Raw genomic sequence first — 123,897 nt, forward strand, 5'->3', positions numbered from 1 at the left:
AAAATGTCAAATTTGTTGAATAGGAAAATACACCTGCAATGTTGCCGGGACTTTTACAATGCCATCCTAATCCATCCACCTCTTATAACGTAACACCCTTTTAAAATGCTCTCTGAATTACATTTTGTCAGTTAAAATATATATAATAAATAAATGAAATCAATTTAATTATTTTTTTTTTTAGATTTAGAAATTTCAATAAATAATATTTATAAGAAGGAACATCGTTTCTTTTTTGTGTCCAGTAAACATAGTAATTTAAATCTACTGGAGTGGTTTATAAAATAATATTAAAAAAAAGTAATAATTCACAAAAAAAAGTTATTTTTAGTATTTTAAACAATTTTCCCGATTTTTTCTCATTTCTTTTTGTCTTCTTGAATAATTTGACAAAAACAAATTTTAAAATTGTAGAGATAGAGATTTTCACTAGCTCGGTCATTGAAATAAATGTTTGTTAATTCATTTTTATTTCAATGACATCGTAATTCACAACATCTATCTATAATAATTAAAACTTTTAATTATGTTTTAATTATTTTATTCTAGTAAGAAAAAATGTTCAAGTGCAGAGATCTTTATGAAAGTGCTTAATGAAGAAACAAGAAGGAAAAATAGTAAGAAAAATACTTAATTAATTTCATTATTTGTAAAAGACAGAATGCATTTTAAGGAAGTTAGTCGGTATTAGACAGTTTTTTATACGGTAACTATAATTTTTAGAAGAGACTGTACTTCGGTAGCAGACCGAACATCTTTTTAATGTACTTTTCATATCCTTTACAACTCCATCACAAGCTTCCAGAATTTTAATTTATTTTTAAAATACCATAATAAAATTCATGTCGTTCCACCGATTCGAACGATACCACTCTATCAATGTTATATTCATTACTACTTGACTGCCACTTACATGGATCGGAAAATTAAAAAAATAATTCAATAGAGTTTGAAAATTCATTATTAGTCGAGTTATAAGTTTACCCCGATAAAGTTTTAAGTTTAATAACTTACTTTACAATAACAATAATAAGTCAAGTATGTTATTATTTAATTCAATGAAGTTTCTGTTAAGTTAATTACGTAATTTCATTTAATTAAGTAAACTTTTCTTCAAAAACTCGAAGGAAAACTAAAAAAAAAGTAGGTTCCCAATTTTAACTACTTTTTAGTCTTATTTACGTTCTCGTGAGACTAAAGCAAAAGTTTTAGATTATGCCCCAAACTATTGCCAGTAATTAGTAACGATAACCAGTCATCTCTACCGTTGTTCTCTTTATACGTTTCAGTTTTTTACCAACGATTTTTCAGTTACCATCGCAATTTCTTCGTAACAGTTACTTCAATGAGAAATTGTAAAATAATTCAATCAGGAATACAAAATGAATTATAGAATGAAAAATAGTCGTTATGTAATCCATATTAATAATTTAAAATATAAATATATGAAGATACTAAAATAAAAATAACTAAAAAATAAATCACAATTCACGACGCGTTGGTTAAAAAAACTTGGGCAAATATTTACGAATTTGTTAAACCGCGATGCAGAAAATTGACGTATTTTAATTTTTTTATTATTATTGATTAGTAGACACTATTATTTCAAAAATCATAGCAGAATAATGTTATTTACGAAACAAATAATCTTTTATTAAAAACAAAAGAAGTATTGTATTTCATAAGCGGAAAAGAAAGTGGATTAATACAGTTCTTAGTGCAATAAGAAAGTGCATTACTTGTACCATTTTTACTGTGCTAATGAATTGTTAATTGTTTCACAGTTTGTAACTCAAATGAAAATCATTAAATGAAGCTTGTCTTAGGGCAGTGGTTCTCTGTGCAGTTACATGATTGTTAAATATATTTTTTCTTTTCATGAAACAACTTTTAAAATAACTCTTACTTTAAAATGTTATTTTAAACATTTCGTTTTTTAAGCTAAAATAGTTATAACTTGAAAAATAATTGATAACTGGAAAACCGTCCAAATAACCTCAAAATTGGTAAAGATAGCGAGAAAATATTAATCACTATAAAACGTATTTTTTAAAATATTTTTTCGTTCAATATACTCAAACGTAAAATACAATTAATTTAAAAAAACTAGTAATAAAAAATACTTTTGTTACTTAGTTTTTTGTTTTTTTTTTTAATATAGCAATGAAATGAGCTGGAATTCATATGTTAATGGAAAGTAATCTGGAATGAAATTGACCAGCGTTAATTTTTTATCGTTGTTATAAAGCTAGTTTATCAAACTCATCGGAAAAGTGATTTTGTAGGTCATAAATGTTTTTTTGGTAAAGAAGTACATAAATTACGATTATTATTTTTTTATCTGTACCGTTTCAGTTTTGTAGGTGTTTATTCTACTTTAATAGGGTTTTCTGTACGATTTCTATGTTTTGAATAAAAGAAGTTTGTTTTTTGTATTTATTAAGATTAAAGAATACGTTTTTTTACGTAGATTTAGGCTGGGACTATTTAAAAAACCTCTTAATCTATTTTGAACTTTCTTTATCAGGTTCATTTAAATGAAATACTATAACATTAGCCGTATTAAGGATGCATCCATCCATTCATATATATACATTTACAGATAATCCACAGGAAGAGGTTCAAAATTACCTGAAATTTTTTTTCTTTCTTTTTACTTCTTTGTACGAAGAAAGGGAAGTATTGTGATCGCAAAAAATTTCGGTTTTCAGATTTCAACTGAAATATCCATTTTGACCATCCCTGAATCCATTTTGACTAGTTTCGGCGTGACGTCCGTACGTACGTATGTATCTCGCGTAACTCAAAAACGATTAGCCGTAGGATGTTGAAATTTTGGATTTAGGACTGTTATAACATCTAGTTGTGCCCCTCCCCTTTTGATTGCAATCGACTGAATCAAAAGTGTCCTAAAAATCTTAAAATAAAAAAAATTGGATTTTTTACTTTTTCTTAAATGCAGTAATAAGCCCTCATTGAGAGTTTTGCAACGATTATCATAAGTGGTACTTAAGTTCACTGGCTCCGGAGTTATAGCCAAATGAAATTTTAATTAATGAATATTTTGATGTTAGGGAAAGACACATCGGTTTGAATAAGAATTCATCTCCTTTTTTTAACTTTTTTTTTTTTAATTTAAATATACTGATTTATTAATAATTATTAACCTTCCATTGTAAATACATTTTACGATAAATAATAATTCAATAATAAAAAAAAAAAAATATGTGAAAAAATATCAGAAGTTTTTAATGAAATAAAATTTTATGTATTTTTCATTTTGAAAAAAAAACATGTACAAACAGGTGTACAAGGAAGTCATGTGTTGTCCATATCAGATTTTTTTTTTAAATTATAATAAAAATGCTAAATTTTAATTTGGGAAATCCGTTTTATACCAAAATTATAACAGTATAATTGGATAATATTCTTGTTAACGAATTGTTTATTTAAAAAAAAATTGCAAAATTTCAAAGCAAAATTAAATAAAAAGCTCATTCAAGCAATTTAACAATATTAAAATCAATAAATGATATTTTGTATATAATATAATTTTCATCCGCTTTAAAAATGATCGATCGAGAAACTTTATATTGACGTAGTCAAGTTTTAATTACAGTAGAAAATAAATAGATTTACATACTCCAAACTGATAAACAGAATTTCCTTTGAGGATTCAAAAGAGATTCTTGATCACATGAAATTGGACTTCTTTTGTATTTTCTTTCCAAAATTAGCAGTTTCGAATATTGTTTCATTTGGCGATCCGAAACTTTTCCTTCATCGTTTTCTTTTAAACAGCTAATAAAATCCGTTAATCTTCTATACCAAAAATAATTAATAAATTATGATAAATAACCGTTAACTTTTGTATTTTATTTAAAATTAATACACAAAAATACAACTTTTAGAATCCAAGTATTATATATTTTTTTTAATTTTTACGCAGAAATTTTTTCTGAACACTGTTACAATAAACATTAAAGTTGTATATACACCAGTTGGGGACTGAGCCCATAAAACCAAAAGTATTGTGGCGGAAGTGCTTCCCTGCGTTAGTTGTGTTCACCCTCTGATGATTTTGGTTGTACAGTTGACTCAGTAGCTTAACACAAATGGAAGCAACTTCTTAAAAATATTTAATATATATTTAAATAAAACTTTTATAATATTATTAACAAGATTTTTATTTACTTGTGTAATCTACTTAAAATTAATTTTACTTAAACATAATTTAAATGTCAGTTATTAAATACATATCTCTGGTATTTACATAAAATATTGTATGGACTTTGTGTTTAATTTATTACTTTATATTTTTGGTTTATATAATCTTCTTATTTATTTGTTTATTATTTTTATTATCACCAGTTATTAGATAAAAATAATAATGATATAGTAATTATAGCAGCAGTACGAGTACTATTATAATAAAAAGCCGAAAGTTTGTCTGGCTGTATATCTGTATGTTCCCGCATCACGCGAGAACCAACTGACCCATTGCTTTCAAATTTGCTGTATATATTCGTGTTATCACAGGGAAGGTTTTAAACTGTAGACCGAGGCCCTAGTATCCCCCTTGGGTTGAAGTTTTCCATTAAAGATATTCATTAATGAAGAAAAAAATTAATAATTAATTTCTGTCACCACGGCAACGAAATAAGTTGTGAATTTCTCCTCGTCAAAGGTCTCTCTGTACTTTAGTTATCACAGATACTACTATTCTGTATTTTGTAATTTAGTTTATTTTTCAGGTTACTACGAAGTCTGAATACTTTAATTGTTATTTATCAGTACATAATAATAGCCGACCGGCTAGTATCATAATAATAATAATGATATAGTAAAATATGAGTATATAAGTTATTATTTTTTTAAGATAAAATGATTTTTTTAAAAGGATCGTTTATATCGTATCTCACAAGAACTTGTAATTTCTAACACGTCAACGTTTTTTTAATTTTATATAACCTCCGGATACACCGTTAGGCGTAAATGAATGATTTGTAGCGTGTGTGAAAATGCCATGCCTGACCGGTATTCGAACCCGGGACCGCCGGTTGAAAGGCCGATACGCTACCACTCGCGCCACGGAGGCCGGCCAACACGTCCACTTACAAAATTGCTACGTTTCGAACCTCGTTTATAAAATATTAAGCGTTTAACGTTTCATTTCATTTTTATTTCGTGAATATAATATCCTCAAATCATTAAAAAGTGTTGCACGTTTAAAAAAAAATGTAGAAAAATTATTTAGAATTTTTTCCTGGAAATTAATTCACGATTTAACGCTCCGAAATTTGTATTACTGTTAATGTATTCTAAAGATTAGTTGAGTGAGACGCTTCAACGTATAGTTACCGGCACGAGAGTAGACGTTAACAACGAGGAGTTTAAATATTAGCCTTCTGCATACATCATCTACAATAGTGGGGGAAAGAAAACATTGACATAAAATTGTACTACCAGTTATAATGAAACAGTAACTGTGTTTCTATAACGTAACACTTTTTCGCATTTAATAACAAAAACGTTTATTAGTATACTGCCTTAAATACTTTTAATAAGCAAATTTGAGCGGATGTACGCATACCTTTCATTACAATTTGTGATGGTGAGAGAATTTTCCCCACACATCAACTGCCCAAGGCTTCCAACATTGGCTTTATACTTTACAGCTTTTTGCTTTCAAACTCGTACGAAAAATTTCATCTTCATCTTAATTAAGAGATAATCTTTAGTATCATTAGATTCTGTCAGAACGATCGAAAATAGAAATATAAATTTTAAAAATAACTTTTTTTTCAGATACATTCAATCATTCTAAAATTTTATAAAAAAGAAATAGACACACTTTTCCATAAAAATAGTCATTTTTAATAACTGACAACTACTTACCTATTATTAACCAAAATTAATATTATTTTCCATTATGTTTGTAATATGCTACAAATCTTGCGTGTATTATTATTATGTTTTCTTTAATGAGATTTGCTCGGCTAATTCTGTTAATTTTATTACTAGTAATTAAGGTGTATGATCTTATATTGTTTTCTGTTTTATAATTAATACTAGGTAATTTACTTTAGTGTGTGTGTGTGTGTGTGTGTGTGTGTGTGTGTATATATATATATATATATATATATATATATATATGTGTGTGTGTGTGTGTGTGTGTGTGTGTGTGTGTGTGTGTGTGTGTGTGTGTGAGAGAGAGAGAGAGAGAGAGATGCGCTTGCAAAGTACGTGTATATGAAATAGTAATACCGTAATCCATCAGGTCTGCTGGAAATATATTTAGATTATATTACAGTTAAAAGTGTCCGTTTCTAACAGGGATTCTTTGAAAAGGAGGTAATCCTTTGCAAATTTTTGCCTACTACGTTTCCACTCTTTCATACTCACACACAGACACACTCGCCGGCGCGCAATCTGTTGCTCTGCATGATAGAGTTGTTCTCCGTATTTCTTTAGTCAAAAAGAATTTTCTTTGGATTTATATTTTATACTTGTTCAGTTTAAAAAAAGTACTAAAATATTTCCGAACAATGATATGTTGTTCGTTATTTTAGCGTTATTATTCTATTTTTTAACATTGTTGTTATAGCTTTACATGTGCTTGTAAGTATTTTATTCGGAATTAGTTGGAACTGTTATCTTTATTCGGCTATAAATCTATTTAAATATATTAGCGTTAATGTGAATTATGTGTCGCAGTTTTTCTTTGATGGTTTTACCTACCGTTAACAACTGTTTTCACATCGATATAAAACAGAATTATAAATATTTACGCAAATAAAGTGTAATTTCGTAAGTTATAAATTAATATTGTAAAACTTTTAACAGTGCGGAAGTTTGTGTAAAATTATTTTCAATTCTACGTAAACATTATGCAATTATGAGTTGTGTAAATAGAAATCTTGTAATTAATAATCCAGTTCGGATCGCTATAAAATGTAAATTCAAAGAGAAATCGACTATAACTTTGTATAGTATTATAGTCTCGTTATATTTTTGTCAATGATTTTTAAGCTTAATTCGCTCGGTGATAATAAACGAATTAAAATCGCGAATAGACTTATTTAAATTTTTTCATTTTTTTTATCCATTAAAAAAATGTTATTTTATTCCTGAAATCAGTCTTCAAAAAAACCGAAGAAAATACTCTTTCTTATTCTTTTTTTAACTAAATACAAATTACATCCGTTTGAAGTTTGTAAAAATAATCGAAAAATACTTCCTTGTAACAGTCAAATAGATAAAATTTCTTCATCATTCTTCCCTCAATTTGGTCGGTTTTGGGACAAAATTTTCCGGTTACCAGCCACTTTTTTCCAAATAGTTGTTTTTTAAACTAATAATTTATTATTATCTTTTCTTTTAATTTTAGAAATCTTTTTAGTTATTTTGATAAGCTGACCAAGATAAATTGTATAATAATAATAATAAAATTATTAGGTCATGGATAATATCGTATTTATAAATAAAAATTATTAAATAGTTTTTACTAGTTATCGATGAAAGAAAATTTTAGTCTTTCCTTATGATTAGCAGTTCACAATAGAAGCTATATAGTCAAATTGTTACGTGTTATTCTCTCCACAATGTTTTTTAAAAAATTTTTCCAAATATTACCTCATTAATAATGGTTATATGTGTAGTATTTCTTGATCATTTCATATGAACATACCGGTTTTTAAAATTACCTTTCCTGAATTAATGATTTTTGAGTTGAGAAGTGACTGGTAATCAGAAACATTTATTCCAAATATTGGGGAAGACAATGAGAAAAGTTTTTAATTATTTGTCAATTAATAGGAAATATCTTTTGTAGTTACGCGATTTTAAATTTGAATTAGGTTAAAAAACAAAGATAGAATTTTGTTTTAGTTTTATTCAGTTTTTTAAAGTAGATTTATTAATATGATGAAAGTTCAAAGGTTACTGGAAAAAAGAATTGGGTTTATAAAAAGATTATTTCTACTTTTACCACCGTTGTTATGAATATAAGTTAAAAGTCATAGGCAGAGATGCAATCCAAGGCGTACAATAGAAATTAAACTTTAAATAGTTTATTTGAAATTTTTATTCTATTTAATAACATACCAATAAATGCCGTGGTTTAAATATCTGTACCAATAATAAAATTAACAAAATTGATAGTTGAATAATTTTTACGAAAGGCTTTATCTATCTTTTTTCTCAATTAAAAAAAAAAATGTATTTATAACTGAACGCAGAAATAATCTTTTTCCTCTGAAAATATCCTTGCAAATATTTCTGATTTTTTTTTTTGATTTGTAAGTGTATCGGCATGAGTTTCTTCCTAATACATATAACGGTCTCTCAGGTAAAATTTTTTTTTCACATTACCAAATAACAAATATTAAATCCGACACCACCTTTTAAAAATATATTTAGGAAGTTCAAAATTTCTTTTGTAAAATATTTTAGAATTGAAGATCCTTTTTAAAATATCCAGGTAATTTTATTTTACTACCTGCATTTCGTATTTTTATACCTGGATTTTCCTTCTCTTATTTTTCTTTTTTAAAACTTGTTTGATACCTAAACTAAAATATAACCTGTTTTACTGTTAAAATAACCTACAATAACCATTTGATTTGCTAATATTTGTATTGGAAAGAGAAATAAGTAGTTTATGTTAGATAGTGTTGTAACATTAACGTTTTGTAAGATATTTTTAATTTGGCTACTAAAATCTCAAGGTGAGTTTTCATTTTAATTGTACGTGTGTTTTAATGAATTAAATTTTTTAGTTATAGATGCCTGAAAATACAGTTTTAATGTTATCTTCGCGTTTCATACAATACGAAATGCATTAACTCGATTTGTGCACACATTTATATACTTATTTAGACTCTAGGAGTGGTCTGACTGATTTTAATTAAACTTTCAAAACAAACTTACTTTAATCGCATTTGATATCTTAACTAATATCTTAAAATATTTATAAACGTCTAATTTTTACTTGAAACTGTATGCTTGGTTCCGCCATTAATTTACGATAAAAGGTTAGGTTGTAAAATTAAGTAAATGTTAACATAAGTTAATGTTAATTAACTATATATATATATATAAATTGAAATAAATAAAATTTCAATTTATAAAGTAGCAGTGTACAGTATTTACTATGCTGTAATTTTATAATTATATTAATACAGGAACTATTATGGTAAATTAATTTCAAAATAATGTTATTTAATGTCAGTATAATAAACATTATTTACTTTTAAATACATACCTTTTTATAATATTTAAAATCTTATCATTTTCTATATAGTTACAAATATTTAAATATAATATTATTTTTATTTATGTTAAATTGTTATTTAATATGTATTTAACCTAAAATTAGACTTGTTACTCCCAGAAATGACACAGCCGTTATCAATAGAACGAAAGAAAATTGAGTTTTGGAACAACTTACTTTACAACATTTGGATCATTTTACTTTACCGTTCACAGTTCATATTGGTCGTTTACTTATGTATTGTACAAATAAATAAATTTTAGTGTCATTTTCTACCTTCCTAGCATTTTCACACTAACATTCGTAGTTACGCGTTTCGGAGTACCTTCAAAATAGTAACGTATTTCCGATTATAATTTAATAAAATCGATTTTTTATATCGACATTAGTTAATAATATGAAATGTAGGATTGATTAAAAAAACCGACGTTAAAAAACGGATATTAATACCCTGTTAACTTTGGTCTTCATTTGCGTTGTAGTTATCATCAAAAGAAAAGGATTTACTAAAAAAAAGAATGGCGACCCATCAAAAAAATAAAAATAAATGTTTTTATTTTAATTCTTTTAATGTTTTCTTTTAAAATATATAGCAGTGCAAAAAAAAGCAATTTTTTTTACAATTTTTTTAATTATAATTCAATGTATAATTTATGTTAAAATAAAGGTGTCCTGCATATTTTTTAAATTTATTTAGAAAAATTAACTTGTTTTTTGAACATAGCTTGATAAAAAAAACAGAGAATCAGCGAATGAACAAACATCCTGATTTCCTAGAAAGAAAACAAAAAATTTAACTCTGTATTATGACAAAATAATGCAAGTATTTTAAATGTAATATTAAATATTAAATCGTAATTAAATTTGAAAAAACGAAGACCTAGTGTCTTGTTTTACAAAAAAAATTTGAAAACCTCACCTTCATAATTTCAAAATAGCGTCCATCTTAATTTTTTAATCTTCAATATCTTTGTAATTATTTGTTTGATCAAATTTACTTTTACAAAATTTATTAAGAGTTCTATTTTGAACAAAATGACACCTCATTTGCAAACCTCCGTTGACAAATAGTCCAGTTATTGCAGACAATTAACCCGGCAGTACTCTTGCCTTGTATAATGCAAGATGATGATTTTTATTAATTTACTATTATTATTTATTATTAATAATTTTTATTACACTTAGTGGAGGAAATAAAAATAGGCAAAAAATTTTCAGCTTGCATTACGGTTGCCGGGTTAATTGTCTGCAAGAACTCGGTTGATTGTCTACGGGTTTTTACAAATGAAGTGTCATTTTGTTCAAAATAAAACGCTTAAAAAGTTTTGTTACAAGTAAAAATTTGATGAAACAAATAATTACAAAGGTATTAAAGATTAAAAAATTAAGATGGCCGCCGTTTTGAAATTTTTTAAGGTGACGTTTTCAAATTTTTTTATTTTGTACAAGACGCTAGTCTTAGATTTGCCAAATTTAGTTAAAATAGGTTCACCCGTTCCTGAGAAATAATTTTTTGTTGAAAATTATAAAATGGCGTACATAAGGAAAACAAAGCAAGATAGAACTTATTTCGATATGAACTTTTTTTCTCATTTTGGTGTCCTGAATCAGTTCCTGAAGTTTGGCTAATACGTCCCGGAACACTATATATATATATATATATATATATATATATATATATATATATATTCTTATGTACTTATGTACTGGTATATATATATATATATATATAAAGATTATTTTATAAGGCAGTTGATTTATTATTAAATAAATTTATTTATTTTACATTTTTGATTAATTTCAGCAGTTACAAGCTTAATCAATTAATTTATTGTAATAGATAATTAAGGAAGTTTATCTATTAGTTGCTTTACACTGTCCGCACTTTTCTTACACATGTAACATCTGACGACACTAATTCGAATTACTTTTTTTTAGAGTAATGGTATATATTATAAAGCCGATCGATGCGGTAAATAGTGAAAATTATGTCACTCGTAAAGCCAAATATCAGTTTTATTATTAAGAGTTTGCCCAATAATATATCCGGCTAACGAGGCCGGATATATTTTTTTCGCATACCTTATTGAATCTAGTGATCGGATATTTTTATTCTACTTTCAGGAGTGATATTTTCACTTATATCAGTTCTACAACTATTAACCGTATGGAACCTATCATACATACAAACATTTTTTAAAAATTTAAGTCGATGAAAGTTATACTTCACATCACATTAAGTGATTGCAGGTTTTTAAAACTTTTAGTTGTTTTGATGTGTCGTTAGTGAAAAAAAATAAATAAATTTTATAAAAGAATAGTTTGTGATGGAGCTAAGTAAAAAATAAAAAAATATTGGCGGGCCAGTTCTCCCTTATACAATCAGATTTATTTAACGGTATTAAAAGTAAGTAATCTCCTAAAAAAATTGTAAGGAAATGAAAATATTAGAATAATGCACGATTTAATTTTAAGAATTAATTAAATCGAAGCGGTCAAATTGCTCGTTTCTTAAGAAATAAATTACGCAAAGGTTTTGCCGCCTTGGAAGAAAAAATGTTACAGAATTTCGGTCGAACTTATTTTAGTATATTTAAATAATTAACGAATAATCTTACAAATATGGTAGAAATACTGGTCACTTGATTAGAATTGTATGCGCTCACTCACGTCTGTCAATATATTTTGTTGTTTATATATTTTTTAAACAAAATTATCTTGTTATACACCGTTTTACGGTAATATCTTACGTAAATATATTATAAAATTTATGAAAAAATTACAATTTTACACGAATATGAAAAAAATAATCTATTCTGATGGCTTATATGAGCAAATATTAATATTATTAATGTTTTAATATTTACTATTGAAAAATATTGTTGAATTTTCATTAGACGGTACCAGGTAGAACCAACCCTCTATAAGTTTCTTACCTTGGTTTTCCCTCCATTTCATTTTTTTTTACGATAATTTCCCTTCGCTTAGTGCACACCTGTTTCCTCCCCCGAAACACCTGCCCGCTGATAGCTCAATGCAGGTGAATACGTAGGACCATTGTTCTAGCAGATGTTGAGCTCTTACCTTCGTAAAAACACCGACAAAAAAACCTTGCATATCATATCTGTTATCTTTTTATATTATGCCCTTGATAAAAATAAGGAACTTGCATAAACAAAATTTATATTTGAAATTGTTGAGTTTTATTTTTATCGTTTCGGTTTTTATTTGTTGATATCAATAATTAGTTCAATTTTAATCTTAGAAAATAATTTTTTGTTTGCATTATATTTTAAATGTTTTATTTCATATCCTGTTAATATAACAAAAGATAACAAAAAATTATCTCGTAATTTAAAAACGATTGAACTTTAGGAAATATATGATGCATATAATGTAATATTAGAATTAAAAATTAAAATTAGTAACTTAAAAAAAATAGTTTCATCAGAAAATTAAATTTATTTTTATAAAAACATTATTGTAATAATTAAACTTTCTGAGTTAATAGTTCTATGACAAAATTGTATCCTACAGGATGGTCTGTTTCTGTAAAAACTTCTATTAGCGTCGTCGATGAGTTTGGAACTTAAAAAAACTAGCTTCGTATAATAACGGTTAGAAACTCGGAGCGATCCTTTTTTTATTTCAATAATAATGTTTTTCTTAGAAAAATTGAGGAAAAACTAAAAAAAGTACCTCGATTGAGTAATTTTTAACCTTACGCCCGTGTAAAAGACACACAATTTTAAAAATATAACTTATTAACGATATAATAACCGATCTTTTCTCTTCTATTTTCCAATTTGACGGTTTTTGAGCAACGATTTTCCAATTTTCGGGTCATTAACCGGTTAATAAATGTTTGTTTCAGTCAAGAATGGTTATTTATAAAAATTAAAATACTTGTATGTTCAATTTTATAAGCTATGCGAGAAAATGTTTGTAATAAATGAGCGTTGATAGTTGAATTGTTAATTGTAAATAAAACACCTGATTTTAAAAATTCCCCCAGTGCGTATAATGTTTGGTAGTAATTCTCATAAGGCGTTCAAGTCCTAATAATGTCAGCTATTTTTACACGGATTTGAATACTAGATCGTGGATACCGGTGTTCTTTGGCGGTCGGGTTTCAATTAACCACACATCTCAGGAACGGTCGAACTGAGACTATACAAGACTACACTTCATTTACACTCATACATGTCATCTTTATTCATCTTCTGAAGTATTATCTGAAAGATAATTACCGGAGGCTAAACAGGAAAAAGAAAGGAAGTAATTCTCATAAGAAAATTATTAGCCAGGTTATCAGTGGTCCTCAACAGCAGGTGTGTAGTAGATGATATTACGTGATTGTTAGAATAATGTAGCTTTTACGCAGCAGTTAATATTATAGTTCTTGACCGAAATAAATATTAGTTAAAAATTATCGTTAATCAAGAAACGACCACGTCAGCGACTACAATCAGAAAAGATTAGAAGTTAATAAGACATTTAAAAAACGATATCGAGTTTTGTCCGTAGATGTAAATACGTTTTGGTATAAGTAGCCAAGAAAGTAGTTTTTGATTTTATTCAAATTTTTGATCACGAATAAAATTAAATAGCATAGATAAATAGATAAGTTTAAAGCTTAAATTATTATTAAACTTGTTCGATGATTCTTTATTAATAATACTACTAGTAGCTGTACAAAGCTGTACCATAGATGCACGAAATGAGGTTTTTTGCAATATAAGGAAGGGGTAATTCCTTCTCCCTCAAACTATACATACGTACCCGTACTTCGCCGATCACGGATTTAATTTACGAGATGTTCATAACCTCAGATTTATAGTTACAAAAAGATACTTTTTATCCAAGATATTTAAGAAAATGTCAGACAAAACTCATACAGTTTTAAAATGTAGATAATATACATTAATTTGTGTTGAAATTAGATCATTTTTAAGTGTTATGTATTAAATTTGTTGTTGACGTTGAAATTTATTAATCTTTAATAGAACAAATAAATAATAAATTGGTATGTAAACTTTCAAATATCAACCGAACCAAATTGTGTAATGTACAGTTTAAAAAAAATAACTTCAAAATGTTTTCATTCATCTTCGCGACCGTTCCTAGTAACTGGTGCAGTGCTTTTTTTACGCGGGTATCAGCTAGTGTTACTACTGGAGGTATTTTGTTTTTTTTTTTTTTACTTTGACAAGTATTAAGAATGTGGTCGAAAATGTGTGCGGTTTGAATCGTGTTTTGATTTAGTACATCGTTATCGAGTGTTGTATTTTTAATGTTTATTTATCTCATTATTTCAAATTAAGAGTATTATAACATACCGTACTTACTGATAGTACAATAGCTGAAATTTAATGTGTTTATATTAAAAGTGATATTTTAATACCGTATTTAAACATCGCCCGAATTTAAAAGGGTGAAATGAAAAAAAAAATAACTTCCTTCTTTTATCTACAACATTTTTTTAACCGTGATCGTTTTGGTGTATGTTTTAATTAAACATTGTTTTATATGTAGATCACTAGGTCGAAATAATTATCGACGAAGAAAAATTTTTTCTTGTTTATAACTGATGATGGATTTATCGCTGTATAAAAACAAGAATGCGGTTATTATTTCTAATCGATTTATTTCAGAGTAGATTCAGAGATTTATTAAAAAAACATAGAAAAATGAAAACGCTTATAAATATACATTTTTATTAGAAATATTTTAATCTAGAAGTAATATTTTAATGAAAGGGAAAGTTATTTTTTATAATTCGATGTCATTTTCAAAAGTGACTTGTGTTACAGGTCATATAAATCTTTGTGGTTGTGGTAGAAGATACAATTAATTTTTTTTTCTCAAGTTGGCTTCATAATATGCGATCAAATAAATTTTAGCAACAAAGGAGAGACTCCTTTGTTGCTAAAATTTAGATATGTAACTAGAAGTGAGAAATAGTGAAGGGGGTTTTAAAATTTTACGAACGTCTTTGTTGGATAGTTTCACGGTGGATTAGGAAAAATAAAAGGATTAAGTATTATAATTTTATTAAATGCCTTCATTAATTTCTGATTAATAGATCGGTAAATATTCCAAATAAAAGGAATCCATGAAAAATTTCTTACAGTCACTTCTTTTGAGAATTAAGTTTATTTTCTATGAACCGGTTCAATTGGAATACAAATAAGAATGAAGCTGTCGATAGAAGATTGAAATCTGTTAAAAGAGTTAAAATGTTGTTCCTTCAGTACGGTGATGGCTAATCCTGTCGGCAATTTTTTCCCTAATGAAATAACTTCGTTCCTTATTTAAAATAACAATTCTGTAAATTGTTTTTTAATTTATTCTACATTTCGAAAGATATCTTTTGACACTCGCAAACTAAAATCCGCAGCAGGTTACGTTGTAAAATAAAACGAATTTTCTCCCTTTAGTTAGGAGAAACTACGGAATTTTAATGTATAATTACGCACGTTGTATCGTTACCGATGAGTGTGTATATATATTACTCGGGTCATAATAAAAGTAAAAAATCGTGAGCGATGTTACTTTATTTCTCAAATACAAAAAAATTACCCTCAAAAAATATTACCCTCCCAAAACACTTTTTAAAAATATATAATTTTCAGTATTCTTCTACATAGAGTGGGATTTTTCTTTTTAGACCAACGGTGTCTTAGATATCGACCGTTATCCGAGCAATAGCTGTCGTTAGGAATGATTATTTAAAAAAATTAAAACTGGTATATTCGTTTTATTATGAGGTAAAATTTGTACGGTAACTAAAATTAATCATTTTATTACGACAGGGATGTATTTTTGATTGAAACAAATTAAAATAATTCCTACGAAAAGGGAAAACTTTGTAACAATTCTATTCTACATTGTGGTCCGTTGGTCAAAAAAAAAAAATTGCTCCCGCTAATAATTTTCTTGGAACATTTATTGAATATCGTCCATACTGGCTAAAAATATTTAATTCAATTTTTATTTATCATAAGTTCATCCTTGGAAATAAATAATGGTTGTTTTATATTATATATACTCTCTTATTCAGTTTATCAAAACGTGCTGAAATAGATATAGATATTTTATTTTAAAAAAATAACATTTCGTTGCGAAAGCGCTATTAGATAATGCTTCGTAACTCGAAAATTTGGTTCGCATACATCCTCAAGTATTTGATAAAAACCGGCAAATGAAATACAGCCGGTCAAGAACCACCCGAATTAATCTTGGGTAATGAGAAATGATTGGTAATGAAAAATATTGCATGTTTTTAGGAATTTTTGCACGTTTCGCGCGGGCATAAAATCAAATAAGATTAAAAATTTGAAATAAAAGGTATTATTTTGTTTTTACCTTTTTTGAACATACACTTTAATAATCAAATTGGATAAATTAATTGAAAAGTGACTAGCGAATGTATAAATATATATACATACATATATTATTTATTTATTAAAAGGATTAATTTTTCAGATATTTTAGTTATTAAAAAAAAATTATACAATTTATTTTGTTTTCTTATTTTTGATTGCGTTGTTTTAACAAATATTTTAAAAATTAACTGATAAATAGATCGAGTTAAATTTTTATTTTGTAACTAAAAACAATATCTCGTAGCCTTATATTTATTTTAGTGAATATTGAATAATGTTCCGAAATGTTGTTTTCACTGAAAATAATGAATTGTTTTTGTTGAAAATTTGCAGGGCTCACTAATTAACAGCTTACAGATTTTAAGTTGTTATTCAGTAATTGTATTACCTCTCACCATAATGTACACACAGAAGAAATTGTGTATAGAATAATATTAATTTTGAAAGTCTACGTGCAATTGTGAGTGATGTGTTTTCAGAAATCATAACCGGTTTTCGTTCCAAGCTGTTTTTCTAATTTGGTTATCATTTTTAAACATCAGTTGTTATTCTTATTTAATGCTTTGAAGGTAAAATACTGATAAACTAATTAATTGTAATTTTGGCGTTCCTAACATGCAAGAGAATTTTCTTATAAATTAACAGCATTTACTTATCAAGTATTTGGAACTATTGTTTGTAAATAACTAAATTGCATACATTTTCTACCGATAAAGATTAAGTATATTTATTTTATGATTAAGGTAAATAGTAAAGTTTGCGAATTTTCAGAGGATTAGAGTAATTCTAACATTTATTTCAAAATTTGGTCGGAGTTAAATACAGTATTCAAATTAAAAGAGGCCCCATCACTTAGTTTAGTCTATAAAGAATAGTTTATTGGCAAACATTGCATAATAATTTACAGAAGGTGTTGAAAATGATGTCCATCCACTTCTATGCACTTAGCATGTTTGACCATGTTTAACAATAACTCCCTTGTTAGCTGTACTCTGTCTATTTCCTGGATGACATTGGTAATGTTTGTATTCAATTCCTTCCGGATATGTGGATCGTTCCTATAAACGATTTCTTTTAAGTAGCTCTACAGAAAGAAGTCTGGATTAGACACATCAGGGGATCTTGGTGGCCACAATATATTAGAAAATACAGGTAGCCATAGTATTATTTAGAAATGATTCTTCCCCGAAAAAATCCTGTAGCATTTCCATAGTAGAGTGAGCTGTATGGAAAGTGGCGCTATCCTGTTCAACCGGCAGTCACGCTCATCCTCTTGCAGTAAGGCTATGAAATGTTGGATAATTTCTCGGTAGAGGCATCATTCACATTTTTTCGAAAAACAAGGGTCCTACTATTTCTCGCCTTGAACACATCATACGCCTTTTTTTCTGGATTAGGGGAGATTCAAAGAAAATATGCCGGTTTTTAGTACCCCAAGATCCCATAGTTCTGACTAATAACATACCCACCGAGGTGAAACCACGCTTCAACTGTGAAAAACACTCGATCTAAAATGCTAATGTTTCCTCTAATGATGTTCTTCAACAGTTTACAGTAATGAACTCTTTTAGCGTAATCGGCATTAGTTTGCTCGTGGAAAACCTGCATTCGATACGAATAATATTTCATCATTCTCCTCGCTGTAATGCGAGATGAACCTAGTCAAATGTTCTTTTCCCGGTTTATTCTTCGCAAACATTTATGAGGAGATCTTGTAATTGTCGGTTTAATGTCCTGCGTCGTTAAAAATTGACCTGTATCGGGCACGTTTATGGTTTTAACACCGAATCTGTTTCACAAATTTTTTAACTAACTTCTGAATAACACCTTTCATTGGTGCTTCCTTTTCAAATTTCTCCCTGAACTTTCGCCGACACTCAAAATGAGGTTTCGTCTCTAATAAGTTTTCATTACGAATTCACGTTCTTCAACAATTAACCGCATTTTAAACAAACGACACACGATTACGCAGCCTTGTTCAAAAACCATTGCTCGACGCAGACTGGCAATACTCAAATGTGCAGACATAAACAGTCCTTCCTACCCCAGCTCCAGTCGTACCAACATCTTCCACATTATTTTACTCATCTCACACCAATATATGCATTTTAACAAAAATATGCAATTAGTATAAACTACTGAGTAATGGGGCCTATTTTAAGTTGAACATTCTGTATGTCAACAATTTTTTTTTATTACGTGTTTCTTAAAAATCGTTAGAGGAATGTTTGGATTTTTTTTTTCATTTCGATTATATTTATTTTTTTGAAACATTTCTGAGTTTTTAATTTTATTTGAGCGTAAAGATCCTTATTCTGAAAAATAATTGGAATGTTTTCAGAATGTATTTACAAATTTGTGTCAGATGTTAACTAGTAGAGCCTTTATTTATAAAAAAAAGGTAAAACTACTTTTGAATTAAAAGATAGAATATATAAATGGAGTTTATTGTAACACGTAAACTTATTATGACCTCATTAGGATTCCTGTAGAACTGTTTATTAGAACTAAACTACGGCGGTTTGTATGTAAATATACTTTTTTTATGAGATCTCGCACGCTATCTAAATAAACATATATAACCCATTTGTTTACGTTACAAAATTCATATAAATGTTACAAACGCCGTAGTAATCATGTCGTTACGTAACTTTTATGTTGGTAAATTAAATTTTAGTTAAAAATTACAATTAAAGATTGAATTAGTTTTTACTCTATCAGATTTGTACGGTTTTCTTAATGTGATGGTTTCATGGAACTTTTTTTTGCATAAATAGGTATTAATGTAGGAGAAAATTTAACAGAATATTAATTGTCATCAATCAAGAAAGATTTGTAGTTAGTGTTTTAACGATTAGTTATTTTTTTATATAATTAAATGTATTTTAAATTCAGTAGTATATCGTTTATTTTTAAATAATACAATAAATATACATTAATAAAAAGTTATGAAGTTCACTTCCTAAAAAAAAAAATCACGAAATAACCCTGCGAATATTTTGTGATATTAATTTTTAGTAGGTTCATATTAACGTTTTTTATTAATCATTTTTTTTTGGGGGGGGGGATAATTGGTTATTCCTCTAGTATGATATTATTTTTCATTCCGTAATGTTTTAGCCTCGATAAAATAACTAGATCCTATTTTCTTAGTTAGCTGTTTTGTATTTTCGTTTTATTAAACGGTCTTTACTGTATACATATACTTCTATTTTAGAATTAATTAAATATGGATGTCTTAATATGTATATTTGACTAACCAATCTAACATCTCTACTTAGAAGTTTGATCGTAAATTTATTTTTCATATTCGTACTAAAACTTCATTTCGTATGTTATAAACGCACATAATTTTTAGTAGCTTCCTGTAACACTACATTTCAAAAGCTTCTGTTTTTTGTTGTAATTTTTCTACGCACACGTTTATGCAACTAAAATGCTAGAATCCAAATAAGTATATTTTTGAGAATCTTTTTTCTAATTCTTAAAGCTATCTTTATTTGATATCCTTTCCTGCATGAAATCTTTCCTTGATTGTATCACTCCGCTTTTGATTTCTACGTTACTTCGTTTATCCTTCGTATTTTTACCCGAATAACAAAATTCTGTAAGTTATGGTGTATTAAATTTCCGAAAAAACTTAATATTTAATTTCTAATTATCATCTTTTCTCTTATTGTAATTTTGTTTAAATCTTTTTTATTTTCAAAGTGAATTCTTCTTCCGTCAATAAATAAAAGTCGTTCAGAGTTTTTAAATGATTTTTAACATTGTTATTTTTTCACTTACTACAGTGTCTATCTCTCTGTTCTTTTACATACAATTTAAGCAAATAACTGGGACAGACTGCCTTGTCTCAATTCTTCACGTGTCAGATTCTCTCTTTCTTAATTTTTTTGCTTATCGCTTATTCTTATAATGATCGTACGTAAGTTTTATTTCCCTATATTTAAGTCTAACTTTCCTTAAAATTTTAAATATTACATGTATCTGACTGGAGATTTATTCAAATATATATTATTCATTACACATTACAATCTCTAATACTTGATTATTAAGGTATTCCTTGATAAAATTTAAATTTCTTTCGACCTGATGCGACTACGAAACTCTTGGAAAGGTTTTAGGGATAGTAGCTTCGATACTAAATTGTATAAAGTAAGTATTAAATGTGAACAATGGAAACTATGTTTAAAAAACCGGTAAATCAGTGAAAAAATAAAAATAGTTTTATGTTATTTTACTGTATGATGTTAACATTTATTAGTGGAAGATTTTAAATTGTATAAATAAATGTGTTTATTAACGAATGAAGATTATTTTCTAAAAAGAAAGGAAAATTTTTATCAGTTTATGAGTATGTGTTATAATAATTTTCCGTTTCTGTATAAAGAATGCAGTTTTTAAAATTATCTATTTTAAGTTATTATATTTTGTAAAAATACTATTAATAATATTTTACTCCATAGTTAATAAACGTTCTATAGCTGGGCGACCGTTTTATGTTGATGTTAATATATTCTATCACTAAGATGGAATTTTCTTTGTGCTAAATTTTTATCATATTGGAAGGGAGATTTAAACTACAATAAAGGGGGCGGTTATTTAATTGCAGGATAGAAGATCGTGCTGCAATTAAATTTTTTTTAAATAATTTTAAATATTTCCTTTCTTATTAATTATATATTTTAATATATTTGTTTATTTATTTTTATCGCCATTATATATTAATTATATTTAAAAATGTTAATAATAATAACCATAATACTATAAACTAGTGAAATGTCAAACTGCTTTTTATAGCCGGTTACTCATTTGTTTTACATTCTTCTATTTCCACCTGCTGTGAGTGCGGTTTTATAATTTTCATTCTGTTAAAATAAATAATGTTATCTTGTTTTTTGATCTAAAATTAACTTCATATTCTTCAGTTTGAGTTAATTCTATTACAAGAAATTTAATTGTGTAATAAAAATCGCATAATTTCATCGTACATTATGAGAATTATTCTGATATAATATTCATTTATTTCTTCTTTTTTTGTATTTAAATAATTTAGATATAATTCGATTTTACGGTAATAAGTTTGTAATTTTCATTTTAGTTGTGTTTTGTTAAAATAATTTAGCGAAGGTGAAAATTTTTTAATATTTGCTTGTTATTTAGTAGAATTTTTTGAAGTTTATTGAGGAAAATATTACGTACGTATGTGTTTCATTAGAAAAATTTCTTAAATTATTTTTATTTAACTCCTGTTTTTATGTTACATTACTACAATTATAAATAAAATTATACATTACATCATTCATATACTAATTATATAAAGTTTTTTTTTCAATTAATTAAACTTAACTTTCTAAATATAAACGAAAAAAGTAAATTATTATTTATTTTACTTTTTACTTCCACTGTTCTATTTTTGCTTCAGTATTTTTTTTTTAATAATCGTCTAGGAAATATACTAAAGAGTTAAGCTATTAACGAAGTTTTACTATAAGTAAAACTGCGTTAAGTGTTAATTTCTCGACGGTATGTGCGTAAATGTGTGCGGTTCGTCGTTTATTGTAAACGATTTCTTGGAAACAAATTTATAAATTTGTATTATTTTTTTTTTTATTGTCAGTTAATAATTGACGGCAGACAATGACGATAACATAAACTTATATACATATTGTAAGAAAGGGAGATAGGCTACCGATTTCTTTGTCTACCGCGCGTGGGATAGCCTTCAGGAACTATAGTGCCTTCTCTCGCGACCGTCACTACTAATGTTTTCCGTCAGGAGCGTAGATAATCCCTCTAAATTCTTGAATATTTGCCTCGGTTCCCCTTCCCTACGGTCGGACAAAAAATCAACACGGCCGCTAAGGCAGTCTCTTTGTTCGATAATTTCAAATAGGAGAGGCCCGCAATATAGTGGCGCCCTGTCCGAGGCTAGCTTATAAAATAATTTTTGAGTTCTTTTTAATGGATCAATCCGGGCCCGTTCTTGGTTGGTGGATTACTCATATAATTCTGGCCCGGCGTTGCCAGATTTACAATAGCCTGTACTGACAATTTGAATGAAGGGGAGTTGACCCTTGCTTGTTCGAAGGCAAGGATGAAAGAAGAACCCCCTCGTATATGCGTACAGTATACATTGTGCATACGTACAACGTACGGTTATGTTCTATCGATACCATAACCTAACCTACTCTAAATAAAATTCAGCGTTCTCGTTCCATCTCACCTTATATTCGAAACATAATTAATTAATTAGTTATCCTTCCTAAAATGTAATATCGCATATAATATTTAAACGTCTACAAATGTTAATTAAAGGAATAAATTAATCAAATCGCCAATTAACTGTTTAACGATTTAATTGGCGATTAATAATAATACCACCGATGCTAACCGAATAAATAACAATTAGAAAATAATACAACTCGTTCTAATTATTCGCTTTGTTCTGTATAATGTTTAATATTATTCGATGATCAATTAATTAACTGATAAATAAAAGTCCGTGTTCTTATTTATTTAAATTCTTTATGCATTTTAAATATTTTTTTAAAGTAACAGCAAAGGATCGAGCATCAGAATTAATTGGTATCGTGAAAATTTCAGTTAGCCGTTACAATTTTTAATGAAAATACTTTAATTCTGTTTCAACCTTAAAATATTAATTTTATTTTAACAAATTAACAAAGTTTTGTTGTACGTAATTATCTGGGTTAATGGTAATAATAATACCGTGACTTCTAAAATATTAGATTTATATACGCGGCAGAATATTACCGCGTCTAAAAACATTATATATGTTCATTAAAAAGTTATCGACGTTATTCGTAGGTTTTCGTTAAAATGTTATTTATATATTTTCAATAAATAATCTTACTTTATTTAGACGGGAAAAATACGACATAATAATGTGTTTTCAGATAAAAAAATAACGACTGATCTGTAATATTTATATTAATGAAATTATTAGGTTAATTTATGCCCAATATAATTATAATATTATTGTAGCCTGTTATAAGAAACATATTTTCCATAATTCTTCTTTTTTTTTTAAATCAACGTACAATTCTTCAATTACATGTTACATGTGTACATTTATTCCTTTTGTTGTATAATTATCCGGAGTTGTTTTTAATTATGCTTACTGTGACAGAATAAATAAACATTTGTATTTTAAACGTTTAATTAAACTTTTTGTCACTTCTTTGGTGTTATTACATTTATCTTTATTGTTTTTACCTTTTGTGTACCCCTATCACTAAATTAACTGGATGTCTTAATAAGTAAATAACCGACCAATCTACTTCGTATTTATAAAAGAATTTCTATAAATTTATCTCCTCTCTTATTAATATTAACATCTTTTCATTTCGAGCTTTACGACCCGACTAATGTCCAAAATATTCTGTAATACCACGTTTCAAAGGCCTCTATTTTTCTTCGTTCTGATTTTCCTGTTATCCACGAATATGTTCGCTGATATAAGGCGCTATACTCGACAAGAGTATTTTTAATTTCCATTTCTAATTCTTATACTTATTTTCTATGCTAGCAGATCTCATTTTTTTATAAAAGTTCTTTTTGATTTTAGTAGTCTGTATTTTGTCATTCTAATTTTTTCCATCCGTTCTAATTTTATTAACTAAATAATAAAATTCTGTAATTTTTGGTACATCATATTTCTCTATTTTAATATTTAATTCCTCATTAAAATGCAATAATTATAATAGTAATAATGATAATACATTATGTGATAATATAATTATGGTACAAAGTAATATCTGGGTTGCAGCTGTAGGAACCACGTTAAAAAATTTAACTGTAGTCTTCTGCATGCATAGGACACAATAATGTAATCTTCGTTAGGTTACTCGTATGTTTCCCATGGTCATTTTCAGCTGATCAGATACCGTATACTGATTTGTAGAACGCTAATAATTACTTGACTCGTGTCGAAAACGGCACTGCCATCTTTAACAACAAGGAACCCGTGCCAGTCTTACTAGGAAAAGTGAGAAGTGAAGCGATATCATTCTTCAGTAAGCTAAATATACGTTTGTATATCAGAATGCCAAATGATGTTCAACCCTACAAATAACATCTTTATTTTATTCAACACAGAACGTGGTTGTGTAGTGAAATATTGTTCTTTGAGGAAGGAAACGGTGACCGGTAACGCATGTATCTCAAACGCTTTACATGATTCACAGAGATATGAAAGGCTGGGACACATAGTGTTAATGAAAAATTGATATACTCCTGTAGTGAAGTGATCCAGTATATACAGCGTTTCAGATCAGCATAGGAAGCGTATTATTATACCGATTAAATATCGTTATTAAGAATGAAGCATAATCCAAGGAAATGTATTAATCTATTTAAAAAGATAGGCTTTATTTATATATTTTATAATGATAAAATATATTTGACCGTTTTAAAAAATCAAATCTTACTTAAAAGTTAAATTTAATAATTATCAATTCAAATCACCTTTTAAAGAATTCTTTATGAAAAATTTCACGCACATAAAATATTACTTTTTTAATATCGCAAAAAAGCATCACCACGAATTTTGATGGGAAAAAATTAATAGGATAGAATGCTGAATGGATGGTGTTATGTGAAGAGCATGGGTTTGTTTTAAAGGATGAGTGAATGAGACGAGTCTGTGCGTAGATGGAATGTTGGTTTTTTCTATTAAAACTAGACACACACACACACACACACAGAGAGAGAGAGACAGAGAGAGAGAGAGAAAATTGAGTTTGTGCGATTTAATAGTATTTATAAGTGGGTGAGTAGAAATTTTAGAGAAGACAATTATTTAAACTAAAGTATGGATAGTAACAAAATGGGTTTGATTTTTCGGGTGCGAAGCGAATTATTAAATATAAATTGTAAGCCGAGGATGATAGATAATGAATGGTATTGTTAATTACGTAATTTACAAATTAACGAAGATAGTTCTAGTAAGGATTCCTACTAGAGAATAGTATCAGGCTGTTGAAGTAAGAAATAATAGATTTATTAAACAAGAAAAACTGGGAAAATTAGTGGGATTCTTAAAATTGCGTTTTAAATTACGGAAACGAATTAGTTGCTGAATTCAATTATTAAGGGAATTATGTAGCTCAATAAATGCGATTTGTGTGTGACATTTACACGCGAGTTTGTACGGAGTATCCGGGAGGGGGGTCTTATATGATTGATGATTGTTTTCTTTAATTTACCATACCTTTTATTGAATTCTGTTTGATTTTTGTTTGTCTTCAATCACTTGACTGGTTTGATGCAGCTCTCCAAGATTCCCTATCTAGTACCAGTCGTTTCATTTCGGTATACCCTCTACATCCTACATCCCTAACAATTTGTTTTACATATTCCAAACATTGCTTGCCTGCACAATTTTTCCCATCACCTGTCCCTCCAGTATCAAATCGACTATTCCAGGATGCCTTAATATGTGGCCTATAAGTCTGTCTCTTCTTTTAAATATATTTTTCCAAATGTTTCTTTCTCCATCAATTTGCCGCAACACCTCTTCATTTGTCGCTATCCACCCATCTGCTTTTAAACATTTTCCTATAGTACCACCACATTTTCAAAGCTAATCTTTTCTTCTCAAGTACTCCGACCGTCCAAGTTTCACTTCCATATAAAGCTACGCTCCAAACATATACTTTCAGAAATGTTTTCCTGACGTATAAATTAATTTTTGACGTAAGAAAATTATATTTCTGACTGAAATCTCGTTTTGCCTGTGGTATTCGGCATTTTATATCGCTCCTGCTTCGTCCATCTTTAGTAATTCTATTTCCCAAATAACAAAATTCTTCTACCTCCGAAATCATTTCTCTTTCTGTTTTTATATTCAGTGGTCCATCTACTTTGTTTCTGCTACATTTCATTACTTTTGTTTTATTCTTGTTTATTTTCATGCGGTAGTTCTTGCATAGGACTTCATCCATGGCATTCATTGTTTCTTCTAAATATTTTTTATTCTCAGCTAGAATTACTATATCATCAGCAAATCGTAGCATCTTTATCTTTTCACCTTGCACTGTTACTCCGGATCTAAATTGCTCTTTAACATCGTTAACTGCTAGTTCTATGTAAAGATTAAAAAGTAACGGGGTAGGGAACATCCTTGTCGGACTCACTTTTTTATTACGGCTTCTTTCTTATGTTCTTCGATTATTACTGTTGCAGTTTGGTTCCTGTAAATGTTATCAATTGTTCTTCTATCACTATACTTGAACCCTAAATTGTTTTAAAATGCTGAACATTTTTTTCCAGTCTAAGTTACAAATGCCTTTTCTAGGTCTATAAATGCCGTGAATATTGGTTTGTTTTTCTTTAATCTTCTTGCTACTATTAATCTGAGCGCTGTTTGATAACATAATGAAAATAAGACTGAATAAATTAAGCTTTTATTTATTGTATAACCAAGAATATTTTCTTGAGACGTGCTACACAATAACTCGTAGATTGGAATTTTTATTTTGCGGTTAGCAAAAGTTTATTTTCTTGTGATAATTATTGTAGTTTATCTGTTTGCATAATTTTTTTTTGTTTGTTTGTAAATCAGTATACTGACCCTGGCAGACGACCTTTTGATCATTGTCGATAGGATGCTGATAAATTTAGATGTTTGTAGTGGTATATTTGTTTCATTAAAGGCATTTGTTGTTGTTATTATTATTATTATTAGCTTTTTTTAAAATACAAATGTATATTTTACATTTGAACAGTAAAAATATTTAAATTAAAATAAACCCAATCATGTAATAAAACACTTATACCTTTTTTTTTATTAAGAATTAAAAAATTTAACCCTCTTAACTTTTAGATAATATTACCTTATATTTATGTAATTTTTTTTATTTATTATATCAAGTGTTCTTTAAATAAATAAATAAATCGTTTTATTTATACAATTCTTTTTGACTTAGAATAATTATGCAATGTGTCGACGGTTTATAAAATAAGTTATTATCAAGTTATCAGTGGGATTTAAAGAAGATTTCAGATTGTTAAGTTCATCAGTGAATAGATAATATCTCATTTATTATGTCTGGATATGAAAAAAAGACTTCCTTCCTTTTTCCTGTTTAGCCTCCGGGAATTACCGTCAGGTATTACTTCAGAGGATGAATGAGGATGAAGTGTATGAGTGTAAGTGAAGTGTAATCTTGCACAGTCTCAGGTCAATCATTTCTGAGATGTATGGTTAATTGAAACCCAACCGCCAAAGAACACCGGTATCCACGTTCTAGTATTCAAATCCGTGTAAAAGTAACTGGCTTTACTTGGAATTGAACGCTGGAACACTACTTCTAAATCGCTGATTTGCGAAGACGCGTTCACCACTAGACCAACTCGGTGGGTGGATATGAAAAAAAAGCCTGGAAGTTGTTGCCGGTTCATAAAAAAAAATCCTGAAAAAGAATCTTGTCCATAAAATATATTTACGTATTTACTAATACGACTAAAAGTTTTTTTTCTTAAATATATAATTATCATTTCTCTTAATAAATATTGGTTTCTTATCTTAATTTTAACATATTTATTTATGTTTTATATTATTGATAGTATAAGTTTGTTTTATCACCGTAATTTTAATAAATTATGAACACATTTTATTCAAAGTAAAACTATGCAGCATACTTTACACAATTTGTTATAAAAATTAATTACCTTATTTAATTTTTTTTTTTAAATACTTCCCTACAATAAAATTGTATATAATTTTATAAAATTTTACAATATAAATTATTAATAGACTCGATTAAATGTATTGATTTAAGAGTACATATAAAATTTAATTTTAATTAACAAATGCTTTCAATATTACATCATATAGAAACAACTTATGAAGTAATACGGGGTTTTTAATTATGTTAATTCTGATCTTTTACAATTAAAATACGTCCGTTTGTACATAAGCATGCATTTTAATATAAAATTGAATTTTGTTCTTATTTTTCTCAATGAAACTATAATGTGAATTCGTTAATTTGTAAATTTAATCTGTCTATCCATAATTTACACCATCGCGTGAATATTTAGGCTTGTTTCACTCATGCACGATGGCTGTGAGCGCGACGCCGTTTACACGATATGCTGTGTAAACGCGCTCCTCTACACAGGGACAGTTGGTACTCGGGTTAATCGCATTTATTATGTTCATGGAGTGCGAAGGCATTATATCGATGATTAAAAAAACGAAGGAGGAATAGACTTCAACGGTTTGGCCCAATAAATATGATGATATTTTTGAGAACTGTGGAAGTCAATAAAAAATAAACATACAATTTCCTGAAGAAAGGTGTCTTTCAGGGATGTTAAGTCTTAAAATACCTTATTTTTTGATTGGAAATGGAGCATTTGGTCTTCATTAACACTCAATTCGATCGTATGGAGGCCATAGCTTAACAATAAAACAAAGAATTTTCATTTACAGCCCGTAGGTATATCGAATGCAAGTTCGGTATACTCAGCATTAAATGGAGAATTTTTCATCAGTTTATAAATTTGGAAGCCAATTTTGCTGTAGAAATTTTCAGTTCTTGTGTGGTTTTGTGTAATTTTGTCCGGGAAAGAGATGGTTACGAGATGGGGGATTCGCTTACTATAACTGGATTTAAAGATAATAAAAAACAAAATGCACCGTGCGAGGGAACTGAAACTAATTTGAGAAACATCTTATGTGATTATTTCGAAATATTGGGCCTGCAAAATGGCAATTTTTGAACATATAATTTTTTTTACAGTAACTGAACATTTATTACTGTCTCTATATCAATTCCTCTGTAAAAAGAATATTATTCATAGTATATCATTCATTTCTATACATTTTTAAAAATAAGAAGAAGATAACTTACCGAATTGTTCTTTTCATCATTTTCAAGTTTCTCAAATTCACTGCGAACCAGTAAAAAGACTTCTTTCCAAGCTTTCTTGGTTTCAATCCTTCCTTTATATAATGGTAGTGTCTTCTCCCACATAAATGGCCTTTCTTGAACCAGTATTATAAAATAATCTATGTATAGATCATATTTTCTTTTTACACCAGACATTATTTTATGATAATTTAGTTACTAAAACACTTTTAATAAACTTTATAAAGTGTAGACTAATTCAATACTTTAGAAAAAAAGACAATATTTTACAACGCACTTGGAGTAAATATACATTACACATGCAAAAGCACTACGGCGAATATCATCCTTGGCACCGTTTAGACGGTCATGGTGCCGTGTACGGTCGACATGGTGGGACGGTGGCAATACCACTGCCGTCTCCCGTCTAAATGATGCCGTGAGTGTGTGAAAAGCTCAGTCTGTTCTTATATTATTTTACTGTGAAAACGGCCCTGTGTTCTCGGTTGCTGTGAGTGTGTGAAACAAGCCTTAGAAGTAGTTTCTTGGGATTTAAATGATTAACCGTGTAATGTAAATAATATACATCTAGATCAGTGATTCTCAATCTTTTTAACTCCACGGCCTCCAAAAAGCAAAAAATATATATAATGAATATTTCGCGACCTCCCAAGCCCAACCCTGTGAAACCAAGTTAAACTATTGATAGCGACGCTATCACCTTGTTATTATCATTCAGATCTGAAGTGTACAAACATGAGTGACTTACAGGTTCCAACTTGATGTGTACGTACTTCTTGTAATTTGGTCTGCTGAATAATATTCGCTGTTGAGAGCGTCATGTTCGACTTTGCATATGATAGGTTTAAACACGCCAATCTCTCAGCAGTATAAAAGAGGCGTAGGGGATTGCAGAACGTCAGTATAGTTTCGATTGCGAAGCGTGCGTCTGGTACCTTTATTTAAGTTTTTAAAAGCGTAGTTTCATTGAAAATAATAATTATTGAGTTTTCGGTTTTTAGTGTGCGGAAGAACGTTGTACCGGTTTCTTTTTCAATTAAATTTTTATGCAAAATGTATAAATTTGTGAAAAAAACGAAGTGAGCCATCTACATCCAGTGAATCGATTGGTAAAAAGACAAGATTGTACAATGACAGTTATTTAAATTACGGTTTTACCTCGTTGGTTGGAAAGCCATAGTGCGTTGTTTGCTTTCAAGTCCTCTCCGATGAAAGCATGAAGCCACTTCCGATTACATTGAGAAATATTTGGATGAAGAAATTATTTTTCACCATAGTTTAGATAGCATGAAAATGCATTTACGTCAGTTAAAAATTTAGTTGGCAAAGTATTTCTCGGAAGATAAAAATGATTTCTTGAAGAGGTAGGTACTGAATCCATTTAGTGAAAACGTTGTTGCAGCTGCTAAGTTACCGGCTGAGATTCTCGACCAGCTCATCGAAATGTCTGCTGATAAAATCGTTTCAACTACAATTCACATATGAAGATTTAGGTACGTTTTGGCTTGCTCGTCGAAGTGAATATGGGAATTTAATCACAGAAGCATTGAAAATATTAATCTCTTTCTCCCCGTCTTACCTCTGTGAAAAGGGTTTTTCGTCTATGATTTCATTATTGTTTACGTGTAAAGCTGTAGGCTAATTTCGCGACCCCCCTTTTATATCACCGCGACCCCTGTGGAGGTCGCGATCCCCAGGTTGAGAAACACTGATCTAGATTAAAGTATGATTCTAATTACTGAACGTCTAAATTATTTAGAATTCTGTAAATAATGAACTGCGATGAACCGATCGGTCACCTCCGATCAGTTTAGTATGTACTATGTAGTAAAATGAGTTCTTCATCAATAACGGCTGGTAATTTTACCAGTTAAAATATAATTAAAGAATTCATCAGAGTTGTTAAAAAACACACTATATTATAACTAGAAAAGATTCGTGCTATGAAGTATATATTTATATGTATGTATCTATCAATTTATTTATGCAGGAAATTAGGCTTTATAAACACGGTGTATTTTGTACGAAGTAAACCGAGTTCTAGGACATGTCCAACGACAGACCCCACTCTTTATTAAATCATACAAGTTTCGATAATACAGTTAATTTTGTAGAACTTAGTATCCTTTACTTAGATCCAGTTGGCGTCTTAGACCAAAGTCCACGGAAGAAACTTTTGAAAGAAGGTACCAGTAGTAATGAAAGAGGATCCGCAGTGGGACTGCAAAACGAGACAAACCTACCTAAAGGAATACTTCAAGGTTCATCAGTTAATCCGTAATTCGTCGGTGGATCTTTACTGAAGTTGATCTTAATAACCGGATATTTATTAAGGAACTGAGAACTAGCTCAGACTTCTTTAAGGAAAACTTTCTTTATTCATTTCCATAGTCGTATGGTTTGCGCAAGTATTCAAATTAACGATAAACCGTTCCTTATTTAAATCTATGTAATACAGTTATAAAATTACGTTCCAGAAATGTAATTTATTTTTCATGTTTATCATTTTTTAATTATAAAATAAAAAATTAAATAATAGTTGTACGAATTCATCACAGTATAGTTATCTGTATATAAGAGAAACCAATTTTCAATTTTCGTTTATTAATAACTTTATTCTAAAATACATTCGTTTAAGTAAAGATGAACACTAGATTGAAGGCTTTGTGAAAATATTGCCGACTCCATTGTTATCGTACGGGCAGTAATTTTTCTTACATTGGAACTGCTAATATTTAACTAAAAGCACGATAAATTAAACAAAAACATTTTTACAAATAAAAACGTTCTAAAGAAATTTTTAAAAATTACTTTTCGCTTTCAGATTTCATTAGTAACTAATATATTCGTAACAGTTACCGTTGTAAAACGACGAAGTCTAGTACTCGAAAAAACCAATCTGCATTTTATTCTGCAAAGTTAGCCAATATTTTATCACGATTGCAAATGCGATACCATTATTAAATTAAATTACATACTCTTGTAAATCATCTTGTATTACTTATCTAAATCGATGCAAGAAAATAATCATTTCAAAATTTGAAAGATTTATGTTAAGTGCTTCTTAACTACAGTGTACACAGATCTCATGTGATATTCCGTTTAGAACTTTATCATGGCGGGTGATAAACGAGCTGCTTTATTTTTTTAACGGTCAAATGTTTTTCCATCTCCTTCGATCATTAATCATTTAGAGATCCATTTTCTCAGGTCATTAATGATTTCGGGTTTGTATTTATAAACATTATTTTTCAGGTACCTCCGAAATAAATAATCCTATGGAGTCATGGAAGGAGGCTATTTTATTGCTTCTTTACGACCGTCTAATGATGAAAGAAATATAAAAAAATTTTTGTACCTGTAAAGCGCAGCGAGATGGCGCACCATCTTATAAAAACGATACGGTTTTTAAATTGTTATCGGATATTTTCCTGGATAGTCTGTAGAATTCTTTTGATTATTACGATACTATTTCACTTCAAATGAAATATACGTTTGGAAATTCATTTCTTTACGTTAAATTTTTAAACGGGTTAAGAATTAGCTTCTGTGAACCGTTGCATTTATTATTCCGGTACCGATAGATATGTTTATTAACGTGAAATTTCACATACAAGTTGTTTCATCTGAAAGTATGATTGAACTAGCCCGTCTAGCCAGAACCTGGACCCTCAAGGCTCAACCCCTGAATTGGACACTCGGTGCCAATTCAGGGGCTCCTCGGGGCTACGGGGCCTACACTAGGGCTGCAAAAGTCGCTTCGCTTGCCATTCCCTTGCTGCAGGGTGCGGCACCTTGAATACCCGCAGAGATCGCTTCGGTCGCCATTCTCGTCTACCCAAAGGGCTCCACTCCCTGGACCCTCGCACTGTTCGTTATCCTCATAATTGTGAAAATAATACTGATAAATAACAATTAAAGTATTCAGGTTTTATAGAAATCTGAAAAAGAAATTAAATTACAAAAGACAGATTAATAGTAGCTACGGTGACAAGTACACAGACCTTTGACGACAAAAAATTCATTAGTTATTTCTTTGCCTTGGAAGCAGAAATATAATAATGAAGTAAAAGGATTATTTTTTTTTTCTTAATGAATATTTTTAATTTACAACTTCACCCTCCTTAGGGGTGAAGAAATAATGAATTTTTTAAATATTTTAACCTTCAAGGGAGCTAAGGTCTCAGTTTGTGGTTTAAAGCCTTCCGTGGTATAATACAAATGTATCCTGAAAATTTGAAAGCAGTCGATCTGTTGAATCTTCGAGATTTTTTGAGATGAAATATATCTAAAAATCTTCTGTTATGCCAAGAAACACGAGTAAAAATTTAATTTCGATCGATCGAGTAGTTATTTTGTTTATTCCGAACAAATAAAACCCCTTTTCCTGTTTATAATAGTATTGATAAACAAATTTTTGGTTGAATCAAACTTTTATATCATAATATTACAATGCTCGACCGTATGATAAAAATTATCCCCTGAAAGTTCTTGCATAATTTCCAGCTTAAAAGAGTGTAATTTATTATTACTTTTTTAAACGTATGTTTTGAATTGAATAACGGATAATATGATGCATTCAAAAACAACTTTCCGAACCGTTCAATGTTATCTTCAACAAGTATCTGCAATATACGTAATTATTTTTCCTTATTGATAACTAATCTTATTCTCCCCAAGCACTTTACATTACCAGTATATTTTGATACCGATTTACTGTCCTGTTCTATCATATACCGGTATATTATTAACAGGTTATTGTTTCAGTTTTATTCAAAGAAAACACGATAATAATTTACTATTCACTATAGTAAATTATTATTACTAGCGGTATTGATATTTAACAGCCGATTTACTATAAAAAATGTTATTCTTACTTCAAGTAAACAGCCGATTTAAACTAACATTTCCTTTAATTTTAAAACAATATTATCTTACCTATTGAAATTGTATATCATTACGCTAAGTCTTTCAGTAATGACAAATTTAAAAATATTTTATGTATTAATATAAAAGTAATATAAAAATATTATTAGTAATTTTATATTAAGTAGCATTAATAGTAACGGATTAATTAACCTGTCATATCATATTAATATTTTGAACCTGTTCTGTAAAAAAAGAACCTGATAAGTTGTGTAATTCTTATCATGAGTTGCGATAAGGTATTCTTTATTGAGTAATATTTAGATAATTCTATCTAGAAATATTAACATTATAATTTTATCTATTCTGAACAATTTTGTATATATGACGTCAAATGTTTATTCCTCTTAATAAGAAAAGCAATAATGTTACGGATAAGATTTATCTTTCAAAATAGTTGCATTTATGTTGCATTCTTCTTCAGTTCTTTTTTTGGAGCTAATGTAGTGATTCGATTCGATTACATATAAAAAAATTAGTTGTGTGTGTGTGTGTCTCTCTCTCTGTGTGTGTGTGTGTGTGTGTGTGCGCGCGCGTGTTTGTCCTCGCTCATTTACACTGTAGTGTATAGCGAGTACAATATACGCAAATATGCTAATACAGAGCAGCTGGCAATTATAAACGACAACCGAGTTTTGTTCATGCTTGAATAATAAGTATAGGTACAAAAATACTTAACTATTTTGGGCGGTTCTAAATTATATAAGCATAAAATACGTTTTGTTTTTTTAACCGCCTTTCCTTAGTTCTTAGTAATACTTATTTCAAAAATAAAATTAAAAAATCAAGAGCAAAGAAACATCTTTGTTTATTTATTGCAAAAAAATTATTTTTAGATTTTTAACTCGTATTATTATTTTTTTTTTTTTGTTACCTTTTTTTAATAAAAGAATTCTATTTTTCAACCATCAATAACCCTACCGATCCGTATTATTTGTGTGTTATTTATTTTAAAATCGTTAAAATATATGCAGCAAAATTAAACAATTTCATTGTGGTTTTTTTTTTAGTAAAAATTAAGGCAGTTCTATATTCTTTTTTTATTTTTTTAAATTTTTGCATTGTAAAAGTTATATATCTCTGGTAAAAAGTAAATTCGTTTTTCACTTCTTATTAAATTAAAATCTAATCAAAGGAAACGGTTTTTAAACGAATTTGTAACCTTTTTAGGAACTTTTTTTTCAACGAATTTAATTATTACATTTTTATCTCCATTTTAACTTTTTTTAAACTAGTAATTTGATGTAAAAGTCTTTAAAAATCGTTTTATTTTGATTCGATTTTTACCTTTAAAAAGTATATAATCATATAAGTTAAAGTTAAATTTCATATAAGTTAAAGTTAAATTTTGTTAAAACTCCCATCTCCCTCATCACTCCCCGATTCATCACCATTATTATGTAATTGATGGACACCTGATACGCTAAATGGAATGAGCAATTTGAAAATTAATGTACGTTTTGTTCTCATCTTTCTAAAATGTGTATCATTCTGATTCGAAATAAAATCAACATAACTTCAGTCGGGGTTATATTGCAATAACCTGTTGAAGTAATTGCACAGTATGTTGTAAAATGTTTTACGCAATTTATGTTTAATTTAAAGTATTTTTGTTTAACATTTAAAAAAAATAATAATTATATTAGTAAATACGTTTTACAACAGCAATTATTTATTCATATAATGTAGAGTAACACAATCTAAGCATACTTTTAAAGAAAACAGGAAAATATCTGTAAAAAAAGTCTATTAATTATGTTACATTGTACTTTTAAATTTGTTTCATATTACGCGAACACGAATATTCTACTTTAAAAAACAATAATAATAATCGAACTTGCAAGTAAAAAATAAATTGAGAAAGTATTATATTATGTATATTAACGATTATAATAGTAGTTTAATAATTAAATTTAAATTAATTTCGTGCACATGAAACAATGTATGTTATGATTTATTTCAAAATATATTTATATAATGGAACTTAAAATTTTATAACCGGGAAATATTAAATAAAAATGTGATTTCTATTGTATATTAAAACCGAAAATACAATACCGCGAACGGATTACGGAACTAGTTATAAACTAATAGTTTCTTTTCTCATATGAACATTGAATAGTGCACGCTCTGAAAAACAGTCCGCATTATGCATAACAAATTAATGATGGAATACAACTTAAATTTAGCGTACGTATTGTAATACGTGAGACGCTTGAGAAAGCCCGTTACAACATTATTATAAACATGTTATTATTAATTATTTTTATTCGAGTTAATTAAATAATAAAAAATGTTTAAGTTATTATGATAAAAATCATTCGATATGTAAACGGTATACTTCAGTAAATTTTTATTTTTTTCTTTTCCTTTTTTTAAAATTAAAATACTCGAACAAACTTTCTCGTGAGGAAATAAATCACGAAAGTTACATAAAAACAGTAGACAAAAATCAGATAAAAAAAAAGGCTAATTAAATGTTCTGTGACTAAAAGTGATTTTATATACATAGAACTTCTGAAAACACCAAGTTATTCTTATGAGTTTCAAAGTAAAGATATTACAATCTTTTTGAATTGTTTATTATCTGCTAATTGATCAGATAATTATGGGTGACAGTTGAAGACTTGCGGCACTCCAATATGGTAAACTATAATACGAAAAAAGAAAGTTTTTAAAGTTATATTTAAAATAAATGATAAAGGAATTGATGAAAAAAACAGTTAACGTTCCGAGAAGAAAAATAAACATTTAAGGTTTGCAGATGTTAGTAATATTTTAACTGGAACAAAGAATAAGTTTGAATTAATGTTAGGAGATTAATCGTGACAGAAAGGAAGGTGGTGAAGAAATGAATATATTTATGTAAAAATATAATCAAAAAAATCGAGGGATTGTGGAATTTAGTTTGTAAATACGAATATATAAGTCAAACAATAGAAGAGACCGACACCATATGAGCACCTTCTAGGAGGTAGGAATAAATACCAAGGAAGGTAGAATGCTTATTGATGGGAGAATCTTATGAATTTAGTGTTGATCATCAGATGAAGAGGTTTTTTGATGAATTTGAGAAAACTTGACAAATTCTCACTAAACGAATAACCAAGTGATTTATTAAAGAATAAATAAAGTAAATGATTTACGATAAAGAATGTTGCAAATATATTAAATGATACAATTAACACCGAATAGAAAGAAATGTTAAAAGTGCTGAATCGTCTAATTTGGTGACTAGTGTCTAAATATTTGTGTATATTATAGAATTTAAGAATATATTTTAGTTTTTAAATAAATTAACTACGTTTAATATAGAGAAGACACACACCCACACACACACACACACACACACACACACACACACACACACACACACACACACACACACACACACACACACACAGAGAGAGAGAGAGAGAGAGAGAGAGAGAGAGAGAGAGAGAGAGAGAGAGAGAGAGAGAGAGAGAGAGAGAGAGAGAGAGTGAGAGAGAGTGAGTGAGTGAGAGAGAGAGAGAGGGGGGAGACCGCGCGCGCGAACATACAAACAAAATGAGTTAAAGAACTCTTATAATTTTTTACCGTCCTGAACAATCAACATTTTTGATAAACCATTTTTTCCAAGAAAAACTTTTAATTAAAAAAATTTTGCACTAAATTACGACAAATCATATTCATACATACAACAGGGTTTGTAAATTAATTATTCAAAATTTGAACAATTGATTACTTATCTCTTAATATACGGTTTTCATTGTTACGGGAATCTTGAAGGGTAGTACCTTACTAAGAAAATCTAAATTCTGCGCTTGGAGTCTAATCCCGGACCTTCAGTTTAGGTGACCCATGCTTGTGACTGAGCTCCGAGGTATTCATACAGTGGTTTAACCTCCAAGGACAGTGAATCAAATTGTTTTGAGTACATTGTGCTACGAAGATGTGCTATATATATATATATATATATATATATATATATATAAAGGTATCTTTCAATGTCTTTCTGAACGCTCACAAAACAGAGAAATGCTGCTAAAAATTTAGTTTTTGCCAATTTACTTTCAATTTTATACACTAGTAAAGGCCGTGTATTTTCCGATATAATCACAGTCGATATAGGCAAATCTAATAGATTTACTGCCGTGACTTATTTCCAGCTACTCCTATTTTCCTGCAGTTCGCTTAATCTTTTTTTTTATAGCTATCTCTCAACCTAGTCTGTCAATTTCTTTAATGCTATGAAGATGTAAGACGGAGAGGAAAAAATAAAAATATAGCCCAAACGCTTACCTATATCTCGTTGTAGGTTTATGTTCTTTAACTGCGTAGAAGGTGCACGGCAATTTTCAATATAATAGGTTATATGTTTTCTAGGTGTGTAACATCAACGGACGGTGAGAAAATCTTATACTGTACAACAGAGTATCAATTGTTTCTATAATATAAACCTGCGCGTGCATGTACATACAATATTCTGAAATATTCCACAAGCTGGGCTTAGTAACTAAAAATATTTCTTAAAAAAATTAAAAAAGTAACATGAAGCAGTTACAATTTTTAATGAAACTAGTACTGTTAAATTGACTTTGTTAACTAAATAAGTTGTTTACGTAAAAAAAAAAATATTCAGATCGTTGTATCACACGTGTTGAACCCTAAAATCCATAATATAAATAAGCTCATCCGGGAAAATCTTCAGGAATGGCAAAAAAAAAATTCGTAGCCTTTTAGTCGCAATTTATAATGTATTTTTAAGACATATTTTAGATAAGTTTATGCAGAAATGTATCGAAAATAATTCCTGAAATATTTGTAATTTTCTATCAATTTCGGTTTAAATTACGGAGAGAGATTTCTTACTTTCTTCTGAAATCGGTTTCCCGAAAACTTGAACACTAATTTTAAATTTGTATTATACATAAAATTAAACACCTTAAATAACAAATGTGAGCTTGCATGTAGAAAGAAAACTATAATTATAGAAATAAGTTAAAATTTACTTGTATTTATATTGAAATTACTAATAACGATTTTATAAAATAATCAGTAATTGCGATCCATTATATATGTTCCTGGAATTATTTTTTTTAAACTATGAGGCAGTTCTTTCCTCATTTATTTTCATACGGCGATGTTTCAATGGGCTTGTCTGAATATGGTTAGAGAACCAGTTTAGTATGTGATAGAATAATGTAATTGATCTGTTTTTTTTATTCGTTTAATTTTACAAAGAGTTACGATAAAATCGTTGATTTTGGGAAAATTTAATGTTTATATAAATGTTAGTTTGTTCAAGGTGATAATTTCGTATCCTTTAAGTAATATTCGAAATATTTTCATGTTTTGTGGTTGCTGTCTTTGCATATGTATCGGGTTTTATGAGATGATTTGGAAAGATTGATTATGTAATTACATGTAATGCTTTGAACCTACGTCTAATTTACCTAATGTTGTGTATAATAAATAAAGCCTTTTAATTTTTTTATTGTCCTGATGTTTTAAGCTTTTCGGCTGTGTTTTGTTAGTTTCTTTTTATAATCTTGTGTAACTTTTTTCGTTGCCTTGAAAGATGTATAACAGAATGATTTCTTTACTTTGACAATTTTGTATGAATCTTTGTAGGCGTTACATATCTTCTTTGCATCTTTGTTAAGCGTTACATGTTACTATTAATATATTTTTTTGCGGTAATAACATTCATAAAAACTGCAAACATTTTCTAAAAATAAGTTTTTTATGTGATTTTTAAAACCGCAAACAAAGTACCGAGATCACGCAGTACAGTAATAATATTACCCGGAGATCTCACCGGTAAATACAAAAATGTAGGAGTGCACAAATTGAATTTCAGTGAGAACAATAAATACTATTGCATATTGGGCAAATCGGTATGTATTTCACCACTATATACAAATATATGTACAATCACTATACAGAAAATCAGAATCGACTATTGTCAATTACTTAATATAACCTGGATACGCATAGATAGCTAACTAAAAAAAAGTAATTTCATACATATACGTAGCGCACGAATTAAAGACACTTGAAAAATATATGATCTACAAACACTCAATTTGACGGATGTTAAACGAACAAACAGAACAAAAATTAAATTGCTGTAAACACACTCAAACTGATCTACTAATCGCTCCACAAAATTATTTTTCTATACTAATAAGTAAGAAACTGCAATAAAGAAATCACCTTTAAGCATGTTTTTAGATAATACATTTTTTACTTCCTGGTACAAAGTAAATGAAGTACTGTGATCGCGAAAAATTTCGGTTTCCAGATTTCAACGGAAATATCCATTTTTGCCATCACTGAATCCAATTTGACTAGTTTTGGCGGATGTACTTACGTATATATCTCGCATAACTCAAAAACGATTAGCCGTAGGATGATGAAATTTTGGATTTAGGACTGTTGTAACAACTAGTTATGCACCTCCCCTTTTGATTGCAACGACTGGACCAAAAGTGTCCAAAAATTGCCAAAATAAAAAAAATTGGATTTTGAACTTTTTCTTAACTGCAGTAATAAGCCCTCATTGAGAGCTATTCAACAATGTAAGTGGTATTTATTTTCATTGGCTCCAGAGTTATAGCCAAATAAAATTTTAATTAATGATATATTTTGATCTTAGTGGAAGGTACATAAGTTCGAATCAGATTTCATCTTTTATTTTGCCTTTTTTTAAATTTAAATATATTGATTTATTAATAATTATTAATCTCTCATTGGAAAAAATTTTACGATGAATAATTCAATAATAAAAAAAAAATAAATGAAAAAATATCAGAAGTTATTAATGAAATAAAATTTTAGGTACTTTTCATTAAAAAAAAAAGTGTATTTGTAATTTAATAGGCGTACAAGGAAGTCATGTAGTGTCCACATCAGATTTTTAAAATATTCTTTTCTTCATACTTATCGGTTAAGTGAAATAAAGTTTATTTCTGTCGCGTTCACACAACTTAATTTAAAATATTTATATTTGTATTAAATATAATAATAATATTAAATTATTATAATATAATATTTTTTTGTTTATTTAATTCAATGATTTTAACTAAAGCGCGTGCATACTGTATTTAAATCGCGCGGGTATGGGGTACTTGGTGACGGTCGGCACTAATGTAATTTTAGAAATTGCATAGAACAAATTTCGCTTGTACGGTTGGCAGGCTGGTGTACCGCAAGGCTTATCGCACCAGATATAGAGTCAACCGGGCGATCGTATTCGGGACCCAGCCAGACCGAGTTACTTTCTTACATTTAAAAAAAAAAATATTTTTTTTTTTACTTTTTAAAAATATTATTCATTTAATTCTACCGCTCACCTGTGACGTCACAACATAGCAGGCTACTACTAACAGCACTTTTTGGGGTGGGGATGCGATTTTGCAAATGTTGTTATTTTTTAATCGTTAACAAATGCGCCTAAGAAAATTATGACCTTAATTAGATGAAATCTCGAGATGCCGAGGGTGACCATGCTCTACAGCCTCTTCTCCTCGACCTTTTAAGTTGAAAATTTAATGGCATAAATGGCCCATATATAGAAGTAATCTGAACGAGTTTGGCAAATAAGTTCAGTAGTTTCGGGGATATAAGGGAATTTAGAGGCCAACACCGAAAACATACACGTACATACGTAAACTAACATCTGGAAAATTTCCATCCGGTGTTTTGGGTTTTGTAGTCGTCAAAAAGCCAAGATCCAGTGAAAACCGTATCTGCCCGTATTGGATTGATTGCAATACTTTCCCTTCTAGAGCTATAGCTCTGCTATAGCGCTGTCTTGACGACAAACTAAAAATATTTAATAATGAGTGCATAATTAAATAATTTTTCTTTTAGAAAAACTTATCACCGACTTTTAAAAAAAAATTTAATTCTTAAATATCAAACAATCTGTTTGCTTTTATTATGTAAGCGTGTTTTTTTATTTATTTAGTAATTCTCAAAAAATACAACTTGCCACATTTTATTCAATTTAACTTTTTTATCGCTTATATAAATGTAAAAAATAAATCGATTTATTCCATTATAATAGGGTTCTCTACCAAATATGATAGTTTTTTCTCGTGGATAAAAGTCAGTAGTGAAAAGTGTTATTTTTTCTCGTATATCGGAACCTGGTTATATCGAAATTCGTAAAAAGTAACTGATTCAGAGTATATCGTACCGTTCAACTCCTATGATCACTATATTTTTTGTTCACATATTAGAACAAAATGGTTTCTAGGTTGGGACTATAAACTTCTACGGTTTGGATGAAGATTCCACAACACTTGGAAAGCCTAGGAGAGTAACATATTGCGAGTAAAAGAATGTGAAGTAAGGATGTAGTGCCGACAATTAAAACAATTTGTTTGTCGTCGATCACGAAAATTAACAGTTAATGTAATTTCTGTTAAATTTGGCTAGCTCATAATGTTTACATTTATAAATTAATAATATTTGCAGTCAATATCTTATGAAGAAAAAATTTTCTACCGTCAAGATCGTTTTATGTTTGATACTCTTGGGATATAATATAGGTCATCATCGTCTTAGAAACAAACTTATCACATATATAATGTACTACAATGCGATATACTTTATAATTTATCCTTATTATGAGAATCCAGTCTTCCTGAAAAATATTTATCTATTATAAAGTTCATAATTATTATAATTTTAAAAGGACAAAAATTAAAAAAATAAACATTTCTGATTTAGTGTAGTTAAAAATAATTTCTGAGAAAATATCTTTTCATTCAAATAACATAAATTGTTACGCGATTAAATTAAAGACTGCTGATTGGATTTATTAGATATTGATAAATTTGTTGTTAAACATAAAATTGACACTGTCAGATTAAAAATAACTAATTTCTCCTTAAAGAGAAAAAAGATTTCGTAAATCTGTCTTTTACAGTTCTCTAATGTAACTGCAAATCTACTTGTTGAATAAAATATAATAAACCCTCAATTTAATAAAAAAGAGTTACGATTGCTAATTTTTATGTATGGAAATTATAATTATATTTCTCTCAGTTATATATTTTATTTTTTTTATAGAGTAACATAACGATTGAAGGTTCCGTGGTGGGGGGCACGTATGTATGAGGTGTTTATTTGTCCGTTGACTCTTACAATCTACTAAGTTCACATTATGTCTTTACATGTTAATAATTAACTTGCTTCCGAATAGTCTTATTTTATTTTACAATCTTTTTTCTGTGAAACTTCATACCCCTACTGAAATTGTTTTTTGTAATCTACTTATTTTAAAGCTAATCCCATTTTATTTTACCCTCACTCTTGTGAAACATGCAAAAGTATATTATACTAGTTCATTCATATTCACTTCCACCAGTTTGGCTTTAAACGGGTTTTTTGCCACCGACTATGTTTCAAGAGGTAGGTGAGTAAGTCAGGAATTGTTAAAAAAACAAATAAGTAAATAAAGTAAGTTTGTTTAAATAATAAGTTGAACACGGTAAATTATATAACAATTAAAATTAAATAGTTTTTACGATGAAAGAGGTTGAAAAAATAAGTTCAGCATTAAGTGCTGTTAGAAAAAAATCTTGTAAGATCACTTAACATAGATTGTATAGCATCTATTGTAGACTACTAGTCATGACGATGTACCCAGCTAACCTTAACGACATTTAGAACGTTTTTTTTTTTGTTTTCACATTACAAATACCAAATCATCAGTAATATAACAACTTTCATTTTTCTTTATTATACAAGTCTTCTCATTCGGCTTATCGAAACAAACATTCACTTTTCTTTCGGTTGTAAAAATGATCACTCATGACTGAATTAATTATTACTTGATAACCGGAAAACTATCGGTTGAAAATTTCCCACATTGATAATTTTTATCAATTTTTTTCGCGTTTAATACAGGCGTAAATTCGTACAGTTGAATAGTATTCAATAAAGGAAACTTTTCTTTATAATAATAAGTAACAATTTCAGTAATGGATTGGAATTAAACATTTTAACAGACAAAGTAATTTTTTATAATTTATATTAAACGATTATTTAGTTTAAAACTCATAGGAAAAAACATAAAAAAGTTAGTGTAGAAATCAAAATTTTTCTTTTTAAATTTGTTAACATACATTTATTTATATTACCGATGACTTATTATGCGAATCGTAGTTTAAAAGAGAAAATACCGCAATATCACTGCTGAAGATTTTGGTTTTGCTATCAAAAAATTAGGTTTATATATTTCACTTAAAATCTTTTGTCATAAACATTATTTTTAAATCATGAGCATGTTAAAACTCAACGGCATAGCGTTTAATCAATTATCATAAAAATATTTAATTAAAGTTATATGAACTTCCCGTTTACAAACAAGAATTTCCGATACGACTCATTTATATTTAAAACTTTTTTTTTGTAAAGAAGAATGTTGTATTTACTGTTAAACGAGAAATTTTCTTTTAAAATTAATAAAAATTAAACGGATATAATGAAATGTTAAAAAAAGTTATGTGTACCAAAAACTAAATATAACCCAAATCAAAGAATTTTGTAATTTAGCAAGTAAAATTGTGAAGTAAGTCGACGTAAGAAAGTTATTAAAAACAGGCTAATATAGACAAGCAGACTTGACGAATAAAAGAAAATTTACCGATATTAAACATAGTTAAGAAAATTAAAAACAATTTTTTTTTGATGTAGTGATTTATTTCAGCAAGTTATTTGATAATAGGAAAGAAATAAAATATAATAAAATTCTAGAAAGATTTTTCAAAATGTTAAGTTACAATAGATTTGAATAGATTTTCAAAATAAAAAAAACTGTATGATGAATTGTTGAAAAATAAAATAAGCCCGTATTAAATTTTTATAAGGAAAAAAATACGTCTGTAGATCATACGTTAAGGTATCTTAGTTAATTATTGTATTGCTGGATAAAAATATGATTTGTAAAATCAGTCGGTGGAAACAGATAATATTAAAATACAAAAAAAAAATATAAAAAAAAATAGTAGGATGTAGGAAAAGCGTAGAGATAAAAACGCAGCGTGAGTAGAAAGGAATGGAGAGTCATTCATCAAACCGGATAGGTAGTATCTGGATGTTTAACCCGGAAGGTACTGGCCTCAAATCCCGTCCGGATTTGAAAAGTTTGATATGCTCCATACCGTATTCTCAGACACTAGTTATGAAATTATGTAGTGACTTTAACATTATTAATAAAACCGGTCAAGTAATGTGTAAAAAAAAAAATAAAAAATATGTGAGTGGAATTTCTCGATTTAAATGAACGGGCAAGATTAAAAAAGAAAATCTTAATAATAAAATTTAAAAAAAAATTTATTTTATTTTAAATGTTAATATTTTATTCGTTTATTTTTTAAATTTAACATATTATTCTTTTTTTAATGTATATAATAATTTTCAGGTACGATTACTCCTGCTTTTAATAAAATATGCAATAAGCTTCACTTGTATTGTAACAAGTGTCTGATAACATGTCTTAGTAATTAATAATAATTATTTTTATATTTACCATAAATTGTACGCATACGATAGGTAAATAAGAAATGCCGTTTATCGTTACGTGGAGAAAACAAAGTTGTGTGATGTTTATTACAAAATTAAATAATACTTACGAAATTTTAATATTTAGGCCGCAATCACTTTCTATTTATTAAAGGAGGACGTTATAATTTTATCACTGAAATAGATTTTTGGTTGAAAATTGACCATTTAAAAAGTAATTTTAAAGAAATCTAGGAACTTCCTTTCGGTATTCGATATACGAGTATAATCCGTATTGTCGATTTAGAAATATCTGATCGATATTTCTTAAGTAATAGTAATCCATGAATCGCTAAAAAAAACCGTTAACGAGATAGAAACTTAATCAGAAACAATTAAGAATAAGAAAGCTCATTCATTAGCTGGGACATATCACGAAAGGAGAAATATTAATTAAAACAGCGCTTGAAGGATCAGTAAAAGGTGAAGAAAAGAGAGGCCGAACATGTATAAAAATTATAAATGATGATAAAAAAACCAGGATCTTAAAAGTTTAGCTGAAGAATGGAGATGGACGTGGTACAAGAGACCTCCATAAGGGTTGCAATCTTATTATGATGCTAAAAATACAAGAAAAAATGTATTATTCCATACAAGACTGACCGAAATATAATTTTATAAAAATTGTACGAACAATTTTTGAGAAATAAAGTTTGGAATTTCGCGAAAGTAATAGCTTTTTTAATCGAGTTAAGCAGGTTCTTTTTTATACACGGCTTAAGTCATGAAAAATAAAATTGTTTTTAAGATATGATTCGGGAATGTTAATTGAATTTTACTGGACAATGCATTACATTCGATAATCGCTAATATTTTTATGTCTTTGACATTTTAAAAGAACAAAATATATATTCCTCTCTTTTTAGCGGTTATGTAGAGGATAGGACCGGTTACTTTTTTCTTAGTGTTATTTTAAATTAATACGATTGATGAATCGAGCGGTCTTTATATAATATTAATCTCGGTATCATTTGAAATCGTTTCGTTTAACGAATAAATAAAGTTCTTAGTGCATTTGCATAACTTTATCGATGACAAAAGATAAATAAATAAAAACTTTAGTGTGTGCAAAAGAAACAAATAATGATAATTTACTGAAGGAACAACAGGTGCGTTGAGTTGTTCGTTTTCAGTGGAATAAATGAAGTTATATTGGAAACATGAATGTGTCACGATAACTAAATGACATGCAACTTCTGTATATTATTTACATACTCTTGCTCATTTTTTTTATTTTTTTTTTATTAAAAATAGAGAATCGGATGTTTGTTCATTAATTATATATACAGTGACCGGTTGAGAAAAATAAATATTTATAAATAATAAAAAATTGTACAGTACTTCGCATGTACGACTAACATGAATTTATATTAATGAATATGCATATGCTGATAACGTTCAGTGTCTGTCATTATATGATCTGCTTTTTCGCCTCGCCTTTTATTTAAAATGTTTTACTTCTGTTATTCTAAATTGTACATATATATATATAATACATATTACACACGTAACTCACACGCATCCATTTCTGTACTTTTACTATGTGTATGAGTGTACTTTTTCGTGGTATGGTATTTTACGGACTGTTGATCTTCGTACAGAAAATGTTTACATTAATTTTGATATTATTCATCTGTTAATTTATTTATTTCTATTTAAAAATATATATATATATATGTACATATATTTAATATAAAACCGTGTGACTTTTACATTAGCAAATTCTTTTTTTGTACTTATGGAATGTGTGAAGTGTATTTGTAAGAGAAATTATTGAAACATTTTCAGTTCCAGTTACCTACTATACATCTTGAAGATTTGGAGATCTCGTTTTAATAATATTTTAAAGGTGACAAGAATTTTGAATTCCGTGCGCGCTATATCTTGTCAATCGAGTTGATTTTTTCGGTATATTAGTAGTATTGTTAGTGACGTACGTGTTAATTTTCAGCCGGTTGCAAAGCTTAGTTTGTGTTTGGTGAGCAAAAAAAAGAGACGTACTTTACTGAGTTCGGTTATTTTTTATGAGGCGAAATATCAGATCAGAAAATTCATCGCTAAACAAATACTTACTGACGTCGCTGAAGACCCAGACATGCTCAAATACGTTATAACTGGTAACTGAACGAAATATGGCTACGACGTCAAGACGAAGGCTCGGTCGTCCCAGTGAAAGTTTTCTGAGGATCCAAGTTCAAAAGCACGTCACGTCCGGTCAAGTGCAAAACTTACTTTGACTACAAGGGAATTGTTCATCAGGAATTCCTACCGCAAGGTAGAACAGTCAACAAGGACTACTGCCTAGAAGTTTTACGCAATTTTCGTGAGGCAATCCGGAGAAAACCACCGGAACTTTGGAGAGACAGCTCGTGGCTAATGCACTACGACAACGCACCGGCGCATACCACCTTACTTATACAACAGTTCTTGACGAAACATAACATCGTTATGATGCCGCAACCACCCTATTCTCCAGACATGGCTGCCTGGGACTTTTCCCAAACTTAAAAGGACATTCAAGAGCAAACGTTTTTTAACATTAGATGAGATAAAGGCGAAATAGCAAACCAATCTCTAGGCGATGACCAAAGTGGCGTTTCACCAGTGTTTGGTAACTGGAAGCTACTTTGGTATAAGTGTATAATATCACAGAGGAACTACTTTGAAGGGGACGGGATAAACATTGAAGTGTGGATAAATACTCTCGTTAATTTCTGATCAAACCTCATAATTTTTTTTTTCTAACTTCAGTCAGTGCATGTTTTCCTTCTTAGATTTTCGTTGTTTCTAGACGTTAAATTATGAATCAAGTTAATTCTAACAATATATCTCTCATTTTAACAACATACATTATTAATGTACTTGCGGTTACAGCCTAAAATTGGTAGTTTTTCACAAAGAGTAAACATACCCTCCAGGGAACCGGTTTACATACAGCTTGTGGATACTTCTAAATTGCTTACACATCTGTCGATTTACGAAGGTTTTCCTTAAGGAAGCATGGTCCTTACTTCTGGTGTTTTTTTCGAAGGAAATACAGTTTGTTACAGCATGAATTTAGTCTGCTGTAAACAAAATCGTTGGTTTTTAATGTGTTGTTTCCATTGTAGAAAACGATATCCTTTCCTAAGGGTTCTCGGTGGCATGGACGACCACTGCCTAAAGGAAGCTTAGGGTACTCAATCGGATAGTGCTTTTTTTGCCTTGTTTCATCTTTGGATAGCTCGTTCCTTCATTATTATCCACCCTTTTCTTATACCTATAATTCTTTCTTCAACAATTATTTATAGGATTTGGCATAATTGCATAATAAATTCATGTTAAAGATATTTCTTTCAATTTACTATATGCGTGGTATTCGGTTTATGGGCTCACACAAATTTTGTGGCTATGAACAGTTCTGTACTCATACGAGGATTTTATTTCGTATATCGTGGATACAAAGCGCAATCTAGGGCTGAGGTACTTATCGAATATAGCCGGGTTCTCTAATCTTTCCTTAGATAATACGTTACAAATGAGTAAATATTTTTCAAAAAAATAACCAGTATTTTTCAAAAGTATGTATTTTTTTTTGAAAGTATGTATGTATTTTTCTAGTGATGGATTGTGATTGTGAGTTTTGTTTAACACATCAATAAATAGACAAAATGAAGAAAGAAAATTTAAATAGTGGTAAATGAAATTAACTTCTTTCCTGAAGTAAACTTATTAAAAGGTTTTAATAATTTTTAACAAGCTAATTTATCCCTTGTTACCTTGGGTAATAAATATCTATTACCCAAGATCATTTATTACCACTCGGAAATGAACTCTTGTCAGATTTACAAAAAAAAAGTCATACCAAAATTAATTTCAATTCTTCTACCCTGAAATTTTTTACTAAAATTCTTCCACACTGTGTAAATCGTAAGTTATTCCCCGAAAATTAAATAAGGAGACCCCCGTTTGAAAACTTTTGCTGAATTTTATCTAAAGCTTGTAAATTAAAAAAAAATTTATTACAAGGGATATGGTTTTAATTTTGCTGTACTATAACTACTACTTTTTACATTGATAAATTTATTCTTAAAGTTCCGCTAAAGCAGGTCATTCATCCGTAATCCCTTACAAACAGTAGAACAGGGCACAAATCGAATTAAAAGGCTGAAATTGAAATAAACAAAGCCTTTACATATATAGCCCTTTTATTTTAGTTTTGGATGGGATAAAGATAACATGAAAATACAGAACAACTAATCATCATTTACAGTCGTATCTTTATTTATATATATATATATATATATATATATAAAATTACATTTATTGTATTTTTACCTATTAAAAGTTGGTAAAATAAAAGTTTTTTTTATAAAATATAAGCTTTTCAACATATGGTACCTCTAGAATAGTTTATCTCATTTTGCTAAATGAAATAAAATATAATTTCCCCTTTTTTAACTCGTAGGAACCATTTCTCACAGAACCATCTCCTACAGAACGTAATTTAGTTAGAGGCTCAGAATATTACTGCATGAAAAATGACGATAACTTTATCGTAAAATACGAGTAATATACATTTTCAGATCAAGCTTTAGTATCTGATCTAATAATGAAGTAATATTCATAAATCTACGTGTAAAATCATCTTGCAATTACGAAAAATAATTGTTAATAGAATCATTGAATAGTCATCTTTATTCTGAATTTATATTTGAAAACAAAATTTCAGATTTTTAATAACTATTAATAATTTTAGCTTTTATTTTTTCGTAATTGCAGTTATTTCGCTGAAAATTAATTTGATTTTGATTTGAAACGTCACCCACCATTTTTATTTTATGAAAAAAGTTCATTATTTGTAGGTATTTTTATGTTTTACATGAGAATTTAGGCAAATAAGTCGGTAAATAAAATACATAAAACTGTCTCGCAAACGTAAACCTCTTTGCGAGACACAATCTATAAGAGCCATTAGGAAAACCAAGGCAAATGTTAGAAGCTTTTTAAAATGTTGACAATTAAATGAGCTGATAACGAGTCTGAAAAAAAGACCTAAGTTTGTAAGTCACATGTTAAGGAACCCAGAAACAATTTTTTTAGATTGGTTTCAACCTTTTTTTTCATGTTATGGAATTTAGACGACTTTTTTTTACTTTACTTAGTTTTTTATTCATGTTTACAAAAAGGTTGTCGGATATTATTGGAATATTTACTGTTATTATAATTTTATTTTATTTATTTATTTTATTAGATCTGAAGAAAAGAAAAATGTGATTTAAAAAAAATGTATTTAGTGTATTTAAATTGTACAATATAATATAAATTCAGTAAATCACCTTTATTATCATCATTATTATTTTTTAACAAATTACGATGATAACCTTATTGTCCACTCAATTAAATGACATTTGTATTAGGTTAATATAAGCAGATCTATGTAATAATTTTAGTTAATTTTATGTTAATCATAGGTAAAAATATTACGTAATATTAGACTTAGCTTAACAATAATAAGTGTAAAATATCTTTTCTATGAACGTATTAATTAATTAACAATATAGACCTTTACAAAAGTTTTTGTAAAATGATTTTATTTATTCTCAAAAACGTTTTTAAACGTTTAATTTTACATTTAATATTTTAAGATAAATGCATGTTTATAATTAAACAAAAAAAAAGTCAATGTGTAAGATGAAGAAAAATAATTTAAAAATATCTTTTGTGCAATTTCAACGATATAGGAGAAAAATTAAGGAGTAAAAAACCACCCCGTTTACTGGTTTTATTGTTATATTCCCTTCTGAATTCGTTTCGGAGAAAACACCCTAAAATTAACATGTAATTACACTCAAAAATATAGTTATTTCAAATTTTTTTGTTGTTTTTAGTCAGTTTTTCTTTCTGTTTACTAGCCTAATGTAACAGAAATAATAAGGATACGCATTAGAAAGAGAGATGTAGATGTTTAGCACTACGGTATCATTACAATATACCGTGATACAAATCGGGACCCGGCTTATTTTACAATATAGCACCGCCTGCACTAATTTACAGGATGCACTGAAATGTGCAGTCTACAACAAGATAAACAAAGACAATGCGTAAATTTTACATCCACTATTGCTGGTTTTCTGTGAATGCTGTAAGGAGTGAGGAAACAGTCACACTGTTTGCATAATCAGTAACGAATATTTTTTATAATTTTTCAATTTATCAAAATAAAATAAACATTGTTATATACAATTCTAATTATACAAATGCAAGTAATAATTTTATCGTAAGTAAATAAAATTATTTACTACTTTACCTATGAATCACGGTTCATATATTTTCATAACTCTGTTGATAGCACATATTTATAGTTTTAGGTATAGTCTCAAAATTTTGACGAGTAATTTCTTTATACCCTTCAAAAATTATTTTGCCGTTTCATTGTATTAAGATATATAAATTGTTCTTATTTCGCTTATAAAATATTAGTTTTTATCGTTTTTAAGAATAAATATTTCTGACTGAAATTATTATCCCCTGATAAATGGTAAACCGTAAATCTAGAATCGAAAGAATTAAGCGAAGAAATTTAGATTTTCTGGAAATTAATAAAATATATCTTAAAGCCTTTTTGCACATTTCACAAGAAAGTGATAATAAAAGGGTACATAATTTTAGTTTTCTTCTGTTGTTTTGAACAAAAGTTTCAGTAATCTTATGAAATTACATAAGTCAAACGAAAAGCAATTTTGAGTAATAATAAAAGACTAAATGTTTTTGCCGCTCCATAATGAATCGAATTATTCAATTTTAAAATACTCAGTAATGATATAACTCAACTGTCATAAGTTATTTCTGATAAAATGGTATTTTAAATCACTAAAAAAAAAAATCTAATTATACGGTTTTTCCCCAAGAAAAACAAAATCAATTAATACACAACATATATATACTGTTTATTATAATATGTCCAGCAATAATTGACAGAATACCCAAATTCGTTACTAATTTAATAATTCTTAGGATTTCGATTTTGACTTTTAGATGTTCATATATTTCCACATTCTTTCCCCATTTTTTGCGCACTAAAATAACTAAAAAAATAGTGAGACAATATTTCTCCTTCTTTCTCCAGATTCACAAAAAACCGGCTAGACTAGAGACCTAAAATTATTCCTGCCGATTTGTTTTTGAACTATCTTTAATAATGTTATATAATTAGTAATATTAAACATTAACCTTTTACTGTAGGATAGTTTATTCCCGTACATTATATTAAGCTGGAAAAGTTTTACAGTGTCTGTAGTTTAATACGTATTTCATAATATTGTAAATTTATTACTGTAATTTTCAGATTAGAATGTTTTTCTTTAAATATTATTAATTTAAATTAATAACTTTACATAAAAATTATAACTTAGATGCTGCATTTCTCTTAATGAAAGCCAAAATTTACACTTTGAGATACCGTGTGTGGATAGGGTATGTAATCTCATCAACTGACAAGTAAATAAAATTTTTACTAAAAAATGGTTAATTTATCATACAGCTTAGATTACATCGTTTGTTTTTTTTTTTTTTATAATTATGCATTTTAAAATTTGTGTAAATGTTACTTATGTATTAAGTTTTATAACAACAGTGATTGTAGGCAACTTGACGTAAGTCAGAAATTATTCCAGAAAACGATAGTACAATTATCCAAGAAAATAGTAGTCTGCCATACCAGACTTACTGTTAAACGTAAGGTATGAAGTACTTTCTTCACTGAGCCGAATGTACTATTCCTTATCAACACGAAACGACGGTACCTTCATTCTGTTTACCACAGGGTTAACAGAATTAGTATATCAAACAACATTTCTGTATGAGAAAGTAACTCTGACTGGTGCTTTCTGTATCTCAATTGCTTTAAATTTGTTACAGCTATAAAAAAAATTAGGACAGATAGTGTAAAGTAACTAATCAATATTCCTTTTTGTGTAGTAAAACAATTTCTTAAGTATATATATTGCTTCTTCTCAAGGGAAATTATTTACTTATTATTAAAAAAAATGTTACAAACAGTATTGCTGAAATTTTCCGGAATTTGCGTAGAACTTCAAAAACCTCTGCTGCTAATAATATTGAAATTTAGTTTTATTTTTAGATTTAAAGAACAATTAAAAACGATTAAGATTGATTTTATATTTATAAAATTTGAATAAATTCAAAATTGTTCTAAGTTAATCTTAAATGTGGTTAAAAAACTCTTCAGATGAAATATTTTATCTAATTTTACAAATTTTTAGTACTTTCAGGCCTATAGCTTTTATAGTTTTTGGTAAAATTTTAAAAGTTAATTATTTGAAAACGATGTAATCTTTAGTTGGTCAATAGTCTAAGGCTGTTAGTAGTCGTACTACTATCGGCTTGTAGTACTACAAAAAAGGCGTATTTGGCTAAGAATTATTTGATAAATTAACCAATTCTATCCGTTCAGAAGTATACTTTATAACTGATAATCGATACATTACTCAGGTAAGACTCTATAGTACAAAATCATTAAATATGTATTATAATAATGCGTCATCAACTTCCATTAGCCTTCTTGTATCACGGGTGATACTGAAAATTGAATAAGTTTGAATCAATAAAACAGTAACTGTCTTAAAACGAATTGATTAATGCTTTCAGTTGAGGAATAAATGTCTAAATGGTAATTTGCTTTAGATCATGTTGGATAAAACTGTGACGAGTTGTTCGCTTCAAAAAATGTGGTAGATAAGGGAGTAGCGCTTATTGTGCCGGTACTCTTATTTATTCCTCGTTTAACATTATTCACTCATTTGTTATATTGCTGTTTTATTGAGAGTAATTCGAATTGAATCCTATGTTTTCAGTAGGGCTCGTAGTGCGCTGCTGCTACTGTTGCTGGGTGTACCGCCCCTTTCATCTATGAAGTAGATGAGGTCTTACAAGTGCACTCGTCAATTAATGATGAGACATATTGCTTATATAAGTTAAATTAACGCAATATATGCAGGAATTAATTTGTAAATAAAACTATTAATTTATAAAACTGTAATTAAACTTTGTTAGTGTAATTTGAGGTGATTGGATACAAAATCTTATTTTTTTCTTATTTTGTTACTATTTAAAAAAAATTATTTAAAAGCATTGTAATAGAATAATTTGGCTAACGTAGCGTTTCAATTTCCATCATAGGTTTCCAAATATGGAGTGTGCGCCTGATCTCAATTTCCTGACAATGGCTGCCAGTAATGAGTTATACAAGGTAAACGCTAACAGCGGTGAAGTCTACCAAATCTCAGGCAGTGGTGGTGGAGGTAATAATGATATGTATGCGAAAATGATGAGACCTGGAGTAATGATTAAACAGAGAAAAACGAATTTCACCCCGAGAGAAGTCGAAGTGCTTTTATCCGCCGTGGAAAAACGTAGAGAGGTTGTTTTATTCGGCACAGCCGGTGGTCAGATATGGGCCAGAGCGTGGCAAGAAGTGGCTCAAGAGGTTACCGCCGTTGAAGGTATTCAGCGTACTGAGGGCGATGTTAGAAAGAAATGGACTTATCTTAAATGGGAAGCTAAGAATACGAGTAAACCAGGACGGGATCCTACGAGTCGTGCTGTTTTGGAAATATTAACTGGAGGAGATCCCGAAGCAGCAGCCACGCTTGGTGCTAGATCGCTTCTTGAAGAGCTTCTTGGTCAGTTTTATTATTAATTTTTTAAACAAAAATATATAATATGTAGTGATAGCTCTTAAATTAATTATATTTTTTAGTTATTGCATTGATAATAATAAAGGGACATTTAGGTAAAAGAATGTACGCCGATTTGAGTTGTAGAATTGATTATAAAACGATAATAAAAACACATTAATTATGTAGTATTTACTTAAAAATATTCATTTATTTTCACAGAAGAAAAAGCTAACTCATTTTAAAAATGCATGTCAGAGTCCTGATATTTTTTTTGTACATACTGTTTTTCTTTCTAGGCAATTTAAAATACCGATTAGTTGGTAGTTTTGAGATTCAGATGATAAAAGATTAGAGATAAAAGAAACCTAGCCGGCCATCAAAATTCTGTTACCCCTTTTGTGATATTTAAGAAAATTGTAATAAAGGTATAATATTTATACTTGTTAAAAAGGGGGCATGAATGAACTCCCCACTCGCTTAATCCCTTTTTACGTCCTGCGTATGCACTAGTGGAAATCAACACGAGTTGCGCATTAAAACAAGCCCACCCTGCCTCAGGTCATTGATGTAAATATGGAAATCTCACGATTTCCTTGTTTATCGGTATTTAAGGGCCACGTATTTAATTTCATTCAGTATGTTGTAATCAACTGAATTAGGGCCGTGGAGCCAGTTTTTGAACTAACAGAACAAGGTGACGAAGTATTGATTTTTGACGGTGGAAAACTTATTTTTACGAAAGTATTAAAAATTAATGAATCGTTTTGGCGTTTCAATATTAAAACATGAGCTAAACTGTGAACAGTGGAGCAGGAAATTATTGCGTCAAGGAATGAATTACAACAATCATTAAAAGATATCCAAATCATTAAACAGATAGATAAGATAAAGTAGGTTTTTAATTTAAAATTTGTACAAATTCAATTTATTTAATGATCATAAATTACAATAATTATTTATAAAAATTTATTTTATACAATAGAACAGCAAAGCCTTTGTATATCACACAATTAAAACAACTGATACAAATTATATTAATTAATTTAATATTAATTTTAATTATAATATTAATCGCTTTTAAACAAATTTTATTACATATAGCTGATCTTTGATCTTCTTAACAAATATCACATCAAAAATTTCAGTGTCCCTGCTTAATCGATGATTAAATATCAATACCTCTAACCGACGGCGAAAGACGCGTTCTCTGATTCAGGCATAGGAGACGATTATTCCTTAATCTCGGCATTCTAAGCTTAAAAATTCGAAATATCAACGTCTAATAATAAATAAAATTAAAAAAAAAAATAATAATGGTAATAATAAAAATAAAAATGTGGGTTATGCTAAGCTTTAAAATCGATCTAACTGCTTTGGAAAATACAGTCGACATCCAATAATTTTTCTGAATCTGTTCTAATTAGACGCTTCATTTTTATTTTGTTGTTGCCATCGACATATTAGTATGTTTTCTTGATTCATGCTCTCTGCAGTCCGGTAAGATGTTCTTCATATTTAGTACGTTCTCTATGTAGGACAAGGCAACGCTTGGTATTCGCTAACGTCGTCGTTTTCGGGTCACTTTTCAATAAATTGAAAGCGTCTTTGATCGCGTTAAACACGCTTTTTGTAAATACGTAATACGATATCACAGTATTACTTGTTACGCAAGGCATGTAACAGTTCTGGTGATTGAATAACTGTTGTAAACAGTGCGGAGTTTGTGCGCTATAAAACGTCCTAAGCTGAGGTATAGTGAAAAGATCGTGTGTTATGACCTTCATAGACAGATAGTTGGTACGGAATACGGGTCCCTCCGTAAAAAGGTCGCATGTTGTTATACGTGGTAACTAACCAGCATCATTATAAATAGCCCGATATATTTTCTAAAGTCGCTTTTAATGGCAGTCGTGCAGTAATTACATTTTTTCATATTGAATATGTGTCATCTCTAGTTGTGATCTGTTGAGTGTTTGATTTCAGCAGCGTTAATATTAAAAATGTTACAGTACAATATGATTCAAATTTAAATCAGAAAAAAAGATTACACTCGAAAACTATTTATAAAAATTTTACTTAAAAATCTAAAAATATTTGGCTATTTAGATTGTTAAACAGTCAGTAAACACTGCGGAAAAAGTGAATATAATTACAATAAATATTATAAATGGGAAACATTATTAAAAATATATATTTTTTTTTACCGGTTTTTTAGAATAAAAGTAAAGATGTAGATGACTTTTGTTGTATTACTTTTGTTCTGTTTGTATTTTCGTTTGTTGTACTGTACGTTTGTTTGTAACAAATTTCAATTTTATTTAAAAAAAGAAGCTGGATGATGCAATTTGTAGTGGTTGCTAGTTTTTACCTATTGTGTAATCGATTACTTTTAAAAGCCATAATCATATATTTCTTTCGTTTTTTCGTAAAATTCTTGAAAGAGGTAGCCGAACTGAGTTTTTTCTAGGTTTTTATGTAACCAGAAAAATGTACTACTTGGAATAAGAAAAAAGGATATTATAGAGGAATATTACTAAAGCACTATAATAAAAAGTTTTATATTTCCAATATAGTGGTATAATAAGTACCTGTAAATAAAAATTTAATAATCTTCTGTTTTATTTGATGAAAACGTTTTATTAAAGAAACTTTTTTTGTCAACATAAAGCTAGAATAATGTTCACTAATGGATAAACAGTAAGAAAAATAACTTACGAGATTAATCTATCTCTGATTTTCGATTATTTTTTACCTCATTCTTTGTTTGAAAAGTAGAAATATTTCTGTAAAATTATTTATTTCCCTCCATTTTATCAACTTCTGACGACTACTCGTAAACGTTTGTTATTCCCAAATAAATTAAGAAACAAAGGTTTTCTTTTGGGTTATCGGTCGTCTCATGTTCATAACTATATCGTAGATTGTTAAATCAAAACTGAATTACGGGTTAAAAAATTTGTTAAAATCGATATTATTTTATATAATTCAATCATTTTCCGTTTAAATATTATGATTTAATTTTATTTTCTTGGGGTAAAATATATTGCTTCACTATTAGACTCATCACAGCCTACAATATTGTCATTCTTTTACTCAATGGAATTTCTTCAACCTCTGTTTTTTTTGTGGTTATCATACAGTTTACATTATTATAAAAAAATACCGACGTATGAAGTCGAATCATCTTTATTAATTCCGCTGAGTTAATCGATTTCGTCTTTATGTTATGGATCTATTATCTCTAATTACACTTAAATGACAGAAAAAATATATATTGAAATCGTTAATAGTATGTTGTATTATGTGTGTTTTTAAATTAAAAATTATGAATGAATACCATCTTAATATTGCATTAAAAATAACGGAGAGAAACGTAAAAACAAATACTTTTCCGCTGCGAGCATCGATTTTCTTATTGAATTCTATAAAATAATCTTCGATAATCTTCATTAAAATCTTACAGATTGTTTGTACTTATAAGCCTCTATCTTCCTTTTCTTATAGTTTATTACTTACTTTATAAACGTATTGTAGTACACAGAGTTATCTATTTACGTAGTCGATTAGTTGTATCGTACTACATCGTAAATTCATTAATTTAAAAATTTGAACGTACTTTATTGTAAATTCTTCATTGCATTTTATCAGTTAACCATAAAATTATAAAAAACTATTTATTATTTTAAAATCTTTAATGTAAAAAAAAAATCGAAGTAACGAAATTATAAGTATCTATCATTTTAATTTAATACGACAAATTTTTCTTGAAAAGTGGTGAAAAATAACATATCGTTTAAAGTATAACGTCATTCAGGTACGCTAATCAGAAACGGCATATACTGAATTAAACTAAATACTGAATTGATGAAAAAATGGTGACTTGTGACAACCTCACATAATCGCATTCTACAGTTAAGAAAAAATATTTCCCTGCTATCTTCATGTAAGCGACTGTATGGTAGATGATAACAATAGGCTGGAAAATAAACGGGAATATGTGTTAATATCAATGCTTATATATTTAAACCAATCGAATTATTCTTTCTTTGTTTATAAAAATTTTTAAATTATACAATCTTGCTACCAGATTGCATAAAAAACTGAATTTAAAAAAAATTGTTTTTCCTGATGTGCGGTAAATTGATACTGTAACACAAAAAAGCAGAAATGTATGGATAATACACAACTTCATGTTAGTATTGTAGTGCTGACGAAGGCGATGTCCTGTTCTTAATACCTAAAGGCCATACATGAGCGGTAATATCACATTTATAATATGTTATGTAAATATCCGTTAAGATGAATCTATCGTATAGCTTAGCTCTAAGGTACTACTAAAATCGGCACGAAAGATGAAGTCCTTAAAAAAATTAGATCTAATTATATACGTACGGTTTTGCAAATCACGTGCCTATATTAGAGTGTTAAAAACTTGATTTCATTTTTATTTTATTTAGTTTTACTCGGTAAATGACATATCCGTAACCTTTATTGTACAGTTGTCTTTTTTTTTTTTAATTTATTCAAATATACATAAATTATACATAACGTTTTATATGATAAAATATCACTTTTAATACACGTGTGCAGGAAATAAAATCGAATTAAAAAATGTGCCGGGTAATGTGTAATTTTTAAAACTTTTTATACTAAAATAATTTTTTATCAATTCAAATAGTAATTAAAATCGTTGAACACATAAGAATTAAAATGAAAAATTCCTTTCCTAACAGATAGTTTAAAAGTATGTATAAAAAAGTTCTTTATGTTAAAAACAATTTATGGAATACAGTTTAAAAGATATTACGTATAATACTTTTAATTCATATAATTTAAAATTTTCTGTTTTACTTTTTCGATTGCGGGGTTAGTTTACTTCTTGCTACCTCAAAAAAAAATAAAGCAAGTGTTGGTTAAATGCTATATAATTCATGTCCATTGCGTTTCGCTAATATATTCACTAACTTTAAAAAAAGTACACGGAATAGAATATTACTACTTAGAAATACAATTAACAGTTTATTTTACAACAATAATTGAAATGTTATTAATTATTAACTTTATATGCTTCATAAGCACATGGCTTACAAATATAATGTTTTTATGCTGTTTACTACACCACTCACTATCTGCTATTTTAAAATTATTACAGCTTCAATTGCCTGACCCTTTTTTTAAATGTAGAATACAATTCAACCAACATAGATTACTGCTGAAAATTATTAAGTAATCAGATATTTTCAATCTATAATTATTTAGTTTTCATTATTGATCTACAAGATTTAAGCTAAAAAGTAATGAAACTAATAGAAATAAATTATTACATACTGTACAAATATTCAGTCTGCTATTTTTATAATTTTGAACTTTTTATTTCTCAGATGTGTTAATAAGTTCCAAAAGAGGGTTTAATTAAGTTTAAAAATTGGAAAATAGTACGTAGAGATGGAAGATTATAGAGTGTTTACAACTTACTGTATTAAAAGAAAATTGCAGGATCTTTTTATTGTTATAAAGATTTCCTAAATTTCAGCCATTAAAAATGAGAGAAAACCCTTTAACAAAAAATAAACAAGTTGAACCGGATAAAGTGAAAAAAAGATTTTAAGCACTTCATAGGATATATTTTTAGAATTCTTTTTTTGCGAATTTCCCACAGCATTAATTAGATGAAAAAAAGTAGTAAAAATGGGTACTTTTCTATAATTTGTTTACATATATTATAGTGATGAATTGAAACTGGAAATATTACTAGAAGAATAAGTAAAAAATAAAATATATATTTTTCCTTCTATTTTTAATATTATTCTGAAGCGAATTGTTATATAACGCTAATATTCTACAGGAGTACCCTATGTTGTTATGACGCAGTTGGCGATTGATTGAACGTTTTATAAGAATTTATATTTTCATTAATGTATTTATTTCTTTCAAATACTTATCCAATTGCATAAATATCTACAATTTAACTTCTCCGGGGAATGTAGTCGGAAACGCTCTATTAAAGAGTTATTATGTTCAAAACTGGGTATCGGGTTTTTTGCAAATATTTACGTTTTATTGCCCAACTAGTTCATATGGATAAACACACACATACATTTATATATATATATATATATATATATATATATATATATATCTTATATATATAGGTATATCTGTTTCTTATTTTAACCGTTATTGAAGGTATTTAACCGTTGTTAAATTTAGAGAATACTTTACTTTATTTAACAAATTATTTAAGCTTAACCTAAATATAAATATTTTTAGGTAAATGTTTCTTAAAATTCTGTTTTTTTTTTGCTCTAATTGTTTGAATTTTTATTATTAATAGCAAGGAAATTCGAATAATACTTTTCTATATTTTTAATTACCGCGGAAAATGTATTTATTATTTTGAAAATAAAATCTTTTTTATTCGAAACCTGAGATGGATATCGTTAATAAAATAAAATAAAAACAAGTAAAATTCCTGAATTGTTAACGAAAAATCATGAAATTTTATTAGTTAAAGGATTAATTATATATTTTAATGTAACCATTACTTTATACTTTTCCACTTTATAACTATTACTGCTGTGCAGCAGCTATTTAATGTGTTATCGAATATAAAGGGAAAGTATATCGTTTGTTCAAAACTTTAAGTATCGGGGTTTCTGCAAATGTCGGTATTTTAAAACCCACTAAGTCCAAAAACACAGAAGTTATAAAAATTTCCGGAAGATGTATTTAAGTACGTACTTAGGTAAATGGGCTGACCTATATTTTGATTATTATCTCCGGACTGGCCAAATATAAATTCTTTGAAAATTGCTCAAAAAATGTCTATATATATGGGATATTGATGGTATTAATTTTTGAGCAACATGAAGCAAAAGGGAAAACGGGTAGTTTTCACCATTTTGCATTTTTGACTTTTTGTATAGTGTTAGTATAAAATTGAGCTTTAGGGCAATAAAAGTACTTATTAAGTTATTTAAAATCGATTTTAGGAGTGGGTGATATTTAAAATGATTTCTCAATCTTTTTTCCCCGTTTCTCGAAAACCCGTTGACCAAAAATGCTGAAATTTGGCTATACCAATATCTGGTATAGCCAAACCAGGTTTGGTATCAGGCTATATCGGCTGCTTTCTATCCCATCGGATGTACAGAGTGTTCCATGAAGAAAGGGAGAAACTTTCAGGACCTGTTCTCGTGAAAATAATGAAAAAAATATATATAAACATAAATCTGAAAACGCTTTGTTTTCGAGTTAGGGCTAGCGAAAGGTTTCGTCCAGCTTTAAACTCTTCTAATAAAAAGAAGCCCTACTGTAATTTTTGGGACTCAAATTACGGAGTAAAATTAAAGGTTTTTTAATGTAATTTGGGCTGGGAAATAGGATAAAACAGGTCTTACAAATTTAAATCCAGTAGTTTTTAAGATATCAGACGTAAAACACAAAATTCGGTGTCAAAAAACAAGTTTTTTTTAGATTTTTAGTACAATAGCTTTGTTAAATGACTAATAAATGTGGAAGATTTAGTAATAAAACTTGTAGAGAATTTAATTCTGAGAAAATTAATGTAAGTACAGCCAATAAAAAGTAAATAAATATTTTAAAAATAAGTTTTTATTGAAGATAAACAGAATAAAAATAGACAGAAAATCGTATTATTTTTTTGTACCTAATAAAAATTGTTTTTAAAGCAAACTTTTTAAAAATTCTTTTGACCAACAGATTACTCCAGCGGTTGAACTTATGTCATTGGCTTCTAGACAATGCTGATAAGGTAAATTCAATTTTAAGCCACTTTTACGAGAAACGAGACTTCAATTCTAAAAATAGTCATCTATGGAGCGAAGACAATCCACGTGATACTGTGGAAACTAGTTTCCAACATAAATTTCACATTAATGTTTGGTGTAGCATTATTTATGACAAAATTCTGGGACCGTTTGTTTTCAATGAAAACCTTATGGGAGATGCATGCATTCATTTCTTGAAAAATAATTTGCCGGTTTTTTTTTTGAGAATGTACCTTTATAAACCAGATTGCAAATGATTTTTCAGTACAGTGGTGGAACGCCACATTTTTTCTATTAGTTAGGGATCACTTGAATGCTAATTTCTTAATTTGGATTGGACTTGGGGACCAATCGATTGACCACCACGATCACCTGACTAAACGCCATTAGATTACTTCATTTGAAACCATATGAAAACGATAGTATACAGACTACTTAATACTAAAGAAGAGTTACTCATTAAAATACGAAATGGTATTGAATGTATACGAAACGTTCCTGAGATGAACATAAAACCACTGAAAATATTTTACGTCGGGCAGGATGAATTATATACGTTGTGAAGGAGAGAATTTCGAACAAAACCTCAGTTACAGTATAACAGGTTTGTTATTCTGTACCATTTGTCATTTCATGAATTTTTTTTTTCTTTGTTATATTAAGAATAATGTTTACACCTAATAAATTTATTACAGAATAATACTGTTTTCTGTCTATTTTTCCGTCTGTTTTGCTTCAATAAAAAACCGATTATTAAAAGTTTTATTTATTTTTTATCGGCTATATTTACATCAATTTTCTCACAATTAAATTCTCAACAAGTTTTTTTTTTTTAGTAAATTTTCTGCATTTATTAGTCATTTAACAAAACTATTGTACTACAAATCTAAAAAAACTCGATTTTCAACACTGAATTTTGTGTTTTATGTCGGATGTCTTAAAAACTATTAGAGTTACCGTTCTGGGATCTGTTTTATCCTTTTTTCCAGCTCAAATTACATAAGAAACCACCAACTTTACTGCTTAATTTGGGCCCCAAAAATTACAGTAGGGCTTCTTTTTTTTAGAAGAGCTTAAAGCTGGACGAAATCTTTCGCTAGCCGTAACTCGAAAACAAAGCGTTTTCAGACCTATGTTTATATAAACCTTTCTCATTATTTTCACCAGTAGAACATGTCCTGAAAGTTTATTTGTTTCTTCGTGAGACACTCTGTATATATTTTTCCCTTTCCCGGCTACAGCTATGTAGGTTGGCCTGGAAGGTGTTGACTAAGGGAATGATTCAGGACGTCAAGATAAACTAAAAGTTTATGTGAACAAATACCCTGTCTCGCTTTATTTTCGGTCTGTCCGCCATTTTATGTGATCTTTTTTATAAAAATTTGTATCTTAAGAACGAATTAAGATATTTTAATGAAATTTGGTGTACATGTACCCAACACCTTCTACCAAATAAATAATTTTTAAAATTTTATCTCTGAAAATTCCAAAATCGTACACATTAAAATCTTGTAATCGTTAGTAGATCCGTAAATATAAGTTTTACCAAATTTGTTTTATTTGATTAAATTTCAAGCATTTTATTGTGAACAAAATGACATCTCATTTGTTCAAATCGGTTGATAAACCGTTGAGATATAGCTAAATCTGACTGGGTAGATCGCAAAAATTATGCGTGAAAATAAGCACAAAATTCTCAGACTGCATAATTTCTAGTTTGTACCCCTACAGCCAAGCGGGTAAGGCGGTACCCGAGTTCACATTTTATTAGTTTTCTTTTAATATCATTAAAAAAATGTTATATTTAAGCGCGAAATTTAATTTAAATGTTTCCTTATAAGGAAATTCATAAAACGGGTTATTATTTTTTACAGGAGGTAAACATTGTTACATTCAATGCCTTCTACCACCTTGTAAAATATCTCTAACATCGCATGGAACACTCTATAAAAACCGATTTCTAAAATCATTTACTAAATCTGTTATCTAAAATAGATTTCCAGTATATTTTCTATTTGTATTTAATAATTGACTTGATCGATTTTAAGTAAAAATAATAATCATTAATATTTAAATACCCATTGGTATATTTTAAATAAAAATCTGTCAGGTAAAGTTGGGAAATTTATGCAACGTTTTCCGGCTATTTTTTGAATTGTTTTCTCAAAGTTGTAGAGCTTGAATATTTTATCGAATATACAAAAAAAGATGTACACACACATACATTATTTAAATGAGTTGTTAATAAAATAATGGCCGCGATAAAGAATTTAATGTGTAAAATATATTTTTTTTCTATGGATTGTTTTTACAAAATTACAATAGTTCAAAACTAGATGTACATATTTCGTGAGCGAAATTTTAGGTTTTCTCTTTTTTTTGTGAAATGCCTGCTGCGTAATATATAGTTTGGAAAGTATTCAGTAAACTAAATCCGTATATTACAGTAGCATATTATGCTTTGAAATACTTACGAAAAATCTCTTTAAGTTTTTCTTACAGTTATTAAATTTAATAAAAGCGATTCATATTTCAAGAATTTACGAGTAATGTTAATCATGAGTTTTTTTATTAATATTTTATTATTTTTTCTATCACGGAGTAAAGTATGTATTAAATTAAAAGATTTATTTTGCAGCTATATATTTTTAAATAAATTTCAATTCTTAAAAAAAAAAATTATTTGTATAATTATGTATTATTACAATTTTATCGGTAATTAATTCTATTTTAAATATTTTATTTATGGATAAAAAGTTTAAAAAAGAATTGTAAGAATTTAAGGAATGTAAATAAAATCAAGAAACCTGTTTTTTAAATCTTAATCAGTCGTTTAGTGAAGTGTTTGTTTTCTGGTTCCAATTAATTAGATGTTTAACAGACGACAAACTGATTTTGTTGGTGATAAAATATAATAATATATATATCGTTCAAGCATCGAAAAATGATTCTTTTATGACGTTAAATGTTAATAAAAATTGTTTTAAATTATTTTATTACCTTTTATTAATATAAAATTTCCTGTTTATCTACCTATCTATATATATATTTATTTATACATGAATTTAGTTTGAAAGGAGCAATATTAAAATTCCTCTTTTGATGCTTACGAGTATGTTTACTAATTGAGAAATAACTGGTGACATAAAATATCTTTGTAAGAAATTTACTACTTCTATTAATAAAATAAATCAGGAAATTGTTTACCTCTGAAAGTATTTGATCCTGGTTTTTATTTGTAATTTTTTTTCTTTTGAGGCCACATTGGACTACTTAGTCAATTAATTTCGTGTTTTTCGAAAAGTTAACTGCCTTAACCTTCAGGTTCTGCCAGTACTTTTTAAGTCTGTTTGATCTTTGTTCCCGCATTTCGTCTGTAACCTCCGCTTTGGGTCTTTTCTGTAGAGAATTTATGTGCTTTGAGAGTGTTGTTCATTTTTGTCTTGTCGAAAGCGTCCTCGATCTTCAGTCCAATTTCTTTGAGATCCTCATTTCAAAAAAAAAAATGATTGTTTCTGTAAGTTACCTGAAAATACTATTCAATGAAAGTATATCGTCGTTTTATCTTATTAGAAAGTAAATGTATTTTGGGGATTTTTGTCTGGTCATTATCATTTCATCACTATAAATATATATATATATATATTTTAATTCATAACAGTTGTCTTATCAATTTTAATAAAACTTTAATTGAACTCCGACTGAATTTTAGAATAAATGTTAACCTGAAAAACAATATTAGAAGGACTGAAAATAAGTTTATATAATTTAGAAACAATTAGAAATTTACTAATGATCATCTCCCACATTCTACGAAAAGTACGGTGTAGGTATAGGGACGAGAGTTTGCACAACGGTGAGGTGTCTTAACTACTTACTCTTCTTCGGCATACACTGGGCCTGGTAGTCAGCGGATTGGAAACATTAACATTTCCAATAAATTACTATTGACAGACATTATTTTCCGTCCTCTATTACAGTGAGCGGTATCCACAGAATGCTAGTAATTTCTGCCGGTGTAATCGCCTCTTTTAATATTATCTCCGTTATCGAGGTTATTCTTTTTTTTTTTTTAGCATAATTGGCTTCAATTAGTATAACTGGCTTTTTGTTACTGCGAATTTATTTTAACAAATAATTGCGATACAAAAAAGGTATAATTATTTAAAAGTTTAAACTTTCGCTTGGTTTATTTTGATAACAGTTTTTGAAAATTTCAAGGGATGCTCGGCCCTTTTCTTAAGGAATAATTTTTTTTTCGCGGAGTGACTGTAAGATGGCGTACCAAAGGATATCTTCGTGAAAATATTTTTTTTACACTTATCTTACAACACATAGAAATCTATGAAGTTTTCTTAGGGTTACCACATTAAGGCATTTATTTTTTTTATACTCCGTAATATTACGGTTAGCTATTTTTTAATCAATCTGTAAAAAAAGAGAATTCTACCTGAACAATTGTTTGAAATTATTAAGATTATTCTAAATTTAGAAATGAAAAACATATTTCAAAGGATATTATGTGGCTGTAGCAACCGTCTTAACTTTGCCTCTGGTCGGTAGGCAAGTATTACCAACTATTTTTGGATCTTGGAATTGGTGTAAACTTTTCCCCTTTATTATACCGGGAATTTGTCTCGATCTTGGAAATCATAACTTTGTCTCCATTCTAGAAACTAAATGATGTAAAGTAAAGGTAGATTCTAGTAGCCCTGACAATATTTAATTAACAGATTTTCATAGATCAAGAAAATTAAATGAATTTTGATTTCCCTGCATAATGTTGACATTTATTTGTGGCTTACGGCCATTGCAGCAGACGCAACGAAGAATATGTACAGTATTATACATTTAATAAACGTCTTTTAAATTAAAAAAAAAAATATTTTTCCTTTTAAAAGATTTTATAAATTATTATAAAAATTATTTTGCTCTCCAAGATAGGATTTGATTTTATATTAAAATATAGTATCACTGCATATAATAATGAGATTTTTAAACTATTGTTGAATTTCCTTCCATCAACAAAGAGAAATATTTTTTGACATTCTGTTTAAATATCTCATTTTAGAAAGTTGGTGGTATATTTATTCTTGCTGTTCTGCATAAATTTTACTTAATATCGAAACCAGAATGGCGGGATCACGGTATTTTATAACGAATAAAATCTTCTGTAATTATTCAGCTCGTAATAAACGAGTTTTTCAAGCGTTTATTGCCTGCATTATTATTTGTTTAATAAGTGAACTAATAAAACTATGAATTAAAATTAGAATGTGTAATTTATTACAGAAAAAAAATTACAGATCTCTTCGACTGCTGGAGTCGCATTAATATCTATTCCCGTCGTGTTAAATCACGTTCAGTTTATTGTCTACCGCCTCTCCTACCACTAGGTTATATCTACTTACGTCAAACTTGAATGGCTCCGTTGGCCTAGTAGGTATGTGCTTATAGCGGATATATAATTTGAAGGGGTGCGTTAGTGAACGGTCGTCATATTGAACTTAAAAATGTTTTTTTATCTTAAGTGACCTGCGGCATGGCGGCACTTCCGTCGAGACCTGCAGACTCAATAAATACGAGTTGTAGCCTGTCGACTTCTGTTGCCGCTTCTTCTTGTTCTTTTGTCCTTGGTTTTCTGGTCGACTAGACCGGTCTGCCGCTACTTATATGACTCACTTGTCAGCGGTCTAGTCATGTCTCTCGTCCTGCTGGGAAAAGTGTGGCATTATTAGTTGTGATATTGAATGTAATTATTATCTCGATAAAGCAGCTATAAAAATAAAATTTCTTTTAACACCTTTTAAAAATAGCTTAATTAATTAATTATTTCTTTACGTAAAAATGTTCCAGAAGCTAAAAACATGTAAGACATCACAGTGTAAAAAAAAGATTCTTATTAAGGAAGAGATATTTTCTAATAAAACACCTAATTTAACCGATATTTTGGCTCGTTTGTTTATGATTTCAGTAAATAATTAATATGAAAATCAATGTTATTACGGCACAAATTTAAAGTAAATCGGTGAAAGTTCCTTAAAACAAAATTGGTAGAGTAATAAAAACAAAAACAAAAACGTAGACTTATGTTATAAACTAAAAAATGTAAATACTTAAAAAAAATAATAAATTTTGCTTTTAAAATATTTAAAAGGATTCGATTTTCTTGCATAATGTATCAACCGTTTTTTGACACAGTATTTCTGAATTTGTGGAAAAATTGAAGTAATTACTTCAAAATTGAAGTAATTACATTAGTAATCCTGAAGTTCCCATAATCATTTTCAGTCTAGGAAATCCCGCACTCATTAATTATAGAGCATTCTTTTACATTTTTGTTTGTACAAAAATGTAAAATTATTATCTTTATTTATTATCTTTCTACAAATGTGTTGAGATAATTTTTGTAAATGATAGCAGTTTGTCTAAGCCTATGCCCGTTCTCTGCCGTTAACAAAATCCAACAATTCTTCAAATATAGTACATCGAAATATATTTTAGACGAGAATTATTATAATAATAATTAGTACCTTATTTTATGAATATTAAAATTAAGTTCTCATTAATACAAAAAAATAGATGAATAGCTTCAAATTATGAACTAGCTGGTAGCCTCTTGCTGCACCGCAACGTTATTATTGCAAAGTAATGTTATATATTTTCAAAAATCGGCTAAAAACCTATTCCGGCTAAAGACCTAGTGAACCCGTGCTGCTCCACAGCGTTATTATAACAAAGTAATGTTATATATTAAAAATAAAAGCCTTCTAAAATCTATTCAATTTACAACACGTCTCACCTCCAACCTCCTTGTTTTTTTCCTTTCCTACCGTACGTAAAATGCGTGCTCAAAACCTATTTCCAGTTCGTCCAGACGTTCTAGTGAACAGATCGGGCTGATTTTTTTTATTTTGCTCGGGTCGGCCTGAGATGTCACCAAGCATTGACAGACCTTCAAAGTGATTTTCCTGTAAGTAACAACCTCGGAAAGTTCAGCAGTTTTGTAGTAAATGAGGAATTCTCTGGGGAAACTCAAGTTTGGGGTCCGATGACGCTTGTTGACATATCTGCGGGTCATTCCGAGCAGAATAAAAAGAAAAATCGGCCCAAACCGTCCAGTAAAACGCCCACTCGTACTGGAAATAGGTTTTCAGCCCAATTTTTTTTTAATATACAAGGTGGAAATATATCAATAAAATTAATATAAATTAAAGAATTTGTACAAATTTTCGTTTGCACGCACGCAAGTATTCTGTAATTAGACTTTAGGCTGGAGATTGATTACTGCGTCACAATTTAATCTTGCGGTGTATTACATTTTATAAAAACATGTTCTAATAGGTAAAAAGGAAACATTAAATAAAAGATGTTCTCTGTTCGTTTGCTCGTGTGCTCTCCTCCCACCCACCCACTCAACCAACTACTCTGATCTTGATCCTTTTTATTCTCTTTTCTACGCATTCGATCTTCGTCATTTAAGTTTATCCCCCCACAAACACGCGCGCGCGCACAACATATTAACAACAAACATAAACGCAACAGGGTAAACATGAAACATGAATCCTAAAAACATGTATCCGAAACCTCTTCTTCAAGTAAGGGGAACGTTTCCAGTTCGACCAGTATGAACATATATATATTTTTTTTAATGTGTTTTCAAGGTTTACTACTACCAAATGGGTCGATTTCGACAGTTTTTTATTTTTATTTTTAGAATAAATTCTTGTGGTTGTCCTGTAGTCAGTTTTGCCGCGAAACTTGTGGGAAGTTTTTTAAAAGGAAAATTATATTGTCTGTAGAGATGATTTGGAAATATCATTGTTTTTAAATCATTATCATTGGTTTGTTTTATCTTTCATTTAACGTAGTGGTATGTAGTATTATGTCACTAGGAGATTAACTTTTATTTTGCCAAGAAATTCGAGATTTTAATTTTAAATTTGAAAAGTATTATGAAAAATGTAATACCGATTCAGGAATCCAGAGAGGGGGGTATTATTATTATTATTATTATGCAGATTTTTCGCCTTTACATTTCGTAGATCGGCTTGTTTTCTTACATTCAGCGGACTTGTTTTCTTACTAGCGACTCTTGACTGCAAATTTATCCCTCCTTTTTGATAATGAAAAAGATAATATCACATCACAGGTAGTCTAATCCACAGTATTATTTAAAGATACTATGTTATAACGCGGTTTTCAGAGTACTTTCTCCTCTGCAAAAGCGATTTCTTTTAAAGATTTTTTTTTTTTTTTAATTCCCGAGAGGATAATTCTGTACTTTTCGTTACTCTAAATGAAATTTCGTTTTTGATTCAACATATTAAAACAAAAATCACAATTATTTTTTTATTAAAAAACACCAATAACCAGGCTTGACCGAAATAGTTATTATTTTAAAAAAACGTTTTGATAACTAAAATTCATTGTTACAAAAAAGAGGCAAATTGGGTGAAGAAAATTTAAAAAATGGTTATTAGGCAAATTTTTTTTACTTATTTCTCGCAGGTATAAAGTAGTGTAAAGTTGAAAGTCAAAAAATGATGTTTTTCTTCATTTTTCTTAGGTGTTTTGAAAAGAAAAGAGTATTGAAACTGAATTGTATACATTAACAGAGAAATGAATGTGGAACCACCATTGAGTTTTTGTCTTTATTTTGAAGCAAGTTATTAACCTCCAAAAACACATGGGTCAAGATGTAACGTTACGTGTTTAATTATAGTTTAGATTGAAAAGTTTAGGTGCTAAAATAATTTATTAAAATCATAATCGGTACATAATTTTTTTCCTTTATTTTACTCTTATTGCGAACTATAGAAACGCTAAGTGTGGGAATTTCAGAATTTTTCCCCGTTACTCACCTTTTCATTCCTTGCTGATTATTATCAATTAATTGTTGTTACTATGTTAATCTCTCCAATTCGATCGAAATTTAATTTTTTAAATGATTAATTCATTAATATTAATTATTTAGTTTAACATTTATTTAAATTAATATTTTTTTCACAGATTCACTGATCTTTCATAAGATTAATTAATTTTTAAGCAATATTTCATTTAAATTATTTTGTAATTTATCTAAAAGAAAATTTGTGACATTTTTGAAAATAAATATTGAATGTTTCACTTAGTTTGATTAAAATGAAATTGATGTTAGGTGTAATATACCAGTCGTTTTTCCATGTTTGGCTGGATGAAAATGAGATCAGTTCACATTACGTAAGCTTACATAACTTATAAAATATTTAAAAAAGTTTATACCTTAGCATAAATTTAAGAGATTACGGTTTTTTTAATAATAAGATATTTAATAGTTCGGAAAATTTGTAGCGTATTTCCGTTTGACTTTTATGATAGTTTAAAAATCTTAATTTTTTTCAATTATTACGGATTTTATATATATATATATATATATATATATATGTCGAATTTTCAAGGTAAAGATCTTAACCTTATTTAACATTTTAACTTCTACAATCTAGTTTTAAATACTGTAAAAAAAGTCCAAGTAAGTAAAACTTTTTATCATGAAAGCAATTTATGTACGTATTTTATTGATAAGAATTGGTATATATAGCAATTCGTACTTCTATTCGTGCGTAACAGGGCACCTAGAAACTTTTATTTTATTTGATGAAATAATTGTTCGTCCTAACATATATATAAATATATATATATGAAACAGCAAAGAAAATTTTCAGGTTTTATAATCAATGGGACTTTAAAATATACTTGATTTTATATTTATTCTCCATAATAAAATGATTAAATCGAAAAATTGTACTCCTGCATGTTTATTGAGATGATATGAAACAATAATTAAGTTTACTTAACAATTACGTCTTCTTTAGAAACAATGTAATTTTTTATATTTTATATCCTTTAAAAAAATAAATCATAAATATCCATAAAAACCTAAATAATTTGGAGCTTGATTTGTTCAAAAGTGCGATATCTTCTTTCAGTTTGAATGACTAGAATTAGAATCACCTTTCTTTGTATTCACTATTTCGCATTAAAAATTAAGTAAATATTACGACTACATTACCACCCAAAACAACGGGAGGTAAGGAACGTGATCCGATCTTAAATTTCATCGCTTTTTCATCCACTTGGAACTGATAAGAACTTAAAATAAAGAAGAAAACAAGGTATGGAAATAAAGGACTAAACATCGTTATGCAGTATTTAATTAAATAAAATAATGGGTCCCCGATAAACTTTCAGACAATTTTCATTTGGTTAAATATACTTTTTATGTTTTACAAACAGCAGGCATTTAAAGTTGTCTAATGATTAAGATCTCATCAGGTCTTACATCGATAACAAAATTTTGTCTTTCAACGAAAATATTTAAATGCAATCGGGGAAGCTCTGAATAGTAATTATCCTATATTAAAGAGCTCTGAATAGTAATTATTCTACTTTAAAGAGCATCTAAATCTAAATAAAAACATCTAAATCGGTTCGGCCGTTGAACTGCTACGGTGGAGCGAGCATAAATACATACATAAACCCCAAATATATCACGCTCCTTTTTGGGCAGTCGTGTAATAAACTTTTCAGCATATCAAATAAAAAATTAAGTCTTAATAACAATAATAAATTGATAAACATATTAACATTAAATTAGTAATATCAGGCCAGTAACCAAAGATAGAAAAAGTTTTTTTAATGAAAAATAGCGCAATATGGTCATTTTTGATTTATTTATTTAAAATTTTATGGATATAATTTTAAAAAACGAATTCAGAGAAGAATACAACAATTTTTTCAGCATGTAAAGTGACAAATACCTGTTGTTAAAAAATATATATATAAATAAGAAGTTCCGATATGATATTTTCAAAATAATAAGTTGGCATCCCTGTCATAAATTTATAAATACCAATTTATGTCTATTTAATATATATATATATAATCAATGGAAAGTCGTAAAAAAATTCAGTTTCAAGAACATTAAATAGTACGATTTCTGGCTTTTTTTATAGATATAAACATTTTGAAATTTACTCCCGATTTTTCACACAGTACATTCAAATTTGTACGAATCTTGCACATTTTTATTAGTGGGTGTTGAATAGTTCAGAAGTGGTTAAATAATTTGATTATCATTATGAGGGACGACCAATTTAGGTTTAAATAACAACCCTGCAAATTTCTCATAACTTATTTAAGAAAACAGGTTAATCACAATAAAGTATTTTAACATAACCATCGGTACAATTCACTTGATTATTTATAACAAATTTAACTACTGTAAAAAATATGAAAGCTAGGTTTCAAGACAGGTTACCAGTAGTTATAAAGAAATCAGATTTCTGTAGGAATCTATAGAATTGAAAATTTAATTTTACCTAAAAATATTAATTTATACAAACTACATTATTGTGATGTTTCATTATTATTGTTTTTTTATTCAAATGGTGTCAAGATGTCGAGTTATTTATTCATGTTACTTAAAATTTACAGAGGGGAAGGACATAGACTCTTCAGTGCCCATAACGTTTAATAAACACTGGTATATTGTAATAAGCAACGTACCACTGGGTTGTTTGAATGCCGTTGTAAAAACAGCTTAAGACATAGTAGAGTTTAGACGTAGTAGAGTTTCAAAACTGACAATTCATGTCGATTTTTTTCAAGCTTTACGACTGAACAATCTAAGAAACATGAAATTGAAATATTTCATCGTATGTCAACTTTATTAAATATTTCAACTTTCAAATATAATACGTAACAACGAGCGACGTCACTGAAACATTGCAAATGCCAACATCACTGAAGATGGCAATCATCACCAATAATACGGAGGATTTCGATACTTAAAATAATTCTCCGGTACTATTGCCGGAGTTCTGTTGGTGACTGGTTCTGGTTCTGTTGCTGACTCGTCCCAATCGGTACTTAAAAACTGCTTCGAAATGTAAAATGTTTAAACAAGTCAGTTAATTAAAAGATTTGTTGACAGTAAAATAATTTATAGTTTTATAAAATATTATTAAAAACATTTTTAAACGAAAAATTAACCTTAAACCAACGAAATTAAAAAAAAATGTAAAAACTCGTTCACTGTTTGATGCATACGTATCGGAGCACGTCATAATTGTCAAATTATTTTGTTATATATTAGTTTATTTTTGTTTCTCTCATATTTTATTATTATTTACTATGCGTTCCTCTCCCTGCTTCTTAAACAGGAAATATTTGACTGGGCTCCGTTATACGATGTTAAACTTTATAGTTGTACTTATAAAGCCTTATAAGTTAATGGCACCCTGTTGAAAAGCGCAGGTCATTAGCGTAGTGGAGAAAATGTTTTTATCTATATAAATGATAAGTCAGTAATAATATAAGTGCAAAATTTTAGTTCATTTCCGAGAAGTTGAATATAAAATCGCATCGTTTTATAATATAAACATCAGTTAATAAATTTAAATGAAATCCAGAATTTTAATATTAACTATACGCAATCCAATACATAAGTAATTTTCCCTTTTCCATTACCTTTATCAGGAAAAAAATAAAACGTAGAAATAAATCCATTTTAAAATTTTCAACAGAAATTTTCACAATTTCAAATAAATTATCATGTAATCTCTCTAGAAAAGACGTATTTTACGTAACTGCTTCGAAAATAAATAAGTAAGCCTGATCAAACTGCTGTAGTCTATCATTTTATCTTGTTGCTGAATAATAGTTGTAGACGTCTTTTTATGTTCGGTATATGGTGTAACATCGTAACGGTGTTACGACCTTAAATCTATCAGTTTATATAACTAATTTTAGGATTACAATTGTTAACGATTCGGAGCTACCCGGCCAGTAACTTTTATGAAATTGCTACTTTAAATTAAATGTAAGACTGCATAGTAAGTATTGTTTATTGTGTTGTATTAAGAAGGAATAGGTCTTATGGCTTTTCCTGATACGTTAATCGACCCCAAATTGGGCAACAGATTTTTAAACATTCTCCGGACTGGTCTATAGGAAGAAACAGTCCCATCAAAATAAGGTTTAGATACCGAAGACGCAGTACTCAAAGAAGACCCTCAGAATGAATCCGACGGTGACTATCTAGCACTGACTGTTAATCATCAGGAAGGTAAAAATTAAGAATAAATTTGAAGCGGTGGAAGGATAATTTACCTTAAAGTAACCGTGAAATGAAACGAACAACTAAAGCCGAAGAAATATTTTGGGCCTCCTTCAGCCAATGTGCGCTCTCATTCTACCCACAATCCCACAGGAGATTAGGATATCTTTACAAAATTTGGAGGCCGCACGTTACTGACCAATGATTTACGTAGAGCAAGGTAACTATATTATTGCTTTTTTCGACCTACTAGACAGCTACTCGTAACGAGGTTCAGGGTTCCTTATGCAAACCCTTTGCCCATCCCCAGAATTTTATGGAGTGAGGAAGTATCTGATTGAATTATAAACCGTCCGGGTAGAGCTTCACTGATTATCAGTAGATAAACTGGAATAAAATTGGATTTTATGAATAACGTTTACTACCTCCAATTTTCAATATTACTTGTTAGATTCCTGTAAGTTGTATTATACTATTCAAACCCGATTGGCTCTCAGATCTGTAATTCCAGTGCCTCACTTACGGTTATCAATCATTAGACATTATCATTCTTGGAAAATATTTCAAACTTCTCTGTTGTGATAAAAAAGTGACAGATGATGCTATCAGAATAACCTATAATTATTTCTGGATTTTAATGTAATTTTTTTTGTAATGATAATGATTTGAAATTTTTTGACAACAAATTTCTCAAATTTCATTGTTTTATTTATTTATTTAAATAAAGCCAGCCCATTTTTGTTCCTGCCATCTGATTTACACCTTTGTAATAAAATGTTATTATTATTATTATTTTAATGTTACTACTACTACTGCTGCTGTTGGTACTACTACCCGCTCCTACTGCAAAAGAATATCTTCCTCATATATTATACGTCCTATAAATTGAAGACTCGATCCTCGCTCCAGACAGTATATGATAAATACCTATTGTAAATTCAGTATTACTTATTTTTTATTTGGGTTATATATTCCAGAAAGTATTTATGTGTTTGGATAATTGTAATCAAGTTTATGTGGGATCGTTTTTATCGTAAAATAACAAAGTCGTGTTTGTTAAAGATAAGCCGTCCTAACTACTCAACCTATTACTCAAAGCTCTCTCAATTCTATTTACAACACTACCTCTAGTTTATACATAATTAGTAATAATGATTATTTTTACAACGTACGCTCGTGATTACGTGTGCATATATGTTCGCAGAGTGTATCTATAATCTTATAAATAAAAAAGATACAAAATTCTGTTACAGTAGTTAAGAGATCTGTATGTCTAACGTTACGGTAACTTAACACTTGTCCGAAGTGTAATGAAGAAATGTTCTCCGTAGCTAGATTTATTCATCCACGTCTGTCTACCGGAGGCATTCATTACAAATTCACAAGTATTTAAATACCGCTAATATTATTTTGTAGCATTCTATCATTTTTGGCAATTTAAAAAGTAAGCCGAAATTTGATTTATCATAGAAAATTCAGATGAACTTTTAACTTTCTTTTTTTTTATACGAATACGATACGTCAAATTTATAAAATTGCTATCATTTTATTACAATTCGTCGGTTTTAGTACTACAGTAACGATTTATTTCATTTTTATTGCATCTTAATGAAAAAAGCGAAGGAAATGCGGGTATTTAAGTTTTAAAAAAATGTTTCATTTATATAATCTAAAATATATTTTTGGAACGATTAAAAAATAATTATTGTTATTTATTGATGTGCGTGGATTTTAAAGTAACTAATTATCGATCTCGACGTCGAGAAATGATGTCAGGTATTTGAGTTTGATATTATTCTTCCTTATCAAAATTATTTTCTTATTTTTTTTATTTATTAATTTATTTCAATAGCCTATGAATTTAGAGCTCAGTAATTCGCTTCCTACTAAAGATAAAGATAGTCTTATTTTTTATTCCCCAATTACTTTTCGGTTAACCTATGAGATTTAATTTCATTATTAAAATATTGGTTTTTTAATTGATAAAAGACTTAAGTACACTTTTCTGTCTATTGTTTAACCAAACTCGATTTTACGACCGTGAGGATTGCGTAAAAAATCCTGAAATATGTTCAGTTAACTGTCTGATAGCTGATTGTTTTTATTTTACACGCCCTACTTTAGTATTTTTCGATCAGTTTTTATCCCGTTGTCAGTCATTTTTAAGTAATAACTATTTCATTTAGGATTGGTTATTTAAAAACACTGCTGGTATGTTTATATAGTGTACGTTGGAACCAGGGGAAAAGCCATTTACCGGAGTCGGAGATTGAGATATATCTTTCTTTCATTTTATCTTAACGATGTACATTTTATAATTTTATTCTTTATCTTACGCGATAAGTTTCGCTTACGTTTAAGAACGTGTAATTTCACAGAAGAAAGTTTTGGTTCTTCAAAATCGTCTTCATCTGCAGAAATAAAAAGAAGGGATATATTTTTAGAGTTCTACCGTATGATTCGTGTTGACGTATGTAAATAAGCGTCCTTGTGCGTCGCCTAGGGGTACTGACACGCTTTGTGTAGTCGTGTTAACAGAGATATTATAAACTGCACTAGGTCGCATTTAGAATCGATCCGATTCCTGATTTTGTTTCATTATGTAGTCAAACCGGTTTTATTTTTTTAACTAAAAGCATCGGTTTCCTTTTTTTACTTTCGGAAAGATTTTAATAATGAAATTGTATTTGTTAGGTCAACCTATTGTGAACTAAATACGTAAATAGAAAAGTCTCAAAAACCGTTTAAAAAAAAAAAATTAAAATTAAATGTTCATTTCCATTGTTGAATAGTCATCATCAGCATATAGGGAATTAACAAATTAGATATAAATACGTAAAAGTTAAAAAATAAATAAATGCAAAGATATATTTAAAATAAAAAGTATTAAATTTATTGATAAATAAATCAAGGAAAACTCTTAAGGATGCAATATTTTTTGAGGAGATTTTTGTAAACTGAGTAAGAAACTTTTGGCATTTAAAAAATTTCTCATTCTGAGAATTAAACATTCAAGAAACAACATAAAACCTGAACATTATTTAATTATTTATTTAATTCTTGAACATTCAAGAATTAAATAAAATCGGGAAAAATATTAATCTTTTCCATTGTCTGTAAGATTCTTATTTTTAGTTTTTAATTATGCAGTTTTATAAAATAATGTTTCACAGAACCGCCACGTATTTTGAATTCTACTTTAATTTAACAATTGTTTTGATTAACTTTAGATTGGTACGTCTGGCATTTCTCCCACCACCATCCCATTCTGCCGCCCTTAAACATAAGACCGATGCCAAAAACGGCTACTGTGTCTCAAAACGGTTTAGCGACCAATATCCTAATTATCTCCTTGAGCTTACCTAACTGCGTGAGCGGAGCAAGCGTGGTGCCCTACACCACTCGCTTGCGTGTCTCCCCGCTCTCTTGTCGTATATTACTAAAATGAGTAGGCGCACCCCGTCTACATACTAAAATATATGACTTGTCAATAAATTAAAATTTATTCCGTCAAGGATTGCAATTCGCTGCCACGTCTAGGTCGCTGAATGCCAGCAAGTACCTGTCCACCATGTTATAGCGCTTGGAGCAATATTTGACCGATGGCCAGCCATTTATCGAGGGTAGCTTTTACAGCAAGAGGTACGAGTCTTATATCCCTTAAACTACTGATGCCGGTTGAAAAAAGCAACGACACCAAGGAACTCCCACGCGGTTCTACAGTGCGGCTCACGCCACATTGACTCGTCGCCTATAATTGACCAAAGTTTCCCCTTGGCCTCTAAGTTACAGAGTGGCCTGAGTTAACATTGGTTCAAATTCGCGTGGTTGGAGGGTAATTGGGCTACCGTTGCCCTTAAAAACGAACTAGAGGCGTACCATCCTCCCAAATCCTGTATAAATCTATACAAGAACCTACCCTTAGTCGTGGCGTGCCATTCTTGCTGCCATGCTTCCATCGCGAGGCTGTAAAACCTCTTCCGCAGGCGGGAGTTGCGCAACTGTTAGAAATTTAGAACCGGTGCATTGCGATCACCGTTCCGCTCCAGAACAGGCCCGGCTCGAAACCGCATTCCAAATACATCGGCCTCCTTGCCTCTTCGAAATTTCCACATGGCCGTCCGAATTTTCACCACTAAATCGATTGGGAGAGCCTTTCCCAATACGGTGGTACACTGATAGGAGGTTGTTTTAAATACACTTGTGCATACCATTAAGGCTCTGCGCTGGGTACTCCTTAAATTTTGAATAAGTGTTCGATTTCTTTCCGACCTATGCGCCCAAACGGACGCAGCATAAGAGGTCATACTTTCGAAGACACCTCGGTACATCATGTACAACTGACCACTCTACAGCCCGTAATCCTTCCGAGCAATCCTCCTAAGCTTGTGAATCACAGAGACGGTGTCCGCCACTACTTTGCTAATGTGGTTGCTAAACAGCAACTTTTCATCGAGTAAAACACCTAGGTACTGGTGTACTGGTACACTTATGAACTCGAACTCGGCTGATTACACAGCCTTTATACTTAATATGGGGGTAACGACTGCACGATAATTTGTCTGCACTCTTGAGAAGCATAAACTTCGTCTTGGGCACAGAATTCTTTAAATGTTGCATGTCTATCCAGCCCTCTACGGTTGACAAGGCCGCCTGCGCCCGGTCTTCTAGCTGAGGTCGTGAATTACCACGAACTAACAGGAGACAGTCATCGGCGAAAGCCTGGACGGTGACCCTTCTGGGAATGTCAGTCCCAGAAATCCGTCGATAACCAGGTTCCACAGCAAGGGACCGAGAACGGAACCCTGCAGGATTCCCTTGGTTTTTTTGCGATCACCGCACCTGATTTATTACCTAAGTAATATAAAAAAAGAGGCCATCTTATTCGGATTGCGATTAGTTACAACAAATCCGTATGAAACAATGGTTAACAAACTGTGCGTCGCAGCATCCAAGGGCGCTTTGGCCACTGAGGTTAATCATTATTTCATTATAATTTTGCTAATAATCATCTATCAAATCACTATTTTTACACCTCTATTTTATGACAGGTGTAGACAAATATTTCTTCTCTTTTATTTTTTTCTTTTGATTTCTGTTTTTTATCTATGGTATATTATTATTATCTTTTTAATTACAGTAGTGGTCACACAAGATTCAATTGTAGAGTTCACTTAGCAACTTACATTTACCGCGTGACACAGGCGCTCTCTATTTTCAGCAACACGTTGCCTAGATATCAATATTCGCCTACAAGCCTTGTAACCAATCAGCGTTGATCATTTTAATACGTTCTGACATTTCTGTGCCTTGACTTTTCCAGAACGTTCGAACATTACATATAAAATCTCCGATTAGCTGTCTTGACTCTCCTGAATCAGTTTGATATTAACAAGTACTTGGGAACTCCTAGTTATTTATTTTTCGTTCAACTTTTTAATTAAATATCTACATCCAAAAGTATATACGAGGTGTGATTGGAAAGTTTTAAGACAGATGCCGCCATTGCTCAAAAAGAAGAGGTAAGTTTGCCCGCGGATGTGGAAGGGGAAGCTTATTTTGACCTTGAAACGTCCTGAGAAAATCACAGCGATTTTTTTTTCAGTGTAGAGTGGCATCCTGGTAGGAAAAGACGCGTTTTCGGTTCGCAGCGGATTATTGATTTCGCAAAACGGAACAACGGATTTGTGTCAAATTCTGTTTGAAAACCGGGAAATCAATTTAGGAGACATAAACCCTTAAAAACAGCTTTCGGGGATAATTGTCAGAACTGGGCAAATGTTTTTATCTGGTTCAACAGATTCAAAGAGGCCGCGAATCAGTCGAAAATGATCCTCGGTCGGCAGGCCTTCCACTTCAAAAATCAACGAAAACATTTTGAAAATTCCCAATTTAGTGCGCTCTGACCGTAACTGAGATTTAGGGATTGTAAGTTATTCGCCACGGGGCTGTTTTCAAATATAAGTGATTTAGAAAAAAAACAAACAATTAAGCTAAGAGAAACATCTATTTGCAGTAACATTTTGTTATTATTTTTTAATTAAAACAGCCCCATGGCGAGTATATTTTTGTAATTTTTTCAAGTTTTTGCACTAATTATTTTATTAAATATTTTTTTCTGAGTTTCAACCAAAGAATTATTTTTTGAAAGTAGCAAACTGTATCCAGTTTCTTTGTATATAGATTTTTTCGGATTCTGAGTAAACAATTATGTTTTTGAGGGATACTTTCACACTGGAAGTGTTTTTCGGTGGTTTGTAATATTCACCATTTTTTTTATATCGTTCTGTTTTTGTGATAAGGAGATTCACTAACACTTTCACAGTGAAATTATTTTTTGGTGGTAGTGATATAAACTAATCAATCGAACAATACTTTTGCTGTCTCCAACAGTTTTTTATGTCGTAAATGTTAACCATGGGTATTGTTTTTTATGATGAGTGATTTAAGATAAAAAAACTTGATAAGTGTTTTTATTGTACTTACCTGTTTGAAATTTTAGCAACATTTTAAGAAATCGGTTTTAGCCAACTATGCTACGGATGGTCGGTTGTTGTTTCAGGGAAAAGCAACTTTTGACTCTTAGTTTTGTTTTGTAACTTAAACTTACTGTCGGAACTATTTTCCGTGTTGTTCATCATTATGATTAATCAATGTATGAGCCTTTATTTGGTGAAAATACATAGTCAAAAATTGGAAAATGAAAACAATATATAAGTTTTTAAAAAAACTTGTGAAAAATCATAAAACATATTGTTTTTTCCAATCTTTTTTATTTACAATTGTCATAGTAAGAAACTGAAAGGCTGAAATGATAACTTGATTGCCGTGAGCCGAACTGTTAATATAGAATTTTAGTTTGAATAATGGAAGAAGAAACATGAATTAACTTCATTGGTTATCTATTGGTATTCTTTGGTATAAAATTGACATTATTATTAATAATTCATTAAAATAACAAAAACGTCGTCTATATTTCGATAAAAACACAGAAAATTGTATTTTCCCCTTTTATGAATATGTAGTTTTCCAAGATTTAATTACAAAAACAGGTATTTCAAATATTACAATACAGGCTTAATTTTTACCTTCCTCAAAAATATAGCGGTTTTGTCCATTATTTCGGTAATGGTTTTTCTTTTAAAACAAAATTTTACATCTTTCCCAATTTTAAATCTTTCCAACTTTATTATAGTAAAAAACAGTTTCAAAACAGAGATTCAAAAAAGTATTCATCCATAATATTAGCATCCTATTTTAATGAGAAAATGAAAAATTATATTTTTTATATTATTTATCTAAGGTTTTATTTTTTTTACTGAAGGCAATATGGTACGAACGTTGACAACAAACGCATGGTGACAAAAGCTTATTTAAATAGACAGGCAAGTGTACAAAATAATCCATAATATTTTTGTAATTGGTCAGTTACTATACGTCACTATTGACTTTGGATCTCCGCTAAATTGAATCCAAAAGGTCCCTCGCTGTTCTTGGAGTATTTGCCTCGTTGTTATGCGCTTCTCCATAACCTTACGATGTTTTAAGTTTGTGCACCTCTGAATCCACGAAATTACACTTGTGATAGATTTTTAAACGTTAGAACCCAGTTGTTTCAAGTAAGGTGGTGCCATACGGTTGCTAAGAATCGAAATAAACGGTATCTTAGTGTTCATTTTGTTATCCGTTAAAGTGGTGAAATATCTATCGGGAATAATTTGAAGGAAAACCCTCTTATTTGTGCAGATCTACTGATTATTCACTGTTGTGAAATCACGCTATTGGTATTATTTTCATGTTTCATAAATATGATTTCATCGACTTCTGCTACGAACCGTCGTCGCCGATTTTTTCTGTAACGATGATGTATACGTCTCTCTCCCGCACGCACAAACGCGCTGCCGTTCTCACTAATTAATCTCCTTTCTCCATTCTTTTAACGATTTAAATTTAGTAATGGAATGAATAAGAATTCTTATTTATATTAAAACCCTTATTCGCATTTTTGTATCTGAACTGAAATTAAGTGCTTCACTACCCTTGTTATTGCGTAATTACTTAGTTTTTTATTACAGTAGAAAATAGTTTTGATACGAAACCTGGAGACGAGTTTTTTTTTAAATTCTACCATCATAGAAGTAATTGATGAAAATGAAGATGATATGATGATAAAGATTTAATATGAGAACATATTTAGCGTTCCATTTTAACCTAGAACTTTTTTTGGAAATAGGAGTAGCGGAGCGTAAAACGTATGTTTTTATTTTTTTTTATAAAACACAATCTATACATTTTGTTGTAGTTTTAATAAGTTCATAGTACACTAATTTAAAAAATAAACATTAAGCTTTAATTTGGTATTTAATACAATTTTTACCAATGATCTTTTGAAAAATTATAACTTTTTAAAAATCTGGTGAGCCCTATTAGTCAAAACTGCGTATAATTAATTCATTACTTTGTCTACTTTTCGATATACTACAATGACTAGTAAGCATACCGTCAAAAATGGATAGAGAATAAATCGATACTACCTAATAGAGGGTGTACTAGCAACGTAACACGTATATGCAATGTATTTACGTTTGTCAAGTGAATTGTAAGTCATAACGATGTAACCGTGGTAAAACAGCTTGAAAAGTTTTAATTCTTTCTAATACTGCGGTGGCCCTGAAAGACGGTAAAAAATAAACAATGGCCTAGGGCGACAAAAAATTATATAACTTGTTTGAATACGATAAAACTATATCATGTGTAATACTATTTTGTTATACTGTTTTAACTGGATTTAAAGCTCTACGGATTTATTTAAATTAATTTAATAACTTGTTGATATCATAAAAACATATTATAACATTGGTTTACTTAACTTTTGAACCGTCCATAGCTAAGTTAAGCGGTTAGATGATTCACATATATGTTTGCTAGTACAGTAAATTAATAGTAATTCGCGAAAAGAACATCTCCATCTTGATCCGAGTGATTAATAATGTCTCGGCTCTTTTGAGTCCAGATGGTTGAACAAGACTTTATAAATGTCGAGTGAGTGACTTGGCAACGCAGCAGTAGTCCGGTTCAAACTGTATAATTACTATACTTGTATTTATTAATGTTGTGTAGCCAATTACCGCTCTTCCTGCCAGCCCCATTCTTTCCCATAGCTTCTCGGAATCCATTCACTCCTCAACCTTCGCTCTTTTTTTATTGATATCGAATTCATAAGCGTTATTATTACTGTTATTGTTACTGCTATTATTATTATTATTATTATTATTATTTTTATTATCTTTTTGTTACAGCAAAAATAATAATTTACTTTTTACTTGTTCATTCCTTTTAAATATATTTTTAATAGTTACTGGAATTTACTTCTAACAATTCTTGTTATGTCTTTTGTATGCTGAAGAAGTTTTTTCTTCTACCTATTGATGTTTCGTTCATAATCCGATAATAATAGTATAAAAAATTCCTTTAAAATATAAAAAATACACCGCATCAATGAAATGTCTGGATAAATTCTAATGTGTTATTATTTGTCGGTAACTTGTAAAAATAATGTGTTTTAACGTAATAATACGTTAGCAATTTTTATTATATTAAATTTCTTTTGGTTTAGGTCAATGATGAGTGGGCTTTATACACTTAAATATAAAATTTTTAGACGATCGATATTTTTGTTTATAAAAAGAAAAATTACTAATTGTTATTTAAGAAAATTTAATTTTTATCATTCAATATTCTCGTCATCTTATGTCTAAAAAAATCATGGAATACATTATTCCTAGAATTTTATTTCAAATTAATAATATTGAAATAAACCGGAACTGCGTATTAACTAATCTAATATCGTGTATGGAAATCGATTTTCCGCTAATCCGTTAATTATTAACAAGGCTATGTGTAGGTTAAAGAAAAAAGGTGGTCGTTGAGAAACTATAGTGAAAAAAGGTCGTAAACAAGATGGTTAATTCATCGATAAAAATTTCTGTTTCCGTAAAATTTTGAATGCTGCTTAAAACGATCGCTGAGAGATGTATTCATTGTATATGAAAGTTGGATGTAGTATAGCGGCCGGGATCGTTTCAAAGTGTATGTCCTTCCAGTCGGATTGTTAGAGTAGCTCGCACATACTCCTTAAAGTCCCATTCAGAATTAAGAACATTATAAAGTTCGTACTTGGAATGTAACCTGTAAAAAAAATTATGAACGAGATAATTAACTTTATGTGTTTTGAATGTGTGAACAAAAACTCACAGTATATAACAGAGTTAAGCGCATTTTATTGTTGCATAGTATTGTATAAGTGGACCGTCTCCTGGGTTAGTTCTTACGTAAGTGTGCCTCGTATTGACTTGCCTAAGGTTAAGTAAACGTTATTTATTATTAAATTAAGAGTTATTAGAATTATGACGATGTTTCTTAACCCTAGAATAGTACCTATACACAACAATAGTGAATACACAACAATACCTATACGTCTTATAGACGTACAGCCCTGAAAAGTGCCAAAAAAATGGTATAATAAATATTTTAAATTCTGTAAATGTCAATAAATGTTAAATCTTCTTCTATTTGCATACTTACTACATATTATAGAATGAAAAACTGCTCTTAGAATTAAAATATTAAACAAAACTGCAAGTAAGAAAACATCATTATAGAAAATAAATTTGAATTCGATTCCCAGGAATTTTTTCAAGCAGGTAAAAAATGTTTAAATGAAAGGATGAGGTATATAAAAAACACTTAATGAGATTTAAACAAAAATTGGTCATAAATTTATTATTTTTTACAAACTTGGCAAATGTTGAAACAATGTTCACCACACACTGGCTTTCTGCAGTTGCAGCAGGTCATTTTACTCATTCTTTTCTTCTTATAAGAACAGTACGTACAATACTGCCTTTTTTCAGATTTTGATGCCGCTTGTATTTCAACAGGTGCATCCGTCACACCGAGACAATCTTTTATGATGCTTCGTAGGTTGTGAGGCATGTGTGACTGTTTCAGTCTCTCCATCATCCACGGAATTGACAGTTGATCGGCCAATTTCATGAGGAAGTGAAATCTTGACAAAGGCTTCTTGTCACCATTATTTTTCATAAAAAAATTGTGCAAATAAATAATGTAAGCATTATAGCTTGCTATATTTAGCAAAAAATAAAAATAAAATACATCAAGAATAGTACCAACACGCCTGAGAGGCGTGGTAGGATTTGTTAGAAAAAATGCACTGACCTTGATGTGAACACTTATGAGGTTTGAAGTACACTAATCCTCCAATGGAGAGTCAGGTGTAGTATATCTAGAAGGCAGGGGTATTATTCTCCTCCAAAACAAAATGGCGGCTGTTCAACTACTGAACTACGTCTAATAGGCGTATACGTACCATTCTAGGGTTAAGTTTAAATTAATAATCGTAAATACTTAATCTGAAGAGAAATAAGCGGTCAATAAGTAAATGTAGTTTTTAATAACTTATTTGACTACCGGGTCAAGGGTAAATCGAATTGATATTAAGTATGACCGGGAAATGCAAATTTTAAAGTAAATTATTACACAAATACAAATTAAAAATAATGTATATCTGTCACTTTGAGGTTAAGAATTATATATCAATTGGCTAAGAATTATATATCATTAACAGATCCTTTTATAAACGCCGTACTACTTATATCCCAACAATCAGTGGCGGCTCGTATCTAAAATTAGTGGGGGTGCTGCTCCAGAAGATCTTTTTCTGGGTATTTTCAAGGTCTTGGTTAAAGTTTTTTGTAAAATAAAAGAACCGAAAAAAATGAATCAAATAGAATAGCTGGAAGCAGGATAGTAATCTAATTGTACACTTTATCACATTCAAGAACATGGTACACGGGTTTTAAGAACATTGTGCCTAAACACCGTATTCTGTTTAATCGAATAAATAATAAAATGTCAATACAGATAAAATTTTATAGTATTATTAGATAATAACTTAATAAATTGTCCGCTTAGAAACACTACAGTCCAATAGTGCTTAATCTAAATTTCTATGTACACAGAAACAAATACACAATTAGTTTCTACTAATTACCTTCTCTTTCGCCCTTCCAGCGTGTTTCTGGACAATTTTGCAATAAAGAGCCCTTGCTTTCCGCCATCTTCTGATCACTACTGAAAAATCAACTAAACCGCTTTCATTCTATCGACAAAACTAAAAAAGGGAACGAACAAGAAACGTTCTATACACACGCAGGGTAAAAAAACACTACTTTCCATCAGCACGCCAGGGTCGGAACTGCGTGAGCGACAGTACTTTCTCTCTCGCAGCCTCGCGTGCAGCTTCCTCTGTGCGCATGCGCACAACAGCCAAACACCACGCCGCTGTAACTGTGAAGCGCACAGTTCCATACAAAGATTTTTGTTTCTTTTCCGTAAACTGGGGGATGGCTACTGACATTAAGCTTAAGAATTATATATTGTACAAGTATAATGAAAGAATTAAAGAAAAAAGTACTCATTATATTAAATGTTATCGATAATATCAAGTGTAAATAGGGGATGCTGCAGTTCCACAGTGCCTATACGCGAGCCACCACTGGCAACAATAAAATGTGTTTACTTTTATAATTTCTTCGCACTTAAGTTTACCTTTTCGTCTTCAGGTTTTACTTATTTATTGTTTTATAATTGCATAAGTTTTTACTTTATTTGTTTAAATTATTTAATTTTTTTTTTTGTAATAATTTAATATTTTTAACGTTAGTTAAAAATATTCTTAAACTAATTAAAAACATTTTAAGAAAAAAAAAACGTTAAATCTTTTGAAAAATATAACATACAAAAAGTATATGCAGGTACTGATTCCCAGCAACAAAAGCCTTACACTGTAAGCCCTATGGGACCTTACATTGTTGTGAAACATAATCGTATCCTAGAACATTGTATAATATCCTTATATTATTATTTTTGCTCTTGTATAATCTTTGTTTCGAATTTGATTTAACTTATTAATTATCTTTAAGTTTTATTTACACTGTTATTAATTTTGTTACTTCTATTGTAAAGACTGGTATTTGTCAGCTTGAAGAAAAAAATTATTATTCATTTCCTCGTGTTTTTCCGTCTTTTCAACTTAATTACCTAATTGTAATTAAATAATTTAAAAAACTTTAAAAAAATAAATTTTTGTAGTTTCTTTTTAAAATGTTATTAAATGATTTGTTACGACATTTTGCCCTTTTTTAAATTTTTATAGAATTTTAAAAAAAAACCGGTTTTACGGATATTAACTTAGGTTTCTACTCAAAAATTAGTTGGAATTTATTTTTTTTTAATTTAATTATAATTAAATTTTTATAGAAGTCGTTAAATTTTCTTCTCTTCCAAAAGAAAATTGTTTTATGAATAAAGCGGCAACTTTTCTGAAATTTACAATCCTAATTTTGGAATTTATTTTCTTTTTATAAATAGACCCAACCCGTAATTATTTATAACTGTAGCAAATAATACCGAGAATTAGCCAAAATCTTTTATTAATAGTTTAATATATATATTTAAGTTAGTTATTTAACTGGATTTATTGTATGTATTTTAATCTAATTTACTGAATTATTTAACGAATCAATAATCGAAGAACAAAAATATAATGAAATATTCAAATATTCTACTTTAATATTAAAATTCTCGTTCTTTCAGGATATAGTTAAGATTTTGTTTCGAGCAGGATTTATTTAAATATTAAACTTTTAACGCAAAATAATCTGTCACGGTAGAAAAGCAACTTTTCTTTGTTAAGACATTTAAATGTATCTATATAAGATCACCATTGGGATTAATACAACACTTACTGTAATTTTCGTATGTATTTTATTTGTATTAGTTTTCACTTCTAAACCAATCACGAAGTAGATTTCTGTACGAAGTACTTTATATGAAAACACGAAGATCTGTTTATTTGTATTTTTAAGCTGTCATTACTTCAGCGGTTATTTTTAAGCTGCCATTACTTCAGCGGTTAACTACACGTCTTAATTTATTGTAACTTTGTTATTTAATAAGTTTTTGTAAAGAAACAGAACACAGTGTGTTAGCTTATTTGTCTTGCGGAAGAAGAAAGGTATTTGGAACCTCTTAACCGCCTTTTTGGTTTTGTGGTCGGACACTTTTTAATTCGATTTTTAAAGAAAAACTATTTTGTAATTAAAATTTTCCAATATTCTATCAAAACATAATAAAACCGAACAAAAGAAAGGAATAAGGATGTAATTTGAAGGCTGGGTAAAATTTTCATTAACGATGTACTGCAGTTGAAGTCAATATATAAATTCAACTCGTAGGTTGAAAATTTTGTAAGTTAATCTATAGTTCCAGGTTGACCTTTATAGGGTTACTTAAAAATAAAAGTTGGGATGGACTTCAACAAATTTTACTACGTTAAAAAACTAGAATTTTAAATTTTATTACGTTAAAACATCTTCGTTCAGATATGAGAAACAGCAGCTATACTATATTCTTTTGTTAATTGTACCCTTACTGGTCCACCTGCAGTAACAACCGTCTGCATTCCATTTCTTATTTGTTTAACAGGAACCTTCGGCTACGTGCTTTAGGCAATCCCAAACAATTTACTGTGCTTCAGAAGTAACATTTTATTGTATATAGCAAAATAATATATAAATACGTATTCATATAAATAAAACAATTCAAATGTTATTTTATTTCTTATGTTGGCTTATTCAGTTGATTCCTGTTATTTCTATTATTTATTAAAAAAAGGAAAATTCCATTTTGTAATTTTATAGCGGTTATATTCGTTACGTGTCATTTCCATGTTTATTATTATTGGTGACGTATGGAAAACGCTCTATAGCTTTTGCGTGAAATTTTAAATGGAAAAAATGCATACAATAATAAATATAACATTTTATATGAATAACGACAAAAATATGAACCTTTAGCTCAATAATTATACAATTTACTTATTAAAATATTCTGCCGGCTCTTTAGATGTCAAATTATTTTTTTAATCTACTCATTTACACCAAAAATTAAAGCTTTTTGCCGTTTCCTTGGAGTTCATTTATTTTTTCTCCGTTTCACAATTACTTATGGTTTTAAATGAGTTATCGTTGTATTGTTACGTTTTAAAGATTTCAAAATGGATGTGTTCGGATTTTTAAGCGATTCATTATGTCTAACTATTAGTCCATTCTATGGAAAGTGTTGAATTAAACGCATATAAAGAATTATACTTAAATCCGTTCTTGCAATATAAATTTTTGTTTTACAAATAAATAAATGAATGAATAAAAACCGACCGATGAAAAATATTTCGGACGTAAGTTTTTAAAGAACTTTTGGTTATTTGAATGGTCCAATCACTTCCTGTTGCAATATTTTTTAGTTTAAACACCAAAAATGTTCAATAAATAATGAGAACGCTTTCTTTATGTCTTTGCATCGCCAACTGCAATTAATATTATAATTAATTAAAATATCAGTAATACAAATTGTATTTGATAGTTATTATTAAAAAAAAAAAAAAAAAAAAAAAACAGTATAAAATAATACATACGCTTATATTTTTATATGCAAATTTGATATACTTATATGTTTAAAAGCGTTTTAATTTTTCTATCATCAAAGATCGGCGTTTTTGTTAAGACATAGCTAAGATATCATCCTGAAAGTACGATTAAAATTGCATTTGCTTGATGACCGGAGAAATAAATACATCGAAATATTGAGCTAAATTTCTTAAATATTGTATAATTAAATATATATATAATACTGTATAATACAGTACACAAATCTCCTCTTAACATTATTTGAGTGTATCACGTTCAACGATTCATTCGTTCAAAATACAACCCTTCTATTTATTTTGTCAGTCTGATAAAAATGTGATTGTACGTGTGATTTACTTGGAAATACTTAAAACTGTAAGCGAAATGTTATTGTGTTGTTTGTGATAATTAATCTGTGTACAATAATTTTGTTAATGTATGAAAAAAAACAGATAAGAAGCTCATTAAAAACATAATCTTAAGAGATATAAATGTGATATTAACTGATAGTTTATTATATGTATATAATGTTTTTTTTTCTCAGTCAAGAAAAATTATAAGCTGTAATATAAATTATAAACTGTAGAATTGCATATTAAATTTTTTGTTTACACAGCTTAGAATATATATTTTTAATTAAAAAAGTATTATTTTGTGTGTGTGCGCGCGCGCGTTTATATTTTAAATGTAGCATAAAAAGTCTTGTCTTTCGCACTTAAATTTTTTATTCTCTCGTTACAAGATTAAAAAAAGAAGACATTGTAGGATTTTAGTAAGCACTTGAGGAAAAAATATCATGGCATTTAATAGCTTGTGTAAGTGATAAATGTCATACAGTAGTGACAGATATTGAAATAAAGAGAGCGTAGAAAAGAGTTATGTGCCAGACTAGGAGGAGGGAATGTTATGAATACTTAAAGAAAAAAAAGACTGCATGTCTCAGTCTTTCTAGTCATTTGTGTGGGCATGTGAGTACACAAGCTTGCTATGCGCATTGAAGGTTCGCTAGAATGTACGAGTACATCTGTGTGCGTTAAATAAATGTGATTTTACATTCTTTTACTGTAAGTTCCAAGAAACATAGAAGACATGCGAAGACGTAAGATATGCGGGTTAATTGTATATGATTGTATACAAAACGTCGGCTTTTGATTGAACTAACTAGCAAAAAAAAGCGGTGTTATGAAAAATTTTTGTGGAAGTTCATTAACATTGATCTTATCTCACAATATATGAATAATTCCTGTATCCCACGCGTTTTAATACATTAAATTAAACACAGAATTTTTTTAAATACAGTTTTTTGTGTTTTAGTATATTAATAAAAGCTTGGTGATAACATTACTATGAAAAATTGTAGAAAACTAGTAAAACAAAAAAAAATACATTAAAGAAAATTAGACTTTTCACGTGCGTTACATGATTCTCATGGTGTACACTGGAAATGACAGTCGGCTAAGAATTCCTGGCTATTTCTCGATAAAATAGTAATGAATATGGCTTGCTTAAACTAGTTTGTGTACTTTTTACAACTTCCTCTTCTAATTGCTCTCAAACTTTTTCCACCTTTTCTGGATCTTTCTTATTATCATTGTTAATTGGAGCGTGATAGTTAATTAAGATATAATATTTATTTGCAAATTTAAAATTTAAAAAAGACAACCATTCAACTGGCGAGTAAAAATCAATTATTGAGTTTAAAATATTTATGACAAAAGCTGTTCCCAAAATAGGGCAGTTTTTCATAACTCTGTTACCAAATTTTCCTTTAAAAATTTTATAGTCATCCGATTCGAACATTTTTTCATCTGTAAACTTAGTTTCTTGTAGTACTAACATTTTTATATTCTCTTGAGTTAAGTAAAAAAACTGTAAACTGTTTTAATTGACGACTTTTAAAAACGTGTTTATATTTACGGTTCCAAAGTGATTTGCTTCTTTTTTGTTCTTATCTTAGAAGGGTTTCCAAGAGACTCCGACTTTTCTTTCTTGCACATCGGTTTGGTTGTCCAGAATCCTTAGGCCCAATCCCAATATTTCTTGCGCTGGAATATTACTTTACAGAGTTACTCCTGGAGTAGTTCTATACAAAAAACATTCCATCGTGCCCAAGATATTAAATTAAATTGTGGAAAAGAAATGAATTCTTTTTAGAAATAAAACTAAGGTTGTTAATGTTAGCCTTACGGTATCTATTATAGTATAAAATACAGCCGCCCCTAAAATGGAGACAGATGGACCAAAAACCATCCCGATCCGGAGACGGGATTTGGTTTTAGGTTTTGTTTTGATCCGCGGGTGGTATTTTATTTCCCACCTAACCTAAATATCTGCAGAGCCTTCTCCTATCTGCCACCTGTGGATGCGCCTGGTAGAGGTCAGAAAACCTCCTTTTTGTTGTTTTGTTATAGAAAAGCGAATAAAAAATCTACTTCAATGAATGTAAATACAGATAAGAAAATTCAAAGGGGTTTATTTCTCCTAACAAATTAATTGGAAAATGCGTATCTTTTTTTTAAACGGGATGTTAATAATAAAATTTTGTATTTTTATCACGTATGATTACATAAGTTTTCGAGACTCCACTCACTACTATTTATGCTAGAAGTTCACGATTGACTTCCCGTTTTAAACGAGTTTTCATAGTTTCATGCATTTTTTTATGAATCCGAATTTCATTTTTTGTTTTCGCTTTTTCATAAAACGAAAACAAGCAGCATATTAGATCTAATATACTGGACTATGTATATAGACTCCCTCCAAAAATATCGATAAAGTATTTAGAATAATATTTTATACAACACTAATGTGATATACAATAATATTCATCGTTATTTTGAATTAATAATATTTAAAGTGTCAATGGCATTTTAGAATAAAAATATATTGAAGGTCTGTACAACATTTGGTGTAGTAAGATGTCAGATTTATTCAAGCGGAAAGAAAAGCGGACTATAATATCAAAATTTTCAAAAGTAAAGTATTATTTTTTAGTGTCTGCCATCGTTTAAGGAATTTAAATAAAAAAATTAAACATTGCAAAAATACCCGTAACTTTTGCCTGCAGCCGTGCACTTACTTTAAAAATTTTTAAACGCGCTCAGAAAAATGCATTTTTAGTTAAGATCATTGCACATTAAAAAAAAATTGTAGTTATAAGTTGCTTATTTATCTGGAAGTGTGTGCTTTGATGAAAAGGCTCTAACTCAGCTGTTTAATATGATGTAATAAACATCAACTTTTTACTAGCAATTGAAGTAAAGATGAAGGAATAGCCGAGTAGGCTGTTATACCTGAGGAATTCGGGCGTGCATGAACTCCCTACTTCCTTAATTCCTTTTTATCTCCTGCTGTGCGCACCTGTGGAGAACAACACGAATTGCACACTGATCAAACCCACCCTACTACAAGTCATTGAAGTAAATATGGAGATCCCACTCTTTCCTTGTCCGTCAGTATTTAAGAATCCGGTATTTAATAGCATTTCATTCAGTTTGTTGTAACCGACTGAATTAGTTCCGCGAGCCAATTTTTGAATCGAGCAAACGATTCAACGATGTATCGATTTTATACGGCGGGAAATTTATCTTTATGAAGGTATTAAAAAATAATGAACCGTTTTGGCGTTGCAATATTAAAAAATATAGAGCTGAAGTGTGGAGTGGGACAGAAAAAGGTCGTCTCAAGGAGTGAATTTCAACACAATTATAAAGAGTTCCAAATTATTAAAAAAAAAAACAAATAGGTAGATGTAGGTTCTAATCTAAACTTTTTTAAATATAATTTATTTAATTTTTATAAATTACAGTAGTTATTATTTATTGTAAGTAATATGGTATTATCACAGTATTACTTACATGGGATTTCTCACACGCAAGACATACAGCGATTCGAGTGAGGGATAGCTCGGGTAAACAATGCTTAGTTCGTGTCCCACAAAATTTCCTAATTTGGGTTGCAGTGAGGAGTTTCTTATGTCTAGTTAGTCGGTGCGGAATTTCGGAAACATCGGTTGTCAGAATTTCTATTAAATCTTACTTAAGATGTATGCTGCCTTACATCCCCAAATCTGCGCAAAAAACGAGAGATTTTTGTGTACTACCGATCGCCCTTAAAGTATTCATTTTTATTTCGATGTTAATATTGGTTGCCAGTGGTTTTCCGAATAAGTGCCCGATCTAAAACAGGTTTTAGATAAATCTCCAAAAATTAAACAGATAATTAATTTAAAAGAGTATATTGGTTACCTCTGTTAAATATTTTGAAAAAAAATTATACAAGATATTAAATAAAAATAACAATTTTATTACCGTAGCCGCCATGGCCTTTATAAGCTAGGCATTAGAATATTTCAAAAAATATTTCCGTAAAATATAATATACCGTGATATTTTGTGCAGCCTTTGATGAATATAACGGGAAGACTGCAATCATGAAAGTACAGACAGTTTGTTTATGCAAATTTTTAATACGAAATTTTACAATTAAATTGAACTTGCCTTTGCCTACTTTTCTTTAGTCGCTACCAACTTGATGCGGCGCTTGATGCGGTTATAACCGAACTTTAAAACGTCCTTGTCAGAATCCTTTCTCGTAAATCTTGTTAAACACGACTTGGCAATTTTCCAGTTCGAGAAAATTTGTGAATATTTCCCCAGTTAATACTGCAGTTTTTTGAACAGATGAAGTCAGTTAGAACTAAGTCCAGATTGTCTGACTCGATGACCATTTATGATTTTATTATCTACATTCTTCTTAAAATCGTGGTAACGATTGAAGGTCAGTTAGAAACCCTTTGTAAGACATATTCGTTTTATCTTGTTCCGAAATTATTCCTACTATTTTTAAACATTTACTTCAATCGTAAAATTAAAATCGATAATGTAACCGGTTTCCTATGAACTTATTAACTGCTTTTCAAGGTCTAAGAGCTTTATCAGTTCTTACTGATAAATCAGTTACTGGTTTATCAGTTTTTTTACTGGTGCGGTGTATTTCACACTGATGATTTTTTACTGATTGCAAAACTTTTCAACTCGTACGAAAATGGCCGTGGGGATACTTCGTTAGGAGCAGATTTCTGAAAAGAATAATAAGAACTGGTTGGAATACGCTAGGCCCGCAAGTTATGCCTGAGAAATTTCTGAACGGTAGTTTCTTCCAAGAAAACCCTCATTTCTAAAATACTAATAGACTTTTCGTGTTCACGTAAATTTGTTTAGCCAAAGAAGGAATAAAAGATTTAACCATCCTGTCGTTCAACCATCGGTATTGAACACATATTTTTTAAGCTACGTAGTATGGAAAATATTTTGAGGAACAATCCATAAAAAAAACCTACAGCTGTGATAAGAGGGAAATATTTTTTAACGTTTTGTCGCCGCAAAATACTACATAAATATAAACAGGGATGAGATGTTTACATTATGTGGTTCATATATGTTTCTTTCTGGTATTTAATTTTTTTCTTTTCAAAAAAATAAAATATTTATACGATGTTTATGGTTATTCTACTCTAGCCCTAGTATCTATTACGAACCCACCGGGTTGGTCTAGCGGTGAACGCGTCTTCCCAAAGCAGCTGATTTGGAAGTCGAGAGCTCCAGCGTTAAAGTCCTAGTAAAGTCAGTTATTTTTATACGGATTTGAATACTAGATCGTGGATACCGGTGTTCTTTGGCGGTTGGGTTTCAATTAACCACACATCTCAGGAACGGTCGAACTGAGACTGTAGAAGACTACACTTCATTTACACTCATACATATCATCCTCATTCATCCTCTGAAGTAATATCTGAACGGTAATTACCGGAGGCTAAACAGGAAAAAAGTATCTATTACGAACGACACTCTTGGCTTTACGATAAGTCGTCAAATTTCTCCATATATTTATTATATAAACATAACGAAGAGAAGTAAGTTTTCTAAAAACAAAACAAAATAAAAAATTATCGTCGGTCGCAAAGGAAAGATATTAAACTAACATACAAAGTAGTTCAACTGGTGTCAAAATACAGATTAATAGATTGACAAATAGAAAACAGTTATCGACGTTCCAGCTGTTTCTGTTTCCACTATTGATAAAGACTGAATGCTTGTTATCGACTCGTATTATATTTCAGATTAGATTTTATGGACTTAAACAAACAGATAGTAATGAAAAACGCAAATATTAATCTAAATAAACCGTTTTTATAAATTACATGAATCTAAATAAATATTATACTTACGAAGTATAAAAGAGAAATGAAAGCGATGAACAAACATGATTTACAAAGGTTTTTCAATAAATTTTGAGTTTTTTGTTTAATTCTATTTTTTGCTAATTAATTTTGTGCTAAATAGGTGACAGTAAAAGACTGTCCATGAGCTTATTTAAAATGTATTGTTGTATGAAATAGTCCTAGGGAAGAAATAGAAAATTAACTAGTTAAAATTCCCAGGATGCTTTTCATGGACAACTACTGGAAATTTCATGAAAATGGATTTAGTCTTAAATCAACTAAATATTAAATGAATATAATTTTTGTAAACCGCCTTCAGTAGCCGTAATACATTTTTTTTATTTATACCATATATAAAGTAAATATTTTTAAATCGTTTCTAGAATGCATCAGATTTTATATTAGGCGCGCTTTTGTGACGATTATAAAAATAAAGATGTAGATGACCAAGGTTATTGGTAGTAGATGAGGCCATGATCCTTCGCCCTTCGTTTGTTCTTCTGTTTTATTTCATTCAGAGATATTTTAATGATCGTTCAAATAATATATTGTAGTTCTTACATTCTACAGTCCTTACAGGTAAATCATACTCATGCCTTATTGCTATCTTTAAAAATATCTAAAGGAATTTTTTCTCTCCTTTACGTAAAAAATATATATATATTATATATAAAACTTTAAAAGGTTATATTCTATAAATTGTGTAATAATTGTAATAAAATCGTTTTTCCCCCAGTAAAACAGCCTAAATCTTTTTCTATATTTTTTTAATTTGACAGGTTCTAGCTCTGGTAATTTCTTAACGAACTTTGTCTTGCGTTCTTCCATTAAGCTTCACTAATCTTATTTTAGATAGATTTCATAAAAAAGCTACCTATTGTAATGGATACCATGATTCGATTTCCGGAAAATTACGAACATATCTTCGCGTTTCACATCCCCCAGACCCCAAAATCACCGTCAATTCAAAAGTTTATATATATATATATATATTTCCCTTTCTTGTGGACACGATAACTGCCGTAATTTTGCGCCAATCATTTTCAAATTAATACATAAAATATAATGGCCCAAAATCTCGGTCGTGTTCGTTAATGGACAAAATCGGACTACGGGGGTGGAAATAGGGGGGCTTTATCGAAAAAACAAAATATCGCTATAACTTTCTTATTAAGTAAAATATCGAATTCGTTTAAAGTTCCTACTATTCTTTAGATAAGAGCCTAAAACTTATCTAAGTAATTTTTTTTTATGTCACCTACCCCAAAAAATGAGATGTCAAAGACAAAAAAAATCATACCTCCCTTAATTGGCATAGTATCGAATCGATTTAAAGTGGTCGTTAGTCCTCTAAACATTACCTATATTTATTATTACCTATTTTATTTATTACCTATATTATTTGTCTAAAACAATTTTTGATATGGCCAACCCTTACGGCAAGGGATAACCAAAATGTTGCTGGAATTGTACGAAGATGGGGCTTGTCGTATGCTAAACGTGTGAAACTTTTTCCCATGCAACCATTGTCGTACTGAGTAAATTTGAAGTTTTTCTTAACTTTAAGGTGCAGATCTTTTTTATCCCCTACTTAGCACCGGTGAAATCTACTTCCACCGTCCGACGTGCCGAAAAGGATTTTTTTTATTTATTAATATATAACTTTCTTTTGAAATGTATTTGCCAGCAAATGATTATGCCTTCATTACTTAATAATGAAGATTATTAAGATTAAGAATTAAGATTAAGATTATAATTAAGATTAAGATTAAGATTAATGAAGATACAGTCAAGATTTTTAAACGTTTGAAAAAGAAACGTTTAAAGGGAAAAAGGAACCAAGATAGTCATTTGTTCAGTAAACATTCTGTTTATATGTGCTGAATCAGTACTTCAAGTTTGGTTAGCACTTCCCGACACCTGCGTGTGTGTATGTATATATATATATACATACACACACACACACACACACACACACACACACACACACACACACACAAATTTAAAGGTTTAAGTTTTTAATAAAGGTTCTATTTCACGTCGAAGTTGTTTACAAATAATCTATAATTAGGGAGATGAAAATAAAGGGTAGTCCTATTACTGGTATTTTAATTAGCTGGTTTCAATGAATATTCACCTAATATATTTATTACGTAACATAAAAATTCCCAATTTGACTGGTATAAATGAAAAAAGAAATAGTACTCATAATTTAGGTGAAAGAATAAGTAAGTTGCACGATCCAAATACTTAAACTTTAAATATGTTTTAGCAAATTTAACATGTTTATTTATTAAGCTATTTTTTTGTTTAATGGTAAATGATGCTACTATATCTTTGTCAGGTTAATGGTATTATGAACAATATTACGATTAGATACTTTTTATTTGTTATCTATTTATTAAATAAATCTTTTAAATGGATGTAAATTGATATTAAAAGATAAAGCTAATTATATAGTTTATATGGTCTTTGATGCCTCATCATGTAGTAACTATATGAATTCTTTCATTGTTCACTTATTATTTTATAATTCATCTGATTTAGTTTAACTGTTGTGATAATAATAATAATTTAAGGGTCTCCAAGTGTCCCCCTTCTAACCTATCCATAGTCATCAGCTGAAAATAAAGTTTTGGAAAACTAGAGTGATCTAACAAGTAGGAAAAATGCAGCAGAATAGTCGGAACCTTTTGCTCTGAAAAAAATAATTAAATTCTTTAGAAACGTAAAACCTTAGTCGGTCAGTTATAAACTACACGAAAAGTTATAAAATGACATATAGAACATGAAAGAAAGGTCCAGATGTTAGTTCCTGTTTAAAAATCCACATATTTTGAATGGCTATCTTGTAGACAGACATCCGTGCTATAATTATCTAATCTACTGATTCAGTAAGGGCGTCGATTCACGACGCCCTTACTGAATCCAGACTTTCTCAAGGCGTCCTATGTCAGAAACGAACAAGTATACTTTTGCGAAATAGCCAAATGTTTTTCAAGGGTTAGATAAAAATAAACTCATTTTAGATCTCACAAAAAATGTAACTGAACAAATTCAACTAATTATAATTAGTGGGATTAATGAGCCTGATGATCGCTGCAATTTTCTCAAATCGTGAAATTAAACTGGACACAATCACCCTCATTTCCTTCTCCATGTTGGTTTTCGCGCGATACTTAGATTTTATCACAACTGTTGAAAATCCAGCATCGCAAAAATAAGAAATTGCAAATAGAATTAAAATTCTCTGAGTTTTACCACTTAGTAGTGGATATTCATCTTTTACTGATAATGCAAATTCATTCCGTTAATCCAGTGCTGCTAAATCTTGTTTACAACGTATTGTCACAAGAAAACTCAATTAGATCCTTTTCTTTTGCAGCAGTTAATTCAGATGGAGCAGTAACATTAAATTGATCTTAAATTCATGTAAATCTATCGATATTATCATTTTGAAAATTTTTCAAAGTAAAAATTACGATAATTGTTCACCAAAAATGGATTTCATATCTCGAGAGAAATCAACACCATTGGAACTTAAAAATTGTTGCAACAAGCAGAATCATTCTCTGTCTCCGCCTTCATTCATTTTTCTTTTCCATAGGTTTACTTTTTTATAAAAGCTAACATTTTTTCGATCGACTTTAAAAGATACATGTTGCTTTTCTGTAGGGAGAAATCCAGAGCATCCAGTTTTTAAGAATTGTTTCATAAATATGCTAGTTTTACTAAAAATTCTTCGTTCACAAATTGTTCTGTGTACTACTCGTGTTCATATTCTTTAAGAAAAATATAAATTTCTTGCTGCAGTTCAAACTTACGAGAAAAGTTCAAACAGTTCAAACGTACATTACCACTAGAAAGCCATCGCAAAATGCTGTAGTACAACAGACATGTGTTTCCGAGTCCCATATCCGAACATAGTTTTTTTTTTTTGTAAATCTTGCCTTCAACGGCCGAGGTTTTATAAAGTTTACTAAATTCCCTACATATTCTAAGAACTGATTCAATGTAGGATTCAGGTATTTTGACGCGATTGCTTCCCTGTGAAGGTCGCAGTGGGTCCACAATGCATCAGGGGCTTTGCTTCGAATAAAAGCATGCAATCTTTCTAACTACCTGACAGAACGAGCAGCATCAGTACAGACATCAACGCACTTAGTCCACTCCAAACTGTTTTCGGATAAAAAGTATCAGAGATCTCGAACAAGTCTTCATTTTTTTCACTATCATTGATACTTTTACAGAAGAGTCGATTCTACAGAGAAGAACACTTTATCCTACAATGTTATTGCCATCTATAAACCGAACATAGTTAATCAAGTAAACTTCATCATCATCACCACCACTAACACCATCTGTGGCTTCATTCAGGAGCAAACTAAATTTCTTTCCTTTAATTATTCAATTAAAAGAAAAGAAATTGTTCTGATTACCCGTGTTCATATTCTTTAAGAAAAATATAAATTTGATCGTTGAGGTTCTCCGCTATGAGCCATTCTGAGGCTGATGGTGTTGTTGGACAAAGGCACTTTTGAAATTAGCTTCGCAGTAGACTCTCTGATCATTATGATTTTTAATATCTACAGCAGCCGGTAAATGAGTACTGCGATTGTATGGAGCTTTCTGCACTTTGCGATTCACTTTGCTATTCTACTTTGCTTGGTAATGATGCCTGTTTATATAAACTTCCTTTGGTTAATTTAACTCTTTTAGTTTCTTGCTAAAGTAGTAATAAGATTTACTAAATAAGCCGGTTTCTAAATAGTTTTTCAACTTTGCTGGTGCCGAAACTTTCATACACACATATTGTGGCCTGTCTTCGTCATTGATTTCTTTCGACGTAAACCCAAATCCAAATAGCTGTTAGTATGTTTTCGATTTTCATGCGTCTTCACGGTTTTGGCACTGGTTGACAATGTGCTCTCTTCATTTTCACTCTCAACGATTATTGATGTTTAGTAATATGATCCCTTTTTAAAAATGCATACGCGAAAAAGTACTTCAAAAACTTCACTTTGCTTGATCACAACAATATCCAGTTGATACGATATCCAAAAACTAATTCAGCATTATAACTGTGTGAAATTGACATTTTCTATATATGAACACAAAGTATCAAAAAATGTCAGAAATTACTAAAACAATCGGGTTATATAGTACATCATCTAATGTCGTATTATCTAATAACCAGTTACAGAGGCTAACCATAAACAGTAACTAAGCGATTTCTACCAGCATGTTTACTCCGCTTAGTGACGCGTGGAGATTTGTCTTACATCGACCCCACTTGTCATCGCATCTCTAATTCGTTAACGATAGATCAACTGGTGTCGGGTTCAATTCCCAGCAAGTCTGGTATCTTTTTTCACGTATCATTTCATTCATTTTTTAAACTACTTTTTAAACTGTCAGAGAACGCATTAAAAATGACTCGACTACAGAAAAGCCCTACTTCATGGAATATTTTTTAGTAAAGTTATCAGATTCTATCCAAAGTGATTCTCGTAGTACCGGCGCTTTCTGATCTCATTCTACTAGTGAAAATAATGAAAAACCTTCATAAACATGGGTCCGGAAACGCTCCGTTAACGAGTTACGGCTGACCAAAGATTTCGCCTTATTGTTGGGCAAAAAGTGAGATAAGACCATACTGAAATTCTAGGAATCCAAATTAAGGGATAAACTTGATTTCTTATGGTTTTTGACCTTTCAAACTGAATAAAACAGGTTCCAGAACATAATACCCTGTAGTTTTCATAATATCCGACGTAAAACGGAAATATTTCTTGTATAAAAACACGTTTTTTTTTTACGTTTGTAATACAAAAAGGTTGTTAAATGACGAATAAATACATAAAACTAATTATCAGAACTTGAAGAGAATTTAATTCTGAAAAAATTAATGTAAACTAGCCCAATAAAAAACAAATTCAGGTTCAAGAAATTTGATTTTATTATTAACACTTACCGTATGAAAACTTTTAAATGTTATCAACCACAGAAAATGAAGTTAACATACAACTGATGCTACTTTAAAAGAATAAAAATATAATTGATACACTTAATAAAATTTACAGTAAGTTTTCAAAAATCTGTCCTACTTCAGCACATTTGACTGTACACTTTCGGATTGCTAGCGTTGCTCTTATCAATTCTGCACGACTTTCCTTAATTTGTGCAGCGGCATCTGTAATACGAGCAACAAGTCCTTAATGCGTTTCTCTTACACACAATACTTTTCATCCAAACCCACACCCAAAAATCTAACATTGTTAGATCAGGTGATCTTGGGGGCCAGGAATGTGGCCCACCGCGGCCAAGCCATCTGGTAATTGCTCATTTTTTTTCCTCTTTAGTCTCCGGAAATTACCGTCAGGTATTAACTTTAGAGGATGAATGAGGATGATATGTATGAGTGTAAGTGAAGTGTAGTCTTTTAGAGTCTCAAGTCGACCATTTCTGAGACGTGTGGTTAATTGAAACCCAACTACCAAAGAACACGGATATCCACGATCTAGTATTCAAATCCGTTTAAAAGTAACTGCCTTTACTAGGATTTGAACGTTGGAACTCTCGACTCCGAAATCAGCTTAATTGCAAAGACGCGTTCACCACTAGACCAACCCGGTCGGTTGGTAATTGCTCATTTAAGTATGCCGATATGACACGTGAAAAACGGGAAGGCGTACCATCGTGCTGAAAATACACGAGTTATCTTGATTTTAGTGGAACATCTAATAACAGCGGCAATTGTTCCTTAAGGAATACCAAGTAAATGTCCATTTACTTTATGAATTTAGACGTCCTGGAAGAATGAATGGTCCAGTCAGCTGATGGTAAACTAGACCAAACCACATGTTGATGCTAAATCGGTGCTGCAATTACGTTCTATTGTCGTGTGTAAATCGACTTCTGCCCAAGTGTGTTCGTTGTTATTGATGCTGTCCCCAGTAAATTGAGCCTCGTCAATGAATGAAATTAACCTGTGCAATAGGCGGTTTGTATTCAACCAATTGCAATATTACAAACGAAGAGGAGGACCTCTTGGTTGAAGAACTCGTACTCGTTGATTATGGTAAGGACATTTGTTACGAAGTGTCCTCCACACCATAGACTGGGAAAATCCGAACTGCCGGGAAAGGCGTCGTGTACCAACACCCGGACAGCGTTGAGTTGGCTCGATAATGGTTTTATCATTATGGGCATGATATGCTCTGTCCATCATGATGATGGACAGAACGGTCGCGATGACTGCTAATGCTCGGAAGTCTACCCATTTCTCGTAGCGTATGGAATGCTTCACTAATTGTTTTAGGATTTGGAACTCTGCGGTTAGGAAGACGTCTTTGATATCCTGCAGCAGTTGTATTTCTATCACAAACCCCCAAGATAAATATCATGTCTGCGTATTCTTCAGTCGTAAATAACAAACAAAGGCATTGCTGCAGTGTGACACCAAACAAACAAACACACACACAATTAACTACACAGTACTGGAAAAAATTAACAGCAATAACGCAGAACATGCAGTGCGCTGATGACACGTCTAAAATGCGTTTTGACCAGCTGATTCTGTGTCACTAACTTACGAAATCATACTTTCTCAAATTTTAAATTTGCCAGTGAATTCGAGATGGATTCATAAACTTTGTCTAAAAAAGATTAGTAATGGTTTTTATTTTACTAATTTTTTAATTTTATTTTTATCTTTAATACAGCACTATTTTTTTGTATCATTACACTTTGTAGAACAGCAAACATGCTTTGTACGCGTAATCCCTTCAATTATTTACAGTTAGCGTTAGTAATAAAATCAGATTTCTTGAACTTGTATTCCTTTTTTTATTAGGTTATTTTATGCATTTATTAGTCATTAATAAAGTTTTTGTATTACAAACGTAAAAAAACATGTTTTTAGACAACAAATGTTTCCTTTTTATGTCGGGTATTACGAAAAATATTGAAGATACGGTTCTGGAACCTTTTCTATTCAATTTGGCAGATCAAAAACCATGAGAAACCATTAAGTTTATCCTATCCTTTAATTTGGGTTCCAAGAATTTCAGTATGGTCTTATTTCACTCTTTCCCCAAGACTACAGCGAAATCTTACGCCAGCTCTAACTCGCTAACTGAGCGTTTCCAGACCCATGTTTATATGAACGTTTTTCATTATTTTCGCTAGTAGAATGAGCTCAAAAAGCGCCGGTAACACTACGTGAATCACTCTGTACAGCGTTACACGGTTACGTAATATATAGCGCTACTTGAAACTAGCATATATTTTTCTTCAGTTATGTACTTCCGCCATACGTTTCTATTAAATGGATCACAGCCAAACTGAAGGGTGTTGTTGAATTTTAAGAAAAAATAATTTCAAGTTCTGAATAATTAGCAGTTTTTCGGTTTCAGTTTCTGTTTTCAGTTTTTGGTGTTACTACCGATAAAATTGGGTTATTTTTGTTCAGTGAATATGAATTAATTCATGTCTTTTATGTATTTGTTTGTCGCACAAATTAATTAAAAATTACCAAACGTCTGTTAATGAAGTGTTATTGCCCTACCAATATTCAGAAGCAGATCCTCGAAAATTAGCATACACTGGAAAGTAATTTCCAGTGATGTACGGTACATCACTTGTGTGATACATTGCGTAAAATGTAAAGTGCGTAGGTTTGAAAATCAAAGTTTGCTTTTCAAACTTTGAAAATAAATATATTTATTTTCATGGCAAGAATATAAAATTCTTGCCATTCTGAAATATTTTCTTGTTGATAATCCTTGAATTTTGATTGTCCATTCGCGGGACATTGTAGAAAAGTGTATTTAAAAAGTTAGATTGAAGAAGGAACTGAATTTGAAAACGAAATTTGTACACCTTTTCGCAGATGAAATTTGAGATAATACTGCTAATGTATAAATTTTTGTACTATCTTAAATTTCTTGAATTTTTAGAAAAAATTTCAGAGATACAAAATTAAAAGTTGTTTTCCCTCTCCCTTCCAACAAAGAAAAAGGTACTGTGTATTTATATTATAGATACATTTATTGTGAAAGAGCAGTCCCGTTTTTTTAGATAGCGATTTGAGGAAAAAATCATGAAAAATTGCAGATTTCGGGTTTTTACCATTTTCTCGTGGCATATAAAAGGAAACTTAAAAATTTACTTTTTTCTTGGAAAAACGAACTATAGTTTTTCATCAAGGGTAAATATTTACAGGTAATATTTGTGATAAAAATGTACAATTCATGATAAACCAACTAGTATTAGTTAGAAATTGTTTTTTCGGCATTATCTCGTACTATATCGTGGATACCGGTGTTCATTGGTGGTTGGGTTTCAATTAACCACACATCTGAGGAATGGTCGAACTGAGAATGTACAAGAGTACACTTCATTTACACTCGTACATATCATCCTCATTCAGCCTCTGAAGAATTATCTAAACGGTAGTTACCGGAGGCTAAACAGGAAAAAGAAAGGGCATTATCTCGTAAATGGCAATTAACCTAAACATATCTTGTTAATTATTATTATTATTAATTTTAAAACACTTTTCTATATAATTTTAATATCTAATTAATTAACTTTTTTAAGACAGTTTCTTCTTTTGTTAATCAGTCGAGTTTTTTTGTATCTGTCCTTTGGTTCCAATTCTAATACTGTTCTTATTTTAATAAAAAATGGCGATAACTATTACTAACTTAAAGTCTAAAATTTGATATATTTTATAATTCTCTCTGGGGCTCCCATTCCTCATTTATTGAAAAATAATATTTAATGTTTTCTGATTTGAACAGTTATTATAGGATGATTACTAAGAAGAATTAATATAATTTTTAGCAACTTTTATACTAATTCGTTAAGACTAATTTTCACGATTGTTTTGTTGTATCCATTTTGTAGCAAGATATCTCTACATTCTGTCTAAAAAACCAGTCAATAATTCTAAAATGGGAGGTTAAATGCTGATTTGTTTTTCTTTATTTAATAGGAGACCATTTTTGAGGTATACAGTTTTAATAACAACATTTAGAAAAAAAGAAAAATTATTTTTTTAAAGTGATTTTGTAAAAATCTAATTTAGCTTACGTTAAATAAATATTTTCTTCTTTATTTTCAGTACTTGGATTGATTTATGACTGCTTCAGCATGTGAGCAACAATTGTAACAAAATCTCTCAGAGCTAAAGATTCTGCATTACTCTAGTAAAATATTATCTTTTAAACTAATAATATCATATAACTGCTTTTCCTAGCTATGATAAGATTTTAATATTTTCTGTGCTTTAAAAGCATTGTCTATGGAATTTTTATTTTGAGTGACCACTATTAAAGAACTTAAAATGTTATATATAATGAATTGAGTTCATTATATATAATGAACATTCCTACTCCAAACTGGAAATAAAATCCAGGACCTTCAGTGTAAAAGATAGTTTTTCTAAGCAACCAACCATATGTATTTGAAGAATTTATTTTATCTTATACGATCTACAGCCAAATTTTGGTCATGCAGGATTGGTTTTGTCCATTACTTTATTTTTTCAGTTATCCTTTAATAGTAACATAATATGTTACAGTGTTTTCTTTCAGTCTAATTTCTCATGGACCTTGATTTCCCATTTTATTTTTATCCTGTGCTACAGTTGGTCTTAAAAACCAAATTTTTTAATCCTCAATGCACTGAAATATATTTCATTATTGGTTTGTATTAAAACCAAGTTAGTTCTCTTTACTTTCACTCTTTACACTGCTTCCGGCATGTCTTAAGTCTGTGGAAAATTGTCAACCTTGCAAAGCATCCTTGAGCAGCCCAAACAGATGCAGGTTGGAGGGAACATGATCTGGGCTGTAGGGAGGGTATTCCAGTACCTCAGAATTCAACTTGTTGATAGTTTAAACGATGTGGGGAGCTGTGTGTGGGCAGGCATTGTCATGCAGCAACAACTCTTTCTTTGATAATAGGCCTTGGTGTTTGATGTGAATTGCTGGCTTCAGTTTGTTTTCCTACATTTCTCTGTAACTCGTGCTGTTGGTCATTGTTCCCTTTTCCATGAAAAGTTCTAGTATAGGCCCTTTGCATTCTAAAAAATGGTTAGCATAACCTTTTGCACCAATGGCACAGTCTAGAATCTTTTCTTTATTTTAGATATCAGGTGTTTCTTCTTTATACTCTGGCGTTTTGTTTGATGAAACACTTGTTTCATCATCAGTGATTATTCTGCTCAAAAATTTGTCGCCTTCCTTGTTGAAGCGATCGAGTAAGCGTTGACCAAGATCAACATGTCTGAGCTTGTGTTCTGCAGTAAGCTGTCTTGGTACCCATCGCACACAGACTTTACAAAGGCCAAGGTGATTTGATGGGCAGAACCACAACTGATATTCAAAGAAGACGCTACCTCATCGATGGTAACTCACCTGTTCACCAGAACCATCTCTCGAGCTTGCTGAATCTTTTCATCTGTGGTGGAGGTTGATGGGTATCCTACTCCCTATTCATGTGTTACACTCATCTGGCCACTTTTGAACTTCTTTATGTATGAAAAAACTCTTTTACATATTAAACACTGTACCCATATTGTGAGAAAAGTCTATGATGAATTTTCACACCTTTCTCACCTTCCAATGAGAGAAATTGGATCACTTTGCCCTTGGGCAAACTGCTAGCTGAGTGGACATATTTCCACTTTAATAACCGGAAGGTAAATGACGAGATCAGGATCAAATTTTGCACATGTGACCACTGTTGTACCAAAAAGCACACACACACACATAAGGCTGCAAGACAGCCTTGAAGGTGTGTTATGGCAAAAGTGTAGATCATTTTTGACTCGCCCTCATACATCTGCTGTAAATAATATTTATATATTAAAAAAATTCATTTCATATTATTTTTCATTTCAGTGCCTCAACAGCAACCATCTGTTACTGGGAGTGGAGGACCTTCATCGCCAGTCTCACTACCAACTCAGCCGAAGAAGGTTACTGCATCAAGACCAACTCCATCGCATTCTCCTCAACCTCAGCCTTCTTTATTATCAGCTCAGTCACAAGAAGATCAACCACCTGAAGTATGTCTTAGGTGGAATTCATATCATAAGAATATGCAAGCATTTTTCCCAAGTCTTCTCAATAATGAACAATTTGTTGATGTAACTCTCGCATGTGAGGGTCAGAGTATTAAGTGTCATAAGGTTAGTAATAGCTGGTTATCATATTTTCATGTTCTGTTTATTTAGTACAATGGCATTTTAATACACTATACATGTTTCATCTTTAGTTATCATCTACTCGGTCTGCATTGTGCTGGGTATTACTTTGCAATGTCTTTATTGAACTCTGTATATTACCAGAAAATGTAAAGAGCTAAGTAAGAAACAAATTTATGAATATTATTTTATATTATTGACATTATATCATTAGAGTTTTTTATCTGTTAATTGAACCCTAATAAAATCTTATTTATTCTTGTTTCTTGCCATTTATAGTCATTTCAGTCGGAAAATAGCTAAAAATTAAAGTCATAATTAATAATATTCTAGGTTATTTTTTCTATTGATCACTGTTTTATCCCACCTCATCTGTCGCTCATCTAAATCACCCAACAGATTAAGCTTAGAATCTCTTATCTGCTATTCAGTTCAAAAAATATTCTATATTGCTGGTTATAGACCTAGATAGTTATGGAGAACCATGTATTGTTTGCCTTCAAATTTTAAACAAAGTTTTGTTTATTGTGGTGACCAAAGAAAACAATGGCCTAAGAAAAATAACTGAAAGACATAGTAATATTTCATCAAAAGTAACGCCACCCGTAATGCAGAAAAAAAAATTGCCATCATGATCACAAAAAAACAATAATTTAAAATTAGAGAAATTGTAATTATCATTCTGATAAATGTTAACTGGCCCTTTCAGTGGTGGGTTGGTTATATTTATTATGATTTCACTATTTTTAAAATATATTTAAAAAACTAGCTTCTTGCACTGCTTTAATTGATTTTTGTCAGGTGATGCTGCTTTTATTACGAAAAAATTAATTTTTTTTTAAATAGGTTATTTTTGTGAAATCAAACCACAATTAAAAATGTAATACAAGTCAACTAAATTATTATGACATTAATATTTATATTGATGACATGTGTATATGTGAATTTATAATTGAATAATAAACAGTCAATTCATAAAATGATTTTGTAAAATATTGCCACATTTATTATTGTTACTACGTAAAACTGAAGTGCCTATTTCAAATTAGTTTAAAATGTATTCAAATGTTTCTGATGGACTTTGTTTTGTTTTTATTTTCATGTTTTCTCTGTTGAATATGATTTCTGTGGCTTAAGTACTGTTTTCAACTTTTTGTGGTTAACTGCAATAAAAATATTATGTACTTGCATACTGATCTCTCATGTCAAAAATGAGTTCAGAACATTGTGAATTGTGTTTTTTACATCCTGTAAGAAAATATATCTGGATTGGAAGACGCAGGGTAAACATGTTATAAAATAACAGTGAAATTTTTATCCATACACAAAGCAGCCTTCAATTTTCAGTGATGACAAACTAAATTAAATTTTTAAGTTATCAATATTTCTGAAAATAAATTTTTTAAATTTAAAATTTTCAGAATTCATAGCAAAAAAATTACTAAAGATGGAAATAATATTTTATATTTTTTTTCCTGAATTCATTTTAATTTCTATATACTTTCATTTTAGGTTATGTTATCTGCATGTTCAACATACTTTGAAGAATTGTTGAGTCAAAATCCATGTCAGCATCCAATAGTTCTTATGAAAGATTTGTGCTTCTGGGAGATACAAGCTTTGGTTGATTTTATGTATAGGGGTGAAGTCAATGTTTCTCAGGATAAACTACCACAACTTCTAAAAGCTGCTGAAGCTCTCCAGATAAAAGGTTAAAATGTGCTTATTGAGTCATATAAATATTAAATGAATTGATATTTTTATTAAATTGAATATATTTTATGAAAAGTTGTATTTTTCTAGTTTTTTAAAAATAATTAAATAATGTCTCATATCTCATGTTTCAAAAATGTTATTTAGCAGTGTAGTTTTTTGTTTAATGAAAGTGAAAAATTAAAATTAGTGATCTCTTCTATCAAATAAAGTTAGTTTACACAGTGACTCAAAATAAGACTGGTCTAAGAACATTATCTTAATTTTATGAACAAATGGATAAGTACCTTTTCTATTCCTTCCATTACACACTAAGAGCTCTTAATTTCATGAGAATTAAAAGCAAATTATGTAATTTGATTTATTGAATAACGTAATAAAGAATGACGAAGTAAGACATGCCACAGTAAGTAAGTATGACAGTAAGATTAAATTTATTAAAAATGTATAAATTACTTGCTTTCAGATTAAAAAACTGCAATTGGGGTTCCCATCTTACACATCTCTGGATATTTACTGCATTTTTGGAAATATTGTACTAACAAGCAAATAGCGCAAAACAGTTGGCAAGAAAATGATTGTTAAACCTTAACTTGTGTCGTGCATATACTTTCTTGTATTCTGTGTTTTAAATTAATTAAAAATGATGAATGACAAAATGATACCCAATTATTAAATAATGGCTTTGGGTGCGCTCTTATATTATACTATACAAAGATGATTTAATATTTTTTATATTTAATATGCTTGTAATTTTATATACATCTGTATTAAGCATACTTTACGTACATATAATTGATGTAAATATATATATTTATGTACATATGCACATTCACATTAGTTAAATAAAAGGCAGTCCTAATATTTAATGGATTTTGTAACAATTTTTACACTGAATACTAGAAAAATTAGTTTAATAAATGAACCATGATGCAGTGTAACGATGTGAAAACAGGTTATTTAAATAAAGTTCTTATTTATTATTTTATCTGACCAAGGAATTGATATTGTTTCAGGTTTAGCTGGTCCTACTACTGGAAGTTCATCACATGCGCATGATGAAGATTCACATGCTTCATCTAATAACTCTGATGTTACTACTGGAAATAGTCGTCGACAAAGAAAAAGGAAATCGTTCAAGAATTCAAAGGCACAGATGAATAACCAGCAGCCACAACACTCATCAACTCCTGTTTCCTCAGTAAATGCTCATACACCTTATCGTTCATCAGGTATAATGCCTGCTGGTCGAACTTCTGCTACAGCTGTCATATCGCCTTCATGCAATCCTCAATCTACTGTTAATAATTCATCCATACCGACACCAGATACTGGTAGTCATATTATAAATTGTTCTAGTACAATATCCTCCACTGATTCATCATCATCTGATGTAGCTTCAGGTCCACATATAAAAAATAGAAAGATTCCAAGTCCTTCCCACCATTCAGCAGCTCACACGACTGAAAAAGTAAGTGATTTTATTTATGAAATGATTAGTTACATAATTATTAAAGTTGCATAATTAAAAAAATACAACCTTAATAACCCTTAATTTGAGATTGACTTAAAAAATTAGAATTTAAAGAATAATAATAATAAGAGTATTATTTTTTGTCAGTTTTATTTTTAAAGTTAATTTTTTAAGTTTATTTTGTTTAACATCTTTTTAATTTTATTTTTGTTTAAAATATGGTAGGTCAACTAATATGCTGTTCATTTGAAACAAGTCATTTTCAAGAAATGCGAAGGTAGAAAAAAGTAATTTGATAAAAGTACGAAAATGACATGAAGATTCTACTAATGATGATGAAAGATATTCCTAGAAATAAAAAAATACATTATTTCTTCTTTATCTTTGATTTTTTCAACTAATTTTCTTGAATTTTCACATGAAAGTAGAAAATCAGAATTACATTCGGCTATATATTATTATGTTATAACAAATTAGTCAATAATGCAATAATAACAAAAAAGGAAATATACCTTATAATTGTCTATTTATAGTGTATAATTTCTGTTTAAAAAATTTTCTAACAAAGTTATCTGAAAAAACTAATATTATGATTACCAGAGGAACCACTGAAATTGTATGAAACTGAAGATTTGAATGTAAAAAAGCCACATATATATATGTACGGATCAAATTGAGAACTTCCTCCTTATTTTAAGTTAGTTAAAAATAAATAATAATAAATGTAAAAATGAAAAAATATAAATATGGAAATTAGTTATCATTAATAAATGAAATTTCATTTACCTCTGGTTAATAATATTACAGATAACAGCTAGTCGATTATAATTTTGATTTTAAATATGATATCAAATGAAAAGAAAATATGTACTGGAACAGTACATTGACTTGAAATGAAATGTATTGATTAATAGATAAAGGTACATAAAATATATCATTATAGTATAACAGTATAATCTAACTGTAGTATAAAAATGATTAGTCACAGCTATCTTAACTACTAAAGGTTTGGCAGTTGTTGTCTGGAGCAACTATCTGATGTCTCCACTTTCTTTGACTGCCAGATTTGACTTCTGTATTGACACTTTTTAAAAAGATGAAGTCAAGCTCCAAGAGTATCTTCTAGTTACTATTAAGGGCCGCCAGAAGTCATCACAAGCGGTGCTGCCTAGTTTGGTATCTAATCAAAACAGCCTAATAGATTGTAGATAGCATTCAACTAATTCAAGCTGAATTGCAACTAATTTCACTTGTAGTGAATTTTTATAGGCTTGCCAGAATTTTATGATACTAACTGTACTTGATTTATTATAATTTTCTAAACATTTTAATAAATAATTTGTATGTATTTTCATTTGTGTTTATCATTTTGTAATATCATTTTTCAGATATCAGAGCAAGCTCAAGAATTTCATGTAAAGGAGGAACCTTATTTTGATGAAGAAATATCATCGAAGTTTGTTCATAATAACCAAATGAGTCACGTATGTAAAATTCTGTATTAATTTAGCTAAATAAGATTGATGAGACATTTAATTTTATTATACTACTTTTTTAAATTTTGAATCAAAACTATATACATCATTAAAATAGATCTGTAGAATCATTTTTACAAACCAACTTATTTTTATTTATAAGAAAGAATACAATAACTGGTTAAAATTATTTTATATCAATCAATTGTTACAAAACAGGATGTTTAACTAATTGTATTATTAGAATTTTAATCTGATCCTTTTTCTTTCAGTATTTCCAATCACAGATTCTTCAGTTCTGAGTTTTCTTGCAGCTTCTCAAAAGCGTGCTTTTAATTGCATGTAGTATTATAAATTCACGAGTGACATTAATTTGGTCATTCACTGGTATTTTTTTTTGTGTATTAATAACTTAGCTATAACCTTTACAGTATCATTTATACTGTTGTAAAACTTAGAATGAAAAGTAAGAAAAACATAAACAAATTGAAACAAAAATAATTTGAACACAATAATAGTATTTTGAGTCAAAAGCTCATTCTGTGAATGATATTAAAGAAACTGAAAAAAAATTAAGTTATTTTTATCTTAATTATATCCTTTAGTAAAGAAAGGATATGACAAAGAGATAAAATTGATATTTTATTATATAAAGGCTTTAGAGAAAAAAACTGTAGGTATTCTGTAAATCATGGTTTTTCTTTTTTTTGCATAGATGTACGAGATTTATGTAAACTCTTAATTGAAGCCTTCCTATATAGTACAAACAAGCTTAAACCTCATACCTTCACCCTGGTTCACTGTTTCAATTACTTTTTTTCATCGTATTCAGTTGTCAGCAATTTGAAAATTATTTAAAAATTACATGAATTATAAATTATTTTGAAAAGTGTTGTAGTGATTTCGGGGCTATATTTAAATAGTTTTTAATGGTCTTTTGAAATTTAATTTGTAAAATGTTGATTAAATTTGTATTTTTTAATTTTCTTAAGGTACCAGATATATTGTAGATAAAGATTTCCAAACAATTTTAAATTAAAAAAATTGTTTCAAAAGCATATTTGAAATTTTTTTAATTACTACTACTAAAAATTTAAATTTTATTTAATTATTTTATAACATATATTTTAATTTTTTCCCTATTACTGTTGTTTTTTTGCAGTAGAATTCAATACGTTTGTATTTGAGGTCTCATTGAGTTGGTTGCACTCACCTCTTGTTAATCATGACTGGTTATTAGAGAATTAGCAAGGGTTAGAAAGAGAAAAAAACATGTGTGTGGAGAGTGAGAGAGAAAGAGTGGGTAAATGAGAGAATTGTTTATAAAAAAATGTGTTTTAATTTTTTATTTATCTTTTCTTATGAGAAAGTTACATTTTCCACTTGCATATGTGACATGCATTATATATAACTTTATTTTCTTTATAAAAACAGATTTAATTAGAGTTTTGTAAGATTTTTTTGGACTGCAGGGGTTTGCTTGATATTGTGTTTCTTTGGTTTAAATTTTATTAGCTTACAGATTACAAAAAGTGTTGTAATTATAGGCAGGAGAAATGCAGGAGTGCTCTGTTAACAATAACGCTTTTATGGTTTTACAAAGTTGGTTTATTTAACATTTTTTTAAGGATTAAATTTTTTTTGCAGGGAGAGTCTGAAGAGGAAACTGATAATGCCAAAGAAAAAAAACCATTCAGTAAGTTTCAGTGTGATGCTGAACGACATATTAAAAATTTATACTGCATGTTACTAAGAGGAAATATGTTAAAAACAATTAAATTATTTATATAATTATAATTTGCACTTCCCAACATTCATTAATAGTAACTATGCTCAAGTAATTTTGGAGACTATTGCTCCATCCTCAGAAACAATGATGTAATATATACTATAAATATTTACTTCACATATCAATAATTGTAATAAAATAAATACAACAATTGATCATCAAAGAGGTAAAATAAACCCAACATTATCTGTCATGTCAGTAAGAAGGTCTCAATTGTTATCTTTCTTTGATGATCATTTGTTATATTCATTTTAAAATTTATTTTATTACAATTGTTGATATATGAAGTAAATATTTATAATATATATTACAGCATTGTTCCTGAGGATGGAGTAATAGTCTCCAAAAGCGCTCAAACATAGTAACTATTAATGAATGTTAGTAAGTGGAAATTATAATTATATAAATAATTTATATATTATTACTAATGGGCCATGTTTATCAAAATTAATAAAAACAATTAGCCTATTTGTTGCAACACCAATCTTGTGAAGAGAAGTTACATTTTACAAGGAGTAAATTATTTAAACATCAGGTGGGTAGCAAGATGCTATTGTGCAACAATTCTTGTATCATAGAGTAAATTATTGACCTGACATATGACAGACAGTGTCATTCATCAATTTGGAGGTTTTCAGTAGCAGTTAAGAAAATGTGGATAAATGCGGCAAAATTTTTTCCAGCATGCTTTTCTCTGAGTTTCTTACAAAAAATCTAAAACCATTTAGCGTATAAAAAAATGTTGAAACTTAACTGAATGAATATTTTTTATTGTTTTCACTTGATGCATATCTTATAATATATAAGTTTACCTATGATTTATTTTTAGCAGTTTATTATGCATATATAAAAAGAACTTTTCATGAATGGCTTGATGTTATTTGAAATAAAACTGGAATGAATATAAGAAATATTGTTGAGTTGTATGAAATTGAATTCATTATAAAGTATAAAATTTCATTTTTGCTTGAACAGCATGTGTATTTTATTAACATACTGCTTCATTACTTCTAGAAGACAAAAATCTTACTTTTAGAAGTATGTGCACGTTCATGTGTGTAGGTATTTTCAATATAAAATATAAATAATAAAGTAAATATTTTATTTTGTCTCTTTGTTTGGTTTATATTAATCATGTTAACAAAAGTTTATGGAAATAATTAAAGGTATTTTAAATTAATAAGTAAAAATTGGTGTTTTTTTGTAACAGAAACTCATTACAATAAAAATATATTTATATTCTGTTTAATAATTATACTGCTATTAAATAAACATTACAAGAGGAACAATATCTCTAATCTCTGTAATAAATAATCAAATTTAGCACTTTCTAAATGAAATAGTATAGTATATTTTTAAAAAATCAACTTCAAGAGAAGTATGCATTTAAGTACTATAAACCAGACAGTGCATTTAAGAAATAACCAAATTTGTACTGGTATGTACAAGAGGTGATGCTTTTATGCAGAGGTCAGCCTGAGAGGGTTGAAGAGTAAAATTTAAACCCCTCTATTAAGTGTTATCTTATATTATTCCAAAATAGATTTTTGTGCTTCACCTGAATACCTCACAATTTAAAATAGGTGCTTAATGTAATTAGAACATTAAAATTATTAGATGTTATACTACTCACTTTAAAAGTATTGGAACCTTTTCTTCCAAGAGTTTTCAGATCTTATTTGTGTTGTTCTATAGTGGAGTTACAGCAGCATGAACAGATGCTACAACAGCTACCGTGCTTATACCTGTGTTAATAATTCCTGTCTAAAAGGTTATTAAATTCCTTAAATATGTGACAGAATAATATGTTTGAAGTATTCTCATTTTGATTATTGTATTTATCAATTTTTTGTATTTATTTTTACACATTTAATTTGAAATTTACAGATATAAAAACATTCATAACATTTGCATTGCACAAATACACATATAATGAATATAGTATTTAATTATATACTTTCCTTATCTTTTTTTATGTTCCTAATCTTCCAAAGTTTTGTGCCTTTTTTGAGACTGGCATAATTAACGACAATATTGATAACTGTTCTGAATAAGATTCATCTGAGTACCAACAAAAGGTTCTTCAAAAGAAAAAGTTCTAGTATTTTGGAATCTGAATTGTTTAGTATTCAATAATTTTAAAGTGTTATCATATCTCATCCTGCTGTTCAAAGAATTTAATCGGAACATCAAGCACAATTGTATCAAGTGTAGTCAGTATAGATTTATTCCTTTTGTTTTTGGTGTAAAAGTAAATGATCTCATTTACTTTTTTTTGAGTAATAACTTGCAAGAGCATAACCCTAAATTTGTATTTCTAGCAGGGTTATTAACTAAATACTTAATAAAGATTGATTTTACTCTTTAAATACCTTAAAATATTATCTGTTTTTTTTTTTTTTTTTACAGACTTTGGCAATGGATTTAGATTCATGTGTGGACCATTGCCTATCTAAAAGAAATTTATTTAAGTTGCATCCCTCTCTTAAGATGTATTTCCATTTCACTCATATCTATAGTGTAAATATTATCATAATATGATAATATTTACACTGATCAATTAGATGGGGCAGTAAAACTAAATCAGTTTTTTTTTAACTGGAGATTGGTAATTTTTTTATTACTCTTATAAAGAGTGATACTGTCACCTTTACTGTGTGTGAAAACTAGATAATATCTTAATTATGATTATAACCATAAACTATGAAAATTACTGCAATAATATGATATTTATTTGATTTGTAAAATCATTGTTTTATACTATGCTGATGTTTTATATTTTATCTAGTTGAATTGATTAATGAATTTTAACTTGCTTTTATTTCATAATAATAACAACAGAACATGTTATTTGTTTTGAAATGATGTTAAAACATAATTAATATGTAGTGTTTCTGAAAAATAGTAATATTGCATAATAAATGAGTTAGATATGACAGAATAGTGTTAAAACATATCATGTACAAAAAAATTTGTTTTCATTTATTTTTTATCAGAGTATATTGTATTAGTGTTGTCAGATTCATATAAAGATGTTTAATTCACCAAATCATTAGTTTCCTACTTGGCTTTGCCACCTAGTAAAATGTAAAACACACTGAGTGTACAATAAGATTGTACTTTTAGTCTTATTGTTGAAAAATTTTGGTTGGATAAGAAGCTTACTCAAAGGTCATATACTTTTGTTGTTTGAGTATAACACAGTAAATAGCTGTAAAAGTTACATGTATCAATAGTTAAACATATGTACCTTCCATACTCTGAAAGATTTTGTTTCAATATCTAGCTAAACTAAAAGACCTGTTAGAAATTTATAAAACTACAACTGATAAATAAGAGGTGGTAAGATCAGTACTTTGCAGTTCTTTACAGGTAAAATGAGGTCAGTGTGATTGGCTTTTAACGGTAACAGTTAAAATACAGCATTGCAAAGAATAATAAGGGAAATAATAAATAAATATCATGTGATTTAAAGCACAGTTTGTTATAATAAAATAGTTTATATATAACTTATTCATGAATTGTTCAAATTTATGAAGTATTATAAGAATATTTTATTAAAATGTTTGTATTGTTATTATACTATAGGAAGTAGTTCATTGTGTGTATGTTTTCTTATGGTACAAATGGCTTAAATATTTTTTTATAAATAAAAATCATAATTCTATAAGTAGAATAAATATTTTATATGAGATCAGATTGAGTACTAATTTTATTAAAAACTTGAAAGTTTTTTTAATAAGAATAACAACATAAATATTTTCTAAGAAAATATGTGTCTGTATTCTTAAAATTATCTTAATAACTTATTACAAATTTGTAAAAGGTTTTCTCTTTCTCTCATTTCATGTATTGTATTATGATTACTTTTAAAACTGGATCTAATTGGTTTGGCATATGAAGCAAATCCTACAAGAGGTTTCTACGAGAGGTATTTCTAAAGTAAAGACTGTTTCATTGTAAAAAAATTTATTCTGAAGACTTTATAAATATTTTTTTATTTCTCTTAAACTACATACCTTATACTGCTTCTCTAAATAATCACCACTTAAATTAAGACATTTATTGTAGTGATACACCAGCTTCAATATACCTTCATTCTATTCTTCTGCCACCAGTCCATTTAGCCACTGATTAACAGCATTTTTAAGTTCATCATCACCCGCGAATTGCTTACCACTCAAAACGTTTTTCAATTTCCCAAACAAATGGTAATCAGAAGGAGCTAAGTCGAGACTGTATGGTGGGAGATCGTAAATTTTTCATCCAAATGTTCTCAGTAAATCATATATCAGACCTGCAACATGTGGATGTGCATTATTGTGCAGCAGGATGACGCCGTTGTTCAGCTGCCCACATCGTCGATTTTGAATGGCGTGCTGTAACTTACGTAGAGTTTCGCAGTAAGCTTCTGCATTGAAATCATGCAGCTTCTGTGGCATGAAATCAATCAGCAGTATGCCAAACCAATCCCAAAAGACTGTGGACATCAGTTTGCATCCAAATGGCTGTGGCTTGACCTTTCTTGGTCTGGTTGGTGATTGAGGATGACACCATTCACTTGACTGCCGTTTTCTCTCTGGCAAGTGATACAAAATCCATGTTTCATTGTTGGCAACAATTGAATTAAGGAACTCATCACCTTTTTCTGTGTAGCACATCAAAAATTCCAAAGCAGATCCCATTCGGATTTTTTGTGATGTTGCGTTAAATGTACGGCACCCAATGTGTACAAACCTTTCTAAAGCCTAAATGTTCATGAACAATGCGACTGGTAACAGCTCTTGAAACATCAGGAAAAAGAAGGGTCAGGTCGAAAATCATTGAGCGACGATATTTTCTGATTTTATCATTGACGCGTTTCAACAAGTTCTTGGTGATTATTGAGGGCCTCCCCGAACGTACTTCATCATGCACATTAATTCTGTTATTTCCAAACCTTTCACACCGTTTTCAGATTTTTCTCTCATTCACTACATTATCATTGTACACAGCAACCAACTGCCTATGAATTTTAGCCAGCTTAATGTTTTGATGAATTAAAAAACGTATGATTCCACGAATTTCACAATCAGCAACAACATTAACTTTCCTATTTATTTTATAACGTAATAACTCACATGTAATCAAAGATACTACCACACGACAACTTACAGATAACAATGTAGTGTGTACATTACTAGCATAGCCATGAACAACACAGGTTCACCAACCTTCAGGAGAGAAATTTCCCAGCAGTCTTTACTTTAGAGATATCCCTCGTAGAAAAAAATGTAGAATATAAGAGATCTTCATATATTGTAGTGGTAAATGCAAATAAAAAAGTTTAACAAATATGCCAGTACTGTAAATTGCAATGGAGATAATGCGTTCTCAGATTGTTTTCCTTGTTGTAGACAGTTTCATTAAAATCAAAGATTTACTTCAAAGCAAACAACTGGTTCCACCTGAAGATACTTATGACGTTGATGATGGTAGCCTTAGAGTATTGCCAATAGTTTATTTACATATTATATTGAGTTTAATTTTTTTTTGACAAGTGCTAAAATATAAAATTAAATTGTTTTCACAGATATAAAAGACGTGAGATATCAATATGATGAAGAAGATGATGGATCAGATTCAGTTGGTTCTGGAAATCCACTTTCACCACCTACCAAAGTGATCCTTTTGCATAGGTCTACGAGACAAGGTCATGAAGATGATGATGATGATGAAGATGATGAGGGAGATTATTAGCTGTAAACAAACTTCACAGTTCACAGGTATATAGTTTAAACTGTTTAATGATAATTTAATTTGTAAATGCGAAAGTTTGGTTTGGCAGTTCTATCTGTTTGCAACAAAATCATGCGAAAACCAGTTGCAATTACTTTCAAATTTTCAGGATACATTTGTGATATCTCAGGGAAGATTTTAAGCTATAGATTGAGGTCCTAGCCTCCTTGAGGAAACCCTCTGGCTAAACAGGAAGGGCTCGCTTTGCTCACCCTGACCAGCTAGTACATCATAAAATTCAATGAATATAAGTTAACAAATTTTTTCCATTTAATTTGACTTTGGTTAAATAATTATTGTACTCCCATGCTGTATTATTTACTCAGTATTATACCTGCTATGTTCATCTTTATTTATCATTCAGCAGTTATTGTGTGATAAACATTGCCACACATTTTTGCAAATAAAATGTTTTAACATATCAGTAGAATGCTATAAACACATATATGCTTATATATTAAGCAATTTACTACACATAGTATATCTAGTTACATTATACATATTATTATATTGATAAGTTGTCAAATAGTGTAATAATACTATTAAATAATAATACTGTAAATTAACTCATCAGTTAAGTGACATCTTTAATCCTTAGACCTACTTCAGTTTTAATTCCCAATTGAAACTTATATGAAAAATATAGAAATAACTACATTATTAGTGGAGCAATAGTGTGATACATAAAAGAATATAAAAAAATGCATCAATGTTACTCTATCTATTTGAACAAAAAGAATGTAGCAAAGGGGCAGAGTAAAAATACAGGGCTACTCATATCATATTAACAAATCACGCAAAGAAGTGGAACTATTGTATACAGGTGACTTGCATTATACCATCTTATAATATGAACATAATATCTTTACAAAAATGTGTCCACTTTGATTGAATTGATTTTTTCTAAGTTGAACAGGTTTTGTTGTTCAAAGGACTGTTGTTGTGTATAGGGGTATATAAACTAGGAATATGAATTAAAGCATTTGCTGATAATAAATCATAAAAAAAATTTATTCAGATACAATTTTTTGGCATACATTTGAATATAGATTTACCA

General features: G+C 29.3%; 1 protein-coding gene across 1 annotated transcript; it reads left to right on the plus strand.

Annotated features, from left to right (window-relative positions):
- Positions 1-55,245: 55,245 nt before the first annotated feature.
- LOC142322648 (uncharacterized) lies at positions 55,246-115,112 on the plus strand. Its single transcript, XM_075361726.1, has 5 exons — positions 55,246-55,738; positions 110,307-110,596; positions 112,124-112,322; positions 113,341-113,795; positions 115,068-115,112. The coding sequence occupies exons 1-5, from the start codon at positions 55,246-55,248 to the stop codon at positions 115,110-115,112; spliced, it is 1,482 nt and encodes a 493-aa protein (XP_075217841.1).
- Positions 115,113-123,897: the final 8,785 nt, after the last annotated feature.

This window comes from Lycorma delicatula, chromosome 4, assembly GCF_047948215.1.
Source record: "Lycorma delicatula isolate Av1 chromosome 4, ASM4794821v1, whole genome shotgun sequence".
NCBI lineage: Eukaryota > Metazoa > Arthropoda > Insecta > Hemiptera > Fulgoridae > Lycorma > Lycorma delicatula.

Bases quoted from the DNA above. Each gene is read 5' to 3' on its own strand.
- LOC142322648 (XM_075361726.1), top strand. From the start codon at position 55,246: ATGGAGTGTGCGCCTGATCTCAATTTCCTGACAATGGCTGCCAGTAAT. The intron at 55,739-110,306 runs GTCAGTTTTATT...TTTTCATTTCAG, and splicing joins GCTTCTTGAAGAGCTTCTTG to TGCCTCAACAGCAACCATCT. The intron at 113,796-115,067 runs GTAAGTGATTTT...GAATTTTTATAG, and splicing joins CAGCTCACACGACTGAAAAA to GCTTGCCAGAATTTTATGAT.